This window comes from Peromyscus eremicus, chromosome 10 (assembly GCF_949786415.1).
Source record: "Peromyscus eremicus chromosome 10, PerEre_H2_v1, whole genome shotgun sequence".
Taxonomy (NCBI): domain Eukaryota; kingdom Metazoa; phylum Chordata; class Mammalia; order Rodentia; family Cricetidae; genus Peromyscus; species Peromyscus eremicus.
The window spans coordinates 67,393,339-67,537,517 of record NC_081426.1 but is presented as its reverse complement, the minus strand read 5'-3'; the positions used below and the strand labels follow the sequence as shown (position 1 = coordinate 67,537,517).

Genomic DNA, 144,179 nt, shown 5'->3' with positions numbered 1-144,179 from the left:
GTCTTGAACTTCCAGCCCCAAGAATGTGAGAAAATTAATCTGCTATTTAAGTATCTGCTCCGTGAAATTTTATGATGGCAATCCTAGCAAATTAATAGACTCATCCACAGCATGAAAACTAAAGATAGTACCCACCTCGTTGAGTTGCTGTGAAGTTAAGTGAGGTATCCCATGTAAGAAACTCATTACTTTGCCTGGAACACTGTTAATACTCAATAAAGGCTAGACTTATTGAGTGTCCTCTACAAGTTCTGCTCTGCTGTGAGGAGGGGAGAGAGAACTCCTCCAAAATACACAGGAACCATAACTATCACATACTGAATACTTAGTGTGTCCTGTTTATCATCTGCAAGCAACAGAAAATAACTACAATACTGAATAAAAGAGCATGTGTTTCTCTGACCCTGCCAGGTGATGTAAGGTGGTGGAGGTATACACGTTACTGATGCATTGAGTTCCTTCTAGTTCATTAGAGTTTCATCTTCAGGGTTCAACACCGTTGTCCAAGATAGGGCTCCACTGTCCAAAGACAGGGCTTCTGTCTTTGTATCCTAACCCTGCACACAATGAAAGGAAAAAGACAGTCAAGGCAGACCCTCATTTTAATTATACTTCTAGGAAATTGCATCCATCTCCTCTACTCGTGACTCTCTGGTTGGAGTTTGGTCCCATGGCCATACCTACCTGCAGGGAAGACTGGGAAACAAAATGTTTACTTAAGGCATCCAGAACTGAGTAAAAATCCAAGCTCCTTTTATAGAGGACAAAAGGGGAAGGAGATAGCTGGTGATCTGCTGATGAAAACTGGCCTCTGACACAATGCACCATGTGTTTATGGAACGTGAATCCTCGAAATGTTATTAGCTTCTGGAGGGGAACCTAGGGTTCCCTTTGTTTTCTATGGAAACACGGCTAAAGGAAATTTAAAAGGTGAAACCTCAATCATCTCTCTCTCTCTCTCTCTCTCTCTCTCTCTCTCTCTCTCTCTCTCTCTCTCTCTCTCCCTCTCTCTCTCTCCTCTCTTTCTCCTCTCTCTCTCTCTCTCTCTCTCTCTCTCTCTCTCTCTCTCTCTCTCTCTCTCTCTCTCATCTTAATATGACTGACCCTCTTCACACAATCGAGGGTCTCCACAATGAATGTGATCAGAATGAATGTGATCAGCTCCATTCTGATGGAGGCTCTGAAAGCGCAGGGCTCGGATTGCCGTGGCTGAAGCTGGGCATGAGGAACGTTCTAATAACCGCAGTGACGTGCTGAAGTGAGTCTTGAAGAAAAACACAGCCTCATCTCACCCTCCCTGAGACATGTTCAGAGACAGAGACAGGAAGTCCCCTGGGGTGTTTTGATTGCCACCTCCTAAAAGTTAGGTGCCTGGTGATTTTGTGATTTAAAGGAAAGCAGCTCGTATACATGTAGGGGGGAAATGACTGCTGTGCCTGGTTATCGGAACAGTTTCCAGAGGAAAAAAGAAGTCTGACAGAAAAGTTGAGGGAGTAAATGTTGAACTGGAGTCAAAATAAAAAAGGCTTTCACCAAAATGTCAGGGGAACGAAGTGCTGGGAAGAGAGGCCATTAATAATAATAATAAGTGTGCGGGGACGGAGCTGGCGGCAGCTCTTGGAGGGGGGGGTCACTGGGCTACTTCTTAAAAAATGTTCATCTCTTTTTTTGTTCAGCTCACTTGCAGTTCTCCATGAGAAACCATTCAGCCCTTTACAGGCAGATGGGCTGTATCTACACATGAGAACAGATTCCCCTGACCCTAGCAGCCATCAACTGTCAACCAGAGATATGGTCCCCAATAGATTGAAAACGTGAAAAGAGTCTCACACCAATGAATGAGCCAAGCATGCAGCTCAGGAAAGCCAGAGACGTTTTGTGGGGTGTCAGGAGCTGGAGCCTCAGCAAGAAAATCTTTCTGACAACAAATACTATTGATTTTCAAACCAGCATGGGAGCCCTAGGAAGGAGGAGCACCAGGGAAGGTAAGTGTCAGGTAGATGGGTAAGAAAGAACGGCCCAGGCTGGCCTAGATGTTAAGGGCTGTACTGGCTGGTTTTGTGTGTCAACTTGACACAAGCTAGAGTCGTCAGAGAGGAAGGAGCCTCAGTTGAGGAAAGGTCTCCATGAGACCCAGCTGTAAGGCATTTTCTCAATTAGTGAGTGATAAATGGAGGAGGGCCCAGCCCATGACAGGCAGCATCCTTGGGCTGTTGGTCCTGGGTTCTATAAGAAAGCAGGCTGAGCAAGCCAGGGGAAGCAAGCCAGTAAGCAGCTCCCCTCTGTGGCCTCTGCATCAGCTCCCGCCTCTGGGATCCTGCCCCGTTTGAGTTCCTGTCCTGACTTCCTTCAGAGATGAACAGCAATGCTCATGTGTAAACCTAATAAGGCCTTCCCTCCCCAACTCGCATTTTGATCACAGTGTTCCATCGCAGCAGTAGAAACTAAGACACGGGCTTCGCCACAGTTTGGCCTGAGGTAGTCCTCTCAACTGACGGTGACTGAAGTGTCTTACTGCTCGGTGGGGCTCTACAGCTGCTGATCCATGGAAGGTGGGGTGAGCAATGGCAGATCCCGGGGAGCTGAGGATGCAGAGCAGAAGTTGCTTCACACAGATGCTGGCCTGGCCCTGGCCTGAATGAAAGACTTACCTGGGCCGGCCTGTCACAGGAAGAAGGTGTTAGGTCTCCAAGACACCTGTTGACTGTGTCACTGTGACCAACACCCCTGACAGAAACTGCTCAAGGGAGGGGAGGTTCATCTTACCTCATGGCTTCAGGGGACACAGGGCATGGCGGTGTGGCTCTGTCTGTGGTGGCAGGAGTGAGAAATGGAATCTTATTTTTTCCTTTCTCTTTTTCCTCTCCCCTTCTCCCCTTCAGTCCTTTTCAACTTAATAAATTTCCCTATGGCATTCTCACACAAAGTTTGAGTTGCTCTTCCTTCCCCATGCCCCTCCCTCTTCCCCCCCTCCCCCTCCCCCATCTGCCCTCTCACCTGTTCCATCTGGTCCTCTTCCTCTCTCTGGTAGCCTGTTTTGCTTCAGGTCACGTGTGTTCTGTTACCCTCATTTTCCTCTTCTCCCGCTTCCTTTAAGAACAGTTTTCTGCTTTAATAGTCCCTTTCCCGTTTCATGACCTATTCCCACACCCCGTGTGTGTGTGTATGTGTGTGTGTGTGTGTGTGTAAAGATTGTAAGAGCCAGAGGTCGGGGAGGACTGAGGCAAAACAGTGTCTTTAGACATGACAGGGCCATTGCACCTATAAACTCCCGGCAGGCATGGTTGTCTGCACAACATCAAGCCAGTCAAGCTATCACGGAAGGGGGGCAGGGTACACACACACACACACACACACACACACACACACACGAACTCCCACCCCTAGCTGAAGAACTACTGACAGTGGATGGCTCTGCTGGGCTCGGGAGAACCCATTTTCTTTAGAGATGTGGTCCCTGGTAGGCTGACCATGCTCTAGTGCCGACCCCACCCCCACACGCACATGGCAGCACTGGTTAAACTCCGGGTTACTTTTTTTAAAAAAGCACATGAAGGTGGGAGAGAAAGGTGAGAAGAGATCTGGGAAGAGCTGACAATGGAAATTGGAGGGCAGTGAATAAAATCAAAATACATTGTATACATACATGAAATGCTCAAAGAATAAGTAAAAATACTGAATTTTCAAGAAGTTAAAATCTAGGGGCCACATACAAGAAAGAACATGTGATTTGTTTTTCTGAGTAAAAGTTGTTTCACTTAATATAAAATTATTAAATATAATACTTATAATAATATAATATAGTAATTATTAAAATGTAGTAATTATTATATTATAATATAGTTTCCAAGTCCATCAGTGTTCTAGCAAGTGCTGTGATCTCATTTTTCTTCATAGCTGCATATAACCCCATTGTGCATATGTGCATTTTCTGTACCCATTCAGCTGTTGATTGTTGTGGATTATTATTATTTTAACTAGGCAAAGATGTGTTACATTTGTTTATGCTCTGGAATATTACTTTAACTATTAACAATTTAAAGATGTGTTGTATTTGTTTACAGTGCATTTGTTTAATTATATAAAGATGTGTTGCTGTTTCACCTTGCCTGCCTAAGGCACCTGGTTGGTCTAATAGAAAGCTAGACACCCAATAGCTAGGCAGGAGAGGGATAGGCAGGGCTGACAGGCAGAGAGGATATGTAGGAGGAGAAATCTAGGTTCGAGAGAGAAGAAGGAAAAAGAGTGAGACACACCCAGGGCCAGAAGCCAGGCAGCCTCCAGCCAGCCATGGACAGCAGGAAAGTAAGAGAGAGAGAGAAGAGAGAGAGAGAGAGAGAGAGAGAGAGAGAGAGAGAGAGAGAGAGAGGGGTAAAAAGCCCTAAGGCAAAACATAGATAAAAAGAAACAGATTAAAATAAGAGCTAAGATAAGGCCGAGCATTCATAACTAATAAAAAAAAGTCTCCGTGTCATGATCTGGGAGCTGGTTGGTAGCCCAAAAGAAAAAGCCTGTTACAGTTGATAGACATCCAGACTGGTCTACTTCCTGGCTCTTGTGAATGGTGCAGCTGGACACCTGGTTGTACAGACCCCTCCGTAGTGGAACTTACATGTGTTTGAGTATAAACCAAGCAGTGCAGTAGCTGAGTCATGAGGTAGTTCTTTGTGGTTTCTTGAGAAAACTTCAGACTGATTTCCAGTGTCTGGTGGAGGTGTTTTCACATCGTGGCTGCATGGAGACCAGGTATAACCTTTGATGGCCGACCCCCAGTGTCAACTTCCAACAGCCAGGAGCCATCTCCTCATGACTCCACAGCCTTCAAAGTTGCACCAGGAGCCAGAGAACCAGTCATCAAAATGCAAGTATTGGGGGGGGGGGGTGCAGTTTCCATTGAAGCCGTAACCATGGACACAAGTCCCTTGGTGGGCCAACCCATACACATGGCATGGTGGGCAGAGCAGCACAGATATGCTCCCTGGATTACAGGGCTCCAGAGTCCTGGCAGTTGAGCAGAGCTGGTCTGATGTGGAATACTGAGGAAGAGGAGGGAGGAAGGGACAGTGGGGAGGGGAGAAATAGGAGGGATGGTTAGAGGAGGGGGTTCCAGATTAGCGTCAGGCCCTTGAGCTGGGAGGGGCTGGGCAAAGACAGGTCACAGGTACCAATAGGCCGGAGTGGGACCGCCTATGCTTGACTATTTCTGCTTCACAAGGCTTCCCAGGATCAGACCTGTTCTGCCCGAGTGATCCGATTCTTCCCTGGGCCCACTGTGAGTTCCTCCTTTGGTATGCACCTGGAAAGAGGATACCTCATTTTCTGTTAATTACTGAAACAACAAAACAGTAGTGGGATCATTAAGTGCTCATGTCCTCAGAGAGTCTGGTTTAAAAAAAAAAAAGAAGAAGAAGAAAGAGGAAAAGAGAGAGAGAGAGAGAGAGAGAGAGAGAGAGAGAGAGAGAGAGAGAGAGAGATGCAGAGCCACCAAGTATTCCCTATTTTCCCGTCTCTTATGGATCCCATAGGAGCCCATCCATGATGGGTTTTACCCTGAGTAAAAACCCGCGGTCTGTGGCTACAAGTCTCTGACTGATGCTTTAATAACCTCGACACGAAGCCTTCATTTTTGTGCGTTTCCTCTAAGTCTCCTTCCATATGCACAAGCAATTGTTCCAGTGCAATTACAATCTACATACAATTGATGTGCTCTACTTTAGAAAACCCAACATTTTCTTGTAAACAGTTTTCTATGTTGCCATATAGTCTTGACAATTATAAATTTCAATGAATGTACAAAATTATGTTGAATTGTTGCAGTATAATTTTCTTAACTGTTCCTCAATGATTAGGTGTTTAAATGGCTTCTAATTTTGGATTAGGGTAGATAATGCTTGATGGCATATCTTTATGCATTTGTTTCGTTTCTGGTGACTATTCCCTTGAGAGAAATTCCCAGGAGTGGTTTTACTGAATCAAAGGGGAAGAATATATATATATATATATATATATATATATATATATATATATACACACCCACACACAAAATCAGTTCAAAGTGGATTAAGATTCATCAACCTGAGCTGGGCAGTGGTGGCGAACTCCTTTTTTTTTTTTTTTTTTTTTTTTTTTTTTTGAGACAGGGTTTCTCTGTGTAGCTTTGCGCCTTTCCTGGAACTCACTTGGTAGTCCAGGCTGGCCTCGAACTCACAGAGATCCGCCTGGCTCTGCCTCCCGAGTGCTGGGATTAAAGGCGTGCGCCACCACCGCCCGGCTATGGCGAACTCCTTAAACCCAGCACTCGGGAGGCAGAGGCAGGCGGATCTCTGTGAGTTCGAGGCCAGCCTGGTCTACAAAAGCGAGTTCCAGGAAAGGCACAAAGCTACACAGAGAAACCTTGTCTTGAAAAACCAAAAAAAAAAAAAAAAAAAAAAAAAAAAGATTCACTAACCTGACACCTAAAACTCCTTGAAGAAAATGTAGGTGGGAAGCTTTTTAAACACTAGGCTTTAATGATGATTTCCTCAACACAACACCAAAGCAAATTTTTACACATGGTACCTCATCATACTGAAAAGCGTTATTCAGCAAAGGAGATAATTGACAAACTAAAAACACACCCTACAGAACAGGTGAAAATGTTTCCAAACCACATATCAAATATGGTATGGATCACCACATATCAAATATGGTATGGCACACCACCTATGACTCAATAATGAAAACATAACCCAATTCAAGAATGGGCAAAATTGAATAGACATTTCTCCAAAGAAGACATAAAAATAGCCAGCAGGCATATGAAAAGATGCTCCACATCACTATCCAGCAAGGAAATGCAAATCAAAGCCACAATGACACATCCCTTCCTAAGAGTTAGCATGGCTGTTATCAAAACCAAGACAGTAAAAGATATCAAGTGCAGTGAGGATATGGAGAGGTCATATGCTGCTGGATTGTATGTGAGGATATGGAGAGGTCATATGCTGCTGGATTACATGTGAGGATATGGAGAGGTCATATGCTGCTGGATTGTATGTGAGGATATGGAGAGGTCATATGCTGCTGGATGGCATGTGAGGATATGGAGAGGTCATATGCTGCTGGATTACATGTGAGGATATGGAGAGGTCATATGCTGCTGGATGGCATGTGAGGATATGGAGAGGTCATATGCTGCTGGATGGCATATGAGGATATGGAGAGGTCATATGCTGCTGGATTACATGTGAGGATATGGAGAGGTCATATGCTGCTGGATGGCATGTGAGGATATGGAGAGGTCATATGCTGCTGGATGGCATGTGAGAATATGGAGAGGTCATATGCTGCTGGATGGCATGTGAGGATATGGAGAGGTCATATGCTGCTGGATTGTATGTGAGGATATGGAGAGGTCATATGCTGCTGGATTGTATGTGAGGATATGGAGAGGTCATATGCTGCTGGATTGCATGTGAGGATATGGAGAGGTCATATGCTGCTGGATTACATGTGAGGATATGGAGAGGTCATATGCTGCTGGATTGCATGTAAAATGGCACAACTGATATGGAAAACAGTATGGAGATGTCTCAAAAAATATTAAAATGTAATCTAGGGATAGTTCAATTAATAGAGTGCTTGTCTAGCATGCATGAAGCCCTGGGTTGGATCCCCAGTACCACATAAAACAAGTGTGGTTGTACATGCCTATAATCTAACCACTCTGGAGGTGAGGGCATGAGGATTTCAGGTTCAAAGTCATATTCAGCTACATAGGGAGCTTGAGGCCAACCTTGGATACATGGGATCTTGTCAAAACAAAACAAAACAAAACAAAACAAAACAGCATAAGACAGAATAAAAATTGCCATATGAGCCAATAGCCCATCTTTGGGATATATATATTTTTTTCAAAAGAATTGAATTAATTCTTGGAAAGATTTCTGCACCTTCATTTCTGCACCTTTATTGCAGCATTATTTATAATAACTAAGATATAGAAACCTGTGGTTGATATATTGTATACCCCAATAAACTTATCTGGGGGTCAGAAAACAAAACAGCCACTAGATTAGACATAGAGGCCAGACAGTAGTGGCACACGCCTTTAATCCTATCACTGGGAAGCAGAGATCTGTCTGGATCTCAGTGAGTTCAAGGCCACACTGTGAACAGAGCCAGGCATGGTGGCACTCACCTTTAATCCCAGCACTTGAGATTTCATGTTTTTGCTTGGGAAGGATACACACCTTTAATCCCAGAAAGTAATGGCAAGAGGCAGAAAGGTATATAAAGGCATGAGGACCAGGAACTAGAGGCTTTTAAGCAATTCAGCTGAAATCCATTCCAGTGAGGACTCAGAGGCTTTCAGTCTGAGAAAGCAAGATCAGCTGAGGAGTTGGCAAGGTGAGGTTGGCTGTGGCTTGTTCTGTCTCTCTGACCTTTCAGAATTTACCCCAATATCTGGCTCAGGATTTTTTTTATTAAGACCACTTAAGAGTCGTGTTACAGAAACCACCCAATCAACAGATGAACTGATGAGAAAAATGTGACATCTCCATACAACAGCATAACAGTCAACACTCAGAAAAGAAGGAAATCTTGCTGTCTGTAGGTAGGCCATGACTGAACCTGGGGGACATTATGCTACAGGAAACAATGGAAGTCACAGAATGACAAAGACTACATGAGTTCAAGTTCACAGAAGCAGAGAATAAAATGGAAGCTACCAAGGGGTTGGGGGTGAGGGGGGGCCGAGAGCTGTTCCGATAGAATTTCAGTTATTTGAGAAGACATCATGAGCCAGGCCAGATGGCTCAGGCATGTAGCCTCCAGAGGCTGAGGCAGGAAGATCAAAAGTTCAAGGCCTGTCTGGGCTATAGAGGGAGTTCAAGGCCAGTCTGGACAGTTTAGTGACACCCTGTCTCAAAGGAAAAAGTAAAAGGAGGGTGGACATACCACTAGGACATTCAAGAACATGGCTCAGTTCCTAGTATCCAGAGGGGTGGGGCTCCAGAGCTCTGCTGTGCAGCTTGACATCTGTAGACAATACTATATATAGTACAATTAACATTTTTTAATAAGTAGATTCCTAAAAAAACTTTTAAGTGAGTTCAGAACACATATATTTAGCAGGTTGTTTTTAAGTTTTGGTAAATCTCTTTTTTTTTAAGCACAAAAAGTTATTGGGGTGCACTGGGAAAAGCTTAAAGGTCATGGGCATGTCCATTATTATGATTGTGGAGATGATTTCATATGCTCAAATTCATCAAATAGCATGCATCAAATATGTAGGGATTTTTAATATAATATTCCCATAAAACTGCTTTTTAAAATTGAGCTAACATGCTGGATGGTCACATGCCTTTAATCCCAGCACTCAGGAGGCAGAGACAGTTGGATCTCTATGAGTTCGAGGCCAGCCTGGTCTACAGAGTGAGTTCCAGCACAGGCTCCAAAGCTACAGAGAAACTCTGTCTCAGAAAAAAAATGGAGCTAACATTAGGGAACCAGAAAGATGTCTCAGTAGATCTGGCACTTGACATGCAAATGTGAAGAGTTGAATTTGGATTTCCAGAATGCAGGTAGATACCAGGCAGTTGTAGATAGGGCACCTGAAACCCCGCATTTAGCAATGTTTAGGGCCAGATACAACAGGTGCCCTGAGCAATCTGGCCACCTAGACCAGCCAAATCAGTTAACTATGGGCCTTGGAGAGACCTAGCCTCAATATATAAAGTGGAGAACAATCAAGGACACTGATGTCAACCTCTGACCTCCATATGCACACACATTCATGCGCACCTGCATATACAAATGCTCCCACACATACGCAAGCATACATACACCCATGCATGAGCAGCACATACACACACAAATGAAAAAGTGACTTAAGGGCCTGGAAGATGGCTCAGCAGTTAAGAGCACTGCCTGCTCTTCCAGAGGAGCCTTGCTTAATTCCCAGCACCAACACAGAGGCTCACAGCCATCTGTCACTCCAGCTCCAAGGGATCCGACACCCTCTTCTGACCTTTGTGGGAAATAGTCAAATACAAGGTACACAGGCATACATGCAGAAAAAAACCTCCCTATACATAAAAATAGTAACTTAATTAATCAAAAGTTACTTAAAATGAGCTAACTTTAGTATGTTATTTGTTATTATATAAAATATACCACTTAATTATGTAAAGATCATAAAAATATATAGATTTTACATACTCTTTTGCAATGACACCTTTGAAGTCTGACACACATTTTGCAGTTACAGTGCATCCCAGTTCCAAAGAGCTGTGTTTCTTTTTTGGAATAGGGGAAAGGAATTGAGATAAAGTCTTGGTATGTAACTCAGGCTGGCCTTGAACTCATTCAGTGCTGCCTAGAACTCAACATCCTTCTCCCTCCATCTCCAAAGTGCTAAGATTATAGACATGTGACACCATGCACATGTAAAAGCTCTATCAGATGCTCAATAGCATGTAGTCATGGCCACTGTGTGAGAGACTGTAGTGCTACAGCCCACCCAGAGGCATTAATGATGTTCCATACTATGAAAATGTATTTCAGTTGATGCATGGAGCTTCTGGGAAATACAAAGCATGCTCTTTGTCAAAATAGAGCATTTAAGAAAAGCTCTGTCGTGTCCTGGGTAGGATAGAAGCTTCATACTAAAGACAATGATGGGGACATTACAGTAGGTGCCTGTAGGTGGAAGTTTCTGTTCCACCAACAACTCCCAAATACCCAGCAGCCACTTCCCAAATAATTGAGTTGGAGGCTTAATATTACTTATAAATGCTTGGCCGGTAGCTTAGGCTTATTACTAACTAGCTCTTACACTTAAACTAACCCATAATTCTTATCTATGTTTAGCCACATGGCTTGGTACCTTTTCTCAGTACAACATTCTCATCTTGCTTCCTCTGCATCTGGCTGGCGACTCCTGACTCCACCCTTCCTCTTCCCAGCATTCTTAGTTTGGCTTTCCCACCTGTACTTCCTACCTGGCTACTGGCCAATCAGTGTTTTATTAAACCAATTCGAGTGACAAATCTTTACAGTGTGCAAGAGGATTATTCCACAGCAGATGCCCCTTGCTTATAGAATACATTTGAGCATCTCTCAGTCTAGCTCACTCTCTGCTCTGCCAGTGTATCCATCATTCTACATTTAAAACAGTTATAGAGTATATATTATCAGAGTGCACCAGGATGCACAGACTCTGGCCTTGCTGCAACCACACAGAAGCAAGATCTCCGGGGTGAGCCTGGAAACCAGTGTTTCTAAAGCAGACTTTTAGCTAGAGGTTTAATGTGATACCAAGCAGAGCCTATTATCATTGAGGAGTTTGAAGCTTACAGAACAGGCAGCTCACTCAGGCTTTCTTGGTTAGGGGTCACCTGACTCATCAGGCTTCCCCCCATACCACACACCCACCACGGACCACCTTTCCAGCACAGTCTATGCCACAAAAATCTCTGCTGGGGTGTGGCAGCCTTCATCGTGCTGACAGAACAGTAAAGGGAAAATACTACACGACGCTTGCCCGAATTGGAGAAGGAAGGATGGGTTTCTGCCTCTAATCCAGCCTTGCAGCAGGCTGAGTGTGATTTCTCGTGCCGAGTGTTAGGGCCGCATCATGTGATACGATGACATGCATGGCTCCATCACTAAAGGGTGTGTAGCCCTGGGACCTCTTCTTGTCACTCCAGTAGCAATGTGTGCACCCACATGTGGACAGGAAGGGCTGAGGCAAATGCCTCAGAGAAGTGTCGTGGCTGATGAATGCCATCCAAATGGCCCACTTCGGCCACGTGTCAACACGGTCTTCAGACCCACGTGTGATGATGAGACAAGCACTGTAGAACTGCAGCAGAGCTGTAAACATCCTGACAACAGGAGCCAGCAGCTGGGCCGAGACCCAGTCAGTCTAGGCGAAATGCTTTGGATCCAAGTGCAAGCTGAGCGGATGCACGGGAGCGGCAGCTGCCACACAGCTGGACTCGGGAGGCCTGTGAGAGCCGACTTGCAAATCATGCTTGAAAAATTCATCTGACTAAGCTTGGATGTGAATGCTGTCACATGGGCTCCGATCAACTCACATGCCTAAGCCAAGAGGGAGATAGAAGTGCAACCGGGCTAATGGGAGGCAGAGGGCTGACTTCTGGCTGGACGTAGCTGACTTTTGAGGAATGGCAGAGTGCACTATATTTGGAAATGACCCTAAATTTAGAATGATGGACTTACTAAAGGAGAGAATGGAGTGAGCTTGGCTAAGAGATGCTCGCACGTATTCTATAAGCGAGGAGCACTTGTGAGTCCCTTATCCTGTGTTTAACGCTGACGTTCACTCTGAACCTATTCTATTAGTCTAGCACATTGGACTCGCAGTAAAACTTAAACTTATTTTACTTGGCAAATGAGTGAGGCTCAGAGAAATTAAGTGAACATCTGAGATGCATGCGGATGTATACACATTCTGCTTGATATATGCAAACATTTATTTGTGAGTTTATTACGTATTACATACACATATATTAACTATAATACTATATGTATATATGTGCATATATAACACAATCATTCATTCAATAATTACTCATTGGGCAGTAATTAGATCCTACATAGTATATAGTTATTGTAACAATGAGGATAAAGGGATAATAAAAATATTGATCCAGCCTTCCTGGAACTCAGAGTCTAGCTAGGAAGAAATGACAAGCTATCTCAACAGAGACAGATGACAGAGTCTGGAGTGAATACTGTAGAAGAGGTGAAAGGGACTGTGAAGAGATATAACAGCAGAGGTCTGGCCCTGCCTAGGCTCCTAGGATGTCTTCCCTGGGAGGAAGCCTGGGAGCTGAACTATCTAGAAAAGCAGCTATGTACCAGGACATGTGTCTGCTGTTTGAATCTAGAAATTAAAACTACCATTGCTGGTGGTGCTGGTGTTGATGATAGTTTCATTAGGCACAGAGGAGTAAAAGGATGTCCTTTAAAACTTTCCAGTTTATGGCTGGGTGTGCTGGTGCGTACCTATAACCCCAGTACTCATGAGGGGGAGGCATAAGGTTTGACATAAGTTTGAGGCCAGCCTGGTCTATGTAGCAAGGTCCAGGTGAGCCAGAGCTACCTAGAGAGACTCTGTCTCAAACAATCAAGAAAAAAAGGGGTGGAGGGACTGGAGAAATGGCTTAGAGGTTAAGAGCACTGACTGTTCTTCCACAGGTCCTGAGTTCAATTCCCAGCAACCACATGGTGGCTCACAACCATCTGTAATGAGGTCTGGCGCCCTCTTCTGGCCTGTAGTCATACATGTTGTATACATAATAAATAAATAAATCTTTAAAAAAAAAAAGAAATAAAGGGGGGGCAGCTTTACGAAACAGTAATTCTCAACCTGAATTAAAAGATAAGAAATGAAAACATGCAATTGTAATAATTAATTGGAATAATTAATGTTGTGGGAATTCTGCCATTCGGGCCAATGACCAATTAAGTGGAGCCATTTGGCCCAGTGGGTGTGGTCTTTTCTGAAGACATGTGACCCCTAAAGCACCCACGGGGGAAGTTCAGTCGCACTCTCTCTTGGGCTGGTCAGAGCAGGGTGGAGAAGCGTGCCTTGCAGTTTGGTTCCCACCTCCCTTGGGCCGAACAGCAGGACGGCGATGGCTGGATCAGCAGCAGCGCCAACCTTGTTCCGTGCCCTGCGTGGACCCTATTGATTTCATCTGCTCATAAACCTGACCTGATCCCAGACTTCCTATCTCGCTATAAATTAACACTCCCGAAAAGACTGGGGGTAGCTGGGTGGTAGACCACGTATGTAACATGTGCAAGGCCTTAAGTTCAACCCCCAGCACTAAAAACTAACAAACCAACCAACAAGAGAAGGAAGCATTCAGTGGAAGCAACAGCGGCGTGCAGGCGAGAGCGGCGTGCACGTTGGCTCTGTCCGTTGAAAGTAGCAGAAAGATGTCGAGATGCAGGTGTAATCATGACTCCCAGAGCGAGGTAACTTTTGGTGTTTCCTTCCTCCCGTCTCTCCCTTCTACCTTCCCGACATCTATCTCTTTTCTGTTTCCTCTGCCCTCTTGATCTTTCACTGATGGATTAGCAGCACGTTCTCTAGTCTTGACCTTGTTAAATGATGCCCAATTAACCTCCTTGTTCCAAAATTTCAAAGGTGTACATGACACTGCGAAACTTCGGAGATTACAGAAGCAAGCCTCTAATTATGTTCTTCCTGGTCCCCTCCCCAGCCCCCACAGTCTCTAAATTAGAATGACTATTGCTATCAGCCACAACAGCAATTTAGATGTGTCATAGAAATGCCAGCAGACTCATAGCCGCACTGCGTGTTTATATAAATTAGCCTTTGACGGTCTTTTTCCTCCTCCTCCTCCTCCTCCTCCTCCTCCTCCTCCTCCTCCTCCTCCTTCTTTTTCTCCTCCTCCTCCTTCTCCTTCTTTTCTTCTTCAGAAAACAGTAGGATCAACATGGCCTCACAAGCTATTTTCTCAGAAACAAAGCATGGGATTCCTTGCTGTGGTAGTTCTTAAGTAAAGCGGCTACTTGCGTCTGGTTGCCCAAGCACTGCGTTTTCCAGGCATCCAGGACATCAAGAATTTGGCAGAAGTAGAGGGGGGAAAGGAAGAACGAAAAGAAAAGACCAGTGGAGTCAAGGGAAGTTCCGACGCAGCAGTTGCCTTGGATCCCATCTGGAGTTTAAGCGGCTCTTGCCTCTCCAGCAACTGTCTTGCTTAAGGAAATTCGTACTCCCTTTGCAGCGAAGCCCTGACTCCATCAAGGCTGTGATAAGATACCCCACAGGGCCAGCGAGGACTGGGGTGCGAGCGGTCAGATGGTATCATGGGAACCAGCCCCGATTCTGCAGGGTTCTGTTGACTGCTCTCTGCTTGCCAATAGGGGGACGCCTGTCCTCGTTGTTAAATAAAATAATAGGCAGTTTGTATTTATTTAACATACAGACTGTAGCCAATTCCTGCTAACAGCTACCAAAACAGTGGCATTCCCTAGCTTGAGATGGTTCAGAGGCTCTGAGCAGGCAAATGGGTAGGACCCCACCCCACCACCACCCTGAATACCTTTTTCATCATTTCAAACAATAAATTAGTTCACAGTATATGATCCAAAAACAACAGCCTGGTTTTAGTGGATAGGATGCCATTCTCTGGGACACTTTCCACTGTCAGTGCTGAACTCCCCTGAAACTTGTACTGGGCTTATTGGGGGGGGGCTATTTTCCTCATCTGTGCTTATTAATTTTTTAAAAAAGTGAATTTTGATCTCATAATTGAAAAAAATATGTTTTTTAATGAAAACTTAGAATAGGAGTTTAGGTGGTGATGGTGGTACACGCTTGTAATCCTAGCATTTGGGAGGCTGAGGCAGGAGAATTGGGAGGTCAAGGCCTGCCTGAGCTACAGAGTGAGGCTGTACCCTAAAACACATACAAGAGAGTGGGAAGATTAGGAGAGGTAAGCTATGGGGGAGAATCATGAGAGTTGTGGGAGAAAAATCTTTAATCGTCTAAGTGGAGAATCATCTGTGGAGCTTTAGACAACCCAGAATAAAGTAGAACGCTCCATTTGGTGTGGCCCAGACAACTTCTTTCTTTTTTTTTTTTTTTTTTGGTTTTTCGAGACAGGGTTTCTCTGTGTAGCTTTGCGCCTTTCCTGGAACTCACTTGGTAGCCCAGGATGGCCTTGAACTCACAGAGATCCACCTGGCTCTGTCTCCCGAGTGCTGGGATTAAAGGCGTGCGCCACCACCGCCCGGCAACCCCAGACAACTTCTAATACAGCCCAACAAAAATCCATAAATTAACTTACAACATTATGCATTTGTGGGGAGTGTAGAGAAAGACTGTCACTCAATAGTGTAGTTTTGGAGAATGAATTTTGTAGATGGCAGTATCATGCTTCAAGATCAAGGACTTGCACATATCTGCATGGTCTAGCAGTCAAAGACAGTACCCTATCAAACAGTGGAGGATGATGGGAGACACACTGGGCCATCCACATCTTATTAATGCTTTTACCTTGTCACATGTACATAAAATGTTATAAGCTGAGATGAAGACCAGAGCCCTCCTGTCTTCTGGAGGTCAGACTTTGTGAAATATCTAGGGCAGTGTGTGCTGAAGAGGCATCCCTAAGACTCCAGCTCTGCTCTATTTAACTCATGGCCAGCCTCCTGAGGTGGGTGGGTACTGCCCTATACAGCTTAGTACTCCACCATTGTGTATTCCAAAGGCCTACCCTGGGGAAAAAGTGACCACAGGTAGAAGGTAAGAGTAAAGAAAGATACCATAACTTTTATTCTTCTCTTCATTTCTCTTTGGCCTTCTGACCCATCTCTCTTCTATACATTTTGCCTTTTGCATAGTTCTACAAATAGTGGATGCCATAGGGACCTCTCTGGTTTCAATATCAAAACTCAACAGCGGTTGAGGTAACAGGACTCCATTTGCCCCATCTTGGGCAGCACCACAGGTACTGACACGGTCATCCTCCAAACTGCTGGATGTATAGATGTGTCCCCCCACACTCAGCTAAGCCATTCCCACAAGGAGAGTCAGCCTTTCAGGGTGGCACAGCATTTACCACTGCAGAGTGATGTGCCCTCCCTATTATCTACAGATTCCTAAAAGGTCAGAACTCTGTGTCTTCATCTGCAAAACAGAACAGCCCCCCTATTCTTATCATTGCCTGTTCTAAGGATTGAAAAAGACAATGGGCATAGAAATGCTGTCTTCATTGTCTACCGTGTCCTGGGGTCCTGTTTGTCAACCTGGAGACACTGCAGAATTCACTTCCACCTCTCTTGAAGACCAGGAGCTGAGGACCCAACCTCAGAAGCAGGATTTGTGGGGTGTTGTTCAGTGGCCACTCTGGTCTTCATTTCTCCAAATCTAAAAGAAGGAAGTTTCTCTATATGATCTCTGTGCTGATGAGTAATCTGGAAAGACAGAAATTTGGTTGAGAAACACCTCCATCAGGTTGGCCTGTAGGCAAGACTGTAGGGTATTATTTTCCTGATGGATGATTGATGTGGGAAGACCCAGCCCATCATAAGTGGTTTCACCTCTGGACATGTAATCCTGGATGGTATAAGAAAGCAAACTGAGCCATCCAGGAGGAGCTAGCCAGGAAGCAGCATTCCCCCATGGTCTCTGCTCCAGTTCCCGCCTTGCTTGAGTTCCAGCCTGTGATGGACTGAGATCAGACTATGGAAGCCAAATGAACTCTTTCTGCTCCAAATTGCTTTTGGTCATGGTCTTTATCACAGTAATAGAAAGCAAACATGGACAGTGTCTAAGGGTTCTCCTACATTAACTGCTGTTTCAGGTCGGTCAGTCCAGTCAATGGCAGTGGAGATTCTCTGCATGGATGTCTGGGAAGCTGAACTGGAAACTGTGGAGGTTTCTAAAGCACCATGAGGTGGCTATGCGTAGCGCAGAAGTGTGGCATATCTGCTCAGGATCTGGGATGTCTCCCTTGCAGGCTACCCCAGCTATTCACAGCCAAGAGACATTTCTGATTATTATCTCAGTGTCTCTTGGCCACAGCCTTAAGTCACTGTTCAGAAATCTGCTCCTGGCAGATCCCCTCTGCCATTATATCCAGTTCTCTAGACCGGAAATGGTCCAGTGACCATTGCCTAAGGATTCCATCACCTCTGTCTGTATCCTGTGTCTTCTCTACTTCCTGCTCCACCTGCTGGAGCCTGCTCCAGTCCCTTCCAACACCTCTGTTCTCTTCAGTGAATCCCTCCTCCCTCTATTTTTCCCTTCTCTGGTACTTAGCTGATAGGAGACCCTGCTTCCCACACTTCCAAGCTCCCTCAGGACAAACACAGCTGGCCTCAGTCCCATTTCGCAATCCCCTCCTCTTTCCTGTTCCACTTCATTTTTCCACAAGGAAATGACTGAATACAATCAATAAGGTGCCAATGACCTGAGCCATAGCACCCATAGCAAACTGACCATACTCCAGCATCACACTCAGGAGATCACACTCAGGAGATCACAGACCCCCAAACATCCAGTCCTTTGGGAGATGTGACATGTTCGGTCCCTGTGGAGACACACTCTTTGTCCACTGGATCCCCTGACACCCATAATCTAGAGTGAGAAAAAAATCAGGTCATGAAGAGATTAGGAACATGTAACTGGAATCTTTGATAATGGTTGGATATGTCAAGAGCTACATTATCCCTTAACACCTTTATTTAAAACAAAACAAAACAACAACCTCAAGAGTGACTTTGTGAAAGACAGCAAATGATGACAAACCTCAACTACTGGCCATTTATCTAGAGTTATAGTCACGGACACGCACTGCAGTCCAAAATTCCCAGACCTGAAGACGTGAGGCTGTCATCTTTGCCCTGAATTTTTGCAGTGTGCTCCTAGTTGGTCTCCTTGTTTCCGTAGCCTGACGGACCGAAGATTTAGAATGGTTGTCAAAGCATAAAGCCAAGGCAATGTCTCTGTTGAAAATCGCCATTGCTTCTGTCACTTAGACTGCAACAGCGCATGACGGCGCGCTCTGCAAGACGCAGGTCACAGATCTGAGGTCAGCCAACACCACACTCTCGCTGACCTGCTTCGATCCAGCCACACCCGCTCAGACCCGAAGGCACAAGTTCTTCTCGCCTTCCTGCTCTCACCTCTGACCCCTTCTCAGCTCCCAATCCCAATCTCTTCCTCTGCTTCTCAGGGATCCCGACTTACCACCGGTGTTCAATCGTTCACGTAAACCTACAAACACACACCACATCCAAACGGGGTTCATTGGCTGCATTTCCCCCCTAGCAACCTACTTTTCTTTTATAATTCTAATCTGTATTTATAGTTTACCGTTTGCTACGTTTTAATGCATGTTCATGTGGTAGGGGGTGCTCTGTGTGTGTAGGGGGGGTACTCTGTGTGTGGCGGGTGGGGGGTGCTTGCACATGCGTGTCGAGGCTAGAGGACAACTTGAGGCAGGTCTCACCCTGAGGAACTTGTTTGACTCCTTTGAGACAGGTTTTTTTCCTCATTGGTCTGGAAGTCCCCTATTATGGTAAACAATCTGGCCAGTGATCCTCCTGTTTCTGCCTCTCCCAGGCTGCTATTACCAGTGTACACCACCATAATCGGTATTTTTAGGTGGGTCCTGGAGGTCTAACTCAGTTCCTCTTGTTTGCAAGGCAAGCACTTCACTGCCTGAGCGACCTCGCCAGCCCATTTTTCATCTTTGGGAGGTAATGAACGTATTTCCACCTACCAGTGGTTCTCCACCTTCCTCATGCTGTGACCCTTTACTACAGTTCTTCATGTTGTGGTGACCCCCAACCACAAAATATTTCATTGCTGCTTCATAACTGTAATTTTGCTATTGTTATGAATCATAATGTAAGTATTCTTGGAGATAAAGGTCTGCCAGAGGGGCCGTGACCCACAGGTTGAGAACCACTGAACTAGACGGTGAGACTTTTCCATAAGTGACAATTCTCTCTTAGTCCCACTATTGTGTCCCCAGCACCTGAGATCCTGACTATGAGATGCCAGTGAAAAGCACGTGGTAGGTTGAGAGACTCCCAGTTTAAATCTTTATCTGCTTCCTAGCTGCTCTACAACCTTCAGAAACGTATTCAACTTCGATGCCTCTGAGTCCTTTGATCTGTTCAGTGGGGCTTATGGGACCTAAATAAGAGCAGCAACAAAAATCTACACGGAAAAAAAAAAAAAGAAAAAAAAAAGGAAAAAAAATCTACACACAGGAGATATGTGATCAAATCAATAAAATGCTTCATGGGCCATGAAGCCTCAGATTACCAACCTTCAAGGGCTCGATGTGTCTTAACCCTTATGAAGTGAAGGGCACCTCTAGTCTACAGGACTCCACTTGCGGAGGAGTAAACTTTCCACAGCCTGCTGGCGACTTGCACAAGGTCTCCACTGGGCTTCAGGCCCAGGACACTTAGGCTCACTAGGAGTGAGACAGACCCAGCCCATCCCCTAAGGCTCCTAGCAGTTCCTCTGCTGAGCCTGGGTCCTTGTCTTGCTTACTTCCATTCAAAAGTTCCTTGTCCTCTTCCCTAATTAACTGACTTCTCCTCCAAAGCACCAGGCCAAAGGGAAAGCCCCAGGGATGCTGGGCATCCACAGAGTACAGGTCCTTGGAGGACCGCAAGAACTCCTGATTGTGTTAAAGGAGGAAAAGAAAACATCTGCAGGTCCCTATCCTGAATGGCTCTCATCTGTCCCACTGAGAGCCAGGGCTTCCTTAACTGCTGTAGATATTTAGAAGAAAGAGATGTTTCTGATTCTGCCTAGAACTTTCCCCCACCAGAAGTTTGGGTAATGCTTTTCTTTTTTCTTTATCAGGATCTGCAAAAGTAATATCTGTCACTTCCGGGGAAAAGGACAGAATGGACACAGGTCACTCAAAAGGGAAAAGGTCAGTAAGGAGAAAGGTCACCTGTGGATCCAAAGTCTAGGATAGATGTTTCCTTTTGACTTCCTTTGAGGTGCCTGTAAACAAGTGGTCTCCTGGGTATTAGCTTTCTTAGAACCTTCTAGAAATTCTCTAACCCCCTCCAGAACGTTGAGGTAGACAGGGTGCCTCAAAGCAGACAAATTCACAGCCCTTTGCTCTTCTATGGGTTGGGCTCTGAAGTAAATGAGAAAATAACTCACATCCCAACCTCAACTTTGGGGTTCTGGTACTGAAGGCGTGGGAGGAACTTCTTCAGGTTGGTAAAGAGTTCCAGGATCTGTCTGGCACCGGGTAGCCCCTCTCTCTTCTCTACCAGTGTGACACCACAGTTGGCAGCCACTCTCTGTGTGGACCACTGCCACAGACTCCTAAGTGGCCTCTCTGCTTCTGCGTTTCCCTCATCATCCCTAGCCTGTTCTCTACATTTAGCCCAGAGTGGCTTAAAGCTCCTCGTCAGGCCCAAAGGGACTACACTGTCCTGGGGTTCCTGCAGATTTTCATGTGCCCGTGAACACTCAGCTTTCTTGGTAACACAGATTCAAAGTGTTTTCCTTGAGTCTTAGGTGTTACAGACAGATACAGGGTCCAGTCAGCACCTTCTGAGATTTCCAGGTTCTTATGTCCCCAAACAAACACGATCAGATAAGGTTCTGTGGTAGAAGTGGAGATAACTCAATAAGAAAATAAAAAAATCCACTTCCAAGAGTGAAAGTGAGCCAGAACTCAGAGAAAAATGTCAGAAGTTCAATGGCACTATCCCTCCAGCACACACACACACACACACACACACACACACACACACACACACACGTGACTTCTGTAGATCTTCTTTTGCACAGCCTCTCTTGCCTGTCCGGTCTTTCTGCCATTGATTTCTTTTATACGCTAATTTTGGCCTCCGGTTCTCCGGTTCTCCATCCCCCTCTCCTGCCTCCCTCCCCAGCCTAACACTGAACCTGGTGATGAATAAGTTACTTCCCGCCTTGAGAAGGGAGGTAAGAAGATGAGCAGGCAAATGCAGTTTGGAGGTGGACAGAAGAAAATGTACACACGTGAGAGAATGGCCATGGTTGCATCAAGAGACGCCTCACAGGATGGGGGAGCTTAGTGGCAGATCGTTCATGTTGAACGTCTCCTTGGTTCTGTGCTAGGTGCTTGTTGTTGTGGTTGCTGCTGCTGTTGTTGTTTCCCAAGACAGGGGTTCTTTGTATAGCCCTGGGTATCCTGGAACTCATTTTGTAGACCAGGTTGGCCTCGAACTCAGAGATCTACCTGCCTCTGCCTCCCGAACGCTACGATTAAAGATGTGTGCCATTTTTTAAGGAAGGATAATACTAGGTAGTCTTTACTTACCTGAAACTCAAAATATAGATCAGGCTATCCTTAGACTTGCAGAATCCTGTCTCTACCTCCCAAAGTGCTGGGATTACAGAAATGTGCCACCCATACCCATCCTTCAAATACTTAACCCTATGACATAGGGCAGCGGTTTTCAACCTGTGGGTTGCGATCCCTTTTGGGGGGGCGTCACAAATCAGATATTTGCATTATGATTCATAACAGTAGCAAAATTACAGTTATGAAGTAGCAACAAATTAAATTTATGGTTGGGGGTCACCACACCACGAGGAGCTGTATTAGAGGATCACAGCATTAGGAAGGTTGAGAACCACCACCATAGGGGAAGGGGAGGGTAGGTAGGTGGAACCCACGCACTGGGGCCTCAGCTCTAGCCCTTCACTTCTGCTTACAGCTTTTCCAGTCTTAGGCAAGTTGTTTAACTCCAGAGGCAGAGCCAACTTCTTCAAAGTTGAGATTAAAAATTAGTTGTAAATCAATATTTCTTTCTCTCATGTTGTTTGGTGTCAAAACCGAGTCTCATATATCCCAAGCAAGCCTTGAACTTTCAAAGAAGCTGAGGATGTCCCTCAGCTTCCGCCTCCCGAGTGCTGGGACTGCAGGCATGTGTCTCCATATCCAGCTTTAAAACTCAGTATTTCTAATGCTTTCTTAAAAAGGAAAATAGATATAAATACCTAGAATGGTGCCTGGTGTTTAGCAAGCATCCTTTAAAAAGTGGCCAATTTTGTGAGTTCCTTACAATAATGTAATTTTTTTTTAATTGGCTACTACTGATACTCTTACTGGCTTACAGAAAGGTGGGTAATTTCACCATGATCACACAGATAGCAAATGCAACAGCCTACATTCAAACTCAAGCCTGTCTGTCACACCTGAGAACCCAACCTCCAATCCAGGGTGTTCCTCTGAATAGTGGGTCTGAACAATGAAGGAAAGAAACTTCGTGATGAGCCTTTGAAACTATTTCTCAAGGTAAGAGTCAGAAAGCAAAGAAAGGGTCCTGTGGTCACAGCATCAGTCAAGAAATCTGAAAAACGCTGCATCCTGCCCAGAGGAGAAAGTGCTGGGGCTGAGCAAGAGCAGGCTGGTGGTCCACACCTGGTACACTGTGCTCCAGGCTGGCTGGAGGCAGCCAGGCCAGCACATCTCTAGGGCTAGGAAGGCTGCGGTCTTCCCTTCCCTGGTCTGCCCAGGCTGCTGCTGTGGGACCCGGCGGCCGCCGTGAATGCAAACCGGCTTGCTCTCGTTACACTGTCATCGTCTGAGCCTCCACGCTGTCCTTCCTGGTGCTAACAGAAGACAGAGTGCAGCATCCAAACAAGACTGGAACTGGAGATCCATCCTGCAGACTTGAATTGCTCCTAAGGAACAGTTATGGTGTGTCTGCATAAAGGGCCTTAATTATCTGTTAGCCCAATAAAACAAGTTTCAAAGGACCCACAAAGACTGACTTACCAGGCACGTAATCTGTAATTACATATTATCTGTTGAGCAATCCATAGTTGCTTAAAACCATTATATGAAAGTTTATGTGCGTCTAGGACAGATTATTTTTCTGAATCCTTTCATGTTTTTAAGCTGAAACATATGTGTGTGTGTGCTTGTGTGCATATATATGTATGTGTTTATATATGCATATAATTTGTGTGTGTGTGAGAGAGAGAGAGAGAAAGAGAGAGAGAGAGAGAGAGAGAGAGAGAGAGAGAGAGAGAGAGAGTGTGTGTGTAAAATGAGCATCCAGTTGTTGAAGAACTTACAACATTTGGGTGAAAAACATAAACTATGTGAGTTTGTTGACATGGACCACGATGTTGAAAATAGTTATATCAAAGGTTGTATCAAAGACAATGGATTTGGATCTTACAACCTGAACTTGAGCCCATGCTTATAAACTGGTCCTAATTCACTGATGGCCAGCTTTCAGTATATCTCATGTATGATGCCAGAATGTGCCATTTAGGAGAACATCTTCCGGCTCTTGAACAGAGTGGGTCCCCTGTGAGGTGGTTTCATCTACATATCCATTACTTATGAAGATGATATTTAAATTGTCATCCAACACCAGGGAGCACTCTGATAAGCAAGAAGGACTGGAATGGGCAGGCCTGCTTCTGTGGAGGTGGGCAACATATCAGTGGACTTACTCTTCCAGAGATTGGGAGTTGCTATTGAAATCTAAAAGCAGTAATAACTACTACTAAATAGTGCTTTTAGTCCAGATAGTCCTTCTAGAGATGGACTCATTTAGACAAATGGTCACAGAAGACTTCTCTAAGAATGTGAATTTTTTTTTTTTCTTTTTAAGCTGAAGATGCACTTTATCAGAAGGGTCCAATACCATGAAGATTGTCGATGACCTTGCCAGGTTTGGCAAACAGATGGAAGGCCAGCCTGACTGGAGCATGAAGAGGTACAAGATGACCACAGAGAAGTGCGTGGAGACTGCCTCATCTAGGGACTTTTAGTATGTGAAGAGCCCACATTTCATTACAAGTGCAGCAGGAGATTTCTTAGGAGAATTTCAAATAGAGGAGCAACATGACAATGGATAACGCATTCTAGCTACTGAGTGCGTTGTGGGTGCAGGAGAACAAGTGTAGACCTTGGGATGCTAGAGGACTATTGTCGCAACTGAGATGGAGAAGATGTAGTCACGATGGTGGGGAAGGTCAGAAGTGGTTGGGTTTGGGGTCTGATCTGGCATCGGAGGCAACAAGCCTTCCTTCCTGGAGAAACGAGGAAGAGTGATTCATGGAGGATGGCTCCTGACTGTTGAGCTGGGCAGGTGAGGGAGGCCCAGGGTGAAGTGAAGGGAGACGAGGGATTGGAAGAGCAAGATCCAAAATTCAGCTTTCCAAGTTAGTTAAGTGTGCCTGCTGAATATGAATGAGCCAACGTATCACCAAAGGACCTAGAGCTTGGAAGAGAAGTCAAGGTTAGAATTTCAGCATGTGGAAAATTCTCCCCTCTTGAGGAAAGTTGATGTTTCAACATGTGAAGGGGTTTGCTGAGGTTCACACAGTTTACATGTAAGCCCTTAAGGCTCGCATCACATAATCTCTTTCTCTTCCCATCCTCACCCACCACTCCTGGACCTGTACTGTTCACCTTCCAATGACATCCACTTTCTACTTCTCAGAGTCTGCCTCAGGGCCTCACACACAATTCAGCCTCCACCTAGACAATATCATGGTTTTCTATATCGACATTTACAACTTCTCATGAAAGCTTGTTCTCAACCCCTGAAGTAGAACACGCATGTTAGTTGACTTCCCATTACTGTAACAAAGTACCTGAGATACTTACCTTAAAAAGAAACATTTCTTTTGATTCACGGTTGTGGAGATTTCAGTCCAGAGTTGGCCCATTGCCTGGGGACCAGTGGTAAGGCACATTTCATGGTGAGGCAGGTGGCAGAGGACACCTTCCACCTCATGTTGGCCAGGAAGTAGAGAGGGGGGAAGGAATTGGGATCTCAATATTCCCTTCTAGGACATGCCCTCCATAATATAACTACCTCCAACCAGGCCCGCTTATTTCCTCAAAATTCCACCACCTCCCCACAGCTCCACAATCTGGTGACACTGACTCTAACACATGAATCTTTGGAGGACACTAATGGGACCATAGCTTCGTGTGTCTCTGAAGTCAGTGATCATAGTTCCTTCCTGTGTTATGTGTCGTGATCAAATTTGAAGAAATAGGCTGTATTAGTTTCTACTTATCCACAAACCATAATAAAAGCCTCATAAGTGGTAATCAGGTAATAAATGGGTAATCAGGACATAAATGTTGATAAAGGTAATTGATAGTGGTAATCAGTGAATGTATATTTGTATTAGTCAGGGTTCTCTAGAGAAACAACTGATAGAATGAATATATATAGATATAGATATATAGATATAGATAGGATTTATTAGAGTGGCTTACAGACTGTGGTCCAGTTTGTCCAACAATAGTTGTCTGTCTACCAATGGAAGGCCCAAGAATCCAGCTGTTGTTCAGTCCATGAGGTTGAATGTCTCAGCTGGTCTTCAGTATGTGTAGCCCAACGAAGTAGGCTCTAATGCCAGGGGAAGAATGAACTTGCCAGCGAGAACGAGGGCAAGCAGGCAAAGAGAGCAAGCTTCCTTCTTCCATGACTTTCATATAATCTTCCATTAGAAGGTAGGACCCAGATTAAAGGTGGATCTTCCCACCTCAAAAGATCTGAAGTAAAGGTGGTCTTCCCACTTCAAAGTATTTAATTAAAACAACAAAACAAACAGCCTTCACTGATGTGCCCAGATGCTTAGATGTTAGTTAATTCCAGATGTAGTCAAGTTGACAACCAAGAACAGCTATCACAGTACTGAATGAATTAATGTATTAAAAAGAAAGAAAGAAAAGACAAGTAGGCTGGAGAGATAGATCAGTGGTTAAGAGCATGTGCTGCTCTTTTAAAGGAATCAGGTTTGGTCCCCAGAACCCATGTGAACCACCTGTAACTCCAGCTCCAGGAGACCCAATGCCCCTTCTGGCTTCCATGGGCATCTGCACTCATGTGCCTGTACCCATACAGAGACACACATATATATGCGTAATAAAAGACTTTTTTAAAAGAAGAGAGAGATGAACAGCTGTATAATCTGGATCATTTGGAGGAATGTTATTTATTAAATTAAAATATCTTCTCAACATTTAGGGCATGTTAAAGATAAAGTGATTTATCAATTTAAAAGTAAAACATTTAAGTACTTGGCGTTTTTAAATCCAGAGGGGTGAAAAACAAAAACTACCATCTAGTCAGTAGTCATAATCATGCCCTCACAGCTTTTCTTGGCATTCTGAATGAGTTCACCTCCGCAGATTCCCATCTCCCTCCCCTCACCCTTTGCTCACTCACTTGAGGAAGTGGGAAGAGTACCGAATATGTCTCCAACATCAGTCACCAAGAAAGACTCAAGCCATTCTCAAAAAACACTGTGGAGCTCATCTAAAGCAAAGCCTGCAAAGGCCGAGGCCGCTATTCTCTGCCTGTTGCTGCTTTTATTGGTGGCCAAGAGAGATTGGACCCAATAAAAAGCCTCCCAGGGAATCCGCGGGCCATGGGAATGCAAGCGCCTTCACACTTGAACCAGATAAAAGGCGTCCTGCCACCCTGATGGGAAGACCTTGTGGGAAGGAGGTGGCCCAGGAACTGCATGCAGCAGGGAGCATGGTCAAGCGTGCCAACAACCCAGTGAGACCAGTTCCTCTGCCACCCCCACCCAGGCACAGGGCATGTGAGCCAATCAGTATTGGAGACTTGGTTCCTTCCACCCCCTCTGGGACGCTAGACCCAGCTGACGCTGAATGCAAGGCAGGAAACAGGCCAAGTCAACCCACAGAGTCATGAGAAATAATAAATTGTTGTTTTTAAACCTCAAATTGGTGGAGTAATTTGTTATGCAGCAACGAACAATCAAAGTAGCAATTGCTACAAGGAATGGAATGTTTCAATAAAAAAAAAGCTAAAAATCTGTGGCTTTGGAACCAAATGGCTGGTAGGGGGTCTATACAAGACTGCTTGAACAGCTGCAACAAGGCTAAGAATAAGAACTCATGTGTTGTTGTCTAAGGAAAAGGCCACCTGTGCCATGTAGTTGTAGAAAGTTTGGTAGGTTGTCACCTCCAGATATAGGGAACACATAGAGTAGTTAGTTAGTTAGTGGTGTGGCTGGGAAAATCCCCAGAGGATGCAGAGAGTGTCTAGTTAGTTCTGTGCAGCTTCCTGTGATACTTGAGAGGAGATCTACTAAAGAAATAGTGGTTCCGTTTTCAAGCAGGAATGGAAAGGAAATATAGAGATCCCCAAACAGGGGGTTTGAGCAAGGGCTCAGTCAGTAAAGTGCTTGCCTTGTAAGCATGAAGATGTGGGTTCAACGCCCCAGAACTCACTTTAAAAAGCTGGGCGTGATGACCTGAACGTGCCGACTCGGGCTTGTGATTTCAGGGCTGGGGAGACAAGGACGGGAGGCTCCCCGGAGCTCACTGACCTGTCAGTCAAGCTGAATCAGTGAGCTCCCTGCTCGGTAAGAGACTGGGGAGAGCACCTGATACCGGCTTCAGGTCTCTCCATATACCTTTGTACACACATGAACATGTCACACACACACACACACACACACACACACACACACACACGGGTTGGGGGAAAGACCCAAACAAAATTTTAAGCTTCAAAAAGTTTCTTAAATTGAGCAGTGTTCTTCAAGAACAGCAGCAGAACCCTTCCTACTAGTTAAAAATGGCTGTGGGGTTGAAAGACTAGTTAAAACCTTCAGGAAAAATCCCAGGTAGTGACCCACACACATTCTCCATTGAACCAAACAACCTGAAACAGACAAACCCTTGAGGAACTAGGAAACAAAGACAAGAATTTGAGACATACGGAGACAGAGAAATGCTTCACAGAAATCCATCTGACAACGGAATGTGAAATGAGTCAGAGAGGACAACCCCGGAACACTAGGAGGCCAGATAAATGTCCACCTTGGCTCTGCTCAGGCCATCTTGAAGACACTGCACTGCGTAGCAGCACTTTGAAGACTACCCAAGGCTCACGACCGATTCTAGTGACCAGCACACATCAGGCAGGCAAGACATGCCATCAAATGAACTAATATGTGAGCAACTCAAAATATTTCAGAAGAGTAACCCAGAGGAGCCTGTATCAGGGCCCCAGACCTTAGCACAACTGACTCCATGATGGAAGAACTATTCAGGCTGTAAAACTCAGCACGCAGACAGCACCACTTGCCAAAATGAAAACAAAGACCTAATCCATCAAAGTCTATAGTTCTAGGAAAGTCTCTAAATGTACTAACCTTGTTTTGTGGCTTCTGTAGTTCTGCTACTGGTAAACTGTTCTTATTAACTGAAGTATGCCAACCCAGGACATGGTTTTTGTGCTTTAAAAGCTCACCCTGAGAAAGGCTTGGGGGCTACACTGGGCTTCTGAACACCGGCTGGCTAATAAAGACTTTCTATTGGCTTAAATCCATGTCCAAGCAGTCTCTTCTGATGGCTACCCCACAACAGATACACAGGGATAGAGCAGTTCTCCTGAAGAGTCAGCTCTGAAACAGCTCACTAGATTGAGATGATTTAATGCCCCTCAAATGGCCTGAGGAAGAAAAGGCAAACCCTCAATAAATTCAGAATAAAATATGTATCCACCCACCTAAAAGAGGAAACAAAAGAAAACATACTCGTAAGATTTAGCGTATTTCTCTTATTTTTGATATAACAACCAGACAAAACTATACATGCAGAAATAAAAGATTTGAATATTACTAATAAGGTTGATAATTTATAAATATAAATAGCTATAAATAGTAATATAAATGGATACAAACTGACCTGCTATTTATTTATTTGTTTGATTGGTTGTGGTTACCATTATATAACACCATTATTCTTATGCTAACTCAAGAAATTAAAAGAAAAAAAATCTTGGGGGTAGTGAAAATGTTCCTCTCACTGTGAATCTTACAGACATTGAAAATATAACGAAACGATGTTAGGAATATTGTTTTTGCCAATTAAAGTTTACAGTTGAGATGAACGGAAGCCAAGCATAGTGGCACATCCTTGCAGCCCATTAGTCCGGAGGCTGTAAAAAGAGGATTGAAAGTTCAAGTTCAGCCTCAGTGACATAGTGAGACCCTGCCTGGGAATAAAAAAGTAATTTGTTGTTTTGTTTTGTTTTGAGTCAGGGCCTCACTTTGTAGCCTTGGTTGGCCTGGAACTCGCTGTTTAGAGTAGGTTGACCTCACTCATGGAGATCCACCTGCCTCTGTATTCTGAGTGCTGAGCTGGGTGCTGGGATTAAAAGTGCACCACCATACTTGATATCTCTCTCTGTCTCTGTCTCTCTGTCTCTCTCTGTGTGTCTGTCTCTGTGTGTCTGTCTCTCTGTCTCTCTCTGTCTCTCTCTGTCTCTCTCTGTCTCTCTCTGTCTCTCTCTCTCTCTCTCTCTCTGTCTCATCACTTGGGTAAACAGGTAGAAAAGAAATCTACTAACAATACCCACGGAGTAAACAGAGCATCTGAACAGGCCTGTATCTGCCACGTGTGTGAATATGTTCTACCCTCCTGGCAGAGAAAACTCAGACACAAACAGCACCATCAGGGTCTTTGCTTCCTCCCTGCATATCTAAGCTATTTAAGGAACAGGAAAAAGAAGAAACTATCAAATTCTTCCTGAAGAAAGAAAAAGAGAAAAACACTTCTCAACAGTTTTTTTATGGTGGCGTTATTGTTGTTTGTTTGACCAACAGAAATGAAACTAAATTCTTTTTGTTGTTTTGTTTTGTTTTTCAAAACAGGTTTCTTTGTGTAACAGCTCAGCTCTGGCTATCCTGGAACACTATTTGTAGACCAGGCTGGCCTCAAACTCACAGAGATCTATCCTATTCAAAGATTCAAAGTTGATTTAACATTTGAGAATCAATAGATGTGATTTAGCAGAGTAACAGAACAGAGGGGGAAAAAATCACAGAATCATCTTAACAAAGGCAGAGAAAAAAAAGCACCTCAAGAAATTTAGCACCACACAGGGTAAAATCTCTTAGGGACCTAGAAAGAGGACACTTTCTTCACCTGGAAAAGAGTCCTAACGGCAAGCCTGCAGAGCAATGGTCTTGGGATCTGGCATGAGGCAATGAAAATTCTTTCCCTCTTGCAGCCCAGGATGTACAGGGGGTCCCGGCTATCAGATAGGATTGATGTAATAAAGGACTCAAAAGGCATAAAGGGTACAAGAACTGGGAAGCATGGAATGAAGTTGTCATTATTGACAGCTGGCATGATTGTGCACATACCCAAGAAATCTCCATATTTTATAAATAATGAGTTAATTTAATAAAATGTCCAAGGGAAAGATGGACAAAGGTCATGTGTATCTTTATCTGACAGGCTACAGATACGTTTTAAATAAAATAGATCATATACAGTAGTCTCAATCAAATACCTAAGACTACATTTAATAAAAGTTCTTCAATAGCTACAGCCTGGAGAGCATACAATGCCAGGCAGAAAGAGTAAAGAAATTTTAAGCAAAGTCACAGATAGGTTAGTTTTCATGAACCAAAAGATCAGTATGATGAAGATGTCAGTCCTCAAATTGATCTAATGGTTTAATGTAACAATAATTACAATCCCAGCAGGTAATTTAAAACCCAACAAGACAATTTTAGATTTTTATGTAAAACATAAAGAATCAACAACAGCTTCCTCTCCCCAGTAACTTACACAGTCCATCTTAGAAAGCCGTATAGCCAGATAGCCACCCCTGGAAACAAAAACACTATGTTTGCACGGGCATGAATACAAGCTAAAGAAACATCATCGAAAAACCCAAAGTAGATCTACACATGTGTTTAGTGATAGTAAAACACTTCATGATGTCACACTTATCGACAGTAGAAGCAGCAGAGGAGAGCAGAGGGGGGGACTGTGCTTTGAAATAATTAGAGCCCTGCCAGTTGAAGATGCTCACAGGGAAGAACCGTTCAGTCCTTTCTGACACCACAAACGGAAGTTAATTTCAGGTGGATCACCATCACGGTTAAGTTTCGTTCTTAATCCTCGGATCCTAGGAAGAGTACTTTTCTGTGGTACGTCTTCACATGAGGGAGGGAGAGGGCCAGCCTCTTCCTCCTCTCTTCTTATTTACTTATGTCCTTCCAGGAAGAAGGATTTACTCTGTTTACAGTCTGAGGGGAGAGATTCCACCAGGGCAGGAAAGGCATAGGAACAGAAAGCCGGTTGGTTACATTATGCCAGCAATCAGGAAACAGAATGTGAACAGGAAATGAGGCCAGACCGTAAATCCCACAACCTACCCCCAAGTAAGCAGAAAGGCTTCACCTCCCAATGCATCAGTTATAGCCAAGAATCTTCTCTAATCTCAAAGGAGCTCACCCTCACAACCTTGTCCAAACCTACGTTCCAAAGGCCTCAGCACCCAATACCAGCTCATGAGGGGTTGAAGTTTCAACATATGAACATGGGGAGAATTATTATGTGGTCCAGAACAAGTGTTCTTATCAGCCCCAAACCATCAGCCATCAAACATCAACTGATTATAAGATGAACAAGTTGTGACGATCTAAAAAAAAAAAAAAAGGAAGAATAAAAAACTGAATGGGTTGTGATCTCTAGACTTGGAGGTGGAGACTGGAAGGGAGTGGGTTCCAGGATAGCTTGGGCTACATAATGAGACTTGGTTTCAATGTCTCACCCTGCTAATTAACAACAACAACAACAGAGGCTTTCTCTGTGTAGCCCTGGCTGTCCTGGAACTAGTTCTGTAACCAGGCTGGCCTTGAACTCACAGAGATCCGTCCGCTTCTGCCTCGCAAGTGCTGGGATGAAAGGCGTGCACCACCACACCTAGCTAATAGTAATAGTAATTTAAAATGGAATATTATGTAGTAGTGAGGGTGAATGTTATGGAAGCATTCATATCAGGGAGTCTCCCAGAGAACCCAGCCACCACGACATAAAGTTTTAAGACAGCATTATCCCGTGATGTTAGAAGCCAGGCTATGATACTTTGGGGAGACAGGAGTCCAGAGCAGCACCAAGGGGAGACTGAGGGCACAGCTGTGTCCTGTACAGAGCTGAGTGGTGAGAACATGTGGACGAGCATTTTGTGGTAATAACACAGCTGCCCGAATGTCATTTGCGCAATTTTTTGGACATATACCATACTGCAGTGAAAACGTGTAGTAAAAACCACTGGGCCAGGGTGGGGCAGATGGCTGGCCTGCTACAGGGGTGCTACTTGAGGGGAGCACCTGTTGTTTCTGGACAGCACCTCCCTCCAGAGCCCAGTGAAAACTTTGAGTTTGATCATGGGTAAGTGTCATTCAACCTCAATAGAGGAACTATCTACTAGAAATGGGAAAGGAAAATCATAGTCCTCAAGAATGGCAGCGTCCGATACAGGCATGGCGGCTCACACTTGTGAACCCGGCATGAGAGAGATGGCGGTTACAGAGTGAGACTCTGAAGAGAGAAGACAAAAGCAAAACAAATAACAACAAAGAGAAGTGAACAAAGAAAAACCAAAGAGGAGCCATGGAAACATTGCCCAGTTCTTTTGTTGGCCAGAGGAACTAAAAGACTGGCCTCTGTTCTAGACAGATTTTATATCTATACAAGCACAGAGAGGTGCGGAAAGAATTCATGGATGGCAGAGTCTAGCACTTCCGGCTGCTGAAAGTCAGTCATCAGCAGCAGCTGCCAGAGTCTGGGGAAAGGCAGGATAAGTTCCTGCTTTTGACCCTCCGGTGAGATCCTGATACTGGGGAAGCCTTGGTTTGGGCCTCCAAGACTTGGGAACCACAGAGCGTGGTGATGCACGCCTTTAATTCCCACACTCAGGAGGCAGGGGCAGGCAGATCTCTGGGAATTTGAAGCCAGCCTGTTCTACATAGTTCTAGCCCAGCCTGTCTCAAAACAAAACAAAACAAAACAAACAAACAAAAAACAGAATTTCTGAGACCCTGAGGTCAAAGCAAAGCTACCTGGTTCACAGCCCATTTTGCCAGTTTCTGACCTTGGCCTTTCTCCTGAGTCACACCTATAACTAAACGTCTCCTTTATGTTGTCCCTTGGATCACTAATAGGCATTTCACATGTGTTGAAATTCACATGTCAAAACCAACAGTCCAGTGTTCCTTCTTTCCTCTGGAGTCCCTGTTACATCCCCGTAGCATGTATTGCCACCCACCAAAATAATTTTAATTGAAAATATTAGAAGTCATCCTTGATTAACCCCCATTCCCTAAACTACTTTAATCCATCAGCAAATCCCATTAGTTTCACCTCCAAATAAATCCTGACTGTCACTGTACTGGCCCTCTGAACCAAGGGATTTTCCGGGTTGTTGGAGACTTGTTCAAAGAATGAAGGCACCAGCCAATAGCAAAGGAGCAAAAGGTGTTGTCCAAAGGCAAAGTGGAAGCACAAAATGGATATGCTGCAGGATGGCAGCAGACTCTGAGGGAGATTTGCTCCCAGGAGCCCTGGTAACTGCCTGGGGCTTCCTTATGCAAGTGGTAGCGAGGTTGGTTGCTAAGGGCAGGTTATAGGTGATTTTCTGCCTTGACAGCAGGCTTGAATTATATACACGTTTGTTAGCTGTGCCTCTCCTTTCCCATGATGCACCTGATTTTAATCATATGCACATCTAAGCATGTATAGCCGTACTATGAAGTCTTTCCCTAAAAAGTTCACTCATAGGACACAGTTTGCTTTGTGTCACAGGCACCTAAAACCAGTTCAGATTGGATGGACACACTACCTCTGTACCCAGGATGTGTCTGATCACAAAAGGGAATCAGTAGGAGTCGGTAGGGATTGCTGGGGAGAAGCGATCAGTTGCTTTGTTCAGAGAGGTGCATGTTTAGATTGGTACAGGCATGTGTAGATTGATGCAGGCATATGTAGATTGATGCAGGCATGTGTAGATTGATGCAGGCATGTGTAGATTGATGCAGGTATATGTAGATTGATGCAAGAATGTGTAGATGGGTGCAGGCATGTGTAGATTGATGCAGGCATATGTAGATTGATGCAGGCATGTGTAGATTGATGCAGGCATGTGTAGATTGATGCAGGCATGTGTAGATTGATGCAGGCATGTGTAGATTGATGCAGGCATGTGTAGATTGATGCAGGCATGTGTAGATTGATGCAGGCATGTGTAGATTGATGCAAGCATGTATAGACTGATGCATGTAGGTGCCCAAGCTTGGTAAGCGATCTTTGAAAAATACTTGCCTCATCACCATGTCTCATAGCTCTCACTGTAGACATGGTGGTCACACCTATATTCTTTCTCAGCCTTGGCCCTGGCCGTCATCTTCTGAGATCATAGGCTTTTGTTTCCTGAAATCTATTATCATTGTGTGCATATGATGTGCCTGGGAGGACATACAAATGCCATAGCACATGTATGAAGATCAGAGGAACCATTATGCAGGTTCCAGGAGTCAGAATCAGGTCCTCACATTTGTGTATCATGCGCTTTACCAGCTGAGCCTTCCCTCCCAGGGTGACCTAAAACTATGAATTGGAGCTGGGGATATAGCTCAGTAGTGGTGTTTGTCCAGCATGCCCGAGGCCCTAGGTTCAAACCGCAGCACCATCACAAACAAGCAAAACAATGAAGTAGTTCATACCACTCTCTGTTCAAATCCGTCTCTGACTTGCCATTGCACTTCAAAGAAGAGGTGACGTTTGCCGTGATACAGAAGACATTTGTCATTTTCTTGGTTACCCAGAATCCTAATCAGCTTCTACAAGCTCCAGCTTGCCTTTGGAGTTTTGATGGGTGGTTGTCCACTCCCCTCTCTAGAACATTCCACATTCCCTCTTTTCTGAGCTCCCTCATCCCCAGAAAGTAAATACGGGACTCTTAGCTAATCAGCTGTACTCCCCCACTGTGGGGGCCCCTGCTATGTGTCATCTCCACATTATAGTTAAACTTTATCCTAGGTGTGTCTGGGAAGGTGTTTTTGAGTGAGTTTAACCCTTGAATAGACAGAATGAGTCAAGTAGATTACCCACCTCTCAATATGGGTGGGTCTCATCCAAACAGTTGAAAGCCTAGGATAAAAACGAAAGTCTTGGAATGAAAGACTCCACCCTCTGCTTGCCTAACCTCAAGCTAGGATGTCAGTTGTCTCCTGCCCTTAGACCTGGAGTTGTAAGGTTTGGGCCAGAACTATGCTATGTGTTCCTGGGACTTCAGCTGCCCAGATGAAGATTTGGGGGGATTCTCAGTCTCTATAAACATAGAGCCAATTCCTCCTGGCAAATCTCTGGACACCCCTGTCTAATGGACCTGCCGTTGCCTCAAGGTTTGACCTGCGGTCAGAGAAGACGACAGTCACTCACATGGAGCATAAGCAGGGCTGGGGCTGCTGTCTGATGCTCAGGGGTCAGTGCTTACAGGGATGGCAGCAGGAGGGCCAGCTACAGCTAAGGCCAGCTGTGGCTATGTGTTCTTCTCTTTTCTGCATCTGTCCCTCACAGTCCCATGGGACCGAGCACCTCCGAATGAATTCCTTTGCCAATAGAATCCTGCATTCCATCTCTGTCATTCCCAACACAGATCTAGGGACATAGCTTTCAAGACTCTACATATTAAAGTCACCATCTCTTTCCCAACTCCGTTGTCTACCACCTTCCACCTGAGATTGCTGCAATCCTTTCCTGGGGTCTTTGCTCCCTAAACCCACCTTGGATCTTTGGCACTGGTATGGGGTGCCCTGCCCAGGTCCCTCTGTGGCTACTGCTTCTCTTATTGAGGACCCTGCTCAAAGGGCAGCTCCATAGGTAGACTTTGCTGACCATGAGACTTATAGCCAACTGCCTTTCTACCCAGTCTTCATTAACAACTCTATTTTCTTTTCCTTACAGCACCGATAACTATCTTAAAGCATCCTGTTTGCAGTCTTGCTTGTATATGGTCCACCTTCCCCTCGGAAGCTATCTCAGGTCAGGACCAGGCTTAAATAATAAGGACCACAGCTCTCTACTTCCGTTCTGAGAAGAGGGAAGGAGCATCATTTGCAGGATGAAGAACCACGGCCCCTCTTGAGAGACACCAAGCCAGATTTCTCGGAGGCCTTCTGCTATGGCTTCTTCTTCATGCCCACTTCTGAATGTCAGGAGCTTGGGGTGCGAGAGGATGGAAGTGGATGATACACCAGCTCTGCCCTTTTGTTTCAACCATTACCCGCTGCTGTTTATGCAGTTTATAAAGTCTCATCAGAGCAAATTCCTTCAGTACTTCTGGAACTTTCCTCCTGTTTCTTAGCTGTATTTAAAGTGCCATCCTTTCTCTTCTCCACCCTGCAGCTCCTGTTCATTGGCCACAGTCACCTGTAGGCCATGTGGCACCTTTTCTATACGGCAAACTCTGTGGTAAGCATCACACCTCTATCAATACTTAGTCCTTACCACAGGGGTGAGGTCAGGACAGGCAGCCCCATGTTCAGAGAGAAAAACCGAGACAGAAGATTTTGCTCACAGTCACCTATTTGATAAAATGGGGGCTAGATTCACACACAGCCTACACAGCCTACACCTGAAGTTTGTCATCTCAACCATCACTTTATTGAATAGTGTCTGTATCCCATTTACCTTGAAATCTCTTCATATCAAAGCCAATTGGACTCCTCTCTGTGCTCCCAAGGCATTGCATGCACACCAGATTCCATCAAAACAAGTTGTATATTCATGATCCGTCTGTCCCATGAGCCCATATGCTCCTTAAGGACACTCTCTATGTATGCCTTACTTTGTCACTGTGCCTGGCACCTATTGTGTGCCTCACACAGAGCAGGTGCTCGGAGAAGCGTTGGATGGAAGACTGTAGGGATTCAACGATTATTTCCCACCATCTGCTCTGACTTCAGAGACAATGTCTCGGCTTCTAGGACCGTGGGCGTCACTTGACTAATGTAGACAGTACCGGCACCCAAGCAGCAGTTAAGGCAGATGGTAGAGAGGTTGTAAGATTGCCTATTAGGATCCTGATTCATCCACCTCAAACTTATGTAGCTCAAAGCAAGATCAGGACGGGGGTGGGGGTGTTGTAAACATTTTTAAAAGCAAGGGAGGGGGCTGAATGGACAGGAGGCCTGGCACTCTCGGCTCTAGTTTCCAAGTCCAGGGGGATTCTTTCCGCTGCTTCATCTCTGGGTTACATTCTAATAGCCATGACCCCTCATGACCATCTTTTGCTTGTTTCTAAGAGGGGAGCTCTCATGAGACAACATGCTAGAAAGAGGCCACCACCCCTTCTTAGCAGATCCAGCTGCACACATGCATCTCAGACCCTATGAATACACCAAGCCAGAAGTTTGCAAACCCTTTTTTCTTGACTTAAGTAGCAGAACTCTTTTCTTTTAACTAGATACATAAACTATGTAAATACCAGGGAGTAATGGTTAAAACTAAATTGGAGAACCAGGGTCTCCTCCACCACCATCCTCATGCCCATCGAGTGCATTGAAAACCATCAGTGTGCCACAACCACATCATTTCAAAGGTGAATCCAACTCCACAGAGCTTCCGCACCCTGCAGAGTCACGGGCTGCTTAGCTCAGCCTATGGATGGCGTGTGACAGATCTAAAGGAGGTTTGCCTCCAGATGCCCCTCTGCTTCCTTTCCCATACACACGCCTGCTAATCCCGGTGATTAGCACAGTGCCGTCGATTCTTCTCCAGCGTGCATAACTTCAGGGCGGTCTCGGAGGCCTCCAGCCCCAATGCCATGCTTGTTAGGACCAAATGGAAACCTTCAACTTTACTGCCTGAGCTATCACCCCAGAGCGTTTTTATACTAAAGGGTCTCAGGGAGGGGGTAGCTCTAATCAGATTCTTCATGCCTCGGACAAGAAAGGATTTATGGCAACTCATGAGCACACAGGTGGTTTAAGTGACCCTTAGTGTCCGTTGCAGTCTTCTGGTTTAAGTACAGCACTGAATAGTGCTTGACGGAGAAGCGTTCCCTGGGCTCTCGGGAGGCAACCAGCTCCTTGTTGTATATTTGAGTCCATGATGCCCACAAGGGAGGCCATCTTTTTCCTCCTGCTTCAGCGGCTGTCAGCACCTGTGGACGTGGGGATGTGTGCTTCTGCACTGCTCCGCCAGCCCCAGTTTCAAGGGAACAAAACAACGGTGACAGGCAAACCTCAGGAGGGCAGCTTCCTCCTTTCAGGCTGCAGCTCTGAGGTGAGCTTGAGAAGTCAACAGCTCCAGTGGGCGCCTCTAGCTTTCACTTCCTGGTTGTCCCTTCGGGGTCTGTTTGGCCGTGTTTCTCAGGTTAAATTCTTGGATGCCAGTCTAGAACCCACCTGTAACGGATGATTAGTCTAGATTGTCAGCTTGACTGCATTTAGAAATAACCTGGGAAACCACCTCAATCGGTGTCTGGAAGGTGTTTCTGGAGAGCTTTAGCTGAGCAAGGAAGATTCATCGTGAATGTGAGCAGCCACTTCATCCACCCTCCGCCATGATGCCTGAGCTAAACTAACCCCATTCGTTCCTGAAGCTGCTTTTGTCTCAGTGATGAGGAGGTAGCCCAGGCTGGACCACCCGGCTCCTTCAGCTATGCACACAATTCTCTGCATTAAGCCCTTCTCTGCCTGAAGGAGTCAGTAAGGTCCTTGGACTTTGCGTGTATACACTGAATGATACACAGACTTACACAAACCAGTACAAACCTTAAACAACCACAAAAGAAAATGACATGACCAGAAAAATAAGCACAATACTAGACAAAACGCATGCCATCCATTTTCTCCTTCTGCAAGGAGAAGAAGCTAGGTTGTCTGTAAGCTTTCCAGGAGTGACTTTACAAAGGGAAGAAGCAAGTGTTTGATTGGCAAAATCCGAAGCAAAAACATTTCATTCATGGAAAAGTACCATTTGTTCTAGGATGAGAAAAAGAGAAAAAAAAAAAAAAAAAAAACAACCCTGTAGGAATCTAGAAAGTACGGCTTGTGCTAAGTCAGTAGAAGTGATCTGGGTTGTTAACGTTTGTTTTTAATGAAAAGCAAAAACAGAATGCTGGATAAAGTGGGGCGTTTACCAAGAGCACCATGATACAGGCGTACCTGAGAATTTGTATTTGAATTAATGCCATGAATATGCATTAATCCCCCAATCTCTCAGAGCAGGGTGAAGCTTTCTTTCTCTGATTAAGAGTCCTCTGATTTGAATTATAGTGCCATCTTTCCTATATAAATTATATCCACAATACATCATCTGTGATTTGGAGCTTTCCATTTGTTTAAACTGGGACACAAAATCTGACAACTCATGAAGAATTCTGAGAGCATTTTTTCTAAATTTTTAAAAATAATCTTTTCCCAGTTGTAATTGCTATAGCCACATCTACACAACACATCTACAGTACAGTTGTTCTCGTCATATCTACATTTACATGTAGATATGCTCATGCTCACCTTCATGAAGTCTTTCCAAATATTTCCCTTGAATTTATTGAACTAGGAAAGTCAATCTTATTTTTGGAATATTTTAATGTAAATAATATGTTATGACAATGGCAAGTTCAACTGGAATAAATGTGTTTGAGACCACAATAGACTTTGGTAAGCATACAGTTTTGCTGCTGTGATCGAGTGGGCGGGCAAACTACAGACTAAATTAATCGACCCAGAACATCCCATGAGTTTGAAAGGTAGGAGAACTAGAAGACAATGGTTGAATCAATGGTGGCTCCAGGAAGGTGGCGTGAACTAAGGACCAAACTGCCCATCCTTAACACGGTATCTCTGAGTTCTACAGCCAGCCCCAGAGCAGGAAACAACCTGGGCTCAGAGACTGTGTAAAATTCCTCTCAGGTCCCCACAGCAGAGCAGAGTAAAAACGGAACCTTGATCATAGTAATTCCTTTCTTATCGTTTCCTTAATCTAACGTGGAAGTTGATGGATTCCCCCAAATATAATCTGGTGAAGCACTTCCGCTATGACAGTATCACACACCCTAATCGCACACACAGCTTATTGTGTTCATGGACAGAACTGGGATTTCAAAGGAGAAGTCAGATGGATGGTGGTTCTTCAGACAACTGTACATAAGCACTGTTTTTTTTTATCAAGGAGGCATCTGAAGGGCTCTAATACCAGGGAGTTAGAGCTTACTCGGCCTGACAAGTACCCGGAGGGCGGCTATTTTCGTTGTCCATCAAGAGTAGGCTAAAGCTTTCCCAATCAGTCCAAACAGGAGCACGGAAGGATTGATTGGCATGGGGGGGCGTGCATTGGAGAGCAATTCAAAGGAGAAAAAAGTGATAGCCTATTGTTATCAGAAGGGTGAATACCTAATGCTACCCTGTGTGGTTTGCCTGTATTTTAATCACAGGCAGCTGAACTGTAGAAGTATGAGTGTGATTGGAAAATGACTCCTTTTCTTCCAGTGTCCTTTACACACCCCAAAAAGAGCCAGTCATTTTCTTTTCAAATACATTCAATATAAAAATCAACCCAGAAACACCAGTATCCCTACTACTTTCTCGAGACATTTTTACTTCCTAAAGCAGATTATACTTTCAGATTTAATTAACTTTTAATGAGCACAAACACTTCTCCCAGCACAGCGCTAGGCTCTCTCATGTGGATTATCTTTATTTAATAAACGACTAAAGTCAAGTTTTACTTACATCTCCTGATGTAGCTTTTAACCCAGATATGTGCCAGCCTCTGTGTTGGGGAGAAGTGGACTAAAAAACAGATCTTACATTTCCCATAGCCAATTAGTAAGCTCTTACCTGAAAATATTGGATTTTTCTGTGTGAGCATGGTATGGGCAATTACAGTGACTTATGGTGATATGGAATAATTACTATGAGCCATTGTGAGTTAAAAATGTAAGTTGAGGGGCTGGAGAGATGGCTCAGATGTTGAGAGCACTGGCTGCTCTTCCAGAGGACCCTAGTTCAATTCCCAGCACCCACATGGGCACTCACGACTATCTATAACTCCAATTCCAGGGGAGCTGGCACTCTTATACATATAGGCAAAATATTAATGCACATAAAATAAAAATAAATTTAAAAAAATATAAGTTGATGATTCCATTTCTTTAAGTAAATACACACATAAAAATAGGATGGGAGAAACCATTTCAAAGTTATCATTGATACCTACAGGCGTGAGTGATTTGAGCAAATATTGTAGACCTGTAAGATTGCAGGTTCTATATCTAAATAAATCCAGCCAACAAGGATCGAGAGAATTTTAAGTTGTACCTGTCAGTCTGGGAAGATGGCTCAGGGTGTAGAGTACTTGCTGAATGAGCATGAAGAACTGAGTTTAGATTCCTAGGTCCCACATAAAAGTAGTCAGGCATGGTAGTATACAGGGAGAGATTACAGGGAGAGGGAGACAGGAGAATTCCCAGAGATTGCTGGAGAGCTAGTCCAGCCAATCAGTAAGCCTCAGGTATGGTGAGTGATTCTGTCTTTAAAAAAATAAGGTGGAAAGTATAATGTCCATCTCTGGTCTCCACATGCACACACAGAGACACGCTGCACACATACCTGCATACATATATGCAAGTTGGTGAGAGTGCAAAAAGCACACACACACACACACACACACACACACACACACACACACTGTTCCTGTACAGAGCTTGTACAGACTGTTCTCCTTGTTAATCCCTAAACAATACAGCATATCAACCATTTGCATAGCATTTGCATTGTATTAGGTATCATAAGTAATCTAGATAAACGATTTAAAGCATATGGGAGGGTGTGCGTGTGTTATATGCAAATAACCCATTTTAAATAAGGGGCTTGAGCATCCTTAGATTTTCCTTCCTGCAGGGGGTCATGGAATTAACTCTCTGCCGTCCTGAAGAAACAAGTGTATATTTAATAAAAAATTAAAAAGAGATTTGGACATAAGAGCCTTTGTGCTAGAGATGTCTGAAAACCTGGCAGACACAAGTGACATCCTTCTGCATCTTCCTTTCTGAGTCAGCGCAGCAGTCTGTGTTTAAGTAGCTAGGGACTATCCCTCAAACACCCCAAAGACAGGAAGTCTTTCTTACAATAACAGGAGAGGTTAGTCACTTCCAGCGAAGCACGCAGTGGGAGGATGGGTTGTTCAACTGCTAGAGTAGCAGTTTCCCAAAGGTTACCTACAAAAGACCAGAGTCTGAGGGTCGCGGTGGGAAGGGACAGGAGCCTGGGATAGCAGTTTCCCAAAGGTTACCTACAAAAGACCAGAGTCTGAGGGTCGCTGTGGGAAGGGACGGGAGCCTGGGATAGCAGTTTCCCAAAGGTTACCTACAAAAGACCAGAGTCTGAGGGTCGCGGTGGGAAGGGACGGGAGCCTGGGATTCATCAGCCACAGGAACAACCTGAAGCTCACATTTTCAGATTCTACTGAGATAGACTTGGAAGTCTGGTAAAATTCCCTTGACCTCACTTTCCTCATCTTCGCAACCCACATAATTCCTGTCTCCTGGGGTTGTTGTGAGGACTAAGACCAAAACGTGCTTTAAATGCTTATAAATAGTCCCTGGAAGAAAGGGGGCTGAAGAGATGCCTTCAAGATAAGTAGTGACAAGAAGAGGCAAGATGGCGGACTCAGAAGTCCCTGGCTATCCCATTGTCTTTAAACTTCTCTCTCGTGCATTTCAGAGACCAGAGGGCGTTTTATATTAATTTTTCTTTGTCCTTGAGAATGTCATACATGTATACAATGAAACATGACTATAATCACTCCTCTACCCCACCCCACCCCCTGCCAAATACTCCCAATATGATCCCTTCCAACTTCATTTTCTCTCTTTTTGATTGTTTGATAACCTACTAATTCCATTTAGTGCTGTTCCTATGTGTATGAGTGTATGGCAATCCACAACAGGTGAGTTCTAGAGAGAAGTATTTTATTATAGGGAATGTCTTAATTACTGTTCTATTGCTGTGAAGAGACACCATGACCAAGGTAAGTCTTACGAAAGAAGGCATTTAATTGGGGACTTGCTCACAGTTTCAGAGGTTTAATCCATTATCATTACCCCTCTCCCTGTAATCTCTCCCTGTATACTACCATGCCTGACTACTTTTATGTGGGACCTAGGAATCTAAACTCAGTTCTTCATGCTCGTTCAGCAAGCACTCTATGCCCTGAGCCATCTTCCCAGACTGACAGGTACAACTTAAAATCATTATGGTTGATTACAAACAGGTATGGCACTGTAGCCATACCTGTTTCTCTGTGTAGTTTTGGTGCCTGTCCTGGATCTCGCTCTGTAGACCAGGCTGGCCTCGAACTCACAGAGATCCACCTGGCTCTGGCTCTGCCTCCCGGGTGCTGGGATTAAAGGCGTGCACCACCGCCGCCCGGCGAAATCTGTACTCTTAACAAAGCTACTTCATGTAGTTGCTAATTGATTGGCTCACCAAATGGAAACTATTTTTATATTACATTGGGTCCACTAGAAAATCTGGCTGAAGTAACAGAGAAAGTCACTTCCTTCATACCTGTTTTCTATACCAAACACTCTGTAGGAGTAACACATAGCTTGATAAGAAGCAGCAATGCCTCAATGGGAAGTTTAGCACTCAGTCCAGGTGTCCTGTTGCATAGACACAGGGTTTTCAGCTGCCCCAGAATGCCTATGCATACAAAAACAAGCAGCCATGAGGGAAGGCATTTGCCTGTCCTCATTCTTCATCTGCTACGGAACAAGAGCAACTGCTAAGCCACAGACCACAAAGAAAAAGGTCATTCTCATAAAAACACACCACAGTCCCACTGAAGCGCTCAGAAAAGCACGCACACTTCAAAGCCAGCCATGGAGGGAGACGCGCGGATGAGCCGCCACTCGAGAACACTCATTTCACCCAGGAGGATCTCTGCCGAGGACCCAGCCCTCGTGAGGTCAAACCCTTCAGAGAAAACCCACATCATAAAAGCTGCATTCAACCAATAAGAGTATAATCAACCGTGGAGGAGACAGATGGGGGCAGCTTGTTGATCGGTGATGACAGAGCTGACGGCTGCTTTCAGGGAAAGCAGTGCTTTCGCAGCAAGCGTGGAAGCTGCGATTCCTGCTTCGTCCTCCCCGTCAGTCCCACACCCCTCGGTGAATCCAGCACATTTATTTTCTCCTGAGGCTCAAATGAACAAGAGAGTTCTTTGAAACGCAGAAAAAGAAGGGTTCCTGTAGGGCACGGGACGTTCATGAGACCCATGAGTGAAAAGCCGGTAATCCTGGGAACGCTCATGTGAACGTTCAAGTCCAACCGCATTCTCACCATTAGCTTAGATGAGTAAGCAGTAGACAGCAGAGCAGCCGTTCTGATTGCTTTACCTTTTTTTAGATGTTTGAAGGTGAAAGGAAATGGCAAAACGGTCACCTGTGGCTGAGAAAAAGGCAATAGAGGGCTTGCTCATATGCCAAACTGAACTGATGTTGCCAAAGATCTTAGGATGGGGTAGGGGCGTCGCTCAATGCTACAGTGCTTGTCTGGCGTATGTGGGGGCCTGGGTCTAGCATGGTCATAGCGTTATGCCTAGCATAATGATAATAACCATAAAATAAATAAATTTTTAGGATTTAAGGGTGAAACACCAGAGCATTCTTTCCAACTACATTACCATACCTCAGGTTTAGGATAAGACAGCAAAGCTCTTAGAAACAAAATCTTAGAGATGAGCAATACTTCTCCTACATGATTGTTTAAGTGTGGGAGTGCAAAACAGAACACAGATTGCAGTGCATGGAGGCACTACATAAATTGTCATCGTCGCTGATAACTATATAAACAAGTCAATCTATCAGTTGTCATTGCTGTTTAAATGGCCAACAATCTAGAAAGAGCCCAAAGACCATCGATGAGTGAATCCATGCAAGGAGAACCGAAGCTGTGGCTTCATTTAGAAGGCAAGAATAACTGAAAATTAACTGGTTAAAATGACCTCAATCCCTACTAATTGTATCATGAAAAATTTTGGAATGATAGTAATTTAAAACTGGATGATCACAGGGATAGATGTACAATAAAACCACTAAATATACACTTGCCATTGGTTAGAATTTATGGTTTATTAGTTATTTCTCAATGAAAGAATTAAAAATATTTTCCAAATATTTCAATTCTCTTTGAAAGAGAGTTAAGAAAACAAGAAGAATAGAAAGCACGTTGCATTCAGCATAGAATGACAAGGAGAAAGTAAATGTGAAAAACATATTAGGAGTTCAGGGGCATGGCACACAGAGTGAGACTATCTAAGATGCAGGTGAGTCCCAGAAGGAAAGAGACAGGACGGGGCACAGACAATTTAAAAAGAACTGATCGTTTTCCAGGACTGATTAAAAGCAAGCCAATAAAGTACACAAGATTCAAGAAGTCCGTTATATAAAAAGAAACTCGAGTTTAGATAAACCATAATAAAGTATTAAAATCCAAAGACAAAGAGAAATATCAAAATAAAAATGTAAGTATCCTCAGAATAGACTGGGCTGACTTCTAAGCATGTGGGGTGTGTGTGTGTGTGTGTGTGTGTGTGTGTGTGTGTGTGTGTATGTACACTTAATGCACATGCATGTGTGCACATGTAAGTGTGAAGGCCCAAGGTTGATATTGGTGTCTGTCAATCTCTACCTTCTTTTTTTAATATAGTGTCTGTCAATGAACCTGGTGCTCACCAATTCAGCCAAATTGGCTAGCCACTAAACCCCAGAAACCCTTCTGTCTCCGCCTCCCCAGTGTTGAGATTACAGGCATACACTGTCTCACCTGGCTTTTATGCAGGTGCTGGGGATTGAACTCAGGTCCTCATGCTTCTCCTGCAAACACTTCTTACTTCAGGGTGATCTTCCCAGCCCCATGAGCTAACTTCTCAACAGTCACGATGAAAATTGGAAGAGGGCGAAAGCGAATGTGCTATAAAGTACAGTCACTGCTCTTGAATTCCATGTTGGTGAGAATGCCAAGATGGAAGATGAAGTCACTTAGACTAAGGAGCTTCGCCACCTTCAGGCCTTTACTAAATAAAAGAAAATAATCGCTCCTCTGTATTTAATACAAACAACTGAAACTGTTTCTCCTGTGTGCTGAATCTTGAATATCCAATGGTTAATCAAATGCAGTACCCAAATCAAAATGTAGAGATTCAACACCCAGACAAGGGCTATCAGATTTAGCATGCAAACTAAAGGGCACCAAGTTCAATGTGAATTTCAGATAAGCAATACACAAACAACTGAGGAAGACGATCTGAGATGGCACTGACATAGTGAAAGTGTGTCCTTATATAAGGGGGACTTGGGGACACACACATGGGGGCTGTAGGGAGAGGGACAAAGATACAGAAGCTAAGAATCATCAGTCATCTTCCAGAAGACAGCAGAGTAGAGCAGACCCTCCGCTCTTGCCACACCCTGGTCCTGAACTTTCCAGCTTCCAGAATGGTAGGCTACCGACCTCCTCTCCCGACTTTTGTAGAAGAGAATTTACATCCCTTTCCTTTCTCTCTGCTTTTCCCTCCATGCCACATTCCTTTCCTTTCTGCCCTTGCCATCCCTTTAGCGCCACTCCCCCACACCCCCACACCCCCACACCCCCCACACCCCCCGGTGGAGCAGTTGACCAGGTCTTGGTAAGGCGCCCAAAGGAGTTCTCAACATTCCTTCCTCCCTGCCCACTGCCCAGAAGCCACTTCCCCGGGTCCCACTCTAACCAGTTTTGTCTTGGTTTTCCTGGGGCCATTTTTTCCCAGATGGCTCCCCTTCATTCCCAACGGTTGGGATGTTCATTTATTTGAGAACTATTAATTAGCCATTTGTGGAGCATTGTACTTACAGCTTTGGGGTCTGTAAGGGGGGAAGAACATAGGGACTTGTTGACCATTTTGGGGTGGGGTGAGGGTCAAGGAGAGGCAGCCCAGTCTCCCTCGGGACAAAGTACAGTCCACCTGGATAAGCCTGGAATTCCCAAGGCACCTTGGCTGGACCAGAGAAGGGCTAGGATGGATGAGTGATGTCTTCCAAATACGGGAAAGCAAGAGATGTCAGCACAGGAAGACTGGACATTTGCCATGACTGAAGTGAAGATTCGGATCTGGATGCAGATTATAGTTCCATAGACTGGCAAGGGAGAAGTCTTCAGGAACTCATAACCTTTTGGGCAATGTAATCTCTGTGCTGGCTAGATTTTTTTTTTTTCTGGTCAACTTGACACAAGTGAGAGGCATCAGAGAAGAGGGAATGTCAACTGAGAAAATGTCCCCATCAGATGAGTCTGTAGGCAAGTGTGTGGGACATTTTCTTGGTCGATGATTGACACAAAAGGACCCAACCTATTGTGGACAGGTGACCCTGGGGGGTATAAGAAAGCAAACTGAGCAAGCCATGGGGAGCAAGCCACCAAGCAGTATTCCTTCATGGTCTCTGATTCAGTTCCTTCCTCCAGGTTCCTGCCTAGTCTTCCCTTCACAATGGACAACTGTAAGCTGAAATAAACTCTTTCTTCCCCAAGTCATTTTTCGTCATAGTATGTTACCACAGCAATAGAAAACCATACTAGAACAATCTCCAAATGACTGCATGATTCAACACTAGGCAAGTACACCCCAGTGGGCATACAGGTATTCTGTTAAGACTAGATGAAGGGAGACGGGAGAGATGAGAGCCAGAATAACTCTAGTTCAAGACAGAGCTGATGGTAAGAGCCCCCAGAAGCATGGAATGTTGTAGGAATTGAGAGGCAACTTCCAACTGAGATGATTTTTGCTGGCCTTGAAAGACGGGGGCTTGTTAGGAAACAGGAGACATGAAGTGTGAGATTGGAAGCAGAAAGAAGAGTGGGGCATATGTATGGGCTAGTGAAGTCCAGAAGGGGAAGGAGTCTTGAATTACTGGCTAAGATGATGGAATTTTGATGAGAACATAGAAATTCCACCTGCAAAGTCGCCTTACACTAGGACAAGGTTGTTTGCATTTAGTAGGGAGGTAATAAAATTGGAAGCGGTTATGATGTATACCATCACAGGAGTACAGCACTGCTTTCTACTTACTAAGCCCAATTTACCATGATGAATGCCTATGTATATTTAGGCATACAAAGGAGGTGCTAGTAAAGGTTTCCTGTTAGTGCATCATGGTACTTGTAGTACTATGAAACCTACATTTCAAGGGCCAATCGGCTCAAATTCACACAGCAATAAATGGTGAAGACAGGGCTAAACCAAGACTTGAATTCAATTTGAGCTTGGACAACAAGGGCCTGGGCCAGTGGGGGAAAAGAAGTACAGACTGGTAACATGAGCTCCTTAACTGCTTCCAACTCACGATTTCAAATACAAAAAGGATAAAGAGAGTGAAAGCATTTGGAAAGAAAAGGCCTCTTTGCTCTACGGTCAGTTAACGTTCATTCCTGTTTGCAATAAGACAGTGGCCATTGCCTGACTGAAATGTGGATCTGTCTTCTCAGTATATTGATACTGATGCCTTCCTAGCCACAAATTCGCTCCTGATTTTGAAGGTTTGTCTTCATTCCAGATCATCTTCCCCCCTTTTCCTTCTGCTTTGGGGACACACTTTAGCAGATGTGCATGACATGTCTATACAGCAAGGCAAGACAGATGGTGTTTGGGCATATAACCCATTCTAGTGTGCATGTAGGTTCATGTGTGTTGAGTGTGCAGGCACATGGATATGAAGGTCAGAGGCCAACCTCAGGTTAGGACTTGACTACAAAGGGCTAGACTGGCTGGTTAGTAACCCCATTTTCCTTTCTCCACCTCTCCAGCACTGGGATTATAGGTGTGTATCAGATTTATAAGTGTGTGCCACCACACCAAGGCTTTTCTTTTCCCTTTTTAAAAAAAGAGTCCTGGTCATAGAACTCAGGTACAACCCCTGCCTTTACCGACTGAGTCTCCATAATCCATTCCTAATAGGCTATATGGTACATGGAAGTTCTTCTTCCCAGTTGGTTCCCATAGTCTGGTTGGTGCCTTCTGGTACCAAAGAATGATCCAGCCACAGAAGAGTAGCCTCCTCACATGCCACAGTGTTCCAAGTGAGGGCACTGAACTCTGTCCCAGAGGCCAGCAAGACCAGAACGCTGTCCTTAGAAGCCTGATAGTAGAGCAAGAGAATCTACCTTGACTCATGACGAGGTCACCTCACCTCAAACCCTGCACCAACAAGAACATAAACTGCTTTCTTCAGATCCCTGATACAACCTTGTACATTACCACTGAAGCTAATTTTTAGTCAATCTGTTTTAGGAGAAAACATGCTGGGTGGATTAGCTTGGACCACATGAAACTGCTATTATTTACAGTTATTTTGCCAACAAATAGTCACTTCCCATGAATCAACCTAATGTTAATCATAGCTATGTGGAAAACTCTCCAAATGTTTTCTACATTTCTCAATTTAAATAGAGACCCCGGGTTGTAAGGATAAAAATAAATAGAACACACTAAAATTACTAATAAATGTCTATTGAATTTTCAAGTACATAAATCCTAGTGTGAGAGTCCTACATGTATTTCATGCAAATTGTATACAGAACTTTCTAACCCGGTGAATGTACTTAAAAAACAAACAGAAAAACTTATTTGATTTATATATTTACATTTTTATTAGAATTCTTCAGAACTGTCAACAATTGGACAACATATCAGAAAAAAAAAACACATGAACCATAACATGTTTAAACTTGCACAGCTTATATATTTACACATAAAGTTACTGTATATATAAAAAATATTTTCAGGGACTCATGGGGCTTAGGAATATTCAAAAGACATTATTGCTACATTTCAATATTTACAAAAAAAAAGCCACAAAATAATTCCAAACATTAAGCAACCGAAAGAAACATCTGACATCTGATGTAAAAAAAAAATTATAAAAATATAAACTTTCAAGAATATCCGAGACAAATTCTCAAAATGGTGTGCCCCTGAAGTACCTAGACATCCATAATGAACAGCTACTTTCCTTACTATAATCGAAGTCAATAGGAATGCAAAGGAATGTTGCAGACATTGTAGGGCAAACAGTGACAACCTCGTACGTGACGGACGACCCAACCTCCAGACCAGTTCACTTTGGAAAGGTGCTAGAGTGTAGAACTCCAGTGCCAATGGTCACTTCCAGGGTAACGGACGCACGTCTCTCAATGTACTCTAAGGAGGAAAGAACTGGGGGAAACCGTGAAGGCGACATACCTGAATCCTGCAAGACAACACGGACATCTTGCCATGTACACACTTGTCACTTATATTGGACAGTGATGAAGGGTAGGGGGATGAGAACCTCAAGGTAAGATCCAGGCTTCCAGTCTACGTTTTCCTGGAATGGCTGCACTATGTAAGGTGTAAGGAATGGGTACAGTATGCTGAATATAGATAAGAGTGTCCTAAGTGCAGGTGGATTACAAATAAATAGGTCCTTAAGCACTCCACTCTGCTAAGCTTCTGTGGTGGCTTTGGGTAAACTCTTCTGGACAGGGAACGATGTGCAGGGAAACAGTGGTGGAGAAAGCTGTTATTCCTTGGGTACTGGAGGATCTCAAAGATTCAGGGCAACAAGGTCCCCAAAATATCTGACCCACACGCATACACACACACACACACACACACACACACACACACACACACACACACTTAGATACTGGCCCGATGTCCAGGATGTGCCTATAAAAAAGGCTGAATCTAACTTTCACTTCCTGCTACGTGAGAATCCAAACCAGGACCGCACTGTTTTCTCACTCCTGTGGGAATCACAGGGTACAATGGCACCCTTTTCCAAACCGCATGAGTTCCCTGGGCTGCAATGCAACTCTCAAGCTGGGAGGCTTGTTCTCGGCAATCTACAGAGCAAGTACATTGGCTAAGGGGCTTTATAAAGATTGTGCTTAGCAGTTAACATTTTTCCCTTAAAAAAAATGCATTAACTGTTTCCTTCAAATTTGTATGGCTCTTAATCTATTCTTACACACAGCAGACCTAATGCCAAGGTTGTACACAGAAACTAAAGCTTGTGGGGTCCCCCCCTCCAATGTATGAACACATACAACGTATCGATGAGTATATACAAATGCCGGCTAGGGAGGCCTTGTCTCCAATTCTACTCCCTAACAGCGAACTCCATTTAAAAACCAGGTCAGTTGTACAAAAGCCTGTTCGGCAGCCCACAGCAAAGCATCTTTGTTCGCGCTTCCGGGGCACTTTCTTTCACAGCCTAGGTCTCCTTCTCAGCATGAACTACTAGATTTCTTAAGCCCAGATGTTTCCACGTGTCCTCTGTTCTAATAATGGTCTACTTTCCACACAAAGGGCCTGGGTTTCGCTTTCTAGTCTTGCTACAATTTCCCCATCATCTTGGAGGGGCTTCTCTAGGCCAAACGGGACTACTTCTATTCTGCGGATGAACTACTGGCCATACTTTTCAGACAGACTCAGAGGAGCATTGCAAAGAACTCTGGGCACCTACCTTCACCCCACCCTCCCTCCTCCAAAGCAGGAGTCCTGTTTACAGTAGGAGCTACTTTGCTATTGGGAAAAATATATACATACAGTTCGGACCTTCGCAGCGGGGCGGTGGCGGCTGACGGCAGAAAAGCAAGGTCGATCAGCCACTAAAGTGTGCTCATAAAAGACAGGATCACAGTGGGGTTGGGGTCGGGGGACCGGCTACCCTGAAGTGGGACACAAGTCAAAGGAAAAACAAAGCAACCATCACGGAAGCCAACAGAATGGCTCTGACTGCCGCTCAGGCGTCTTCGTGCACGAGCAGAGGCTGGGTGGAGGAAGCGCTGCTGCCGACAGAGTTGACCCTCACGGAATGGTCCGCCACCACGGGGTTCTCCGGGTTGGGGTTGCAGTTGGCTAAGTTGGAGTAAATCTGTCGAGGAAGAGCCCACCGTCAAATACGTCCAGCACGCCGAGGGAGGCACTCGCGGCTGCCGAGCGCTGAAGCCAAGGGCTCGGCGAGGGACGGCGTGACCAAGACCCAGAGTGGGTTTACACGTCCTCCGTCCTCCCCACACACAAGGAAATCATTTCACACGGGAAGTGCACAGTGTCTGCGATGCTGCGCTCTCTCCTCACGGGACACATCTGAGAGCCAGCACCGGCTAGCCTATGAAGAAGGCGGCTTCCCGATCCCTAGAGCCAACTGCAGCCCAGCTTGTGACACCCATGACTCTTCCAGAGGCCACTTGTCAGGAATCAAAGCACTTGGGTGGAAAATGATGTCTCATCTGAAATGTGCTTTGATGCCCCACCGAGCAAGCATTAACCCCAAAGGGTCAGTGGTGCTCTATTAGAAAAGATAGCTCCCAGCAGATAGCTCCGAGGTGTGTGTGTGTGTGGGGGGGGGGGGGGGGGGACAGGGACGGCTACAACAGAAATCTACTCCCAGGAAAGATGGCTAATTCTTCCTTAAAAGCCAAACAGGAAATAATGGATTTGTTTCATTCCACACTCCTCAAAATCACCGGGAGGGATGTCCTAACTTCAAACAACCCTTCTACATGGCTGTGGGCATCTCAGCCATTGCCATGGGCTGGTTCTGGCTGTTGAAAGCTCACTTGACTGTGGTAACAAGGCTGTCTTCTCCCAGGCTTCCATTCTAGCTCACCCCAACCCACCCAGGATGAATGGCCCTGCCATGTGAGGAGGAGACCAGACAGTCCCATGATCGACATTCCAGGACAGGGAGGAAGCATGGCCTGGCCTTATGATAACGTCTAATTCCATAGATCTGAACACAAGCCCCCCTCCCCCATCTCACATCTCCCTGGATCTGAATGGAAGTGGAAGTCGGGGAGGGTGTGAGCAGAAAGAAGGGGCTTCCGTTGTTTTATTTCCACCCTCTGAAGGCCAGGGAGACGGGGGAGATCGGTCCTTATCCTGGAAGCCTGGGGACCACGACCCTAGGGCAAGGAGGAAGAGGATTCCCAGCCTGGCCTGTCACTCACATGCTTGGTGCTCTCTGAGATCTGCTTCTCAATGAGCTGCACGACCTGCTTGAACGTTGGCCTTTTCAGGGGATCAGCATCCCAGCACGTCTTCATTACGTCATACCTGCAAAATAGGGGTCCGATGTCCATCACAATGTCTTAACCTGCTGTCTGCTGTCACACACACACACACACAACTTCAATAACAAATCTGGGCTATGCACCAGGATGTGCGCAGTGCCATATACACAGAATAAAACCCTGTGCGTGTGAGATACTGTCAAAAGTTTCTGTACTACTGGTGACAAGAAAATATGAAAAGAACCACAGCCATGACATTTGAGCTGGGGTAGCCACCAAAGGAACCAAGTGACATTTCCATCTGTGAAATTATCTGAAGAAAAGGCCGTGGGTCCTTACATTTCTGCAGGTGCATGCTCTGGACTCAGCATCCGAAAGCCTTCCTTGATCATCTTGTAAAACTTGGAATCGACCGGCATCCCTGGGTAGGGGCTGCTTCCTGGGGCACAGAGAGGTGGCAAATCAGTGTTAATCCTGAGTTGGTAGGAAAAAGAGGAAACCTCCAGAAACTGTTGGTCAATGAGGTAGTCTTTAGCAAGGAACATTTTACCTAAAGAAAACAGCTCCCACAGGAAAATCCCATAGGACCAGACATCACTTTCAAATGTGTACACGCAGTTGAAAATGCTTTCCGGTGCCATCCACTTGACGGGCAATCGGGCCTAGGAGGAAACACAGAGATCCAACCCGTTAATGAAGAGGCTCAAATGTCCAGACAGACAGCTGTGCTGGTGCAGACCTGGCTGGAAGGCAGGGGGAAGTACCACCTAACAAGACCTTGAAGCTCCATGTATAATTTAGGGTTCTAATAACGCCCTTTGAAAATGGGGGCATTGAGTCAGTATAGTAAATAAACTAAGAACATAGAAGTTCACGGGGTTCTAACCTTCCTCCAATAATGGCCTCAAACAACGAAGAGACGAAGAGTTTCACTCTTCCTCTGCCAACAAAATATATGGCCTCTCCCAATTAGAACTACATTTCTCAGCCTCCTCTGCAGCTAGCTAGAGCCAGACCACTTAGTTTTAGCTGCTAAGATCCAAGTTCTATGCAGAGGCATGAGAAAAAAAAAAACAACCCTTAAAATACCTAGGTTCATGCAGCTGGGGCGGCACCCCTTCATGCCTCTGCTTTATAGACATGACTGCTAGCTATCTGTCTGTCATCTTTGACCAGGATGAGGAGGGCTAGGCACAGGAATGATAAAACAGAGAAAGAGAAAAGGATCCAGCGCTGAACTTTTTGTTGCAGAACTTCTCTGCCAACCCTCGGCCTCGATCCCTTCCTTTCTTTACTCTTGGACGTCTGCCGCCTGCAATCCAAACTACCCCTCACTCGCCTGCTGGAGAAGTTATCTAAATACTGATAAGCCAGCCTCAGAATCGCCTTGCAAAACAAAAAATAACACTTCAAACACCGGGAGTTGTTGCACGGGATGATAAATGAGGCAATGCAGGTAAAAATGCCTGATGGTGTCCGACTCGCTAACAGGCACCCAGGCTAACACAGGAGAGCTGTAGCTGTTCTGAGGTGGGAACTGGCGGAATTGGTGCTTACATCAGGAGACACTCAGGACCCTTCCACTCGGTCAAACCGAACTTACCATGACTGTGCCTCTTAGCGTCTGACGGGATTTCTGGATGTTAATCTGCCACATGAAACTAAATCAATCCTTTAAATCCATTTAGGACTGAACACTAGGCAGAGAGCCTCTTCGAGGGTTAAGGTTATTTTAGTGTGGGGTTGGGGTAGGGAATGATACACATACAAACTATAAAACTCATCTACTATCTATCCTCAGATTTTATGCTGCAATTCCGAATAGGACTGTTAATTTAGGATTGATGAGTGTCTCAAGGGTGCTGGGTATCTAAAAAAATTAACCTCTAAGTGAAGTCTAGCATTTTCTAAAACTATAAAAAGCAGTTAAAAAAAAAAAAAAAAGACTCATGTCTCATCCTCTGTAGGCACCAGCCACCATCATATTCAATCTCAATATTTACTGGAATCTCAAAACAAAACTTTCACTCACTATCATTTTGAAATTACAATAGCTTTTCTGATATGTTGCTCCATACAATAAAGAAGCATGTATGTTGTCTACCATAAATTCTCTTTTAAAAATCTGGTAACTGCCATCCACCATACCTGCTTTTCTTGCTTGAATCTAAGTATTCTGTTCATTGGAAATGGTATTCTGACAAGGGGCCCATAAACTACCCTGGACTCAGAGCCCAGGGTGGAAAAATAATTAAGAATTCTCAAGAACTGAAAGAATTTTCAGAGAACAAAGAGACTTCGCAATGACTACAACTTCAGCTCCCATGCAGCACCATGTCATGTACATTTCCTTGCTTTCAACTCCCTCAAACAATTGGTTAGTTCAACTAACCTGTCACCTGCAGAGTTAGCCAGGGAGGCGCTGGGACCCAAGCTCTGTCCTGATGGTTTGGTTTGCAAACCACCAAGAGGCATGAGAAGGGGCCTGGGCCTGTTTTGAGACCTCTGTCAAGTGCCAACTCCTTTAACTACTGAGGAATTACCTCTTGTCAGTTACACACCCTGCAAATGGGACCAGACCAGAACTCAGCCAGCCTGGGCCGAGACTCTCCATTTCCCTATCATTTGCCCCTATATCAACATTCAGAGGCTGAAATACTAAAGCATTTTCCATCTTCCTTCAAGTATTAAGCCAGGATGGGTAGAATTTGGTTTTATCAATTCTTCTGAAAACAAAACAAAACAAAAAAATCTGACCTTGCTAGAGTCTTTTCAGAAGCATATGATTGAGCTGGGATATAAAGCCAGCAATACCTTTACAAAACCAAGTTGTGCACAGCCTACCAACAGAGTACCATGGTGATGAAAGAGAAGGCACTGCATCATCATGACAGACACAAAACTTGACCTCCAGGAATAAATATGGACTGTTCAAATGGCCCTGGGAAAAATAGGCACCGAAGAATATATATCTAGAAGGTTATGGCCTTCCATACCCATTGGCTCCCATTGACTATGCTATCTCAGATATAAATCACTGAAATATACAGCACCTTAGTTTCTCCTGCTATAAAAATTGGAAGACAATGTGTTCTAAGGCACGGGTGTGCTTGAGGTTACAGAAAAGGCCAGTGGTGAAATATAGCACTTTGAAAAATTCACTATGTTCCACAAACCAACCATTATTTATGAGTCTACCTAAGAGCCCTACACTGACTACGAGACCCGGCATTCCATACAGCTAACTCTGATACCATCTTAAACTGTAGTCATTTCCACATAGTATTTCAACCTCAAAAGAAAGAAAGAAAAAAATTGCCTACTGTGACCTTCAGGTCTACATTTGTTACAGTTGAGCAAAATCAAATTCATTGCTATTCTCAGACTATAATGAAAATTAAGGCTATTTCTGTTTCCTTCACATGCCCCCTAATTACATAATTATAACTAAGAATTCTATTATCAAATGTTAGTGGTAGTAATGTTCAGTATTCCGTTTAAATTTTGCTAAAAAGCTGGCATTACAAGGTAGGGGTTGGATTATGGCGATCATAGAAAACAATTTTGCCTCAAAACTGGATACAGGATACCAAAAAGCTCTGTGTAGACCCATCGAACAGAGAAAGGTACTCACATTTCCTTTAACCACATAATTCGAATCATTCCTGATGTCTCTGGCTAGACCAAAATCACAAATCTTTGTGATCCGACCGTGAGTGAGGAGAATATTCCTGGCCGCCAAGTCTCTGTGAATACACTATTGGGGTAGAAAGAAAATGACAGCCATTCACATCAGCTCTCCAAGAGAAAACTATTTTTAATACTACAATGCTGTTTACATAAGAAAAAAAACTTTTGTTTTAAAGTATTTAGTACACCAAAAATAAAAAGTATGCCGCAAATGATATGCACATTTTGTGTTTCACACGATCGGGACTCTAATTACTATAATTGCTTCCCAACCCAATTCTAATAAATGTCTTTCTCCCCTCCGACTGCTTTCATTCATACGAAAATGTATTATAAATAGTCAAACTGCATTTCTAAGCTGAAAGTTCATTTGGTATGCATCTCTTTGAATGTCTTCTCCTAAAAAAAAAACCATTTCACAGCTTCAACTTGATATCTCCCAAGGACATAAGGAAGGAGGTCTTCATTTCAGCCCGTCTCTTAGTTTGGTAGTTGCCTAGAAATGTCACTCTTGGGTGATTCCTTCTCCTGGGGGATACTTCTGTCCCTACCAGGATCACGGTCCAGCCTTCTCTTCCCTCCACCATCCTTTTCTTAACTGCTCTCTGCTCCCTCTGACCTCTTACTTCCTGGTACCCCATACATACAATCTGTGGGGCTCACCCTGAGGGAGCCCAGCTGTGTACCGTAGTAACAGCGAGGCCCACTCCGGACTCCCGCATTGGCTGATAAAACCATTATCTTTCCATTTTCTAGAAGTGTATCCCACATCTTGAAGCCAAAGTTTTAAATGAATTCACTGCATATAAAAGAATATTCATGGAAGCTCATTTAGACAGGTTTGCACTTTCAAGCTTATAAATTAGAGCAGGGACTCCAAAGAGACAGCAGTTGGAACGTGAAGAAACGAAATTTCCTCTGCTTTTGGTTACCACACTTCAAAATGACACTCTGCATTCTAACTAGGACTACGAAATGTTCAAGTTAAAAAAAAAGGGGGGGGGGGACTCTGTGCCTCTTTCGAGACTCACTGCCACTCACATTCTTGGAGGCTAGGAATGCCATGCCCTTGGCCACCTGGTAGGAGAAGCTCAGCAAATCATCCAGGTCCAGAGCCAGCTCATCATCTTCCATGATGGCGGGAGTCACGTCTCTTTCTATATACGAGTCTATGAGGAAGGCAGGGGTTTCTTAGCAATAAAAACCTTAGCGGTAAAGGAGAGGCCAAGAGCAGTCACGGTACCAAAGACTAGCAATGAATGAACAGAGTGGACTCCTGGGCCAATCACCTCCTCAGGGAGAAGGAAAGGTGGACATTGAGTCACGAAGCCAATAGCTAGCCAATAATCCCCGAGAGGGTTTCAGAATCCTTAGGACAATGGTGGGTCCATTTTCAAAACCTCACATATAACAGTAAGATCTTAGATATAAAAACATGCATTTGTCTGAAACATCTACTTGTGAGCCCTAAGGGCCACTGACCACCTGCTTGGCCACAGCAGGTTATCCCTGGGAATGATGTAGCCATTCCACTCAGTGGGAAAGAGGCAGAAATCCTCGTACCAGACTTCTTGAAACTCAGCGCCTGACCCCCAGGCCCTATCCCCGGAGACAAGATGAAAACATGGTCTGACTACAGTCCCTGCATGCCGGGTTGTTTTTGCTGCTTGATTGGGACCCACCTACTCTTGCGGATCTCCTTTTGTCTGTCTTGGTTGGTACAACGTAGGAAACTCCGGGCTTCATGTCCATGTACTCATTGGTACTGTCACTGCTGGAGAGATGAAACACCGAAGTCGGAACTCAACAGAACTGGAAAGGGGACACAGCCCTGACACTGTTGGGTTAGGCGAGACAGCTCTTTCCTGCTACGTCTGACAGCAGACTGATTTTATGTCAAGAAAGGTAACACAACCATTGAAGGAAAAGTTTCAAATGGGTTCTGTGAGATACGAGTATTTACCCTTCGATATGAAGGTCTAATTTACCATTCACTATTAAGGTCCAATCCTCAGGAATGTCTTTTTTTGGGGGTGGGGAGGATCAGGTTAGAAGAGACCCATCTCCAGCTATAGTGGATTTAATGGGGGAAAAGGAGCCAGAAACTGTTACCTCACATTACTTCAGACTCTAAATTAGCCCCTAGTCAGACAAGTGGGAAGTTAACAAGGCACTTCCAAGACATGTGAGGGGGGAGATGGTTAGCACACAGCGACTGAGGGAAGAGGTTTTAGAAAACCAAGTTTGGTTCAGATAAACACCAATAATTTGGATGATTTTCTAGACCATCTGGACCTCTTGAATCTGCAACATTTGGCTGGAGACTCTTCAAGATTTCTAGTACTTCCTGCCTCTGATTAGCATGGAAACACCATGACAACAACCTCCTTCAGAGCGTGCTGGTGGCTCCCACCCCATATGGGATCCCAAAGCGCAAAGAACACCACACAGGACAGAACAGTTCAGGCCATTACTTCAGCAAGTTAAAGAACACACGCAGGGCCCGCCCAGGCTCCTGCCTCTTTATGAAGAGTCCGTGTTCAAGACAAACTAACGAAAGACGGGTTTTTGCGACATTCGCTACCACGATAAACGACTGAAGCTTACAGGACTGAAATGAAAAGACAAAGCTTCACTTGATACTTTCAACTTCAGTGGTGGGAAAAGGCTTCACAAGATAACTGTCCATCCGCATTTACTGAGGTCTCCTTAAAAGTCTGGAATTAAGACTTCAGAAGACAAAAGACTGCCGTCTAAAAACAGAGTGCACTTCCTACGGAATTTCATTATTTTAGTTTCTGGTGCAAGGATTTGAACCCAGGGCTGAGAGGAAACACGAAAAGAGGTAAGATCTACCACACAACTGCAGGAAATACAAGGGATAAAGGTGCGAATATGATTTCCATCGGCCTGGAAATCTTGGCTTGGAAGGCTTCTTCTATGGTGGATCTCAAGCACTCTTGAGAAGAAAGGAGACACAAGCCACGATAGAGATCTCTACTCTGTTTGTACATCCAACTCGTTTTTCTCCAAGGAATTTGAAGCTGCATATACATCACTCTTTACGTCATCATCCTTCAGACCAATGTCAAAGGGGTCCAGAATTCAAACAATGGTCTTTAATAGCGATGTCTTCATAACACAATAGAGTGAGGGGGCAGGCCAGGGACACAATAACAATGCCGACGACCAGAAGTCTACACATGGAAACATGCTCACTGCTCTTGGCCATTCAGCTCAGCCCCAAAGACTTACTACGACCGCATGGCAGCATTTACCTTCTTCCCTGTAAATAACTCCACTATGAGGGTACCTACAGACCCAAGCTCAGGAACATAAATGGAAACACAAGAGTGGAACCATGGTAAAAAGAAACAGGTAGAAAAGGCATTTGGTTAGGGAAGAACAGAAACACGCAACAAAAGAAATCAGTAACAATCTCAATTTGAATCTTCAAGGGTACTAGCTGAACTTCTGAAAGAGTGAGTTGCGTGTAAATAATTTAATAATTCTGATTTCACACCTCAGAGTACCTCAGTTCATTTTTTAAAGAATCAGCCTTGATTGCAAACCCTCATGACCCCACGAACTACCTGTCTACAGCTGACTATTTATGCAAATCAGCCTTACCAGGAAGTCTCCTTTGAATGCAGAAGGTTCTTATAAAGTGCCGCCTCTGCCTGATCTTCTTGCTTTGAGAAAATAAATGAATCACGTTTTCTTCTCAAAAAATTCAGAAGATCACCATAGCAACAATATTCTGTAATGACCAGGGTGGGCCCTATGAAGATATAATAAAATGTTAGCAAGATGCAAGAAACACGATAGATAATCCTGCCTCCCGTAGAAATCCCAAGGGTGACCGTGGCTATTAACATTCAGCTTCAGTGGCTAAGCCTTCTTAGTCCCAACATAATTCTATCTATTAACATCACTTATCAAAAGAGCAGCATTGTGTCCAGTGAAATAAAACAAGCAAGCCCCTTTCTATCTAGATGTCTAAGTGGCATGAACATTAGGGGCCAGACGTGACTGCCAACTTATGCGGCCACAAGTGATGACTTTCAAAGGTTCAACTGTGATCAAGCTTCCTGCCGGGACCCTTTGATGCACTTCTGAGTACGACAGGTTTTTGTGTCCTTGCTGTAATGTTATTATGAAAATGAAGAACCCGAGCTGTAGCCCGGTAGGGAAGTAACCACATGGAATGGTCAGCTAAGCCCAGACTCCATGGAAAAGTAGGCGAAGAACCTGAAACGACCCGTTTTGCTGAGCATTACAGGTTGTAAAGAGGGTTGGTGCTCTGAATGTTTAAAAGCACAGTTACGAAGTTAACAGGCAACTAATTACCGTGGGTAGAAACCATCTCATGAACAATCTGTGGCGTGATGAATGTTATGGGGGCTGTTTTGAGACACTATCTAAACCTGTCTACTGTCCCGTGGCTCTCTGTAGACAGACCGCCACTGCTCACTCTACACACCTTTGTTCCTCTAGAACAAAATGCCTTCTGCAAACGTCAAGACATCCTTGAGGGGAACATTGACTAAGGGGTTAGAATTGGAAGCTTCTTTTTAACAGAAGTGAAAAGCTTGCTCTATTTGGTATGCATTTGAGAAGTGGGAGGCTCGGGGCTACTTTCAGTTATGGAAGGCAAATAAATGAACATTAACTCCTGAGTGACTAATTATGACCCAGCAATATAGAAAGCTTTAAGATCAGAAAAGCCTTCTGGGTGAGCCGAGCCAGTGAAGGGCCTATGTTGATGTAGCATCCATGAGAGTACGTTGCATATATCCTGGCTATTTCCCTGCCATGGGATGATACAACCAAAAGCTACATCCCTGTACCTGTTTAAGGAGGAGGGTATTATAATTCAATACATGCGTGCAACGTTTAATGAGCAAAGGAGAGTGTGAGTGGCTCCGCACAAATAAAAATCCTGTGTGTTCCCACACATTCGTGAAGTTAAAATGTTGATCTGCAGAGAGATGGATAGAGGTCCCTAAGACTAACGAAGGCGAGGGGGCACGAGAGGCTGAGCAATGGGCACCGAAGTACAGTTGTGGGGAGTGGTTCCAGTGCTCTACAACACAGTGTATAGACTTACATCTATACATCTATCTAGCTTACATCTCAAAATAACAAGACGACAGGAAGTCTGAAGGCTCCCAACACACAGAAATGATAAAACAAAAAAACAAAAACAAACACAAAAAACAACTACATTCTTAGGAAAAACAAAACCAAACAAAACACTAGGTTAAAAAAAAAAAAAAGTCTCCCAAAAAGCTTATAATTAAGCACTGTCCAAATCCTATTTTGATAGCCTGACAGACGGCAACAGGTGCTGTGCTGTAGACAAGACTCACCTCCCACGGTGCACGCTCCAAGGAGATTCACAATATTCATGTGATTGCCCAGGTAGCTTAGGACCTTCAGCTCTGACATGAGGGCCTCTCTTTCTGTTAAGTGGGCACTTGCTAAAATGGAAAACACTGTATCTCAGCAAAAGGAATAAAAGAAAAACAACCCCGTGAGGCAAACTGGTGGTGGGCACAGGTAGCGCACGGCCCGCGGACACTTACGCTTGAGCATCTTCACGGCGACCGTCATGGCAGCATCTGACTTAATCAAGCCATATGCAGTGGCCTCAACCACCTTCCCGAAGGCACCAGCACCCAACGTCTTCCCTTTAGAAAGGAAGACAAGGTCAGCGGGAGGGACCCGGTGGACAAATTGCCAGGTTCCAAAGTCAACGAGGCAATTGAAGGCGAACGTGTCTGGAGACACTTCACTATAGTGCTCTTTTTGCTAACCCAGCCAGCTCCTGTACGGTTTGACAAAGCACTTCTTGTTTCAGGTGAAACAAGACAAAGGAAGCCAGGGCGGGTTCCTTAAAACCATTGTTATGTACACACAAGAAAGCTGCGTGGAAAGCCCCCGCTTCATACTGACCAAAACTCAGCCTGTTTCTGGGAAACTCCCATTTGTGATCATAAGGAAGTTGTGTCGGGTCTATGTAAACATAATTGTTTCCATTTATCTCCTCGACAACCTTCCATTGTACTTCATACATGGGTTTCTGGAGGAGAAAGAGAAAGACACACGTCACTGTTTAACCATCCATGCCTCGGCCATGGCGGCAGGCATCCGGGAGAGAGAGCAAATCAATGGTCACCTGTAAATATTTGTAGGCGAGAACCATCACAATAATGCCCATCAGGCCAGCTGTGATCACAAAACCAATGAGCAGTGGTGTGAACAGGGTGTGGGCCTGGATTTGCTCTGCAAGGGAAGAGAATTGTGACTGTCAGCCGTTGGCAGGACAACAGCCTGGCCGCCACCACCTGTCGCAAACTGAACCACTTCTCTCATGGCGCATGCAGGGAACACATCCTACTCTTGGGGTTCAAATACATCATCCCTTCCTCTCTTTCTTTCCTTCTTTTTTATTTTATTCTATTATTGTTGTTGTTGTTGCTGTTGTTACTTTGTGCTAGGGATGGACCTGGGTAAGTGATCTGACATTACACTATATCCACACCCCCCATGGTGTAATGCATGGGCATCTTTCAAGATCTAAGTGGAAACCAGATTACGGAGAAAAGGAACTTTCCGTAGCACACACAGAAGGTTACGCTGTTTGTAATGAGAAGCACCATCTGAATGGACTTCCTTTCTGGTTTTCTTCTTTCTGCTATCTTACGCTTTCTAAATGTTCTACACTGAGCATAAACGTCTTTGACAGAGAAGAAAGGTATTTTTGAAGCATCCTTTTCCTTGCTCTGTCTGAGAAAAGTAACAACATGGAGAGCAGTGTTCTGATTCTGCCCCTCCTTCTCCAAAAGCTGAGGACATGCAGCTTTTCGGCATGAGCCCTACGGCCACTACTAAATATCACAGAAACTGGGCACTAAAAGAAACTCAGGTGCCCAGGACCCTCGTCTTATATGTGCGCATTCGGTCATGTGGCCTGTTAGTCACTCGGGAAGCACAATGTAAAGAAAGAACTGGCTGGACAAGGCGTGTAACTCACAGAAGGCCATCTACACAGCATGCACAAAGCTCTGTATGATTCTGACAGTGCAGATTGGCAAGCATGTATAAACATAAACACACACACAAATAAAATTGGGGAAAAATCATTTGCTGACAAAATTATATAAAGGATACTGTTAATATTTTGAGACAGATATTTAACAAAGTGTGACTCATCTTAAATAACTAAAATTTTTAATTGAATTTAGTCATTTATTTAGTTAGTTAGTTAATTGGTTACTTGAGACAGGGTTCCCTCTATGTAACCCTGGCTGTCCTGGAACTTGCTTTGTAGACCAGGCTGGACTCAAACTCATGGAGATCCACCTGCCTCTACCTCCCGAGTGCTGGGCTTAAAGGAATGTGCCACCACATCCAGTGAATTTAAATTTTTAAAGTCTCCTAATTATACTTTTTATGCATAAGGCAGGAAAGCTCCCAATACTCAACTTAACTGCACATATATAACTTGTCAAGAAGCTCGTACAAACACAAAAAGAACAGGTAAAGCAAAGCGGTTAAGATTATGTTGGTAAAAGCATAAGCTTCGTCAGCAGACTAGTATGGAATGAGCGGCTGGGAGTTTGATGACAGCATGGTATGACGTAGGCATTACCAGAAATGATATGACCAATATTGGAATGGAGTTAAGATCATGGTATGGTACACAGAGCCTAAGCATCCCCTTAGATTGGATTAAAAGGAAGTATACCTTTGTTGTTACCTTTAAATGCAAAGTTAAAGAAGGCGGAACTCTTGCCCACGTCGTTGTAGGCCTTACATTCCACTGTGCCATTGTGCCGGAAGACACTGGAGTCTATGGAACTCTGAACCACCAGTTTTCCAAATGGTGACACAGATCCGTTCTGGATCTGCACATCCACTGGTGGGACGGGAACGGCACACCTACAACAAAAGAGAGCAACAGTGTGTCGGGGGGTGGGAGCTTCCACCAGGAAACCAAATAAAAGCATGTGATGCCTCGGTCTGGCACACTTGTCTGACTAGAAACTCAGACCCAATGAAAACGCCTTTCCCCAGCCGTCAAGGCTGGGATGGCCTGGGGAGAATGAATCCCTTGGGGCCCTGAGTGTGGAAAATACTATGGAAGAGCCGAAAGAGGGAGTGAGGGTTCAGAGGTTGGACAGGGACCTGTGCCCTGACTCCTCCAAGTGCCTGACCCACTGAGTTTTACCAGGTTTCATCAATTCTCCACTGTTAGGTTTCTATGGCCGGACCATCTCAAGGGCAGCCGAAAGAAAGAGATGGACTCAAAGGGCCCCCAGCACCAGATCCCGCCACACCACAGACTCTTAGAAAGAAACAACTTTGGAAAGGGGGAGTGGTGTTTGAAGGTAAAGAGTGGAGAAGAGGAGATTAGAAGAAATCAACAAGAACGAAAACAAGAAAGACTCAGAAAGAACAGTAGGGAGGAGCCTGAGGTCCAGAGTCGGAAGCACATTCCATGTGTGGGATGATCACTGCGTCTGCAAGGATCTTCTCTTCAGAAGACATCCCTGACACCTCTTTTCCATTGCATTCTAAAGGCCGACACATGTCAGGTGCTCATCTGGTCCGCTCTCTCTCCCCACCCTCTAGAATTCAGATACACCAAGGCAGAGGCGTGGGTGCAGCTGAGCACGGCGTACGCTAGATCAGCATTTACACAGGGTTAGCTTCCATGTAAACGTGTTGCTGAGCACAAGATTATCTACGCAGGCTGCGTCACGGAGGGCACAACGTTCAGAGGTTTTATGCAACCCCAAACAAAACATTCTGCTAAAACCCACACCAAAACAGCAATCCAACATAACCAATCCTGACGTGTCGTCATACAACGTCTCCCATGAAAAAGAAAATGTCCACCACTATTCTGACCATTCATGAGGCCAAACTAAGCTTTGGAAGCTGGAGTACAACGTGGTGTTTGATGTGTAAAAGTGGCACACTGACCCCATTTTCATCTTCAGGTAATGTGAGAGGACAATTTAAGGCTTAAGTGCAGGCAGTGAGGGAAAGCCACACAATGGCAGATGTTCCTTGTTTCAGGGGCTGGGCACCTAATCAAGGAGAAATACTTTTTCAAACCCATTGCTCACAAACGCCATATGTATGGTGTAATTGTGCGATCATTACTTTTTGGTTACTTGGCAATTAACTTCTGAGGTAATTTTTTTCATGATAACTGCAGCCACATTTCCCACACACATTACCTCCTGTGTATAGAATGGAAATCTAATTACTCTGTCCTGGGAAATTGCTTTATCTACCTGCAGGCTAGAAATTGCATGATAAACCCAAAAAGATAACCACCAAAATAGAGAAGTCATTCAGTAATCATTTTTCAGCAAACAAAATTAATGTCGACCAGGAAAAATATAGCCATTATCCCTTCTTAAAAAGCCACAAAGATATAGGAGAAAGAGAAATAATCGAAACGCAGCTTTTTATTCTAGAAAATAAATAGTAAGGCTGAAAACACATTTGAAATGCAACTGAATTATAGCCCTTCCCTTCTGAATTTTAAGCAGTGCCAAAAATAATCCTCTTACCTTTGCTCTGCTCCCGTACAAAAATACCAATCTATTGTGGGCTCCGGGAATCCCGCTGCCACACACTGGAGCATGCCATTCTTGAGCCTGTCAGACGTCAGGATCTCTGGTTTTGCTGCAGGAAGAGAAATAGCCATATGTCAGTCTGCTAAACAACCCCGAATGATTCTCCCCATTCTTTCTTATCCCATCCCTAGGTCCTTCAGGAGGCAGCCAAGGAACCTGACTCGCTGCTCTCCCAAACACCAGGGATGGGAGATACCCAGATTGGCACGAGGGTTCAGTGGGGATGCTGTCCAGCCCAGCATGGACCCTCCCCATCCACCGAAGGCATAGGGATCCTGAGGAACTCTATATGGCACAGGCTGCTAAGATCAACCTGGCTGGTTTCTGCTTCAGGTCAAAAATCAGCATTCTCAACTTAGACTCCTTGCCAATAGGAGTTCAAGCCACTCTACCTGCCTGGACACTTCATGTTAAATGACGGGCAATGGGATAGATAAAATTAGGTAGGAGTTGTTGCAGAAAAACAGAAGCTATCCTCTCCTTTAAGGATGTGCAAGAGGTGGTGCTGATGAAAGAATTGGATTGCTATCCTTACAGGAAAGTTAAAAAGCGATAGTGAATGACAGTGTGAGCATCTAAACCTTTATTTCACAAAAAACACAGACAGAAAATGGGAAGAGGAAACTAGTCCCATGGTTTTGTTCATATATATTATCTACAGCCTGAGCATAATCAGCAAAAACATAAATTGTGCCAGCGGGAAGACTCTAATTTGGCAGTCCTGTGTAACTACAATAATCAATTGATATTCAACAATTTCAAATTCTTGAAATTATTTCTCAAATGAAAGGAAGATGAACTCCTACTGTATGATTCTGATGGCAATATCCTCGAGGGCTTCTAACCCTTTGAGGATGAATGTGGTTAACAGTCAACATCCTGCAGGTAGAGATGGTCCCCTGTGTCACTGGAGACAAGCCCAGGCTATAAGAAGCAGCAAGGCAGGGGTGTAGCGAACAATCCAAACTGATCAAGCTTCCATCCGAATCCTTCTCTTAACTCTCTTTCTTCATCTATAGAAAGGGCATAATGGCGACCATCCTGCAGGGTGGTGAGTAAATGTGACGGAGCACGTAAAGAATTAAGGATGAGGGCTGTTGCGATGTCCCAGCAGGTAAAGAAGATTGCCACCAATCCCGAATATCTGAGTTTGATTCCCGGGACCCACACGGTGGAAGAACAGACTCCCACTAGCTGCCCTTTGACCTCCACGTGCATGCTGTGGTATTCACACACTCTTATTTTCATAAGCATGCTGGGGCATATGGCACACAAATAAGTAAATGTGATAAACATCTTTTAAAAGAACCAAGAATGACTCACAGATGTATAATGATGCACTTGTTATTTTTACTATTATTACGGATTTAGTTGTTTTCTATTGGAATGCTATGCTCCCCCCCCCAATTAAGCAAGTTGGCTACAGATTAAATGGACAATATTTACTACCCTTCATTCTCCCTTTAATGCTCTGAAAATCGCTTCTTTAAGACAGCGTGACAGTGTGTTTTAACCTGAAGGCTGGGATTTCAACATCAATTACACACGAACTAATAAGAGCAACAGATGAGAGACAGAAAGACTGGCGGGTCAGAAGCTTAAGGAGTTTGTTTTCCCCAAGGAAGTAACAATGATAAATGACATCTCTGCAGGACCACTGCTCCTCTGCAGAGCACCCCACCTCCTCGGAAGCAATATGGGTTGGCAGGGATCGGTGTCCACATGCATGACACACCCACCTGTCACTCAACCTGGTCCTGCTGATGGCAGGCCATTTGGCAAACACCACAAAAGAATCACTACTCTCCAAAGCCATCCTCAAGGTAGGAGCATCCTTGAGAATTTGGATCTAATGCCAGCTTTCACAAATAGAGCAAGAAGACAAGCCATCATCTTGCGAAAGCATCCATCTGGCAAGTTTCATTTAATTATCACGAGCAACTGTGGGATCATGCTGAAAAGTAGGACACAAAACAATAGTGGACTCTGAGGAGAATGCCATTTTGCTGGAGACCGCAACAGCCATACGGTGGGTCCCTCTGGACTCAGCTCAAGAGTCACCCTCCTTTTCTAAGCCACCCCACACTTCTTCCAAGCCAAGCTCTATCCCCGTTTCTGGGGCCCCCGAGGAACACCGGACTTCATTATTCAAGCTCACGCTTTGCCTCCTTCATCAGACTTTCAATGGCAAGAGCCACAGGTTAGACTAATGGCGTAGGTCTGGTGGCAGCAGACACCCAGTAAGAGCTGGGGAATGGATATGAGACCACCCAAGGGAACAAGTGATCAATGTCGTAAGGAGATAACTGGAGTCTAACTGCAGCTTTCCTGGCCAGGAGACCTAGTCCTCTTACTCTCAAAACAGAGAAGCAAGAGACAGGAAATCTACATGTACACCTTAGACAGGTGGAGTTTAAAAAAAATACTGACATTAACGATGAGTAGGGAAGTCCACAAAGAGGTGGCGGAGATGGCAGGACGCAAACATCTCAAGCTCATCAGCTGGGTCCACTAATTTTGTCCCTCACCCTTGCTTAGGGCCATCATGTCCTAAGATGGACCACAGAGAAAGAATTCCTAAACGCTGAAAGGGCACCTTATAGTATTAACAGTGCTGACACTGGCTAAGAGGTGTAGGGATTGTTTCTACTTTCTTCTTCCAACTTTTTTTTTTTAATCATACAGTGAGCATGTAGCCAAAAATGAACGTATAAAACGTTTTTAATTAAAAAATTGGAACAGCTCAAACATGCATTATCAATTATTCTTTGCTTTAGTGACAAGCCTTCTAGCGTGACACCTGGTAGCAGTTACATAATGGCTGGCCGCCGGTGATGTGGTCTGACTGGCCTACTTGCTCCTGGGTTGGTTAACTGAGGAGGTTTTGGTGGTTGTTTTTAAAGCTGCTATCCCAGGTGGGTCATTACCTGAGGCTAGCTGAATTGCTTTTGTCCTGTTGGGCCTCAGAGGGCCCTAAACCTTAGATAGGCATTAGGCTTTCTGAGACACCAAATGAAGATTCCTGCTCCAACCCCCAACTTCTGTAAGCTAAAGGGCTGACCCAGCACTTTGTGTGGTTTTTGTTGTTGTTGTTGATTTTAAACAAAGTATCTTAAAGGAACCCAACGGAGGCCAGGACTACAAGGGGCCAGAGAAGCCGCCCACAGTTCAGAAACACTAACCCTGAAGGTACATGTGGGGACCACTTATGAGTGAGGGCCTCCTCCGATTCTGTCCTCTTATTTACTTAGTCCCAGCTCTGCCCTCAGTGTTGGTGGTGTGATACCTCATTCTGAAAAGGCTAAGTCACACTGGTCCAGTGTGGGCTGTCCATGGCAGGTTGTATTACGAAAATGTTTAATGCATAAAGAATGAGCTAGGTAGAACTGATTCCTAAAATGAAAATCTGAGCTTATCTGCATTTTATAAGTGGCTCAATGCACCATGTACGGCATTAAATATGCATTCCACTGCTAAAGATACATAACTCTGCAATTCTCCAGGTTAAGTCAGAGCTGTAGTTTCTTAGACATTCTGAAATAAGTAGGATATCAAATGACACATTCCCTAATTCCTCCCAAGTTGGGGTTTTTGATAAGCCTAAGAAGTGTCTAAGTTACATGTTTCCTGTGCAGATTTTTTTTTTTTTTTTAAATAGCCTTTTCCATTTGAAAAGCATTGTAGACTTAAGCCATCCGGTATCCTCAACAATGATCAGCTTGTAGGCAGTAATTTGTTAATGTAATGTGAGAATTTGTTGCTCATGCAATTAAAATCCGAAACACTGATTTACCCCACAGATTGGTGATTTTGAAAAATATTCTCAGCACCATCAGGTCCACGCGGAAAACAAGAACAAAATTCATTTTAAGAATGCGGTACATATAACAAGAGTTGGCGGCTAGCACCGGGAGGCTCCAGGCACACAGAAGGAAGCTGGGGAGACTCGCCTTCCATTCATCTCCTGCAGGGGAATGGTTCTGAGTAGACCCTCTCTGGCCCTGCCCACCTTAACCAGCTCCCATGCCCAATACAATTTGCCCGTACTCTATAATCAGCAGGAGAAGGGGCAGACTCCAAATAATAAAAGGCCAAATGGGGAGTGGTCAGAAGGATGGATTTTTGTTTTTATAACTCTGGGTTTGCTGGGGCAGAACGGTGATGCAGTGGCCTTTTTTTTTTTTTTTTTTTTTTTTTGGTTTTTCGAGACAGGGTTTCTCTGTGTAGCTTTGTGCCTTTTCCTGGAACTCACTTGGTAGCCCAGGCTGGCCTCGAACTCACAGAGATCCGCCTGGCTCTGCCTCCCGAGTGCTGGGATTAAAGGCGTGCGCCACCAACGCCCAGCTTTGCAGTGGCCATTTTTAACAATATGTCACCATTCTAGTTGGGTCTGGATAGAAGCTATATTCCTGTCACAGTGTTGTTACAATGAAAGGGAGTGTAAACCAGCCTCAAACAGCAGTATAAAATAACTGTAGCTGATTTAAAAAAAAATTAAAAGAACTATTATAGGCAAGTGTTACAGAAATCCTTAGAATAGATATTTTGGAAATATATTACATTTTGTCCCTTCTTAAGGATATCTAAAAACTGGCAAATGGGTACTTTGGCCTGGTCTCATCTAGCCTAGGCTGACTTCAAGCTCCCTATGTAGCCAAGGATGACCTTGAACTTTTAATCCTCCTGCCTCCACCTTCAGAGCGCTGAAATTACAGGAGTACACCACCATGCTCATTTATGTTGGGGAGATCAAACCCACGGCACCTCCATGCATGCTAAGCAAGCTCTACAAACTGACCTACACACGCCACCAACCCCCAAATAGTCATTTTAAATCAGAACTTTGCCCAACAAACAAAAGTAAAAGCTTCAACTAGAGTTTCCTATACCCAGATATTTTCAATGCAGAACCCATTTGAACAACAAAATGCCACCTTAATGAAGTGGTATCCCCAACTAGATGATGAGTTTTATTTTTTACTTTTTTTACTCAAAAATCTTCTGACCTTTTTAACTACTTAAAATTTTTTTTCTTGATCCGTTGGCTGCTCAAACCCAGTGACCACATGTGTAGTTTTCTGAATCCCTGTTCTAAAAGCCATCAGAAAGAGCCCCTAGGAACTGGGGAGATGGCTCAGGGGTCAAGTGCTTGCTGTGCAAGAGAAAGGAAAATGTGACTAGAGTTGGGAGCCCCAGCACCTACTGGCGGCCACACTGATAACCTCAGTACGGAAGCCAAGACAGGGCTTGCTGGTTACCTAGGCTAGCTGAATCAGCAAGCTCATGGTTCAAGGGAGAGGCCTTGCTTTAGTAAGTCAATGTTCAACCTCTGGCCTCTACACACACTTGTCCACCTGCATGTGCATACAGATGGGAACATGCAAACACACATGCCCAATGCCACACAGACAACTAAAGAAACAAACATCAAAACCCTCTTAGTTTCAAGATGGAGTCCCCAAATAACGACTCTACTCGAAGGAAGCCTTCTTCAGTCAGACTCCTTAAGCTCAATTCCTGGACCTTCAGTGCCGTGTAGTCCAGATGCGGGCCGGGGCCCTGAACACCCATCACAAAGCTATGCGGGCTGCCAAGACGCACAGGCACAGGTTGAAATGTCATTTTTCTACTCTGCAAAGTAGGTAATTCATTTTGCCACATAATTCAGAGGATATTGACATAATGCCCACAGAAAAATTATGTCCCTATTCTTGGATTAATTTAAATTCCCACTGAAACAGAGGCGACCCTGCATCCATTTATAAACGAACAAGGCTAATTTGATGTGAAAACACACCTGGCTCAAATGAAAAGGAAATTTCCACACGGCAGAAGGTCCACGATCTAAAAGGACTACTCATGCTCCTGTCGAGAAGAGTCAGGGGGCAACGTCATCAAAGTTTACAGTCACACACTCAACCTACTTCTTGGCTTTCCCACATTTAACTAAAAAAAAAAAAAAAAAATTAGACCACATGAGGCGCCTAGGCAACACAGGGCCCAGGGCCCAGGGATCCAGGAAGGTGGCTGCATTCTCCAGAGGTCTGGCGTTCACATAGACACTGGCAGGAGTGTCACACACACCCCAAGACCGATTATCTTATAAGAGAGGAAGGAAAGGAATGATGGCGACATTGGAGCCGAGAAAGATGTTTAGAGGTACATCTGCTGCTGTCTTTTTTCAGAGTCAAAGAGTCAAGTTCTATGTTAATGGCTCATTTCCATACATGTTTCCCTCCAACTTCAACATCTCTAGCCATTCTAGTATCTAGAGATTCTCCTCTGGAGAGATTTTATAACGTCACATCAAGGGGCCAGTAAGACGGCTCTGTGGGTAAAGGCACTTGCCTCCAAGCCTGACAGCCTGAGTCCAATCCCTAGAAGCCACATGGTGGAAGGAGAGAATGTACTCCCTTAAAATGTCCTCTGACTTTTACATACACAGTGTGGCATGGATGGATGTGTGTGAGCGCCTGGGCACAATGGAAAAACAACCGTTTAAAAAAAAAAAGTCACATCAAAACAATACTCAGTCTGAGTTTAAGAGGCAATAAAAACAGATTCAAGTCCTGCCAGATCTCAAATAAATGTATGAAGTCTCCTAATAGATTAATGTGAAGACCAGCAACTATTTTTTACATAGATTAACTACCACACTGAAGACAACCTGAGAATTAGCCTTTAATTTAGAATGGTCCTGAGAACTGACAGTGTGTGGAAGACGTAAGAGCATGAAACACAATGACAGATGGCAACTTCCTAACTTCCAGGCACTCGGGCAAGGTCACTCCTTCAAGATTAAACAAGATGATTATAAACTCCTGACAGGTTCCTTTTAAAAACTCAGCCACATCATTTTAGAACTGTCTTACTCTATAATGTCTCAAAATCGTATCAGACATGGGCTTAAAGGAGTTTTGAAAGATCTGTACAAAGAGATACCAAGGGGAGGCTGTGGAAGAATATTTTATGACTTGAAAAGATATTCTCAATACATCTGTACTCGACACTAAAAAGTCAGGATATGAAATAACACAACCTCATCTTTGCTAAGATTTATTTATTTATTTCATATTTAATATGACTGTTTTGCCTATATGTATGTATGTGTACCAAGTGTGTGCCTGTGCAGGGCAGAAAAGGGAAACTGATCCCCTGCAACTAGAGTAATGGATGGTTGTGAGCCATTATGTGACTGCTGGGAACCAAACCTGTGTTCTCTTCAAGAGCATCCAGCTGACAGCCTCATATAAATAAATAAATACACACACACACACACACACACACACACACACGGTCTAGAAGATGATTAAAAAATAAGGGATATTAACAATGGGAAGTAATGAAATACAAAAACAAAAACTTTTAAATGTAAACATAAAATTTGTTTTTTCATTTTTGCTTCTTGATACATTTTCTGGGTTTACCGAACCTAACTTCTGAGGTAAGAAAAGCTTGAATTTAAAAATATGTAAGTAGATACATTCAACTACACTGCAGGACGGCCTGCATGTAAATCATACAGCACACCCATTTGCCAACAGTGAAGGTGGAAGGACCTGGCAAGCCAGCCATCTAGACAGCTTCAGACCACCTGCCAGCCATCTGGGTCGCCCACCTGGCTGGAATCTCAGGGTCCTTTGCCAGTGTGAAAGCAAGAAGTCTTGCCTTCAGGGACAGCTCAGTGTGGGGCTTGGAGTCTGCGCCTGAAGAAGTTCCTCATGGAACAAGATAGCAAGGTTACCAGCATCAGGTGCGTTCCAGTCACCTTGGAAGCCCCACAGCTTCCAAGAAGCAAGTCAACGGTAAGCAAATCCACGAAGGACCACTCTATTTACGGTTTCAGAATCCCAGCTACTAAGACCAGGAGCAAGCCTCCTAGCAGCACTAAAAGGCAAAAGCCTTTTAAAACCCCACAGAGAAATGCATGATGGTTTGTTTGGACACCCACTTGTTTGGAAAATCTTCCACCCCCACCCTTTTTAATAGAAAACAGGGGTGCTGGGCATCCAACTCAAGAGGCAAGCCTTAGGCTTCAATCCCAGTATCCAAAAATCAACCAATAAGGAGCCAGAGGAAGACAGACATAGACTCTAAGTGCTAGGACGTGGGAGGATCTCTCCAGTTATGGAAAGTGTTCTCTTAGCTTTGCTGTTCCTTGAGGATTTTCTTCAAGGGCAGGCTTGCTCCAAGCCCCCAAATGGAGCAGTCCTTGAAGGCAGGCGGCCATTCTTGTTTCCACACTGGTAAAAAAAGACCCTGAGATTCCAGGCAGGTGGACAACCCAGATGGCTGGCAGGCGGTCTGAAGCCATCTCCATGGCTGGCTTGACAGGTCCACCTTCGTTGTTGGCAAATGGGCTTGCAGGCTGTCCACATATAGCTGCTTCCACCTAGCGAGGCTCTAGCCATCTGTAACTGGATTTATCGACTGATAACCCAAAATACAGCCAAAGCAGTCTGGACTTTGCGAAAGTGGTCAAAGGGGAACTTTCTCATCAAGAAGAAGCGTCATTACGGGTGATTTATTACTTTGGCTGATTTTGGTATATAAATGATCATGTGAGCACCAAGCAGGATGTTAATTATTTGATGCAGTGATTTAGAATTAATCCATTAAAGAGCATTTTCTTAAATTGTTTCTGGTGTCCGGTTAGCACCCTTCCATAAATGGAGTGAAGCTGTTGGTGGCACTGAGAGTCAATGTGGTGTGGTCCAGACATCACTGTGGACTCCAGTCGCGGGAGCTTAACACAAGTCTGCTCTACGGAAGCATCCTGAGGAAGGCGAGTCCTTGCCCTCCCCGCTCCCTGTGGACCTCAGCAGCCCTCCCTCATGGCTGAGGTCTGTCACTGAAGGGAATACCCTTAAGACTGGAGAAAGCTACCCAGGACCCTTTTATACAGCCAGGAGCTCCTGATAAGCAATGCAGGCTGCCCACACAGCTGGCCGACAGAATTTTTTCCCAATATCAAAAGGATTCTGGGAAAGAGTAGTGTCTTTGGAATAAAGTTTGGAGTTTTTATAATTATACACTTCTCCTCAATTTTCATTTGCAAGAGAAATACATCACCATTTCTCCCCAAGGGCATCTAACTTTTCAGAACTAAGAATTTGACTTCTACATACACCTTGGGCAAGCAGCCCTCCCAAGAGGAATCAAAGTAATGCAAATTCAATGGGGGGGGAAAAAGTGTGGCTTTGTTTTGTTTTAATGAAAACTCCAAGTCTCCTATATAAGGGATTGGCTCCCTACCCCCCACCACTAACTATACTGAAATCTACATAAGAAAATTTCAGAACAAATGGACTTTTCAAGAATTTAGACCACTGCAAATCAAGGACTTACATTAGCATTTCTTAGCACTGCATCTTGTAAGCAATTACACATCAGTGTCACTAAGTAGCCTGAATTTCTGTGCTAACCCGGTGCATTTATTATCTTGACTTTCATTAATTCTAATTTTTGCAGTACATAATTCCTTTCCCCCTGGAGGCTAAGCTTATTTACAGAATAAACCATGCATAGAATTACCCATAACTGTCATCGTTACCCTAGGATGTCAAAATGGACACAATGATTCCCAGGGTTTCGATTTTTAAAACAGTTTTGTTTGGTTGTTTGTTGGAGACAGGTTAATAAAACACAGCTCAGGCTGGCCTCAACTCACCACATAGCTCTGAATGACCTTGAACTTCTGACCTTCCTGCCTGGGAGTATAAGCACGTACCACCACGCTTAGGCTTGGCTTTATGCAATACTAGGGACTGAAGCATGATAGGGACACATTTTACCAATTGAACGACATCCCCAGCCCTTGATTTTAGCTTTTAAGTCCACTGCCAAAAATCAAAAAAATAAAAGAAAGAAACCTAACCCATAATACTGTCAACTGTAACAGTCCAGAGCAATTGCGACATGCCTCACAAGAGGTGGACAGTTTGAACAAATATGCTCACTGTCAAAGCCATTTGTAAATTCAATGCGCCTTGTGAGTGGAATGAATTGCTTTTGTCAGCTTAGCATTTGCAAGAAACTGACATGAATGAAAAGGCTTCCTGAAGAGTTTAACCTCAGAGGGCAGAGCCCACTGCGTGTCCTCCACACACCCAGAGTCATCGATGAAGCGGGCACTCCATCCACAGCAAGGTGCTTGCTGGAGAGCCCAGCCCTAGACAAGGCCTCCCCTGACAGGGGGAGATCATGTTGGAAGTTGGTGGTGTTCCCCAGCAGATGTGGTTGTAACTGACCCTGCCTGGTGGGGCAGGGCAGCCTCATAAATCAATCGGCGGCCATTCTGCCCCCAGAGAGAAAAGTCAGAAATGTACCGCGGTGGTCAGTACCGCGGTGGTCAGTACTGCGGTAGTCAGTGTCTCATGCCCCAGTGGCAGATGGCACGCTGGGAAAGAGGTCTCTAAATGCCCCCTCTGGCTGAGAGGCCCAGGCAAAAAAAAATGACATGATGAGCTTCTCGATGTGTTCCACAGAGCATGCTTCCCTATGATCTGCTGCCACTGGTCCACAGGGGAAAGGCACAGGAACACATGAGTGACATTCAGAAGGAGCAATCTGGTAAAATGTTTCTTATACCTGTGAAACCTGACAAAGCCTTATGCACTGTCCACTGGTTTCTTTATTTTGCTTTTCTGTTAACTGGCTCTTACTGTAATTTTGGGAATACTGATCTACAATGGATTGGGTGTCTTGGAGCAGGTAGGTGGGAGAGGACTACTACACTCGGAATCAAGTTTTGCATGAACAATTTGCACATTATGCTTGCAAAAATACTGATTTGCCTACTGTCGTCTCTTAAATTAGTTGAATATTAAGGTTTTCAGAAGTAGGTAATTTTGCCCATGTGTAATATATTAAGCTCCCTTGATTAACATCTGAATTAATCTAGAAATATTTGAATTGAGGGCCAATGAGATAGCAAATAATCAAAAACTGTTCTGAGGAACAGAAATATTAATTAACATTTCCTTTGGAAAGGAGAAGCTCTGTGGTCCAGAGTTTGGGATCATTAGCTCCATCCCACAAACCATCCCTCCACGCCCAAGGAGGTACAGCGTTCATCAACATCTAGATTCGGAATGCTGGGAGGGTCAGCCACATAAAAGTACACATCGTAGGCATGTGACCCTTTACCCCCTTGAGACACGGTCTCACTGTCTAAACCAGGCTGGCCCTGAATTCAGAGATCTACCAGCCTCCACCTCCCAGAATGCTGGATCAAAGGCAGGCAACCATGACACCCAGCTCAAATACATCCTGATGCCTGTGGTGGCTCATCTTGGTTGTCCACCTGACTGCCTCAGGAATCAACTAAAACCCAAAGCTGCTGTGCACTCCTGAGAGGGATTTTTCTTGACCAGATTATTTGAAGCAGGAAGATCCACCTTAAATCTGGGTCTTCTTCAGGATTCCAGGAATCCTCCTGGCCCTCAGCGACAGACTGGGACTACTGAGACATTCAGCCTGGTGGACTGAATGAGACCGCCATGGCTGGACTACACTGACAACATTCTGTAAGCCAATCTAATAATTCCGTGTGTGTGTGTGTGTGTGTGTGTGTGTGTGTGTGTGTGTGTGTGTGTGTTGTAGTAGGTCTGTTCCTAGCACCCTGATTGATACAGCATCTTCACCAGGAAGCACAATTCTAGAAATGCTGATATAGCCGAGCAACTCTAGACAGCAACAAAAAAGCAGTCCAGAGAAGACCTTTACTAGTCATTTCTTCTTCATAACAAATGGCTCTGACCCCACCCAACCCGCTGTCATAGCAAGGCAGGGACAAATATATGTGAGATATATAGACGTGAAACCATGGCAGGTAAGCTGCTCCGGGGGCGGGAAGAAGCTCCCCTGGCCGCCCCGCCCCTCTCCCACCCACCTACAACCCCCTTACAGTGCAGCACGCTGCCCAGTTCCTGAGTTGTTTTTGTGGGGAATTATTCTGGTTTGATCTGAAACATCCCCAACAGGCTCATATATCTGAATGGTTGATTCCCCCCTGATGATGCTGTTTTGGGGGAGACTGTGGAACCTTTGGGACAGGAGGTATGGCTGGCAGAGGAGGTCACTGAGGCAGCCTACTGAGGGTTGTAGACTGCTTTTGGCTTCAGTTCTCTTCTTCCTGATTAGTCATAAGGTGAACATGTTAAGTTGCAAGCTCCTACGGCCACAGACCTAACCCCACAGACATGCCCTCCCCGCCAAGATGGGCTACTTTTCCTGCAAGCACAAACCCCAACCCCCTCCCCTGAAGCTACTTGTTCTGCACTCTCTTACAACAAGTAGCTAACATAGGAATGCTCCCCTGTTGCTTCCCCAGACCCCACACACCGAGGATGGATAACTCTAACGTCACTTGTTCACTGGGCCAACTTCTGGAACACTCTAGTAGGTACCATGTTGTTACTCTTCCTTATCAATGCAGGCTGGACCCAGAACAGAGCCAAGGAGAAGCCCTTCACTTGGCAGAAGCAGCAGCAGCAAGGATTGGCTCCTGTCTGCTTGGCCTCCACCTCTGCTTAGGGATTTCTCTAAGAACCACAGTCGTGCAGGACTTTGGTGTTGAGGTTCCCATGACTACAGACAATCACCCCCCCCCCCACCAAACCACTTGCTGTCCGCTCCCTCGGTACTCCTAAAGTACTCAGGAGTAGTAACCCATGGAGCTGGGTCAATATCGCATTGATCTTAGTGGGAGAGCAATCTAAACATAAATGGTATATCACAGCCTGAAGAGCAAAAGCTCTGAGAAGAGAAAACTCCCGTTAGGCAGGGCTTGACAGTATCTCTCCCCCAACCAACGGCAAACCCCAGCTCCCGCTCAACATCTGGCTTTCAACAATCAATAATAATACACTTTCTCTTAACTCGTAATCTCAGCCTCCCCGGCTCCCCTGTTTACTTCAGAGGCTGCCCTCAGAAATTCACACTTCTACAAGGTCATGTGGCCAGTGAAATGTCGAACAGCCAGTCGGTTTCTCTTCCAACCACCAAACCACGAGGTCTTTGTTAAGGTCAAAATTATCATGAAACATTATTTACAGAGTACACAAGAAACGCAGCTCTGCAGCTGTTATATACGCGAGCTGCAGCGTGCAATAACACAAAATAAAAAGATAAGGAGTCCTGCAATTTACTTACTGTGCACATAAACATTAAATGTCACGGAAGCGCTGACATCAGAGTTGGACACCAGGAAGGTGTAGGTGCCTCCTTCTGTGCCTTTTAATCTGGTCAGATGAAGTTCGCTCACATATCTACAAGGGAAGGACAATATATCAACCCCCTGTGGAGAGTCTGTCCTAAAATCCAAGTCTCTGTCACTGTTTCTACTTGGGAAGAAATGCCTATTTGGGGGGAAATATCAATAAATCATTTAATTCAGTGTTAACAAAATACACACACGACACACTATTTGGGACAAAAACCTGCATGTGAAGACACAGAACTAGGCTAGCCGAGCTTTTGGGGTCACTGTCCCAGGCTACCCTCATAACCACTTCCTATTCTGCCCACACTGTAGCAGTACCTTGAGCTCTGTTCTGGGGAACCCTGGCTCTGCACACACCCTCTATTTTCATGTCCACTCTTCGGGCCCTCGGGCTCCACATAATAATGACTCCCCTCCACCCATTGTCAGCTGACCTTGCTTCTGTCAATAATGCTATCTCTTAGTATTCTTTTTACTCCCAGACTTCTTTTCCCAGAGTCCCCTGCAATATTTGTTATTCAAGCATCTGCTCTACTTGGGGACCTGCAGGATGGCTGTGAAGACGGAATATCATGTAACCCTCGAGTTGGTGTGAGCTCTAGATGGATAATCAGCTGGGCAGGCCATGACCAACTTAACACGCTCAGTGGCCTTGGTCATTTTCCTCTCACCACTCACCTCACAGCCTGCTGCTAGAGCAAACTTTCTAATCTCAACCTCCCATGCAGGTGCCTCTGTGTCCCTGTGCCTCGTCTACAGGCCTATTTCCATGTGCCCTCGGACCCATGTTGTGGGTGCAGTTCAGCACACCTCACATCTGTAACCTTCACCCAAAGGTCACCTTGAATGGCCAGGTACAGAAGCTCAGTGCTGAGTTCCCCAAGGTCCTTACTCAGCAGCTTGCCTGTTCCCTCACAGTTTTCTGTCTGCATAAATCCCATGCCACTGAACTCCTGTCTCAGTTCAGCTTCTAGGGAACTGGGCCTATGGTAATTCCTTTTTAAACAAACACACACAAGATCCCAGCCTATGAGTGTCTACCTCGGCCACTCCTCCCCTACCTGGGTACTTCCCAACTCCACCCTCTTCGGCCCAACCCTCAACAATCCAGGCTAGCTCATCAATTCACTTGTGTTCATCCAACTGTCAGCTGCTCCTGAATGGAGTCACAGAAACTCTACCCAGTTCCCAGCCCCCCATTGGTCATCTGATCTCGGTCACATCACTCCACCCTTTTGTGCCTTGGTGTCCTCATGCACAAAAATGGGAGAATTGAGAGTGCTCCAGAGCCAGTGGGGTGAGTGGGTGGGTAAAGATGCTTCCAACCCACGTACCCGAGTTGGATCCCTGAGACGCATGTAAAAGGTGGAAGGAGAGAACTGACTCCCAAAGGTGGTCTCTGACCCTCACACGTACTTTGGGGTGCATTACATTACTGCATCATTACATACCCACACCATAACAAACTAAATTTTAAAAATTTAAAAAAGTGCTACATCTAAGGTTTGTGCTGACATATGTAAGGTATATACGACAAAAACAAGTGTGAGCACGTAATTAGGTATTAATTAGTACTGCTCCTATTGGAACTATGATGTTTTGAGGATCTAATAAGAGATCTGATAGTAAAGAAAAATAATTGATCACCTAGCCCAAAGCTTAATAATTCATAGTTGCCCTCAGAGTTTTAATAAAGTTGTAGCAATACTAATTTTCCTAGCTTCCTAAGGAGAATTATTGTGTCCTGAAGATAGGCCAGTCATTGCTTTGGGTTACCCTTAAAACTAAGAGAAAAGTAACACCCACTTTCCAAATGAGAAACTGAGTCAGCATACATCCGCATGTGTGGCGTGAACATTCTAAACCCACAACAAAATGGAATTCTCAGCTGAGGACGCAGAGGTAGCTCTAGGTATGCTTCTTCATGCGGCATCTTTCTGTGCGTTGCTGGGTCATCAGAACAGGACCTGGGAAGGTGGCTGGGAGAGAGAGAAGGGCACAAGTGCCTTTCTTACCTGATGTTACTTTTGTTATCCGACTTGAGATAATCTTCCCCCTTGTTAGCGGAGGTCGTGTTCATGTATATCCACTGCTGGTGTTCAGGTTTGGGGTAGGCCTCATATTCAACAACCAAATCTACATTTTCTCCCTCATTTACAAACACTGTAGTATTCTTCACGGGGAAGATGTTAATGAATCCTTTATCTGTTGGTAACAGAATAAAACAACAATCAATATTCCGACAAGAACACACAACGTCACCTTAGGATCCCAAAAAACGGTGGCTTCCAGTGTTGACGAGCACCGAGTGAGAAGATTTGTGAGTGAGCCATGTGTTGACCTCCCTTTGCTCGTCACCAATCCTTGGATGAGAAGGGCACACACCAAAGTCCCTGCCTTGTATACTGCAGTTATCACTAGCAATTCCCTAGAAGGGCCTCTCTAACCACTCGCCTCCATGCTTGTGGGGTGCAAGTTTTAGGGTATTTTACTAAAATAGCCCCTATCTAGATCCAGAAGAGTTACAAATCCAGTAAGAAAGTACCACGGAACAAGGCTATTATGAGCTCTAATGTGTGATAAAAATGCTACAGAAAGTATCATTGTGTATCTGAAGAAGAGGAGAGTTGGCCCCTTTCAGATCATGCGCTATCACAACCCGGGCCACCAATCAGACAGCATCTTAACATGAAAACCAGACTTTTACCTCTAACGGGGAGATGGGGTGGATAGTTTTTGGAAGCAACTAAAGGAAAACACAGGAAAGGGCAAATCTGAATTAAGGTAATGGGAAAGAGGACATAAACTAAAACCAGGGAGTGGGGAGAATGTTTAGCTAAACCAGTAATTAAAATGTGGATAGCACTTTCCATTTATTAAAAATAGCTAAACCAATTTAAAATAAACCCAAGAATCTCAAGTGCATTCAAAGAAGCCCGGCGAGCCACACACGACAAACTGGCACACTCCTTCTCAGAACCAGTTAGCAATCGAGATTTTTCTTTTTTTAAATGATCTATTTTAAGTCTAAATCCTATCATTTCCATTTGAGAGCTCTTCTTAAAATGGGTTAGAGATGTACAAAGTGCTATTTGCACAGGTTACAATAACTCTTGAAATGACAGAACATGGGCGAAGTAAATAATGCAGTCTTAGAAATGGTTACATAATAATCCAAGAGCACCTGAAAAAGAGCAATAAACTAATTGCCCGATATTATTTTTATAGCCACCATTTAGGGAATGCTTACTACGCGCCAAGAACTGCCCCAGGCACTTTAGCACACATTTTACTTAATAATTACGACATTTATGCTTACAATCATTCGGGAAACATAGAGCTGTAGCCTCTAATTTATAGATGAACAGCAGGTTATGGGTTTTCTGTGTATGTATGTGTGTCATGTTTGGTGTCTGTGGGGATGGGACATACACATCCAGAGTGTGGAGATAGATACCTGCCAGGCTAGAACAGCACTCCAGGTGCTCACTCATCACGGTCCACCCTACTGCCTTGGGACAGGTTCTCCCACTAAGTCAGAGACTCACCATTTCAGCCAAACTAGCTGGCCGGGAAGCTCTCAGGATTCCCTATCTCTGTACCCCAGTATCGGGGGCTACAGTCATGCTTAGTTTTTTTATGTAGGTACTGAGGATTTGAACTCACCTCCTGAGGTTTGCAGAGCAAGTGTTCTTATCCAGTAAGTCATTCCCCAGCCCCAGGTTAAAGATTTGTGATGACTCCAATTTATAGGTAATACTTGTAATCTCTAATTTATAGATGAAATAGATGATTTATATTTGGATCCAAAGCCATATAGCAAAGTCTAGCTTTGAACACAGGTCTAAGAGAAGCCAAGAATGGCCTCTTTTTTTAGTCTCTATCCATTTTAAGTGAGAGAGAATAAGAACATGAATAAAATTGTATGTATAATGAAAACTCATATACAAAAATAAGCAAAATACTCAAATCTTTAAAAACAGCTACATCAAGTTAAAGTTTAAATTTTATTCTATTTCATTTTCAAATGCTTAAAATTAATTGTAAAATTTCACTATCTTTGTAGTTATCTGCATATACACAAGAGGTTGTCACTGCAGTTTTTAATGCTCTCTGGTTGCCGAAAGGTTCAGGATCAAAAACACAATCTAGTGTCCTCTCACTACTGAATCAATTTAAAAGGGATTGTTTTCAGTGTGGAATGAAAAAATATTCCAAAATAAAAAAACTGGACTTGGAGCTGGTCCTTTCCTAAGGTCAGAATCACAAACAACATCACCCCGCCACTCTTTATGACGAGGGGTTGTTGATTGTTAGATCTTGCTATGTTAAAAGAATAAACGATGTATCACAAGGTCATATATCCAGATACCGCACAATGAAAAAAAATGCCACCGATACCACAAAGCAAATATGGTCCTGGTTTTTCTGTAGTCTACCTTGCTCAATATAGGTTTTATGATTTGACTATAAAGAATATACCCCCAAAAGGCCCATGTATTAAAGGCTTGGTTGCTAGCAAATGGGCTTGTGGGAAGTGATTGGATCATGACGATTCTAAGTTCATCAGTGGGTATCCATTGCTAACTCTACTGATGAATGGAATGGGGGAAGGGGGGCTGGGGCGAGGAGGTTAGCGGGCAATAGGTCAGCAGGGGTATGCCCCTGAAGAGTCTGTCTTGTGTCTGGCCTTTGTTGGCTTGCTCTCTGCTTCCTGACTGCCATAAGGTAAGCATCTCTCTTCGGACACCTGCTCCTATCATGCTGTTCCAGACTTGCCTCAAGTCTCCAGACCTGGAACCTGGAACCACAAGGCACGACTCTTTGCTCCTTGGAACTGTTTGTGTCGGGTGTCTTGTCATAGTAACAAAAGGCTGACTTAACACAACAGGATTATGTTGTGTAGTGGAATAAAGCTTTAAGTTTCTATAATATAAGAATTATTAAGACTCTGCCTTAAGCACCATAACATAAAGAAGGAACTCTAAACAAACTGCTATGTTTAATTTTTTTCCCAAGTACTTCTGCATTAAGAAACTGGTGGTAGCCGGGCGGTGGTGACACATGCCTTTAATCCCAGCACTCGGGAGGCAGAGCCAGGCGGATCTCTGTGAGTTTGAGGCCAGCCTGGGCTACCAAGTGAGTCCCAGGAAAGGCTCAAAGCTACACAGAGAAACCCTGTCTCGAAAAACCAAAAAAAAAAAGAAAGAAAGAAAAACTGGTGGTACATTAACTTTTAATCAGGTTCAAACTCTATGTCTGACATTCCCATAAAAATCTGCCTCTTCTCATCTCCAATGATGTGGGGAGCTGGAGGCTGTTTCTTCTGAGAGGAAATGAAGAGAAAAACTGGGGTAGAAAAAGCGAAGTAGCAGGCCCCTAACCCCAAACTAGGTCAGAATCCATCAGCTTGTGCCACAAAAAAAAACCACCAAAAGGTAACTGGAAAATGGAAGGTATGTTCACTCGCTTCAACCACAGTAAACTTTTTATGATCTATATGCAGCCCTGTGACATCATGTTGTGAGCCTTTGCTGTACACAATTCTAAATATTTTAAAAAAAAAATCAAAGTTAGCAGAGTCCCAAAGTCTTACTCTAACACCCATCCCATGTTGGATCCAAACCCCACTCCTAGCGTCGACAGAATTATCCTCCCATTGTCTTTTCCTGTTCCTGTCCCACCACAAGTCACTCCTTACCCACGACAAAACCAGATTCGGATTTCACAGCCACGGGGCTGGCTTTCCAGTCACACATTTCTAATTCTTGGAAACTGATGAATGGATTTTTGAAATCCGATTACATACAACAATATGTTCAAAACATCCTTACTAATAGCTTTCTGGAGCTGAAGAGGATATATCAACATGCTCCCTAATCAACTTAGCAAATTAGTGCTTATGGAGTTTAATATTTTAAAAGCATAGCCCTCTATTCAAATTAATAAATGGCTCACGATCACATTTGGGGACAGAGGAGTACACTTTCTGTGTGAGGACTCTATAATTATAAGCGAAGTGTCTTCTCTGTTGAGAGACTTTCCATTAGAACTTGGGCAGAAACACCACATTTTTTTATGACGTTACTAAAGGAGTTTTAAAAAAAATCACAGAGCTCTGTTCCATAAATTACTGAAATCTGGGGGGCGGGGGAGATGAAAACAAACAATGTGTTGCTTTATTATTCCTTACAAAGAGGAGTTTCACCGCACTACATGTGTGTTATCCAAAGCAAGCAGCAGGAAAATGGTTGCATTAAAAAGGCATGAAGAGATATATAACTTTATATATTAATTACAATAAAGACGCAAAGTTTTTAAATACACACACACAAGAACAAAAAAAAAAAAACCCACAAAACCAAAAACCTATGAATAAAATAATTTTGGGATAATTATTATTAGTCTGAGTAAAATGAAAACAACAAAGAACCCACTATGTGCTGCTTGGGAAATCAACACTTGTGGAATTCCCAGCATTAGGAAGAGCAGAGCAGACGTGGAGGACCTGGGGGCAGAGAACGCACCCACAGGACCCTGCTCTCACAGAGGCTCTCCAGGACCAGCGCTGCCTCCAGAAGGCCTGAGTGATGACGCTACAGAGCAGCGAGGAGCAAAAGGGTTGGAGAAGCCCAATTCAGCACAAACCACAAAGGGACCGAAGGCCATGACCAACACAAGTCACCAGAAAGACAGAGAAATACTCCAGGCATCTCAGATGCCTGACAAAGAGCATCTACGGTCATTTCCAAGCTCCGATCTCTCAGCTGAGGGCTGAAAGGTGAGGAGGGGGAGGGGAAGGTGGGAGGGCAAAGTGACAGGTCTGCACTTGAGTGACAGTTCTCCACTGTCCTCTGGGGTAAACTGGTAGGCTCTGGTTTGGTGTTCTTCTGGCAAGAAGCTCCAGGAAGAATAATCATTCATTCCTTCATTCATTCATTCATTCGCTGATAATACATTCTACGAATCGGTTCTTAGAATCCCATTTGCATGAAAAGGAGACTATCTAGTAATTTCTCCTTTCACTATTGCCGGTAATTTATACATTCCCATAGAGATATTTACCTACTACTTTCAAGGTTGTTGTGACATTTGCTGATCCAAAAGTATTATTGGCATAACACATGAACACTCCAGAATCATTAACTGTTACGGAGCTGATAGTCAGCATCTCCTGGCGTTCGTAATCGAAGTCCCCCTGGTGCCAGCTACCGCGCTTCACCTGGGCTTTGGTCTGCGGTTTTGAGAAAGGAAGGGGAAAAAAAAAAACATCAAAGATTACCATATAATTTATATTCAGGATCTTTCCTAAATTAAAAATAGCAGCAATTAACTTCTCCATATTAGCATTCATTATACACTACTAGGAGGAATAATAAGGCGTCGTGACAAGGCTGTCACTAGACCCCTTCATATCACAGGATTATATTGAAAGATAGTCATTATGAATGATTGGAGGAAAAATGAGGAAATTCATTCCAAGTTCTCCGCAGTATTAGGTTTTAGGAGTCACCATGGAAGAAATATTACAGAATACTGACATTTCATAATGAGTCAGCACACTTATGTCATATGAAAATTTCCTACACTACCCCCCTTTGAGACAGGATCTCCATGTAGCCCAGGAGAGCTTCTAATAGCCAAGGATGACCTTGAACTTCTAAGCCACATGCCTCTCTCTGTCTGAGTGCTGGGATCACAGGCCCAGGCCACCCTCAAGCGCAGTTTGCGCTGTGCTGTGGATTGAACCCAGGGTTTCACGCATGCTAGGCAAGCAGGCTCAGCTGAGTTCTAGCTACCGTCCCTCCTGTTACCTTTTTTATGTGTGCATCTAGTGACTGAAAGAAAACATATAATCTCCTTCTGAACATTTAGTATCTTCAAAAGTGAAATGAGAATTGGAATCAAGACAGCTGACTGAGAGGTTCACCACCACAGTCATCAGCCCAGTCACATTTTCTTAACTACTGAAGGGATAAGGCACGTGACATGTACAAGACCACATCACAAAGCAGCGATGGAGCAGGCCGACCGGAGAGGACCATGGCTCTTGCCCTTGTGACCACACTCTGGTGATCTGTCTGCAGACCACTCATGGGGAGATGCTTGCAGAGGAAGTCTCATGGGAAAACTTTAATATAGGCAACGCTACTCCAAATTTGCTGCAGTGTGCACACATTCCCGTTACAAAGAGGGAAAAAAACATCCACCAAAGAAAACAAGCAAGCAGGAGGTGATACCGGCAACCACCAAGGGCAGGGCGAGGGCGCTGGCCGGCTACACGGCCCCAGCAGGGCGAGCCCAGCACTGGTGCTGGTACCGGGGAATGACGCTGGAAGGGAGCTGGGCAGGACACTCGGGTCCTCAGATCAGCTGTGTCTAAGAGACAACAGGACAAAAGTTCCAGGATGTGACCGCCGTCGTCACCCCTGAAACAACATGAGCATCCATCGGGTCAATATCACAATAAAGATTATGACTAGGGAATGGGAGAAATGCTTCTTTTACTTAGAAAGCCCAGAAGGGGACAAGGTAGCTCACATCTGTAGTGCCAGCACTTGGGAGCTGAGACAGGCCGAGGGCTACAGGTTCAAGGCCAGCTTGGGCTACAATAGTGAGGAGCTATCACCAAGCATCAGTCTTAAAACTGCCACCAAGTGAAAGAGCATGCATGCAGGGAAAAGACAAGCGAAACGACCATGGAAAGCATGTGAGCCACCCGCATCAATAAGGACTAGCCACTCGTGGCCACGGAGCATTTCAAATGTGGCAGTTGTTGAGTCCACATAAAATACATCCTAGATTCTGGTTACTCAGAATTATCTAAGATGCAGAATACATCATTAACAACTTTTATGTTAATTTTAGTAAGAAATGATAGTATTTCATATTACTGGGTCAAATACGACGTTAAAAACCCCTTATTTTTGGAATGTGCCTACCAGAAGTTTTAAATGGCCTGTGATGGTCACATTATATTTCTATCCTATCTACAACATTGCTAACTACAAACACAGACAATGCCTTTCTTCTCTTTCTTTTTTTTTTTTCCTCGTATAATTTAGTTTAAGAATTTGTCTTCAGGGCTGGTGACTGCAGGCCTTACAGAGGCAAAGCAGGTGCTCTGTTACAGAGCTAACACCAGCCCACCATGTTTGGAATCCTGTTCCATTAAAACGAGCATACAGAAAAGTTGATGGCCCAAGGTCTAACAAAAGGAAGAGAATCTCTGTGGCCATTAACTGGCTGTGAGCTCTTGATCAAGTCAAAGACACAGCTGGCCTTGGCCTCTGTTTCTAAAAGGTGTGAGCTAACAAGAGGGCTTTGAAGACCTTCCCCATATGGATGCTACAGATCCCAAACAATCCCTTCTAGATGTTTCTAAGTGGTAAAAATCTGTCATTTCCCTGTACAGGAACACTATCAAAACAAAACTCTTTCTGACTTCTCTCCAAAGCCACGATAACAACAAACAGATGGAACACCACTTCCTACTAGGGCCAGAGAGTCCCCAAAAGGGTGCTCAGCACAAACTCTGAGATGGTCAGGGCAGAACAAAACAGCTTGGTCAAAAATGATGTTCTAACAATGCCCTAAGTCAAAGATCATAATTAGCATCCCACCAAGCTCAGAAGTGAAAGTGAATAGAAATGTTAGCGTTTGGAAACACTGGGAGAGCCAGCCAAGATGAAAACCATTATAGAAAGCCCAAGACTTAGGCGTGAACAAATAATCACAACCATTCTGAAGATCTCATTGGATCTAATTTCTCATGAGTGAAACTTCCTCTAAATGGTCAGGATCAAACATTATAGATTTTTTTTTTTTAAATAATCTGATAGTGCTAACAGCATTCCAAATTATGCCAAAGGATCAATAAAAGATTCATGGTGAACCCTGGCGGAGGGCCAAGAGTCCCATCTGCAAGTCACACATTGCATGCTGTCTGCACATGATTTAGTTTTCTTTAACCCTTGGAGGCACACACTGGGATCTCCCCAAAGAGTTCCTAACACTAAAGACTTAGCTACCATCGCCAGTGGGTTAATTGGGAATGGCATGCAGGGCTCCTGGGAACCCCGGCTCAGAACAAAACCACCTGGGGCAATTGAATTTCTCATCTTAAAAGGGGTAATTTTCAAGTATACACAGGCTCAAATACACACACACAGTCTAAATGGTTCTCTCATCTGAAATCAAGGATTATAGAAAGCCAATTAATATGGGATTGTGCTCTGTAAGGTTAGCCCAAAATCCATACAGAAGCTATTATTTTTATTACATTAGATGGTCTAAAAACTAAAACTTGTATCTCTGAGACATTGGTTTAAAAGAATGAGCCTCCAGTACAATCCATTCTCCAGACCAGTGGCAGGCTTCATAGACAAAGCAAGATATCATCCATCAAGGTCTGCACAAACACCATCATTATGTGGATCACCATGGTTATGCGTTTAGTACAAGGCTCTTTATGCAGGCATGAAATTGCCAATGTTGAACATTGGCCAAGAGGAGGAGGAAGAGGAGGAATAAAATGTTTTTCTTTCACCTCACATTCCCATATGTGAAGTGAAGAAGAGCTGCTGATGGCTAGGTAATCATTTCACTAAAATTACTTAAAAATACAAAAGGAACTCAGTCAATGGGAATTTTAATGCAAAATATTAGGAAAATTAAGCATTTAAAACCCTTGTTATTGAGACAAAAAAAATAAAACAAAATAAAGTAGCCACATAAAACTGTCTAAAATTGGTTAGACAGTGCCCTTGCTTAGCATAACACCTTTGGGTTCAAGCCTTAGCACGGGAAGAAAAGAGATTGGGGGGTGGGGGGTGGAGTACCTGGTTAAAATTTATTTAAGATATGCCCCACACAGCATCTGATATATAGTGGGCATTCAATATATATTTGTCAATGAATGAGAACACAATCATGTCTAAATGTTTCACATTAAAGATAACCAGTACATTAATAGCAAGTAAAACAAACAGAAAACCATTACCAACTTGTTCTCTGGTAACCGGCCTCAAAGGAGGAAATCTGAGCTGCACAAAAAGAGAACCCCATCCCCAGTCATTCTTTTGGGGATCAGAAGAGTTTTGTGGGCCACACATGACACTATTTATTCTTCGCAAGAAGAGGGGAGAAGGTTGCTGACCACCCTTGCTATCATCTGGCCTTACGCAGACAATATTCACCTGAAGGTTATACAGTTATTCCTTTGTTTTGTTGTTTTTTAAATCTCCTTACTAAGGTCATTTAAAAAAAAAAAAGTGCTAAGTAATAACCCGAGGCTAGTGCCCACTCTTTTCTCAAAATACAGTGAGGATGTGGCCGTTATTTGCCACTAATAATAAATGCCTATGTTGTAATATATATATGGGCAAATAGCATGGGACACACTCTAGCCAGCTGCTAACAGCCATGTCTACCAGCAGAGTCATCCACAGGCCAGTTTTGTAGAGCACCTGTACAATCTCCCACACGGGGACAGCCACAAACCATGAGGAGTGAACAGAGCTCCTTACCTGAGTGTTCCCCTTCATCCACATTGAGCCCACGGAACTAGACACATCTTTGATGGTGCATGTCACTGTAAATTTGTCCCCTTCCCTAAGGAGATGACTTGTTTCGGACACAGACACAGCTGGAATAGCTTTGATGGCTAGAATGAAAAGAAATATGTACCTGGAGTCAGTTGATCCGTTACAGCATGAATTTTAACTTCTTTTGGTTTAACAAGTGTGTGTGTGTGTGTGTGACGGTGTGTGTGTGTAAATGTATGCCATGTGTGGGTGTCTGAGAAAGCCAAAAGGAGGGTATAGAATACCCTGGAGCTGGAGTGATAGACAGATGTAAGCCACTCAAGGTCAGTGTTGGGATTTGAACTGATCTTTTGGAAGAGCAGCAAGCCCTTTAATTTCTGCGTCACCTCTCTAGGCCCAAACTTGCTTTTTCTTGACTGTGCATAGCTCGCATTATATCATTAAATAACATACAAAACACAATACATACTAACCTATCTGTATTGCTTACATATCTAAGTATACCATCAATTAAGCCATTCATCTCACAAGTATATTCATCCACGCTGAGTGAAAAAAGATAGGAGTGTTCACTAGGGGATCATAAATACTTGTGGCTTTTCCAATCTGGTGGAAGACGTTAACACAGTGAAGCATATTGAATCCTTTACCTGGAACACACTTGATGATTTCTTGAGGACCTAGCCTACAACTACAAATATTCTCCTAGCCAATGAGTCTCTTTCCCATATATTATACAATCACATCTTTCTTATTTCTGAAAACTCCGGGTTTTAAAATAATGAAAATTCCCTTCATTTTAATGAATACAGTTTTTCAAAAGCAGATTAAAAATGCTCATCAGTTGAATCCCAAAGTGAGGCTGAATTAGATAATCTCAAATACAAGGCCTAGTTTATCTTCCGGCTACTGAGAGGTTCATGTGACGCCACACTAAAGTTCCATGGGTTGTGGGCACTTTCTTTCCCAGAGCTTGAATGGCTTGGGAATGCATTAGAATCAATCAGCTAAAGGAAAAAAAAAATCAGTCACTTGTCCACAGCAAATTAAAAAATAAACCCCTTGCAGACTAATCGCAAATTGAATCTTCCCATTCAGTCCGACACTTATGGCAAGGATGTCGCTTTGGGACGCCCTAAACCAGCAAGTTTAGTGACCATCTTAGCCAGCAACAGCCATGGACCTGTCACTTCGGGGGGAACCCACCAATGTCCGTCATGACTTTGGAAACTGGTAGTCTTACTAGTCGCTTGTGTCCTGATGCGGCGATAGGCTAAGGGGGAGGAGAGAGGTTGGCCCCATGAACAGGGTTCTCCATCTCCCACAAGATGTAAGCAAGGCGCCATACCTGCCCTCACTTTCAGGATGAATCTGTCTGACATCACCCATCGGCCTTCTCTCTGGGCAGCACAGCGGAGGCAGAGGCGGTGGTAGGCCCGCTTCACGTTTTTGATGGTGATGCCAGCCTTGGGGTTGGGGGCGAATGTCAGGTCCTTGGGGAGAGGTTTCCCGTCACACTCCCTGAGGGAATAGTTGGACACCTGCGGGTCTGTCAGAGGGCAGCGGACCAGCGCGTCATTGTCTTCTTTACCGTACAAGGGCGGGTCGACCAGGAAAAGAACGGCAGGATCTATGAAGCAGCAGAACAGAAAGTCAGCGCATGGCATGGCTGCACGTGGACACGTCTGTTCGTTAAGACAGGGTCTTACTATGCTGGCCTGGAACTTGTATGTAGACCAGGGTGGCTTCGAAATCACAGAGATCTACCTGACTCAGCTGGGATTGAAGGCATGAGCCACCACGGGAAAACATTTTTTAAAAGATTTTTAAAGCACTGCAAGCTTATGTTAACACAATGGCTTTCAATTTTTTTTTAAACTTTAATTTACGTGTAGGAGTATGTGGTAGCTTGTCTGTATGTGGACCATGTGCACACAGACTGAAGACTGGAAGGGGGTATCAGATCTCCCAGAGCTGTCAGTGGTGAGAGTTCCCCAGTGTGGGTGCTGGGACCCAAACTGCGTGCCCCGTAAAAACCAGCGTGTGCTCCTAAAGACGGAGCTTCCTCTCCGGCCTCCAACACACTGGCCTTTGCTGTGGGTACTATGGATCAAAAGCAGGTCCTCAAGCTTAGGTGGCAAGCACTCATTTGACAAGCAAGCTATCATCATCCCAGCCAGCCCCCTCAACTACTGTTGAAAAATTATCCTGTCCACCTGGAAATCAAATGTTGCAAACACACAGACAGAATCTGTTGCCACTGAAATATATTTGTTTAATCATTTAATTAAGGGGGGTAAAAAAAAAAAAAAAAAAAAATCAAACCATCGTGACCGAACTATGATCAGAAGCCACAGGTGGTTTTCTGCCTACACTTTCTCTGTCACCAGGGTGTATGTAGGGCCTCCAACAAGGTGCCATTTTTCTTTCCTCACGCTGGCATAGACTAGTTAAGGGTCTAAACGTGAAGGGAGGGTGTGAGTGTCTGTGCAGCCCATCATTAAGCCTAATGGTGCTCTCATTACCACCTGGAAATGACAGGACACCTTCTCCAGTGTCACCAGCAGCTCGGGGGTGGGCTTAACAACTCCGGAGCCGAACCCAGAAGCTCAACTGTGGCTTCTCGGTGGAGCATGTCTCCTCAGCTGCCCACTTAGGGAAGGACCAGTGATAAAGCAGGCCGAGGCACAGTCAATTTCATGGCAATCTTCCGAGGCAGCTTTATTAACCCCTGTTGGAGCGTGCAAAGATCTGTATAATTGTGTCTCCCTAACAATTCCCTAAGGGAGGCGGCTCATCTTATCTAAAGACCACAGTGAGAAATGGGGGCGGCGCTCACTAGGCAGCACATCTCCCAGGCACAGGAAACACATCTGCTCTCTGCTCCCAGAACCGAGAGCATGTTATAAATGGCGGGCCCAGTCCCAATCCAACCGGTGCTGGAACCAGGACTCCCATTTCCTGCCTTCTCATGTCTCCCTTAAACTGTCATTAGCTTTGTTTTTACATCACCCGAAGGAGATGGCCCTGCCAGGGGTTCTTGACATCCCGGCAAAAGCACACACACAAACTGCTGAACCGGTCTAGAAAATGAGGTAGAGCACCATAACTGTCACGTCTCTTTGTCTTCTGTTTCTGAGAGGTTGTAATGTTGGGAAGAACCGACCCCAGAAGAACTTAACGGCTGATAAGGGACGCTTAGCTGTCTGAGTTGGTTTTCTGGGGTTTACTCCCTGAAGAGTGGGCCAAGTCTTTTGAAGTGCTAGTCTGTCTAGGCCTTTGGAGGCCTTTGGTTCCCTGAAGTGTTTTTACTAAAGCGGGAATATTTAGTATCTCAAGGCATTAAAATGCAGTTTTCCCAAAGGGCCTAATTTATTCTTAGGGTTGACTCCAAGCACCAGGACAAATGGGCTAACCAGATTGTAATCCAGTTATGGCCTTGCAGACCCCCAGCTGGGGTCACACTCAAAGCCACTGTGAATCTAAAGATGGGGGAAGCCAGCAAAGGAAAACATTTATGTTGAGCCTTCTAGAACCTGTCACCTTAGAGTAGGAACAGAGTACCGGACACTCTACGACACAGCGGCCCAGGAAGCCCAGCACTTACCTCTAACAAACACGTAAACAGAGCTTCGGAGTCCAGCGCTGTTGATACACGTGTATTTGCCCGTGTGAGTGGCCTCGGCTTTTTCCTGAACCCATTCATGGTGCTGACTCTCACTCATTTGTTTGATGGTCTCGAAAGTCCATTTGACGAAGGCGGGATCAACACACATCAGCCTGATTGTGTCGCCAGCTTCGACGATTAACTCTGGTTGTGCTGGCTGGATGGATGGTGGAGACGGCTCCCCTGGACTCACAGATGGCTGGGAAGTCCCTGCCAAGAAAAACAAGGACTGTGTTGAGTGTGAGCTGTCTTGGCGAGATAAAGCAGTTCTTCTAATATTGAGTTCCATCTTCTGTGTACGCTACAATAAAAATAGCCCTGCTATTTGTGGCTGAAAAGGGAATTCTGTCTAAAGTTTAAATTCATCTATAAAGCTATTTTCTGCAGCCTTCAATTAGTCCTGCGGGTCATATCTGGTGTACAAGCTGCCGAGCTGGACGTGCTTTCTTTGGGTCAATCACGCACGGGGCTCACACGGCTGACGGTCTGTCCTCATGGCGCTGCTACGCTAACGCTCACCTTAGAAAACACAGCAACCTCTCACACAGTGGGAACCAGAAACAAAAATGATCCGCCGCCCACCTCCTGGGTGGCATGGGCATGACTTCGTCCTCAGTGGTGTAACCGCTGGTGCGTGGCCCTCACTCAAGGAGATGAGCCACGAGCGAGTGCTGTTCACGCAGGCAGTCCTCATTAAAGTCAGTGGGTCACCAAAGACAACACTAGGAAGACTTTGTGTAAGTAAGAGGGGGGGCTAGGGAAGAGGAGGTGAAAAGGATGGGAGAGGGGAGACGGGGAAGCAGCAGGCGGGTATGATAAATACACACACACACACATGTATGTGTGTGCATATGTATCAGTGAAAAAGTACATTAGAAATAAGAGCGTACATGACAGGAAGACATCCTTCTGCTTTTCAAGCTTTGGAATTCACCTATTTTCATACAACACTCCTTACGTGACAATGCTCACAGAAGTAAATATCCACATGTCTCCAAATGTCAAGGTAAAAAATGACGGCCGCACCTTGAGGATTAGACCCTGAGACAGTTTACCTCACATGTTGGCTTCCAATCTGATCAACCGAATGCCCAGGAAGGCCACCTCGGTGCGGCACACGATTTTGACACACATTTCAGAGTTAAGGAAAAAACTCTCCGCTCCAGAAGCCAGGGTGAGAAGTACCGTCAGGCGACCCTGGCCATCGGAACTGAAAGTGGCGGGGTAGAACCAAACCCTAAAAGTTGCCCTCTGACCTCTGAAGGTACATGCATGTACACATACATACATACATACACACACACACACACACACACACACACACACACACAGCACACACGTGCACACGCAGTAACAATGAATAAAAATGTTTTAAAAGGACTCTGCTCAAGCCCAGACTAAGTGAAATACAGCTGTAAGTTCAGACTGAAGAAAAGGAGGTGGACTGGACCTTGACCCCATCAGGTGAGGTGGAGGACGAGACTGCAGGGGACTAGGCTGCAGGGGAAAAGCCACCAGGAAGCCAATGTATGGGGCACCTGGCTGGAAAACAGTCCTTGATAGGGAAGGCTGAAGAGCTTGGAAGACCCACACCTGGGCATAAGCCTGGTCCAGCCTGCAGGACGATCGCTCACTGGACAGGAATGACTTCAGGATGGAACCCCGAACAGCAAGGGTTCTACCAGGCAAAAACAGGGGGGAGGTCATGAAAAGGTTGGTTTTGTTGTCACTGTTTTTAAATCACCAAGGATCGGGAGAGATAGAAGGAGGAAGGAAGGAGGGGGGAGGAGGGAGGGAAGGAAGGAGGTGGGGAAGAGAAGCAAAGAAGAGAAGAGAGGCCAAGGCAAGATTGTGCTTTAGAAAGTGCCAGGAAAAAAAAAAGGTGGGGTTGAGGCAGATACCACATGGTGAGACCACAGACAAGAGACTCATCCTCTAAGACAGTTACAAAGGGACTCCTGGGAGCTGGCCAGGCACACACCTTTCATCCCAGCACTTGGGAGGCAGGGGCAGGCGGATGTCTGTAAATTTGCAGCGGCCTGCCTGGTCTACATAGAACAACAGAACAACAAAGATAAATACCACACACACACACACACACACACACACACACACACACACACACACACACACACACCCTGAGACTCCTGGAATTCAAGGGCACAATTTCAGTGGAGTGGGAATTTCTGCCTGTTCTGGGGCAGGCAGCTTCAAGTGTGGAGCTCTCCTTATGGCAGGAGATGGGAGGAAAAAAAATAAATGAACAGGCAAAGAAGTCTGTAAAGTAAGGAATGCAGGGGGGGCTACGCACATGTGCACACAGAAGGCGGAGGGCCGGGAGAATGGGACAGAAGGAAGGAAGGCACTGTAGAGAAAAGGCTCAAATTGTACTCTACGGGCTTATGAATGCATGACCAGCTTCAATCCCTGTCTAAATCCGGGCCAGCGGTTCACCTGGAAGAGCAACTGTGGGTCCTGTTGTGTCAAGCCCGGGTCACCCCAGAGCAAAAGACTCTGCCCAGAACAACAATGACAGGGATTACAGCCATCAAATGTCACTAAGCAACCAGAGAGCTGTTCTAGGGTGACAAAGCCTACCTGGGCCACCAGGCTTCACACCTCAATGGGGCGCAGCCTGCTTAAGGACACAGGGCAGTGGGGACGGTTTTCAGAGGCCTGGGGAGCGTTCAAAAAGAAAAGTGGAGGTAGCCACAAACTATTGGTTTACGTTACTTATATCCCAATTTATGTAGCCTCTGGAGGGAGGGAGGGAGGGAAGGAGGGAGGGAGGGAGGGAGGGAGGGAGGGAGGGAGGGAAGGAGGGAGGGAGGGAAGGAGGGAGGGAAGGAGGGAGGGAGGGAAGGAGGGAGGGAGGGAAGGAGGGAGGGAGGGAGGGAAGGAGGGAGGGAGGGAGGGAGGGAGGGAGGGAGGGAGGAACTAGTTCTAGTGAATGGAATATGCATGCTTCAGACGCTGACACCAAATTTAATCCAGAAATTTAGCTGATGCCTTACATCCTTTTGTGAAATTTAAAAATCATTGCCACTAGAAGTATTCGGGTTTTATTTCCCAAAATGACTTGTGTAAGTTCAACCTGCATAAACAATATAAAATAAAAATAGTTTTATTAGGGGACAAGCGAAGGTAATATTTATGGCCTTGTTTCCAAACTATCTTCCATGTTGTTATCATGGCCTCTCCAAAAATAATAATAGTAGTAACAGAGATTCAGGTTTAGAGAAATAGAGATTCACATTAAAGCAGCGTCCCTCGGAAAGGTACCCCAGGGTTATAGGGATGCTCAGAGTTAAGAGGGCTTGGAGAACAAGCCAGAGAGCCCGAGTTTGGGTCCTCAGCACAACATAAAAAGCCTCCAGCCAGGCTGGCAGAGAGATCCCACCCAGGAGCTCACTCTTCGGCTGGCCTAGCCCAGGCAGCCAGCCGGCTCCAGGTCAGTGAGAGACCCGGTCTCAGGGGAGTGGATGGCAAACAGCAAAGGCAACACCTAAGGTCCTCCTCTGACCTCTGTGCACAGGGGTGTGTGCCCATTTACACACACACACACACACACACACACACACACACACACACACAATTTCAACTGAACTGTGAATCCACTCTGAAATACACATTTTCAAATGTATACCTGATATTCAGCAAGCCTCCAGCAACTTGTCGACTCGGCCATCTTTTGTCTACACTGGGATTTTTTTGTATCACCAAACGTGATACTTCCTTAATTTTATGTGGCTGTGAATAGGAGTAAGAGTTATGTTCTTGTCCCGGAACATGTTAATGAACCAAAAGAAAATGACCTACGATGATAAAACTCACCACCCCAGGGGCCGACGGGGTGGGGGGTGGGGGGTGGGGGTTGTACATAAACAGACAGCTGTGAAAGACACCAGTGCGAAAGGAAGGTCAGCACCTCCTCTGCTCACAGCCTCTTCAAGTGCTTCCGGTGTCTTCCCTGTTACCTGTGTCAAATCTGTCCAAAATCAAGGCAGCAGCTGAAGGCAGGGGCTCAAACATACCCCACAGCAACATCCCTATCACTATTATTCAGCAGAGCCAAAAGGCAAAAAAGACCACAACTGTCTACCAACAGGTAAAATGTCGGGTGTTGGCGCAACGAAATATTAGTAAGCTGTAAAAAAGAATACAGTTCTGCCACACGCTACAACACGGGAGAGGACACAAATGGATGCCCGACCTCCCTTACGTGACCTACACGGAGCAAGGCAGTTCAGAGACAGACCATAGCATGGGGTTGGGGGGGGACGGGAAGGGGGGATGAAGAGACCATTTAACAGACGGCAGCTCTGTCCGGAGGTTGAAGAGGCTCTGGAAATGAGACGGAATGGTGACTCTCCCACACCGTGTACTCGCTCTCATCATCGCTGAACTAGATAAAGTAGCACACTCTACGTCATAAATAGTGTATCCTTGCTCTTTTAAAACCCTAACATCAAGCCGGGCGGTGGTGGCACACACCTTTAATCCCAGCACTTGGGAGGCAGAGGCAGGCAGGTCTCTGAATTCGAGGCCAGCCTGGTCTACAGTCAGTTTCAGGACAGCCAGGGCTACACAGGGAAATCTTGTCTTGAAAAACAAACAAAAACATAAAATTAAAATAAAAAACAAAACAAGCAAAAACCCTCGACAAGCACCACCTAAGCCTTCTCCGGAGGCCCTGCCTCTTTCCTCCATGGCATTGCCACCTCTGGTGGAGCCTGATGAGGCCCCCAGTGTGGCTTCCATTGTGTCATTAAAAACAAAAGCAAAAAACATTGCCCATCGCCTGCTGTTCTGCCCAGATATGTCCACACTGCACCTTCCAGGAAGCAGCCAGTGTTGATCACAGTTCTTTTAACTCTGAGCTGAGGACCCTGTAACAGGCGTTTGTGCCCTAAGGTAGCCAACTGCTACTCACACCGCCCGAGTCACTTGCTCTTTATCCCCAAACTCCTTAGGATGTGTATTGATAGTGTATCAATGACGTGTACGAAGTACGTGCTGTGAAAACACACACACACACACACACACACACACACACACAAATGTGGGCATGCATGTAAGGGGGAAACAGCTGAAGGCTTGTGATTAGTAGAAACTGTAAGAGGCGCCTCTATTAGCTGATCTACTGTTGGATTTAATGTGGGTGAAACGTTTAGATTAGATTACGATTAGAGAGGCCTCCAACTTGCAGCCTGCATTCAGTGCGTCTGCAGAGGACTTGGGGGAATGAAGTTAAAATCCAGAGCCTGGTGTATGTACCGTGAGGAGGATGGCTACTCAGAACGCTCCTGAGGACTCCTCTGGAACTCGAAAGCAACCCAAATCTCAAAGAAAAGAATTTGTTCCTCTATTGCGTCCTCTATTGAAGATACAGTATGTCGGACACCAACTGCTGGTCCCTGGCCCGGCCCCTACAGTAGTGATTGGCTCCTATTAGCCTTGACTTCCAGGGCCTTATTCGTGGACAAAGGACCATCCCTGCAAAGCCTGGATTTCTAGCTGGGGTTAAAAGTGGGGAAGTCATTTCAAAGCCTTTCCACCTTTGGAGGTGAATATAGGGAACCAGGTAAAACGATGGTTTGGAAGGAAACCCACGCAGAGGGGCCTAGTCTGGTTTTGGGGAAGTAGGCCAAGAGAAGACAGAGCCTCTAGCTTGTAGTTCAACTGCCCCTCAGTTTCTGTACTGTTTGGTTACAAATTTATAATAAAAAGAAACACTAATGATGTGTGTGTGTGTCATATTGTTTCTGACATACTTTTACGGCCCCATAGGAATATCATGATAAGAACCAAGATGGAAGGATCCTAGTAATTGCCCATAACACCCTGGAGACCTTACAAAGTCCATACTGGGAATAGAACAAAGCTGGGGGCAGTGAGGAAGGGCTCAGTGAATGTCACCCAGGCCCTCAAACCACTCCCAGGGGTAGGGGGACTCTGGTTCACCCACACACTCAGGGAACCCAGGCCACACAGGGCCTAGACTCTGCATGCTGCTATGCAGAGGCCAACTCCTTCGGCACAGATCTGCCGCATAACTAAAACTCGGTGCCGATAGGGACCCCAGAGGCTTGTGCGGAGCCAGACAGTATGAATGAAATCAAGACAGTAGGGGAGGTTGAGTGAGCTACATGTCACACACTAAACGAAGACTATTACGGTGCCCCAGATAGACCAAGAAAGGCTCCAGGGGGAGGGGCCATGACACCTGAGTCCGGGGAATCGGCACATGTGTGTGAGGAAAAGAGTAAATTCTCAAAGTAGATGACATCAGGGACTCAGGGTCAGCTACTCCTACGAGGGCCTGAACGGGCAGCATCCCTCAGCAGGGAGCCCTCAGCCTCTCAGATCTGCCTCTGCAGCCTCAAGTTTCTTAGAGATCGGGACAAGAACGTGCTCAATAAAAGCGAGGGGGGTAGGGAATGAGAAGGCGCCCCATCCAGGAGAAGGGCTGTTAACTGAGAACACCATCTCTAACCACATCACAGTGCGTGTGTTTGCTCACGTTTTATTGAAGGTCAGCTCCAATTTGTGGCGAATAACTTTATTCTTTTATATTGTTGTACATATTACACAATAAAAGATTTTAAAAAAAATCAAATGTACTTGGGGGTAGCATGCACTTTGAAATAGAACAAACTACTTTATGCCCAAACTCCTAGGACTAGCCACCTTTCAAAGTATCTTCCCAGTCAAGTCTGAACACACTCACACAGGCATTACACACGGACACACCATTCCAAGATCCCCAAAGGACTTTCTGGGTAATATTCAACCCAGTCATAGAAAGATAATAGCGGTACTGGCAGAATCATTGTTAAGGTCACACAGGTTTAGACAATACTGTAAATAAACTTTGACATCATCTCCTAGGCCCAGGCCCTGAAAACAACCCCTTTTGTTTAAAGCAAATTTCTGTTTAGCTTTTAGAGGTGGGATATTTAGAGTCTGTACCAAGTCTGTCAGATTTATGAGCCAAATTGATGTTTCAAGCAATAGAAATGCAACCACTTGCAAGTCGGCTTAAACCTCACAAAAACGACAAGGCATCTTGGCAGGATACTTTTAAAAGCAGCTCCTATGTCAAGGTTGGCCTAAAGATGGGCCAGTTTGCAGAGGAGAGCTGAAGGGGGAGAAATTCAACATAATAAAATGGGCACGTCGGTCATTAACGCACCAGGTGTGAGCTGTGTCTCCACAGACCCACAGTGACTCTGTTTAACTAGGGGAATGCTGAGGGCCAAGAACACCCCGCCCACACCCCACCTGGCAGGAGGCAGACTCACAGCCAGAGATCATTACCGTACCACGAAGCTAGTGCTGGCCAAAGGACTGTGCATGGTCGGTGGTTCACCTTAGGAGGGGTCAGAAGCAATCCTCGGTGGAAACCGAGCCTTGGATTTTAGTAGGGTACTGTCCTACAGGGACTCAGCCACCTGACATAGACAACCATTGTTTGTTGAAAATCAAACAGGCTTTGTATTAGATCATTTTGCCCAACTGTGGGCTAACAGTGTTCTTAGTCTCAAACAGGATAGGCTAAGCTAGATGTAGGAGAGGTTGAGCATATTAATCAGGTACATTTGAAACTTCTCACAGTTTTACAAGTGCTGATACTGCTGTAACTTGAGGAATATCTACACTCAGGAGAATTGATCTGAGAAATGGAGTGTCAGCAACAATCAGAAAAGGGGTTCCCAGCGTTCAGAGTTCAAGGTGAAGAAAGCAAATGGCCAGGCTGCGGGTGGGATGAGAGAGGGCAAGAGTGGGCTGGAGTGTGAGCCTCTGGAAGAGGAGAGTTTCAGCTGGAGGTTAGGGCTGGCAAGACCATCCCAGGGCCTGCCTCTCCACAGGAGGGGCAGGGAGGCAAGCCTGGCTGCCACTCCAGGATCAGGACTAGAACAAAGCCAGCTTAGAAACAAGGAAGGGCCTAGCCACCAGCCGGTGAGACATGAGCAGGCCATAGGAGGACAGCCAGGTGAGTGGGTATTTCTGGGTGCTTGAGGGGACTCCAGGCGGGCTGGCCCCGGATGGTGAACAAGACGAGACTCATGTTTTAGGCCTCTGTGATGGGATGATGGTTGTGCCAAGTGATTGGGAAAAAAAAAAAAAAAACAGACTTAAGGACATTTGAACCAGTGTGACGGCCAGGCCCTAGAGATTCGAGCACAGGAGAGGTGAGGGCCGGGGACACACTTATTCTTAGTGTGTCCTACATTCTTAGGCCGGGTCCTACAGAGGAGTCCAAGTGGAGAAATAACAGTGGAGACTGAGGCCTGGCTGATGTACCCAGATTTCATAAAGTAGCCCAGATAGTAACTAGGGGTATCTGTGAAATCACTGGGGTGAGGGGTGGACTACAAAGGCCCTAGCTATCAAGGACAGGACCCAAGGTCACTGAAGGCGGGAAGAGACTGACGATGGGACATTTCGGGTGGATGGTGCACATGGAGGACACACTCCAGGGGCAGCTGGGAGAGAGTGGCTCCCGGGCTGCCGCATGAGGCCCAGTGGTACAGGAGCCCATAACGGCTCAAGGGCGCCAAAGTCAGGGTGCGACACTGTGTCAAGCCTCTCATCGTTTAGACCCAGTCTTTTCAGGAAAATATCTGTGGTACAAAGGAGGTGAGGCTCTCTGCCGGGTCCCACAGAGGAGTCCAGGTGGAGAAATAACAGTGGAGAATGAGGCCTGGCTGCTGTACCCAGATTTTATAAAATAGCGGGGAGCTGGGCCCAGTGGGGACAGCCAACTGTCCCACTTCTTAAGAGGCTGAGATGGGGGAACCCAAGGATCTTGGAAGAAGCATAGTTCCCCAGGGCTAGAAAAGGGGGCCCCCCACAAACAGGAGTGCCCTTGCTCTGAGGAGGTAGGGCTAGGGGGCTGCCTTCTCCACCCTCCCTCCTACCTGCTGGGCTGCAAGGGATTCAGCCAGGTGGGTCCACCTGCAGCTTGGGCCCTTCCTGCCTCGGCTGCTGAGGGAAGGAACTCAGCTTCAGCAGGCCCCCCCCCGCCCCCCCCCCCCCCCCAGTTTCTGCCTTAACCACATGAACAAGCCCAGGGCTGATAAATCGCCTTTCCTGTAAGGTTCATGCAGTCTTGCATCTCTGGTTCTGGGGGATCTGGGGCTTTGTTTTTGTTGTTGTTTCAATCTTTTGAGAGGAAATCTCGCTACGTTGCTCAGGCTGGTCTTGAGCAACAGGGACTGACTACAGGCGGGCACCACTGGGCCGAGCTCCTGGCTATGACATTCCTGATCCCCAGGCAGAGCGACCAACCGCCTACTCTGCTGCTAAGTATTTCTCCACTCAGATTCCTCCGCAGAGCCCTGTGGAGTGCTTCATCCGAGCGGGATGTGCCCCACCCCAAAATCCTAAGCCAGCTATCTGGTGGCAAAGAAGACGCCCTCGGGCTGCCTGTGCCTTCTGAAAAGCAGACCCGAGATCAAAGCGATGTCACATGTTCTGCTGCTACCGAGGGACCGACAAGGACGCCGGGGAGGAGGTTTTTACAATGGTGGCATTCAGCACAGCTTCGCGCTGACTGAAGGACATGGGCAAAAATGTGAACTGTTTGGTCTCGCTGTGATTTAACATTTGTACATTTTAAATAAAACACATAACTGCCTCTGTCTGTTTTCAAGCAACTAGCGAAGGATAAAGGGGAGCGTACCAGGTAGAGAGACATACAGACGTTCTGAACTTTCCTGACCGGAAGTCTCCTCACCTAAGAATTAAAGTTCAAAAGTCTCAGGAGCACTAAGAAAAGTCCAGAGCCTGCTGGGGACACAGCTCGGTGGGTAAAGTCAGTCTAGTTCGCCAAAGGTCCTGGGTTCGACTCCTGAGTACCTCTTATACTGGAGCGGGGCAGACAAGTCTGTAATCCCAGCCCCTCCAAAAGGCTGAGCAGGAGAGTCAGGAGTTCAAGGTCATCCCTGACCTCAACCAGCCCTTGGCCCACCTTGGGCTTGTTGAGAGCGTGTCTCAACACTCCCACCACTACAGAAAACTTAGATCGTTGCTCTTAAGGTGTCTGCCTAAAATTCCAGGGGCTAGCAAGACAGTTGAGCAGGTAAGCAGCTTTGCAGGAAGCCTGGTGAGCTGAATTCAGTCCTGGGATCCACACGATGGAAGGGATCGACTCTGGAAGTTCTCTTCTGACCTCCACACGTGTGTGCTGTGGCGCACACATGCCCTTACACCACACAAACAAAGTAAATAAATAAAAGTTTAAAATAAATATAATTTATATTTTTTTTTGAAAGTCCAGGACCTATAATCAAATACTTAGAACCTAAGGGGTAAAGGTAAAGAACTCTCCTTAAAGACTTAGGGGCTGGACACAGAAGGTCCTCAAATGCCTTGTGGCACAGCTAAAGGCCACAGGTCAGTAATTCCTGGTCCACACCCACACTTCAGCGAAGATTCTTAATTGTTTGTTTTTTTTTTTTTTTTTTTTAGAACTTCTTCCAAATATACAGTTACCAGAAGTACAGGCTTTCCTAGGAAAATATTTCCCTTTAAAATAGTCCCTACTCACTTATCCTAAGAAAAATCCAACTGAGCGTCTGAGGAAGCAGGCCCCCACCCCCACCCCACCCCCATCTCAAAGACTCAAAGAGAGGAAGCTTCCTTAGTCATTATGAACGTGGTCTTTGGGGAGTCAGATAAGCCCCGCGTTTGACAAGGTCGACATGTGTGGCTGTATCACAGAGCGAGGAGGAGGAACTTTCTCACTTCCACTGGGTTTCCCCCCCCCATCCAGCCCAGCTCCTGCTGTAAATATGGAGGTTTCCGTGTTTTGATTTCTGGAAAGCACTCACTGAAATGTGAACCAGATAAGAAGCACTGGGAGCGGTCTCTAATAAACACCCGAAAAAAAGAGACCCAGCCATCTGCTCAGCCAGAGCTGGGGGCGGCGTCCGGGGCTGTCCACTTCTTTCAATATTAACTTCCTTAACTTAAAGAGCAAAGCAGGAGACAGGTCAAGAAGAGAGGCAAGGGTCGGCCACACTCAAGAGCAGGACAGTGGCGGGACAGTGGCGGGACAGTGGGACTCCAAGCCACAGGCAGCCCAGCACAGCCCTGCTGCCGGCGGCCTCCCAAGCTGCACAAACACGCCCGCAGGGATCTATGTAGGCGCTGCCACTGATCCAGGTCAGGAGTGCTTTCTCTGTCTTCACTGTGACAGGAGTGGCCTGTGCACACGGATACAGCACTGCTCGTATCCTCCCGGCATGCTGTGCTCTCTCGGGAGTCTTAGAACCCTGCACAATACCAATTCTGCAGACCCAGGAGGGAAAGTAAAGACGGTGGTCGTGACAAACAAAAACTTTCGCAAATAAAGCTTTAGAGACCCCAGGCTCTAGTTCCAATCCTACAGCATCAAGTACTAATGGTGTCCAAGGAGCCATTAGGTAAGAAATAATTAACATTTTCACACATCCGTGTGTATGTGTGTGCACACATACATATGCACATGCATATGGCAACTGGGGCATTTCAGAAATTTATTAGATAAAATATGCGTACTAATTAATGATGTTTAACCATTTGTAAGCATGAGGTTGAGGGGCATTAAGTGCATTCACATTGCTGGGCAGTTATCTTCGTTCATTTTTATAAATTTTCATCTTCTCAAACAGAAACACTGCCCGCTAACCACTAACTCTCCACTCCTTTCTCCCCCAGCTTCATGAGGCCACTTTCCATCTCCATGAATTTGGCATTCTAGGGACCCTGAGGAAGAGTACTCCTACACTACTTGTCCTTGTGGGACTTGCACGTTTCCCTTGTGGTTGCACTGTGGCGTGTCAGAACTCTATCCCTGTTCAAGGCCGAATAATGTTCCACTGCACGTATGTATGCAAGTGCCACACTTCTTCCTTCCTACTCATCCTGACGTTTGGACGGTTTCCCTGAGGCATTTTCAACTATGATCAACACTTTGGAAACGCCTCTCTGATTTTTCTAGCTTTCGAAAAGATGCTAGGAATTAATTATACTTGACTTAACTAGATGAATATGCTAATTTTCTTCATAATGGGTAAGTCAATACATTTGACTCATAAACGTACTCCGAAATCTACTTTTAAGGGACCTGTCAAATAAGGAAAAGTGCGTCTTCCCTGTTCCTGCACACTGCAGCAAACAGGAAATTTCCCTTCTACTGCTACCATCAAGATGTCATCTCTCCAGAAGCGGGGGACAAAGCGGTAATGTTTTCGACAAGAAATTTTATCTGAGGCAGCCGCTGAAGAAGAGGGCAGAGGCAGTGGTGGTTGCTCTGCCACCAGACTTCAGTTCCTGGAAGGGCAACAGTGTCCTGCGGAGCCGGCTAACAGGCTGGGGCGACTCCCGGGGGAACCCATCGGGTAACCCCTCTCTACTCTTCCTTCCTGTTATCTTGCCAAGGAGGAGAATCTGTTTTGTCGGTGCTAGAGAGATTTCTAGGAAGACAGTGAGCCTGATCAGAACCTACAGAAGTTAAGGGGCTCCCTAAGGAACGGGAAGCCCCCTTCTTGGTCCTTCGCAGAGAGAAGAAAAGCAGCCCTCTAGTCGAGGGCGGAGGGTCAGCCTGGGTGGCCTGCGTGTGCCCGTGAAACCGGCAGATGACACGTTCTTCCCCGGGAAAAAGAAAAGCAAGGATCAGACATTAGCAGTTGTAGCCTGGAGTTCTCTGCACTCATCCTGCGGCTTCTCTGAACGTTTGCAATTATCCCCCTCACCCCACCTAAATAAAGACCGTCCAGGGGCGGGGCGGGGTCCAACTGTGTAACTTTATACAGCACGTTTTAAAGTCTAGACCAGAGGGTCTAAGTGACAGGTGCCGCCCTAAGCTTGGGATGGCAGGTGATACCACAGAAATACAGTGTGACTCAGGGTAGGAGGGTTTTCGAGCCAGACACAGGGATCCCAAGCCAAGGCAACGAAGCTTTGGGGAAGCCCACAGGCCTCTCCCAGCCTCAATGGCGACGTCTGGAAGTCATGCATGGGGCTGTTCAGGATCCTTCCATCATCCCTAAGTCCTTTAAGAACCTATTCTTGATAAAGCTCCCCGCTTTTGCTGCTGGGATCACTAATGTGGCAGCCAGAGGCTAAGGACCTAAGGGACCTGAAGTCTCACAAAAAGCACCAAGAAAACCTGAAAACCCTGAGCCCAGGACAAGCAGGAAGATGGGGAGGGAACGGTGGTTCAGAGTGCACTGAGGTCAGGTGGGTACCTGACGACTACGAAGCCACTAAAACAAAGGACATAGGAACCAAAATCACATGCCTCTGGGGTAACAATGTCCCTAGTCAGCTGTGTATGCTACAGTTATTCTCACACAATTCTTAAAAACTTGAGCTTTCGTTCCTAAATTTACTCAATCAAGCGGAAGTTTACAACAGGTATAAGAAAGTGTGGTGAGGTGACTATGATGTGTAAGTCAGTGGCAGAGGGCTTGGCTAGCACACTACAGGCCCTTGGTTCGATCCTTAGCATTGCAAAAACAGAGTATATAGAAGCCGCAATGTAAAATGTACGCGCATATACACACACTCCAGTCATTTTCAAATAGTCAACAGATTCCTAGTTTCTCTACCCAAAGCAAGGTTCCCACAAGCACATGAGCATTTTTACTCTATAGGTCTTGAAATACCATCTTCAAAAAACAGGCTTAAGGCTACACTGTTTTTGTAAATGACGCGCGTGAATGTTACCGCGACTCTTCACATAAAGACCAATGAAGCTGAGTCTCTTATTTTAGACAAATGCCCCATCTCGAGGTGCTGCTGTTGCTGGGATGTAGCTCACAAGTTTTCACCTTCTAGGAAGGGAACACAAAGCTTTGGCCAGGGCAAAACAAACTAAGGCCAGGAAGTGCATCTTTCTTCTTCTCATTTTTATGTGTTTATGTGTGTGTGTGCCTGTCTGTCTGTGTATAGTTTGTGTGTGTGTGTGTGTATCTGTCTGTCTCTGGTGTATGTGTGTATCTGTGTGTGCCTGTCTGTCTGTGTATAGTTTGTGTGTGTGTGTATCTGTCTGTCTCTGGTGTATCTGTGTGTGTGTGTGTGTGTGTGTGTCTGTGTGTGTCTGTGTGTCTGTGTGTCTGTGTCTGTGTGCAGGCACCCTCAGAAGCCAGAAGAGGGCATTGGATCCCCTGAAGCTAAGGTGGTTGTACCAGAGCTGGTTGCTGGGATCCAGCTGATTCCTCTGGGAAAGCATTAAGTACTTTTAACCATTAAGCCATCTCTCCAGCCCCTGCATGTCTCTTCTATCACTGTGTGGGAAGAACAGGACACCCCAACACCCCACTTCTGTGCACAAAGGAGGAAGCGGTGCTCAGAAGCCCTGGGAGAGACAAGACAGCACTCATTTCTATGAAAACTTGCCCCACACCTTTTCCGGTGCAGACTGCTGGCCTCTGACCCTGTTATCATGACTGCTTCTTAAAGCTCTGGTGTTGGTGGAACTGCAGGTGTGTCCAGGTACGGCTGTCCCTTAGGCTGTAACTAACTCCCTGCCTCTGTGCTTTTAGCTGCACAAGAGGAACATGTAGTAGTGGCCAGCACACACTGGGCAAACACCAGCACACCTCTAACTTATTCCAGTGGCTTGTTCAGTGGGATTTCGGGGGGGGGGGGGTAGGGGATGACAGTATTGTTGGAGACAGGGTTCCTCTGTGTAACAGCCCTGGCTGACCTGGCTGACCTGGAACTCGCTCTGTCATCCTCAAGAGTAGCCTCTCCCTGGAAGACTAACACTCCAGAATCTGCTCTCTTGGGTATTCCATGGCCAGCCAGAACCAAGGTTAAAACCAAAGGAAAAAAATGCTACTGCAATGGGACCAGCTGCCAGTTAAGCTAGACCAGCTTTCCTAAGAAACTCAGCAAAATCAGATGGTTATCGCACAGCCTTAAATTCAGGTGTCCTTGAAATAACTATGAAGACTGTACTCCATTCCTATCATTCCATCCTGCAAAAATACCACACTGAAGTCTTGCTACGGGCTAGGCCCGTGGAACAACAGTGCCCAAGCCCTCTCCGCCCCCGCCAGTGCAGGTTACACTGAGCTCCTGGTTGGGCAATAGACGGATAATTACACATTTGTATAATTACTCTGCGATAAAGTGTGAAGAATCGTGCAGCACAAGTGAGCTAGCTGGCCTGACCCACCCTAGCGGTAGAAGAGCAAGGGGAGATGCACAGGATGGAAACTGGGGTACACCAGGAGGCCAGGGAGAAGCCCTGTGCCCTCTGTGCCCCAGGCCGTGAGCAGAGGGCAGGAAGCCGCATACCTTAGAGGAAGCCAAGGGACCTCTGAGTGTAAAGCAGGAGGCAGGTATGGCGGTATAGAACCAGGCTACCCAAGAGGATGTCTGTAGTCCCCCATGTATGTATGTGAGCAGTTCTGGGGGTGGGGGAGGGGGGGAGATCTCCGAAAGCTTGTAATCAAGGCAGGTGTCAATCTTATTTATCCTCTGAAAATATCACCGATAAAAAGGTCTTGGCTTCTCCGGCACCGCACATGCATGCTTCTGGAACCTGTGCACACACAGTGCTCAGTGCTGCAGTTTTCTGTCTTCCTGTCTGGACTAACTGAAACTCCTATCTTTCTTAGGCTGACAGAAGAAGAACTGAGAATCGCACCCCGTCTGAACTTCAAGGGACTCAAGAGGCCCGGAGCTTCGTGCTGCGTGCTGCGTGCTGCGATGAAGCCCAGCCATCCTGACACCCGTCGTCAGCGGTTCCCAGCCTTCAGCCTGCAACAGCTTCCCCCATGGCCTTGTTGAAGGGCCTGGGGAGCCATGCTCTCACATTTCCAATGCAGCAGCTCTGGGGGCGGGGGATGCTGGCATCTTTACCTGGTGCCAAGGGGCTACTGATGTGGCCGGTCCTGGCGGCAGCTGGAGAACTGGTAGCCCCCCTGCCCTACACAGTAGTCAAGACAGCTAGCAGAAGAAGCAACCCAGACTCGGGACATTAGCGTAGCAAGAAACTGTACCAGGATCTCTATCGTGGAGCTCAAGTCAAACCTGCAGAAACAGATTTTCTTGAGTGAGCGAATCTGCCTGGCTTTTACACCTAGAAATCGGCCTCGCACTGGGTCCCCCTGACAAGCCTTGGCAGCCAGTCGTGCACAGATTTCTCAAATCCCCAAGCTTTCAAGTGGGAAATGTTGCAGAATGCACCAGTCACAGCTACAGGACTCCAGAACAGTGCCACTGGTGACGAAGACAACTTCTGCAGCGCATCAGACCTCAATCTGGCTCAGTGAGTCAGAGGGCCTGGCACTCAATCCTTCCACGCCCCACCCCCCCACCCCCACCTCCCCGCCCCGGGGACCTCCGAGCCCATTCTCTTGCATCAAGGAGGAGAGGGGGTCCCTTACACAGACCATGCTCTTGAACAGGACCATTACCTCTTGCAAATAGGAACGATTGCTACCTGCTGGAGAAGCAGAACCTGAGTTGCCTGCCGCTTTTCTCAGAGAGACCCTGGCCGCCATGTGGAACTCATCTCTTTTCAGAGCCCCATCGTGCTGGTCTATAACACCGGGGCCTGAACTCTCCTCAGAGGCCTTGCCAAGCGGTTGTCTGTCTGTCCGTAGCATTGCTAACCTTTCTAATAAACTTCTTGCCCACAACAATCTGTCTCTGTCCATTCAGAACTCTACTCTACCCGACACCTCTCATCACCTAGCAAGCGTTTCTTGGTTAGGCAGATACCCGTTACTGCTTTCCTCCATTGCTAATCAGATAACTGTCCTGCAACAGTTAATTCTACAGCCAGTCTACATTCAAATACACAAAATAGAAAATAATTAGACCCAAACAATTGCATTGGTTTAAAAGCACACTAATGGACAAAATTGGTGTATTCAAATTTGATTCAACATTCATCAGGGAAGCTTGCCGGTCAATTTGCTTAATGAGTGTTCACTTTTCTCTTAAATTTTCTGGGGTGACATTCTCTCGGAGCAACGCATTAAAGCCTGCTTCCCTTCTGGAAGGGATCCTTAATGGGTGGGTCCCTTGTGTAAAATGATCTCAGCGCCTGCAGGAAACAAGAGTAAATGACTGAAACTGGTCCTACTGTTTTCCAGAATCAAGGAAAACAACAATAAACAACAACAAAACCTTCCAGTATGTCCACTGAGAAAGTTTCATTTCCTACACTGCTTCGGACTATGGCCGTCTACAGACTGCGGGTTGGGAAGAGAGGCCCAGTTCTGAAACAGCAAGCTTTTGTTTGTTTGAGACATAGTCTCTCTATTCAGTCCTGCCACTCCCTGTGTAGACCAGGCTGGCCTCCAACTCACAGAGATCCTCCTGACTCTGCCTCTCAAGTGCTGGGGTTAAAGGCATGCAGGGGTGCATGCACCAATCCCCCGATGCCTGGCTAGTTACCTGTTCATATGATGATTGAAATCAATTGACAATTAGGAGAAACTCACGTTGGAGGGAGAAAATTTGGTGATTTTTTTTAAAATATAAATTAATATTTCAAGCCCTGGCAACAATTTTTTTTCAAATGACTATAATTAGAAATACACAAATATTTTCCGGGGGGGGGGGGGGGGGGGGAGGAAAATGCACCCAATTAGGTAGCAGTGATAGCTGTATTCGATGGCATTAAAAGTATAGATGTGGCATTAATGCTTTCAAGACTATAAAATGACTCTGTCTCCTTCAGAGCTCCCAGACAGACCAACAAACAGCACAGCGTGTCAGTTCTTACAAATGTTCCTCAAAGACAACAGCTCCGTAATGAGCTTCCTGGTCCTTGATGGGTTCCCCTGCCATGTTTTGTCGTAAACAATGAGCTTAGACAGCTGATGTCAGGAGGCCAGGAAGTATTTGTTCCACACTAATCTGTGTTCAGATAGTTTAACAAACGCAACTCTTGTCTCCACGACAAATGTTTTTAAATTGTACTTTAAAAAGGAGATTGTGTTTTCAAAGGCATCAGCCAGTCTTTTAATGTTTCACTTCGGTCCAGGCCTGGCAAATCCATAAATTAACAAGCCGTAGGGTAAAAGGGGGCCCCAGAGTCGGCTTCAGGGGTGGTAACCACAAAACTGGGTAGAGAGCAGAAGCCAAGACTTCAGATGACATCATAGCCCTGCGTGACCCGGGGGGCAGGGCACCCAGAGTGTGACATCACAGCCCTTTGTGATCTGGTGTGTGGTGCCCAGAGTATGACATCATAGCCCTGCGTGACCCAGTGGGCAGGGCACCCAGAGTGTGACATCACAGCCCTGTGTGATTTGGTGTGTGGTACTCAGAGTATGATATCACAGCCCTGAATGACCTGGTGGGCAGGGCATCCAGAGTGTGACATCACAGCCCTGTGTGATCTGGTGTATGGTGCCCAGAGTGTGCAGAGTGGGGACGAACTACCAGCAGCAAACGTAGCTCACCACACAGCTCATTCTGAGAAGACACAGTGAGCGCAGGGAGAAGACTGGGAAGCCATGTCCAATGCGCCGGGGTATTCCGGAGGGAGGGAGGTTCCATCCCTACGAACTAACCACCCCAGATGAAGCCCAACAAGAGAGGCCGTGGTGGGGATGGGATCTAACAGAAGAGGGGCAAGAAATAGAAAGAGAGGCCTGGACAGAGCGGCTGGGGACAGGCACGGAGGGCAGTAAGGTTACCGTTGAGTGACAAGAGTGGATAGCTGGGCCCGCAATACTTAGGACACAGTACTGGCCTGCTCGTTTCAAAGAGCGGGGAGAGAAAAACTGAAAAGCAGAATAACATCTCTAGTATAGAAAATAAAGTCTTTCAGCTGGCGGCACACCCCTGTAATCCCAGTATACAGGAGGTGAGGGGAGAAGAATCGAGAGTTCAAAGCCAGCCACAACTAAATAGTGGGTTTGAGGCCAGCCAGGGATACGTAAGGCCCTATCTTTAAAACACACACACACACACACACACACACACACACACACACACACACACACACACACGGAAGACTGGCATAGTGGAGCAGGGTTTTAATCCTAGCACTCAGGAGGTAAGGAAAGCCAGATCTTGTCCTGTGACTGATACAGCTTGAACTTTACCCATGTGACCGAGGCTCGGAAGCAAGCTGACTATTGCATGTGACTCTGGTCTGCCTCATTTCATATCAGCTCCACACTCCCAGGTCCCACCACCTCTAGAGAAGTAACAGTTGCCATCCAGCACACACCTGTAATCCCAGCCTAAGGGGGGATGGAAGGAGACAGGATCACTGAGGCTTACTGCAGTCCAGCTGAGAAAACCCAAGCTATGCATTCAGGGAGAGACCCTGCCTCAAAGGAATAAACTGGTGGAGAACAATAGAGAACACCCGGTGCCCTCTTCTGATCTCACTCACAAGCATACATGTGCATGTGCACACATGTAGGTGTGCACATACTCACAGACACACACATGCAAATAATTTTAAAACTTGGAAGGTTATTGAGAAAAATGAAAATTTAAAAAGTGGACATGAAAGAACGAAAAAAATCAGAAATAAAATACAAAACACAAGAACAAATAAAAGTGAATGTGTCACAGAGTACAGTGTGGCCCTTCCTGTAATCCCAGAATTTGAAGTCATCCTGGACTATACAGAAAGACCCTGGGGTGTTTTGTTTTGTTTTGTTGGTGGTGGTGGCAGCAATATAGTAGTGGCAGGGGCTGTGTGTGTGTGTGTGTGTGTGTGTGTGTGTGGTATGTGTGTGTGTGTTGTGTGTATGGTATATGTATGTGGCAGTGTGTGTGTGTGTGTGTGTGTGTGTGTGTGTGTGTGTGACAGGGTATGTGTGTATATGTACGGTGTGTGTGTGGCAAGATGTGTGTGTCTGTGTGTGTGTGTGGTATGTGTGTGTGGTAGGGTATGTGTGTATATGTGTGGTGTGTGTGTAGCAAGGTATGTGTGTGTGTCTGTGTGTGTGGCAGGGTATGTGTGTATATGTGTGGTGTGTGTGTGTGGCAGGTTGTGTTTGTGTGTGTGTGGCAGGTTGTGTGTGTGGGTGGGGGGTGTATGTGTGTATATGTGCGATGTGTGTGACAAGGTGTGTTTGTCTGTATGTGTGTGTGTGTTTTAAATACTGAGGAAGCAGCAGGAGCAGGGTGGCAGGGTACCTCAAACAAACTGGATGATTTGAATCTAAACAAATTATAAAGGAACTAAAAGAATTTCCAAGAAAATAGTAGGTCTGGAAGACAGACAAAGAAGATCCAACATATACATGCTGGAGGCTCTGAAGCCAATGGAGAATAGAACAAATAGAAACCTCTGATCTTCAACAACTCTCCAGTGAGGGAAAAGGAAAGCCTCGCTTGGGATTCTTCGTCAAGGCAGCAATCACATCTCGGGATAGGCCACCACTCAGAACTACTGGGCTGCAAAGGGTAAAAGAAATCATTCCCGTGGGTGTCTAGGTAAAGGTGTGGCCAAGTCACAGGCAAGATTCGTGCACCTGACTTTGACAGCACTTTGTGGCCAAAAAAGACAATACAGCAAAAACACTGAGCAAAGACGGGATGGTCAAGGCTTCCTATCAGACATCTGACCTTCAGAATAAAGACTGCAGGCAAGCTGCCATGAACACATCACTGGGATGGCTGCCGGGGCAGCCCTTCAGAAAGAGGAGCCCAACAGAACATCTCCACCAGCACCAGGTGCACACTGGCCCCTGCAGAACCAAAAGTAAGAGATGGTGGAGAAGAGGTGAGTCCTTGTCACTGACAGAGTTGATTGGAAAACGGAAGAGGGCAAGTTCTGCAAACGGGTATTAGCTGAGGGCAAAACGGGTACTTACTCCTTCAAATCCCCGGCTCCTGGCACAAAAGGAAAGGCGAGCAGACTAGTTGCTAATTTAAATGTCACTCATGGTAGGAAACGAATAGAAAACAGCTCCCAGAAAAAGCAGACAAGAGGGCTACCTAAGGTATCTGTCTAAAGGTACCTATTAGAAGAACATTATTGTCATCGAAAACACTAACACACTATCTATCCAGCATTCTCTTTAAAAACAAAATCTGATCATGCTCGAACCACTCAATCAACAATTTGCGGAAATGCAGGGACTGAAACACGCTAATTGTTGCAGGAATGCAATCAGCATAATTCCCACTGACAGACGGTGACAGGGCAAACATACAACCCCTTCGGCAGGCGCCCGCAAGGCTAAACCCTACCAAGAAGCAATGGCGCGAACCTCCCAACCGAGGCTGGCGCTTCAATTCAGTCAAACATTCACAAACTTGTTTATATTTTTAATCTTACTTATTTCCAACCGGACAAAGGTGGGTACTGAATACTCCACAGCAGGGTAGAGATATGGCTTGTGTTCCAGTCTGAATAAAGTGTCCCTCCCCCGTGTCTTGAAGGCTTGGGGCGGGGGCGGGCAGTGCAATGATCAGAAATGGCACTGTTACTGTTCAGAAGAGAGAATCGGGGTTTTAGAGCTACATACTGAGAATGTTTATAGATGAAATCGTGCTTCATAGGAATGAGCAGGTGAGCTGGGAGGGGGCAAAGGCCCAAGACTGGTCTTGTGGATCCGAGAGCTCACTGCTCCATGTCGTCCTTGAGATGTCCCTTTGATAAAAAACATGTTAGCCAGGTATGGTGACACACGCCTGTCATCCCAACATTTGAGAGGTGAGGGCAGGAAGATGAGGAGTTTGAGGTATCCTTGGCTACCTACTGAGTTTGAAGCCAGCCTGAGTTACATAAAACAACGTCTTAAAACGCCAGCAACAATGCAACCATGAAGATAATGTCTGCTCCTCCGTGTTGAAAGAAAAATGGCTACCAAAAGGTTTTCAAACAGGCCAGGGAACAGTACAAATCGGAGGTTGACTCCCTGCTGCTTTTTTAAAATGTCTTTGCTCTCTCCCAGTCAAGAGACAATAAATTTAAACATGGTTATACTGGCTAGTTTTTATTATCCGCTTGCCACAACCTCGGGTGGTCACCTGGGGAGAGGAAACCTAGACAGAGGAATTGTCTTGTGGATGTGTCTATAAGGCTTTTCTTGATTGGCAATTGATGTGGAAGGCCCAGGAACTGTGAGTGGTGCCATTCCTAGGCAGGTGGGTCTGAGCTGTAAGGAAAGCCGGCTGAGCAAGCCAGGAAGCAGCATCCCTCCATGGTCTCTGCTTCGGTTCCTGTCTCCAGGTTCCTGCCTTGACTTCCCTGGGATGATGGACTGTTAACCTGTCCCTTTCCTCCCCAAGTTTACCACAAGAGAAAGCGAGAACAAAGGTCAGGTTAAACACAAGGCCTGGAAATCTCACCCCAAACAGTAGTCTAACCCACGATGATTACGCTGGATCCAAAGGAACAAGCGTTTCGAACAACTGATGTTGTGAACCAGTGAAAACCCACACATGCATGTCCGAAGCCAGTGACTTTTATCAACACTGCTGGATGCCACAGGCCAAGCACCCCAGGCTTCCTCCCTAAAACCTCCAACTAGGTCGGTCAACTCAGGGGTGTCCTTCCCAGTTCCAGCAGAGGGGTGGAGGGGGTGGGGGGTGGGGGGGCATTATCTGTCCCTAGATCCCTCCGCGAGGACCACATATCCACCATCCAAGGGCAGACAGAGAAGAGCTGCTAGTCCTCATTTCCCAGTCTCGATTCTCCGTTCACTGAGTCCCATTTCTAAAACTGAAGAGCTAGCTCGGAGACGATCACTTTCTGGATGTCGGAAAGGCCACTCACTCTAAAGGCTAGGACGCAAAAAATCAACAAGCAATCACACTCTGTTCCCTCCTGCGTCATCTCCCTGCAGGTAACTGCACCCAGACCAGACACAGCCACAAGAGTGGAACTTCAGGGCTATCATGGCTAAGCCGCACATCGTCCAAGTACAGTCTTATAGGTTTTAATATGGTTACGCCAAAGTTCTTCAATAAAAAGATGAAAGAAAGGATTTTTAACTGTGGTACAGAACCAGTCCCTCCAGCCTCTGAGAGCTCCAAAGAGCAGTGTGTTTAGACCCGAAACACCTCCCTCGGCTGTGAAAGAACACTCTGGTATGTTCTCAACAAAGGGTTCCAAACCTTCAGACTGGCAAGGTACCCTGGCACAGTGAAGATGCCCCCAAATCCTGAAGCTGAGGGCTGACCCAGTGTTTCAGTTCGGATTTGGTCCCCGTCAAATGAGCGCCAGCTGAATTAAGAACCGTGATCCACCGGGACCACAGCCCACGGTCAGTCCTTCCTGGGAAGGCAATGGCCCCCAATCACCCAAAACATCCCACTGACCTGGTCCCTATCCTGTCCTCTCCCCATCATCCTCTTTTTCCTGCCCTCCCGGTTACCTTCTCTGACCTTTCTCTGTTTATCCCTTCATTGGCCAGAAGCCGCTGGTCATTAAGTCTAAAAATCAATGGATTTTTGTAAAACAGGCCTTCAAATTTCTTTCTCTACTCTCTTTCCTTCTCTGCTTTTCTGGGCTCTGGAGAAGAAAAGAATTCACTAGAACATAAGCCCCAGGTCAAGGATGTTCACTGCTACACCACCACCCGACACTTAATAGCTCCTCATACAGGCTCAGTTAAGCACAGTCCAACAGAGAGACCCCGCTCCCACCAGGCATCCCATGTCAGGAGGGGCCCCTCGCCCACGGGCACCTCACTCGACCAGCCCCTTCAGGAGACAGTGGTTCTAAACTGGATGATCATTTGAAATAATGTCCCTTAAAAATGCTGAAATGTAAATTAGGCAACACATTCGGATCTGAAGAAAAAAACTCACAACCCTTTCTACATATGCTAGCTTATTTTAAAACTGGGACGGGGATTGGGGGGGGGGGGTCCTCTCCTATCAAAATGGTGCTTTCTGGGTCTGGTTCAGCTGAAAACGCACCTACTATTTCCCTGCAAAAAACATACATATGAAAAGAAAATAAATACAAGAATGTTCAAGGACAAATTTGTTACTAGCTACTCTAAGGCCTTCACATTAAGAAAAACAAAGCTGGCTGGTTGGTGCATGCCTGCAATCCCAGCCCTTGGGAGGGTGAGGCAGGAAGATCAGGAGTTTGAGGTCCACCTGGGCAGCACAGTAAGTACCAGGCTAGCCTGAGCTCCACAGTGAGATCTTGTGGATCCAAACAATGAAGGCAGTCTACACCGGGACAATTAGGATGCAAGTGGAAATGCATTTAAAATATTCTACGACCTAAGGATCACCTTAAAAATCCCTGTCTAGTTTCTCTGCTTTGAAAATACAGCTCTGCTCCCTTTTTAAGCATACACTGGCCTTGTAAAATGACAGCCAATGCCACCACCCTGAACACTTCTAATATCTCCAGGACATTTTCCCCCCTGAATCTGATACAGGCATTGGATTCCATTTTGTGAGTACTTCCTCCCCAAAGAGACATCGTCCCTGCCAAATCCACTGTGACCACCGTTCCTTTGTTCTCAACACAGAGAAATCGCTTAAGAGTAGACTATTATTTTCAAATTCCTGGTAGTTTCAGAACATCAGGGAGTCCCCCCTTCCTAAGCCTTTGAAACACCCCAAGTCACTTGAGACAGGCTGAATATTTTGCCTCACACCGGCAAAGGAGGTGAGTTTCTCCCCTTCTCATTTTTCTACTTATCTTTTCCCCACTAGGTCAAGGACCTACGCCTTCCCTTAGGTGACAGTACTCCGCCCACCACAAACAGCCACCTGCTCTTTGTCAGGTCCCAAGGAAACTCTGATTTCCCGAGCTCCATAAGCACAGTCCATAATATCCAGAAATGAGTTCGTTCTTGACTATATGGGCTACCTGATGCTCTTTCAATATTGTTTCTATACTGGGGCCCACCAGTAGATCTAAGAGCCTTTAAGGCAGCAGTGGCCACAGAATCTGGAAAGAACCTGTGGGTCCCAGCCCAAGCAGAGACCTCACCGAGGTCTTGCTCATCCCTGGTTTTGCTAGATCAAGAGAATTTACATAAAAGGGGGGAGGGGGGCTTTGGAAGCCTGTTGAATATCCTACTTCTCATTTCACTAAAGATTTAAATTGTCAACGAGTGAAGAATGGGAAGTCATCTCTTGCCACTTGAAAGATGTTCAGATATTTGGAATCATGGCTGGGAGTGGCTTGCGGAGGGTGTCAGGGAGGGAAAAGGAGTAGTGTAATTAGCCTTGGACTTCAAAACAACTCGGTTCATACCTGAACTGGATTTGCATGATGCACACACAGACATAATCACACGCCAAAGTGAGATGCATGCTTTTCCATTTTTTAAAGCTATTTCTCTGAATAGGCAATTACTTGACCAGATTTCATTTACAAAAATCTCATCACATATGGCACTGTGGGAAACGCTTCAATTTCTGAAGAATTCTGAAGAATCCAGGTGCCCTAAAGATTAGCCCATATCACCTTGTACTCCGCTCTCCAGAGCCTCTTTCTATGGGAGCCTTTGGGCTCACTCAATGCTTCACTTTTGCTCTTCAGACCCTGACTGAATCACAGCCCACTCTTCAAGATTTATTTCTGGTCCCCAAAATGCCTTTGAACCCACCATTCTACTCAAGGAGTGATGCCTCGTCCTCCAACCCCATTGTAAGGCACATGACCAGACTGTCAACTAAATCTCACCACACATGACATTCCTGTGGGTCTGCTAGCGCTGACCTTCCTATAGATTCCAGCTCCTGGAGCCAGGAATCCCACCTTACACATCATCCTCTCTCTTTTTTATTCTTTTTTCCTTTTTGTTTTTGTTTTTGTTTTTCAAGACAAGGTTTCTGTGTGTAGCTTTGCTCCTTTCGTGGATCTCGCTCTGTAGACCAACCAGGCTGGCCTCGAACTCACAGAGATCCGCCTGCCTCTGCCTCCTGAGTGCTGGGATTAAAGGCGTGCAGCACCAATGCCCGGCTCACACCATCCTCTCTTACATGACATTACTGACCGACAGAAGCTGGTGAGCCACCCTGCGGTTTCTACCACCTTCCTCCAGATCCCTGGTTGGTCTGATGTGTGCCTTTGAACCACGACTGTGAAATGCCCAAAGGGAATGGGCAGATGGGAAGGAAGAGTGGTGGGTGAGCCACAGAAGGAGCAATCCACCCTGAGTACTCAAGGAGAAAGGAGGGGCGGTGTTGCATCCTTCATCTCCGCTGAGCATTTTGCATCCCAGTTAAGCTTTCTACCTAGCCACAGGGCAGGGTGGTCCCAGGGCACATGGGACCCCACAGCACACCAACCACCTTTAGGTGAGGATGGATCTCTCTAGGCCTCAGACTTCCTCAGTTCTCTTATCTCGGCACTCCATTCACTGCACAGCACAATTTGCTCTGTGGTTAGATGACCTACCCCAACAGATCAATAACCTATTTTTAGGCTGTGGCTTCCTCACCGGCTGTTTTCCATAGAGCGCCCAAACCTATGAGGCCACACGGCACATATGAGAAATACTCCACTCGGCCAGTTATTTTCTCATTTCCAAATAACATCACAAGGGCTGCTGACCATAAAAGGGACATCAAGCCAACTGACTTAGGCGGGATGGGACCATATCAAAATGGCACTTGGCTTTTCTCATATCTCCTGCAGAGATCCATTAACCAGCTGTGGCAGTCTTTTTCAGCCCACAATTAAAGAATTTAAAAAAAAACAAAAATCCCAGGTTCCTTCCAGGGCACTACATGCCCACTGGCAACCTGCCCATTCCTGTCACAGACTACAAATACTTGAAGAGACTGACAGTCACTCAGCCTCCCTCACCTTATCGTCTCCAGGTCTAATAAATCCAATTTCTTTAAGTTGCTTTCAAAGTCCTTGTTTCCCCAAAGTGCTCATCAGCTCTGTGTCTGCGCCTCCACCCCAAAACATCCATTTTATTCCCCTTTCCACCGGACAGTTCCTTTCACGGCATCTTTCTCTTCATCGTATGGCTGGTGCACACTTAACACAGAATCCTTTATAATCCCCCAAATCCTTTCATAATGGTGTTGAGCCAGAGTTTGAGACTTTGGGGTTTCATTTTATTTCTTACATGGACCTGACCCGAAAAAAGAACTTCATTGATACAGAGCTTCGTGTCTGTAAAATTGAGTTTCCGGTAAATGCAACCCAGAGGTGATGAATGAACAGGCCGGACACCATGCTCATTCCCACCAAGAGCCCACTCCCAGCCTGTCCTGTGAATCCCACACCCACCAATACTCCCAGGCCCTACACCAGCAGAACTCCAACTCTCCTTTCCAAGGCTTTATGCCTGGCAGGTGGTGCCAACTGCATGCCATCTTTATCCACCTTGGTCTCTTGGGCACTCTCCCTTGTCTCCAGAATATACCTAGCCTGTAGGGCTTCCCACCCCTTTGACCAATACTACTGAAGAGCCTAAATGAATTGTCCTTCTCTATACCTCTCCACTAACGCAGGGCTCTCATTCTAAGGTGAGACACCCTTGCCCATCAGTGGTGACTGGAGAAACAACATGCAAAGTATACATACAATAGGACAAATACTAGCCAGCCCTAAAAGGGGGAAATCCTGCCAGGTATGGTGGCACCAGACAGGCAAGGTGATCAAGAGTTAAGAAGTCAGTTTGGTCTACATGGCAAGATCTGTCTCAAACATGATGTCAAGCAAACATGAAATTCTGGCCTTACACAACACGGAAGACCCCTGGGGACATTCTGGTAAGTAAAATAAGCCAACCAGAAGGCGGCAGACATTGTGGGGTCTACTCACAGCAGACACAGAGAACAGTCCAGAGGCAGTAACAGCCAGGGGATGGGGTGGGGAGGAGTTCTCTAATGGGTACAGGGTTTCAGTTTTGCAAGATGAAGTGATAAGGCTGGTTTCGTAACAATGTGAATGTACTTAATACCCTTGAACTGTGCATTCCAAAGTGGTAAAGCGGTCAGTTTTAGGATATACAATTTTACTTTAAAAATAAATGAAGACTCTCCCTTCTTCTTGACTGCCTAGAGTAAGGCTATGCCACGTCTGGGGGCAGGAGGGGACACTGGTTTCCGTGCTGTGCTTAACGGAACAGAAGGTAAAGCAGGTGGCCCTGGACTGGTGACCTTGTTCCCTGTCATGTCCACCTTGGCCTGGCCTTCAAGGCCTTCTTCACAATCTGGACCAAGCTCAACAATAAATACACTCCCTCCTCCCTTCCCTCCCTCCCTCCCTCCCTCCCTCCCTCCCTCCCTCCGTCCGTCCTTCCCCCTCCCTCCCCTCTTCCTTGAGACTTATCTAATATTTCTACCTTCGTATCCTCCACTTCCTTACCCTCAGCCATCTGACCAAAGATTGCATGGGCCTCAAGTAAGATCTGAACGTCCTGCTTCACGTTCCTCTTGATTCTCCTAACTAACACAACTACAGATATTCTGCACCCCTTCTGTGGGGTTCAATCTTATCTCAAAGTAAGATCTCAGTGGACACCCACAGTCCCCCATCTCTGCTAACACCCTCCCGATGAGACTTGAGGTGCCTCTCTTTGAAAACCCCCAGTTTGACTCTGAGCACGTCCCCCCCCCCCCCCAGCTCCTATCTGCTGTCCCTGTGAGGACACAGGGAGGGATTGATAAACTTCGTTCAACTGATCCAGCGTTCGCCAGCCTTGCCTGTGCTCAAAGCGTGGTCCGGCCATTAAAGCAGTGCTTTCCAGGCTGCTGTGGGTCGGAACCCAGCCAAGGGCAGGTTTACAAGACCCCGTTACCCCGCCACCCATCCAGAGGGTACTCCGGGGAAGTTAGTCCAGGAAAGCCCCTCCAGAAAGCTCCTATGGTCCTGTGTCTGCAAAGCCCCTTTGAGTAGAGAAAGGGGCTCCTGAGACCAGAGGAGGGGCTTATTCACCTGGATCCTCGCTCCCTAAACTTTTATCCCCAACTCTGTATGCCCTTTGGCGGGGAAGTCAGGTGAAATCAACTACAGAGCCAGGAAAAGCAGTACATATCACCACTGGCAGCAAAGCCTAGTCATTCAATAAATGAACTTCATCTTAATCAAAAAAGGTAATCTGTGCAATCTGGTTTTATACCAGTCGCATTTTTTCCCCCTAAGAGACTAAGTTGAAAGGGGGGCTGTAAAATCCCAGCACAGAGGAGACCACCCACTTCCTGAGAGCGGCCCCATGCTTAGCGCACCATGTACAGAACCTCCTGCACTCAATCCCCCAGCCTCTGCATCTTGACCCCGTTACCCCTCCCACACACAGAGGGTAAGCATCTGGTACCTGATCTCACGGTGGCGGGTGAGTGAGTGGCAGAATGAGTTGTCAGTTCCAGACACCAAGCTCTGAACTCTGATGCCATCCGCCCTAAATAATAACTGAACTTAAACGTTACATTCTGTCAAGGTGTCTCTCGCGGCAAAAATGGAAGCCGAACCATAAGATGGATGGGAAATAATCAGGCTGGAGCATTTTAGTTGGAACCATCTTCCATGTTTCCTAGAAGCATCCAGTCAGCCAAACAAGCATGCCCACGAGCTGGCTACTGGCTTAAAACTACTCATTTATTGGAGACTGAAGTCCAAAGACGAACCACACACACCCACCCATGCCCCCATAACGGCAGCAATCCGAGCCAGGAGGCCAGGCTTGCACCCAGGTCTCTCCTACTTTCAGCAAGATCCATGCTGGATTTGTCCTTGATTCAAACACTTCCCTACCACTGACTCCCTTCCAAGCTCCGCTCACCCCAGAGCTGAAACCGCGAAAATAGCGACGGGAGCTGCTGAGGCTGCATATGAAATTTTGCATATTTGGATCCCTACAAATGTCTTTTAATCCCACTTTTGGAAAAGTTACCACACATGACTACAGCACTTCCCACACCCCCGCCCGCCCACTTTTGAACCTAATTCATTCTGGAGAAATGAGACCGTGGCCCCCTGCTTCCGTGGGGTAACCCCACACCTAGATCCAGCTAAGAATGCTGCTCTGGACACCGGGGCTGGTTTGCCTCATTTCCTTGTGTCCTTTAATCGGCTGGAGGAAATGAGTCAAAACCCTAGGAGTAGCTTCTAAGGGCCGTCAACAACAGTGGCAAAATCCATCACCAAAACAACATCTGCAACCTCGGTGCAGGACAAGGGAAGCCCACAGAACACTTGGCACATTTCTGATGAGAATTTCTTCTGGGAGTGCGGTAAATGGTCACTGTATTTCACCGTGCTCGGCCAGAGTAAACAACCTCTGAGATCCGCCAGTTACCAGGGACAAATACCTAACGCTCATAATCATCTTCATTTGAAGGGGGGCCGGGAATGGTTTTCAACTTCATTTTAGAGATAACTTATCTTCCTTTCTGAGGAAGCCTGACTGGACGGATCCAGCTAACCGCCCCTCAAACCCTCATATGATAGGCTCAAATGCCCCTGCCCAAGCTATACAGCAGTGAATCCTCCTGGTGGATTAACTCACTTAAAATTGAAAAAAAAAAAACTAACCCAAATGTTCTAAGGCAGGTAGACTGAAGCCCATTTACCCAAATCAGCAGTCCTGTAGCCTCAGAACCTCAGAACAGGGCTGGGCTTATAGTAAGCACTCATTAAATATTTTTGTATGTGTCTTACTTTACAACAGATTCTGGCAAGTTGTATAAATGGATACACAGTGGGCATATGGAGCTGAGCTCAGGCTCCTTCACCGATTATTTTGGGCAAGTGACTTGTTCTCCAATAGGAAAATACTAGAGGCTGGCTGTAGTGGTCCAACCTCCTGGGCCCCCTGAGTAGTGAAAGGCAGGGGAAAGCCCTCAGTTCGGGGCTTGGCAGACATTTGCTCATTATAAAGCCCCACGGATGCACAAAGCACATCCATGATATGGTATTTAAGGCACACTAGAAAGCGTGTTGCAAAAGCAAGGCATGCATGATTTAAAACGTCACAAGAAAAAAGAATGTGTGGATGGGTGGGGGAAGTGAAATTATCTGGGATCTCTTTAGTACAGAACTATCAGATTATTTCCAGTAGGATCATAAGCCAGAATGCCAGGTGCATGAATGACTAGGGTCTTGCACCTGCAGGAACAGGGGGAAAATCTGATTCACTGTTTGGGGACCATCCTGTTGAGCTGTGGATGCTGTGAATGCCCCGGGAAGGAGGAGGGGTTACTACAGAGCAGGCACTTGCTAGCCCTCCAAAAGGAGATCACAACATAAACAAAAACACACAACCACTTCCTGCTAAGCCAGGAGCAGAACAGACACACACACACACACACACACACACACACACACACACACACACACACCCCAAGAGACCCTTAAACAAGAAAGCAGCTTTCTGGAATTCTGAAACACGCCCCCCCCCCATCCTTCATGATGCAATGTCTTCTAGTACCTTCAGAAAAACTGAAGCCCCCCACACACACACACACACTCCAAATTTAAACGACCTGCCCAAGGGCACATAACCAAGGAGGCTGTAGGTCTGAAAGGGGGGCCTGAAACTGGAGGGGCAGAGCAAAGGTTTGTCATTACAACACTCTGCCTGCCAGGCAGGAAACAGACCTTCCAATTCCCTTTGCCAAAAAGTTATTGGTCAGAGCACACTCATCAGGAGGAAGATGCAAACCATTGATTCGTTTCAGTTTTTTAATGAGGAACTATGATCTTTCTGGTGTTCCACCTTGGTCTAAAGCAGAACAAGGTGGAAAATATAAAAAATCGTTGGAGTCAGTTTCAGCTAAGCGGTCAAATACGCCTAGGAATCTGGACACTCATTTGTGATCCCTGGTGACCCCTCCTCCGGCACAAGGGTCCAGATGCAAGGCCTTCCCCACAGGAAAGCCCTCCCTGTCCTTTCAAAAAAGCATCAGGGGCGAGTGGGATCTGGAAAATGCAACCAGCGGTGGGCTCCAAACAGGTCACAGCGTTGCTGGCCGTTGGACGCTTCATTCCAGAGAGCAGATTCTCTCTAGCCTACAGCATCAGGGTAACCTTAAAGGGTTTCTGGGTTTTGTTTTGGAAACGACCCGGGAGAGACCAAGGATTCAGGGACTAGCCAGGCGACCCGCACAGGCGGCGCACCAGCGACACCTGGCAGAAAGGGGCAGGGCTAAGGAGCACCAGGAGCCTGCAGATCCTCTTCCACCTTGAGACCCAAGTTCCCGTGCAGAGGCACCACGGTTTCCCTAACAGCTTGAAGAAACAAATGGGATTTGCAGGAAGTTCACCCCTTCTTCCCCTACCCCACCCCAGGCGGCCAGAGGGTGGCTATCACGTGGGAGGGGGTGTCTAGATCTCGGGATTCCCAAAGAAAGCGGCCACCTGCGATTACAAGTCTCATACACTGAGACCCGGGGTTTCCAAAGCTAGGACGGGCTGGCTCGTCTCTCATACTGCGCGCACGAGGTGGCAAGGAACAGCTGCGTCCCCGCACGAGGTCCCTGCTTCCCAGGAGCTGGCGGCCAACGTAGGCTGCAGCAGCTCCCCGGCGCGTGGCAGCAATGAACACCGAGCGACTGCAGAGAGGGGCGAGCCTTTAGCACGAGATTTACAAAAGGAAAAAGTCTGCAACCTAGCGGCTGCTCGCCACACGCCTGGCTCAAGTTGTCCCCGTAGCCGCCACCTACAGGCTCGCGGGGTCCTGCCCCAGAGCCGCACGCCGCGTGCTCCCCGTGCAAAAAAAAAAAAAAGGGGGGGGGGGGAGGGGGGAGCATAAGCAAGCCCGAGATTCGTCTCCGCGGGTGGCGCCGCGCACGACCAGAGCAACTGCGGCTGGATCCCCAGCCCTGTGCACAAAGAGCGCCCGCGGAGGGGAAGCAGCGTCCGCAGAGCAGAGAAAAGGCTCTCCAACTTTGCCCGGCGCGCGTCCGGGGACCCGTGGGCTGGTCCTCGCGGGTGCCGGTCACCCACACGCAACTTTTAACAAAAGGAAGCCGCGGCCGCGCCTCGCACGGAAAGGGGACGCTCTCGGTGCGAAGCCCGAGGCCGCCGCCACTGCCACCCGGGCTCAGCCGGCACAAAAGCATCGCCAAACTCGCCCGCAGCCTGCAGCCCCGCGGCCCCGGCTCCCGGAAGACTCCCGGCTCCGGGTCTCCACCGCCCGCCGCTGCCGCCGGCTCCTGGCGCAGGTGAGCGAGGCGGGCCAACAGAGTCCCGCCGCCGCCCGCCACCTTCGCACTGACGGTAACGCACAAGCTGAGGAAAAGCCAACAGCCACCACTCTGGACGCAGCCCGGCTGGTGGCACCCCTCCCGGACCCAGGACTGCGCCCACCGGGTGGAGGGTGCCCTCCTCTTGTCTGCCGCGCTCTCCCACCTGTCTGGCCCCGGAGCAGGACAAACAGGACGCAGAGCAGATCCCAGGCGCCGCGAGCGCCTCTCATCGCGGTGGCTGCGCTAGACTCTAAGCTCCTCTCTCGGCTACAGCTCTCGCCCAAGTGCACCGAGCGCGGCAAAGCCGAGCCCCCAGAGCCACTAGCGGCGCGCGACAGCCCCTCCTCCAGCCCTCCCCCAGCGCGCGGCCACGCCCCTCCCTCCTCCCTCCCGGGTCGCACTCCCTCCCGCTGCTTGGTGCCCGGGACTCTCGGGATATGCTGATCCCGGGGGCGCCGTGCCCTCCGAGACCTGGAGCACCCCTAGGCCCTCCATCCTGGGTCCTCTTCCTCCCGGCCCTCTTCCCAACAGAGGTGGTCCTCCAGCCCCAGGCGACTCGCTGGCCACGCAGGTGCTGCCCGCGTTTTGTGAAGCCTGCCTGGCGCCACGAGCGCATTAAGCACCGGCCAGCCACCTGGCAGGTGCTCCCTAGACAATAAAGGACAACCCCAGGGGTCCCCCCCACCGCCATCCCCCAGCACGCTCTGGCTCGGGAAGGCTCGACTCGGCTGGCCGTGGAACTGATAGGAGTCGGGATTGATGGGCGAAAGGATTAGGAAATTGAGTCCCCAACATGGTTCTCCGTTCCTGCTAGTAGAGGGGGACCAATTGTGGCGCCCCGCACCGCGGTGAAAAGGCTGAGTCCACGTTTAAGTAATTTTTCTTGCTCAGTTTCTCCACCTGCTGCGAAACCTGTAAGAACACAGCTGATTTCTATTGGCCAGCGTGGACCTCCGCCCAACCAAGCTCCTGCTGAGACTTGTGGAAACTGGGCCAGTGGAGTGTGGAGAGGCTCCTTGTGAAGTAGTTAGCTTTGGAAACATGGTTTTAAAAGCCCACTAGAATTTGGGTGCCTTTTCTCTTGTGGGTTGTTTTTTTTTTTTTTTAATCTAACCCACCCCCACCCCACTCCGCACCCCACCCCCACACTCCCCGCAACCTCTCTCCTGTTCTGGCCAGCCTTAGGGGCAGGATAAAAGTAAAATCATTCTCTTTTCTTTTAAAGATTCTTTTTTAATGTGTATGAGTGCTTGGCCTACTTGTATATCTGTGCACCACGTGTGTGACTAGTGCCCAGGGAGGGCAGAAGGAGGCGTCAGATCCCCTGAAACTGGAGTTTACAGATGGTTGTGGATCACCTTGTGGGTGCTAGGAGCCCGACTGCTCTGAACTCACCTTGTTCTTAACCACTGACCCATCTCTCCAGCTCCTAAAGTGATGCTGTTAAGACAACATCTACTTGAGAGCATTTTACGGTCACTGTGGCTATCCGTGGGTGGATGGTAACAATCCCCCTGTACAGGGTTTTTATAGTTCTATACCCCATTATCCAGGCTTACAATTAACTTTGTGAAATATGTAGAGTAAACATTTATTATTTTAGTTCTTAAAGTGACCCAAGGTTACATACCTAATAGTGGGCTTAGAGTCTGAGGCCTCCTTCTAAGACTTCCTCTGGGTATTGTGCTTTCCCCACATACCCTTTATTATTTTTATAATGTTTATTTGTTTGCTAATTTACTTATTGAAGGTGCCTCATGTGTATGTCAGAGAACAACTTTGGAGAGTGTGTTCTCTCTTTCCGCTGTGTAGATCCTGGGTCAAACTCAAGTCATCTAGCTTGGTGGCAAGTGCCCAGAGTGGTCTCACTGGCGTTCTGATAAGTGGATAAAACACCCCTACAGAGAGTTTAAGAGAGTAAAATAGGGTGGACGCATGCCCACAAGCAGGAAAATAAAAGGGAGGTGATCATCAGGAAAGATAACAATTTAAATACATGTGGCCTCTTTGAGTAATCACTTACTCTGAGTAATCAAGAATAATATATCACTTCCCAGCTCTCTGACTTCATTTAATATCGAAGCTGTGCTTTTGGATATTGGCTTAAGAAAATACATTTCAAAGCTATTCACTTAAAAACTTATCAGTACTAGAGGACGATCAAGTCATCCAGGTATAACTGCCTCTCCTGAAACCATTTCAGTTGTCCCTTCATTCAAAGTGATTTTTTGTTGGTTGGTTGGTTGGTTGGTTGGTTTCTCAAGACAGGGTTTCTCTGTGTAGTTTTGATGCCTGTCCTGGATCTCTCTGTAGACCAGGCTGGCCTCGAACTTACAGAGATCCACCTGGATCTGCCTCCAGAGTGCTGGGATTAAAGGCGTGTGCCACCACCACCAGCCAAAGCATTGTTTGAAGTGCCTACCGGGCAGCAAGGAGGAGCTAGGCAATATTAGTAGACGTGGCCTTATTCTCACAATTCTTAGGGTCCAGGTAGAACCCCATACCCAATGTCCTAGTGGATAGTTCCGGTCACACATTTGCAGAGAGGCATCAAGCTACACTTTATTCTTAGCATGGCAGAGGTAAGTAATACCACTCAAACAACCCTAAATTTCTGGGATCTTGATTTATTTCTAAATCCATCCTGTGTTGAGGGGAAAAAAAGCCACTATGAGTTAAAATATCAACATTATGCCTGAGAGAGAAAAATTACAATTTTCTTCTTCAATCACCTGACATTAGAGAGGATAACATCTCAGAAGTATGGTGAAAAGAAGACATATTGCAATTTAATCCCAGCAAGAAATTTCTATCAGGAAAAAAAATAAAAGCAGAATGGAGAATTATACAACTCTGAACTGTCATTCCTATTTATCACTCAGCAAACATTATCGAATGGCCAGGACTTGCCTGTAGGCACCAAGACCTATGCACAAATTAATAAGACAAAATCCCTACCTATAGGAATTCACAGTGCAACCGCGAAAACAGTCTCTCAAATAAGAAACAATAATATCTGAGAACAGAGCTCCCATTGGGTCAGTACACCCCAACAAGGCCATATTGGCTGGCTGGTAGAATATTGAAATCTTACTGTTGTGATTTTTTTTTTTAAAAAAAAGTCATTCCCGAAACATATCCTAAGCGCCGCCCTATTCCAACCTACTCCCGAGACATCTCACATCTCCTTAGATCCAGCAATTATAGGTTGAATGCTGAGCACAGCAGAGAGCCGCCAGTACCTGAGCTTTTAGGGTGGTTAGCTATTTTCAATAGTACCCCCTGCCTGTTCTGTACTGCAAGAAGATGTGTGTAAGGTGCCATTAGCCCAGGGCTATGGGAATGAAGCATATTATAGATGAGCACTGTCCAACTGAACATTTTCAAAGATGGAACTGTTGTATTGCTCAGAGAGAAGAGATGGGTCAGTTTTATAGTGTATTTTGTGATAGCCATAGCTGCTATTATGATTGTGTTTTTGTATATTTTACTGTCTTTGTCATTATTTTAGTGAGGGGCTATTGACTGCAGCCTGTGGGAATACATTTCAAACCGACTTAAGCAAACAAAGAACCGGAATTTGTTGGTGCTTGCACCTGAAAGGCTCTGGGATGCTTGCACTCCAGACTTTCTCGAATCCAAGGACTCAAAGTTGTCAGGATTTGAAAAGTGGTAGTGACAGTGGTGTGTGTACACGTGTTGGATGGAAATGGTTGTCCCCCCCTCCACCTCCATCCTTCACGGATACTTTTCTGTGTTGCTCAAGCTGGTGTTGTGTGTACAAGGCAGCTAGGCTTACAGCTTCCTACTGCCAATGGAGACACAGCTTTTCTGCCCCATCAGCCTCTTCTATAAAAGTGGTGACTGGGTGGTGGTGGCACATGCCTTTAATCCCAGCACCCCGGAGGCAGAGGCAGGCAGATCTCTGTGAGTTCAAGGCCAGCCTGGTCTACAGAGAGTTACAGGATAGCTAAAAAAAAAAAAAGAAAAGAAAAAGAAAGAAAGAAAGAAAGAAAGAAAGAAAGAAAGAAAGAAAGAAAGAAAAACAAGCAAACAACAAAACCAAACCCCAATGTTTTTCTGGCAGACTTACAAAGCTAAATGTTTGTGACCCTGTAGGGACTGAGCTGGGGGGGGGTGAGAATTCTAGGAAGGAAAAGTACATTATCTCACTAAAGGGATAATTATTCTATCTATCCCTTTAGCATGGCTTAAGGAGAACCCGCCTTCCTAGGGCTGGTCCTGCCTTCTTGGAGATGTATCTACCTTCCTGGCGATGGTCCTGCTTTCCTAGGAGCAGTTCCACATTTCTGTGTGGTGGCCCCTTAGCCAGGTCATTGACTACGCCCAATTGGAATGTTAGGTCTCTACCCAGGCCAGCGATTTTATCTTCAAGACAAGAACTTTTCCCTAAGGGACCTTGAACGCTGCTGTACCCCCTCCACCAACAGGATAAGCCTTTCCAACTTTGTTACTTAATAGTCCTTGTTTTGTCAACGGTCATCTGAAAGTCTTCTGGCCATTAGCTAAGGACATGTATATATGACCCTCACTGTGAGACACCCTGTTAACCAAACACCTCATGGTTTGTGAGGATGCTCTCGGACAGATGCAGCTTTCACTCAGTGTGTATTGAACAACTTTGGTGTGCCAAATGTACTGTGTTGGTTACACGGAAAGCAAAGTTAGGTGAACCTCAGAGGCTGACCCCAGGAAACTTCCAGCGGAAGAATACCGCGTGGGAGTGGCAAGAACACCATCGACATGTCTTCTCATCGTTACTCACTGGATGACATTTGAAGCCAAAGGAGCATCTAAACCATACATGCAGTGATCTCAAGAGACTTCCTCAAGAATCGGCCATTCGATTCTGCGGGACCAGGAAGCAGGCAAGAGGAAAAGAGAGGAGAGAGGCGGACTGGGCAAACAGTGGGAAGCACCCCTGTAAAGGGCTTGAGACAAGAAACAGCTTGTGGAAGGTGAAGAACAGGAGAGACAGCACAGGTAGGGAAATGGAGCCTTGTGGGTGACACTCTTTACAAACCAAGAAATACGACCCGCATCCTCTGGAGGACAGTTACTAAAGACTCTAAAGTGGCCAGATGGGATAAGATTTTGAAAAGGGAGTGAGGAAGCTCAGGGAAGGATGAGTTCAAAGATGACAAGCTCAGTAGGAAGACGGCAGTGAGGAGTGTGATGCATCCAGCCAGACACGCAGGCCTGGGGCTCAGCATGAGAGCAGCCACAGAGAGACAGTTGCAGCCTGCATCTGGCTGAGCTCACTCCGTTGAGAGTGTGTGACAAGGAGAGCAGAGGGCAGATGTTGTCTCCTTAGGGAGTTACCCACATGGAAAGGACAGGCATATTAAATGAAAAATCAGAGGAAGCCATTGCTTTGAATCAGTCTCTGCCGACAGACCAGACTAAAGAAATCAAAATGGAGCCACTCATGCTAAAATCCAACATTACCGGACTTCAGCTAGGCTGTTTGGGTGACCCGTAGGAAAAGCGTAGAGAGGTGACCATCTAAGTTTCATACTGGTTGTTTCAGCCATGTTAACAAAGTACCCTCTGCTCCCGTCATACAAAGACAACCTGAAGCAACCTACCGCTCGCCATGTTTTCTATCATTCTGGCTTCCTGTCCTTACCTTGCAAGAACAGTCACACTGGATTGACAAACCTGATTTTTATTTTTCACTTTCTTCAGTCTTTTCCTGTCTAGAAAACAAAGCCTCCTTGGCTTAGCTCTTTGGAACACTTCTTTGATTTTTATGGACCTCTGTGTTGCCCCCAGTCTAGCATTGAAGGTAAAGCCAATGAAAACCTCTATACTCTCTCAAAACCTGCATCTGCTCCCCAGCCAAGAATAAAAATAAAAACAGGGGCCAGCAAGATGCCTGAGCGGGCACAGCATTTCCACGGGAGCCTGACAGAACCCACAGAAGGAAGCTGGAAAAAGTGGCGTGCATCTGTAATCCCAGGACTCCTAAAGTGAGACAAAAGGTGGAGACAGGGGAGTCTCCCAAAGCTCACGCACCAGCTGGCCTAGAAAACAAACCACAGTGGACACAAAGAGACCTTGCCTCAAAAATGCAGAGAGAACTGACTCCCTGAAGTTGTCCTCTGACCTCCATACGTACACTCCGGCTTACGCATGCCTGCATGTAACCAACCTCTCCTCTCCCCTGCCTCTCTGTCACACATACACACATATCATACACTCTCACACGTGCAAACATTCTAAAATAAAAATAACTTTTAGAGGCTGGAGAGATGGCTCAGAGGTTAAGAACACTGCCTGTTCTCCCAGAGGTCCTGAGTTCAATTCTCAGCAACCACATGGTAGCTCACAACCATCTGTAATGAGATCTGGTGCTTCTTCTGGCATGCAGGCATGCATGCAGATAGAACGCTGTATACATAATAAATAAATAAATATTTAAAAAAAAATAACTTTTAAGCCAAGCAGGCAGGCAGATCTCTGAGTTCAAGGCCAGCCTGGTCTACAGAGTTCCAGGACAGCCAGGGCTACACAGAGAAACCCTGTCTCAAAGAATCTGAAAGAAATAATAATAATAATAATAATAATAATAATAATAATAACTTTTAAATAAATTATTGTAATTCTGTCCTTTGGCAGGTAGAAAAGAAGAGCCCTGAAAAGTAACCCAGTAATTGGGAGAGGATCAGAAACACTAAGGAGCTGTAACACGAGGAGACCTCCAGTGTCATACCCCTGAGGAAGGTCACACAAGACAACAACAGAAAACTTGACAAGCTTTGACAATCCCTGCCGCTCCTCATGAACTCCTTAAACTCATCACCACTACCATTGACTCATTTAAACCCTTGGGGCAGACGCTCTTGTTCTCCTTATGGTGCAGATGAGGGAACTGAGGCCCAAGGTAACCCAATAACTTGCAGAAAATTTGAAGCAGAATTGGACCCCTGGAGAGACTGACTTCATCACCCTGTGCTCAATTGGAGGGGGCAAACTGGAGGGGGCTGTTTGTTTTGACAACTTCTAGCCCCCTGCCTCAGCTTCCAGGTATATGCTGTCATGCCTGGTTTTATGACCCGCTGGTATCAAACCCAGGGCCTCACGTATGCTAGCTAGACAAGCCCTCCATCAACCTACTAACACCCCCAGCCCAACGTGGAAGTTTGAGGTGAATCTATATACCTGCTCCACACTGAGTTTGTGGAGACGGAATTTTTACCACAGGGGATTGAGCAATAGGGCAAAAAAGAAAAGGGAGGCCCAAGGATGCAGCATGAGCAAGGCCCTAAATTCCATCCCTAGCACTGCCACCCACCAGATGTCTAATATCAGAAAGCCTAGAGGCATACCCAGGCTAAGCGGCACAAGCCTCTCCCACCCACACTCAAAAGGTCTGAAGCAGGCAGGAGGATTGTGAATTCTAGAGAAACCTGCGCTACTTAGTAAGACGCTGTCTCTGGAAAACACAAACAACCCTGGAGTCACACCCACACACTGAGGTAGTGCTGTCACCTTAACAAACTTTGGTCATTCCTGGGAGCTTACTGGATTCATCTCTTATTACTTACTTAGTTATTTTTGAGATGAAGTCTTACCTTGTAACCCTGGCTGACCCGGAACTGGAACTCCCTATGTAAACTGCACTGGCCTTAAACTCACAGAGATCTGCCTGCCTCTGCCCCACTAGTGCTGGGATTAAAGGTGCACACCATTGCATCTCACTTCCTGCTCAAAAAGGCTTTTAGTTGTTTTTTTTGTTTTTTTTTTTTTCTTTAAAAAGCTAGACCTTGTAGTGCAGGCCTGTGATCCCAGCTACTTAGGAAACTGAGTGAGGAAGACCACAAAATTAAGGCTGATCTGTGTTACAGCCCGAACCATTTAGTGAAATGCTGTCTTCAGTATTTTTTAAAAGTAAAAATGAGGCTGGGGACTTATTTCAGTGGCAGAGCTCTTGCCTGCCATGTGTATGGCCTGGATTTGATCCCAAGCACTGCAGGAAAGTAAATAAACAAGAGTAGGCCTATTATCTAAATCCTTGTTGTCTCCTGCAGAGAAGAGAGACATTCAGAGTTCATAAATCCCCTCAGAACATGGCTGGGACGCCTCTTAAGTCATACATTTTTCTTTGGCTTGTGTGAGAATTATCTGTAACCTTGTCATAGTCTCTCCACTAAATAACAATTCTTTGAGGAAACTGCACTATAATTCAACTGTGGGTCTCACAAGAAGGCTTACTCAGACAAAGCCTGTGCACCTAGTAGGCACCGTCTGTGTGCAAAACTGAATTCCTCACCATGCATCTTAGTGCTTTTTCTTTGACTTTTAAAAATTTCATCAGGGTTTGCTTTGTGCCCGAAAAATCCAATGTTATCACCATCATTATTATTTTGATAAATGTATGCAGACTAAATCTATGTTAATTGCACCATAAATATCATAACCTCTTCGTCATTTTACATTCTCCTTCTCATCCAATAAAGAAGTCACGCTGCTGCCACAGGAGTTAGAAACATTTTAAGTCTGCAAGTCTCAAATGGTTGAGTAAATATGAGAAGTAAATATGCATTTAACTAAGAAAGAGTCCAGATCAACTGGTTCCCTGAGGGGTCGGAGACAGGGAGGCACAATTGTCTGCACACTTTGAGCAGTTCCTAAACCTTGCAAGTGAACAACTCACGCTAGGGTCTACCTCTCATTCTTAACTGGCACACACTATTTCTACCAAGGAAAAGACTATGCTGTAGGGTAGCTTAGACCATGGCCAGATGCAACCATTCAGCTCATGGCTTGTCCCCAGGCTTCGGAGGTTAAGTGCCTGGGGATGGGGTTATTTATGGCTCCGGGGAAGAGAGGCAAGAGAATGGAGATAAATGGGGGAAAGATGAATAAACTCTGTGCTCTTTAAAAACAAGTCTGATGTTTTGCATTGGCTGTGGGTGGGGGGGGGTTGCATAATTTATCGTCCATCCTGGGACATTTCTGGGGGCGTTCCCCCCCCCCCCCAGTAATAGGATGCCTCTGCTGCTTTTCATTGCTATGAGGACTGTTTATCTGTCCTCTTTTATCTTGAGACAGGATCTCACTACGTAGTCTTGAACCCATTTTCCAGTCCAGGCTGGTCTACAACTCAAGATCCCCCTGCCTCAGCCTCCTGAGTTTATAGGCAGAGACAACCTAGAATTCCTGTGTCAATCATGAGCTCTCTTCTGAGATTTGAGCCTCTGTGGGAACAAACACCTCGGAACTGTGGCTAAACTGGCTGAATGCTTCTGAATTCTGCCTGGAGGAGCTGGGGGTGGGGTGGGGGTGGGGGATCCAAACGCTCCATCCAGCCTCTGCAGAGACACCAATAGCATTGGCTTGTACAAGGAAAGCAATTTCAGAACCTGAAAGATGGTTCAGCAGCCAAAGACATTTGTCCCCAAAACCTGGCAACCCGAGTTTGATCCTTGGAACTTGTGTAAAGGTGAGAGGAGAGAACCAGTTCCAGAAAGTTGACCTCTGAGCTACACAGCCTCCTCCACCTCTCCCATATATCATTCACAAACCCGCATGCACACAGTTTAAAAAACTCGTCAGAGGCAGTTCTAGCTCAGTCAGTAGAGTACTTAACTGTCTCCGTTAAACACTGGGCTCGACACCCACCCTGGCATAAACCTGGCGTGGCACACGCCTGTAATCCTAAGCACTGACAGATGGTAGGAAGAAGTGGAGAGTTGGAAGTTCAAGGTCATTCTTTGCTGTCGAGTTCAAGGCCATCTTGGGATACATGAAATCACATCCAGAGGGAAAAAAAGGAAAGAAAAAGAGAAAAAAAAGGAAGGAAGAGAGGGAGGGAGGGAGACAGAAACAGAGAGAGAAAGAGAGAAAGAAAGGAAGGAAGGAAGGAAGGAAGGAAGGAAGGAAGGAAGAAAGAAAGAAAGAAAGAAAGAAAGAAAGAAAGAAAGAAAGAAAGAAAGAAAGAAAGACAGGGACATCCTATCAAAGCTCAGAGTGGAGGGGCTGTAATCCCAGCACTAGGGAGGCTGAAACAGTGTCACTGGGAAAATCAGGATTCCCTCTTCGGTTCTTAGTTTTATTAATAAAAGAATTTAAGGACAAATTCAAATGGAAAGTCCAGGACAATCTTCTTTGAGCTTAGAAACAAAAAACACCCCAGAGTAAGCAAGCGGTAAGCTTCCCAGAAGAGGAGAATGGAGAGGAGAAAGAGAAAAGAGCATGGGATGAGTTAGCCAGGCAAGGAAGTTAGTCACAGGGCAGAAAAGCATCCACATAGTAAGAGGAGGAGCTTTGGAGAAAGTGAATCCCAAGTGTTAGGGAAAGTGTGCTTAGAAATTGGGGCGGGGCAGTGCTGGAGAGATGGCTCAGCAGTTAAGAACACTGTCTGTTCTTCCAGAAGACCTGGGTTCAATTCCCAGCACCCACATTGCAGCTCACAGCTGTCTGTAACTTCTGTTGCAGGGGATCTGATGCCCTCATATAGACATATCTGCAGGCAAAACACCAATGCACATAAAATAAAAATTTGTCTACAAGAAATAAGGAAAGAAAAAGTTATACAAACCAGTGTGACTCTGGCTGTAAGGGAATTTTGGAAAGGAAAAGAATATTGTCTTATTTAACAGGCTAATTATGCCTCCCATCTCTTTAGCTTAGCTTAAGATGAATACACCTTCCTGGGATACATAGGAAATACCAGGCCAGCCTGGGCTTCATAGAAAGGCTGTTTCTAAAATATGACAACCAAAAATCAATTCCTGGTCCAGATCATCATTATTATTAAATGACATGTAGTAATGGTGATTCTTCGTGACATAATCACTGGAGAGGGTCACCTATTACCATCACCCACAGGACTTATTAACAGGTCAAAACCTGTTATGGACATAACCCTGCTGATATTTCCCGAGTAATGATGAAGTTCCATGTATGGATCCAACTTCCTGTATTACAAGAGTTCTTCACACAGCTCTTTCAGACAGGTCTGTTAGTAGCCCCATGGTCAACAAGAAAAGGAAGACACTCATTCACAGGTCACGTGACTAGGAAGTGACAGAGCAGTCTTGGGACCCTGACAGCCTAAATAGCCTCTATGTGGGCTGCCCGGCTCTGCACACTGATTATGTTTCCAGCTTCATATGTAACTGCTTAGAACCAAAGGGCAGGACCACTTTAAAGCATCACCCCTCTCACCCCCACAGTATCATATGCTGGAGGAGAAAAGTTCAGTATTCTCTTACTACAAAACAGCTATTTTTTTTTAATCTGTGACAAATGAAACAATTTGAACCTTGAAATCATGTTTGATGATTTTGAGCAAAGTTGTATATTATTTGTTTGTTTTGAGACAGGGTCTCCCTATGTAGCTATGGCGGTCCTGAAACTCACTGTGTAGAACAAGCTGGCCTCAAACTCACAGAGATCCACTGGCCTCTGCCTCCCAGTGCTGAAGTTAAAGGCATGAGCCACCACACTCGCAGCTCTTTTTATTTATTTTTGGTTTTAGATTATTATTTTATGTGTATGAGTGTTTTGCCTGGATGTATGTCTAAATACCACATGTGTGCCCGATGCCCAAGGAGGTCAGAAGAAGGTGTCAGAGCCACTGGAATTGAAATTACAGATGGCTGTGACCCCCATTTGTGTCCTGGGAATTGAACCTGGGTCCTCTCCAAGAGTAACAAATGTTCTTAACAATCCTTGAAACAAAGCTTTGTTGTTGTTGTTGTTTTTAAGGTGTTGGATCATGGACAAAATCACCTTATGAGAGAAAGAGTTGGTGTTGGCTCACAGTTTGAAGATGCAGTCCATTGTAGCGGGGATGTCAAGGCAGAAGCCTTGAGGAGATTGGTCATATTGGATCATCAGTCAAGAAGCAGGGAGAGATGGAGGCTGGTGCTTGGTTTACTTGCTCCTTGTTCAGTCCTGGACCCCAGCCCACATCAGTCAAATCTCCCTGGGAACTCCCTCAAATACCTGCCCGGGGATTTGTCTCCTAGGTTATTTTAAATCCTGTCAAATTTAAAGTCAAGATTGGCTACCTGGTGTGATAACAGCGTGGTACTAACATCAAAATCTAGAGAGCTTACAGTTTAAAGATGTGTACTGTTTTTATGACAAAGTATTTTGATGCCGGAGAATCACTTGAAAATTTTCCGGTGGGAGGGAGACAGAAGAAGGAGGTGCAGAATGGGGGGAATGTGGATGAAGCAGGATTAGCCAAGTGGTTGTTGAAGCTGTGTGGGAGGCCCTGGGGGACATTATATTACTGTGGATGTTTACCTTTATCCGAAATAAACGGTTTTGGGATTTTTAAAATTGTGGTTTTTGACCAAATGGAGAAAACCATGGGAACAACCAGATGTGGGCAGCTAAATCTATGCTTGGCACTCAAGCCCCCTGGATATCCTGGGTCTAGAATCATCCTGTCTGAAGATGAGAGGTTTGTCCTTGACACTCCCTGAGGTTCCATCCAGCTCTAGAATTTTAGTAGTCCTCATCTAAGGGAAAATAGTTAAGAAGTGTTGACCAACCAACTCTGCACTGGCCAGCTCTGTCTTAAGAGAAGTTGTGGGTTTATCCATAGAGGAAGAAAGAAGGGAAGGAGGGAAGGAAGGAGGGAAGAAAGAAAGGAAAGAAGGAAGGAGACGAAATGAGCCTGCTTGCTCCAGCAGCATACATACTACAGTTGGAACAACACAGAGAAAGTTAGTGAGGTCTCTGAGCAAGCATGGCGTTCAAATTTATTACGTTCCATATTTTTAAAGTATCTCTGTCACGTCTGTACTTAGTGGCCTCAGTGACAGATCACATGGACCAGTCATTAAAAAAAACAGTAAGCCTTATCTGCTAAGAAAAAGAAAAGAAAAAATTATGAGAGAATGGAAACTAGAAAAACAATGAACTTTATATCGTCCTTCATGACTCACGTCTCTGCCTACACTGTGTGCTTCCTCGTCATCTTACCCTTTCTGGGTCTCTTTTCTAAATGCCACAGTAAACCCATGCTTCCATCTTGTTTATATATAAGCATGTGTACATCATAGTGGAGGATACACATATGAAGAGAATATGTTTTTTTTTCTTCTTCTGAGTGTCTGGGTAATCTCACATTTTAAATCTATCCATTTTTTGTAGACTTCATTTTTCTATACAGCTGAATAATACCCCATTCTGTACATGTACCGTGCTTTCATGATCCATTCGTTTGTTGAGAGATATCCAGGCTGGCTCCATTTTCTTGCTGTCATAAATAGAGCAGCAATAAATATGGATGTGCAAATAATCTCTATGGGTAGATATGGAGTTCTCTGCATATACACCCAGGAGTAAGGTAGGTGAGTATGTTAGTAGGTTTTTTTTTTCTTTCCTTCCCTCTTTCCTTCCTTCCTTCCTTCCTTCCTTCCTTCTTTCCTTCCTTCCTCTCTCCCTCCCTCCCTTCCTTTCTTCCTCCCTCCCTCCCTTCTTTCCTTCCTTCCTTCCTTCTTTCCTTCCTCCCTCCCTCCGTCCCTCCCTCCCTCCCTTCCTTCTTTCCTTCCTTCCTTCCTTCCTTCCTTCCTTCCTTCCTTCCTTCCTTCCTTCCTTCTGTGTATGTTGGATAACTCTATAAAAATGTAATTGATAGGGAAAGTGTAAAACCCTAGGAGCGCTCCCCGGCTTCAGAATGGTCATTTGAACTACACAGAGTTCACTGTGTAGACACATAGAGTTTAGGATGTGGCAAGAGTGTGCTTGCGTGGCTACCTTAGTCTAGCTGCGTGGTCTTTTTATTTGTGAGTTCGTCATAAGAAAGTGATTTTTAAGAAGAACTGTGGAAACAACACCTTCCTCTGTCTATCCCTCTTCATAGTTGGACCACTGGCTTTCATTTCTTTGCTCTGATAGCAACATAACTTTGGGTCCTTATTTAACCTCTCTACTACCTGTCAGTTTTCTGCTCTGTAAATTGGGTTGTGAATAGGGCATTAAGCACCCCCAAAGGCTATGACGACAATCTCATGAGTAAAATAATTCATATGGAGTGCAGAGATCTAGCTGTGTCCAGCATATACTCAGCATCCCGTCCATGGCAGATACATCTTTTCCTAACTCCATTTAATGGCTATGAAAACTAATTGTGGCTCAGTGAGGATAAGTGGTTTGGCTAAAGTCTATCTGTTTTAATAAACAGCTACGCAGACATTTAAACGCAAGTTTCTGACCGTAAATCCAGGCTTGTTTCCACTCCAATTGTCCTCTGAGGGCATTGTTATGAAAAGCAGTAAAGGTGACGGATTAAGCTAGGCAGTGATCTTGGAGGATCTGGTAGTGCCCGAAGAGTCCAACAACACCAAAAAATAAGTTAATGTTTGTTATTAACACAAAAACTCAGTCTGCATGGCAGACTGCTGCTCTATGGTCATGGAGCCAGCCGGCCTCTCTCCCAGACAGCTTGGAGCCCTGCTCAGAGCAGCTGGAGAGCACTGGGTGACTGGGAGGTAAATTACACCAGCCAGCAAGAGCCAGCCCAGCTCAGGGAAGGGGACTCCGGTGTTCTTTTGTTTGCACGCTGAGAAGCTTTGTAACTGAGCACACTGGCTCCTTGGGACAATCTCTACCTTTTCAATACACTGACCTCAGGTGACCAGGCACTATCTTTTTTTTTTTAACGTAGCTTGTGGTGAACAATTTTTTTCCCTATCTCCATCAAGGCAGAATCTCCTCTTCTTTATAGCCTTCATCCACCCTCTCAAGATTCATTTTATTAGTATGTTTAGAGATTGTCTGTGCCTGGTAAATAAGAATGATCTGTTTGTCCACATGAACACTAAGTATGTTTAATGGCAGGAGTTGTTATAAGCAAAAAGGAGTGCACATAAGTATGTGTAGGGTGATTTAAATGGGCTCAGATGTTAAGTTGAACGCTGCAGAGCTGTGGATGAGTCAACAAGCTTTGACTAGGAATAGGAAGAATCTCACAGTTCTACGTGGTCATTGAAAGAATGTGCATGAAAGAAACACTCATTGCTCCTCTTCGGATGGTAGGGTGAAACTGGGGAACGGAGAGCAGGTAAGGAAGTTCTTTTCTAGTGTGCACCTTGCCTTGAATATACTACGTAAATTAGCAGGCTATATTTTAGCCCTCCATCCTCCTGCCTCAGCCTCCTGAGTGCTAGGTTTACAGGTGAGTATCACCACAGTCACCTTTCTCTTGATTTTTAAATGCAGGGAACTGTCTTAGTCGGGGTTTCGGTTGCTATGATAAATACCATAATCATAAGCAACTTGGGGGGAAAAGAGCTTATTTTACCTCAAAAATTACAGTCTATCTTTGAGCAGTCAGGACAGGAACTCAAGGCAGAACCTAGAGGCAAACTGAAGCAAATGCCATAAAGGAACACCAAATACTATGGCTTGCTCAGTTTTCTTTGTTACTCCCCCGCCTCCTCTCCCGATACACAGGGTTTCTTTGTGTAGCCTTGGCTATTCTGGAACTCCCTCTGTAGACCAGTTTGGCCTCGAACTCACAGAGATCCGCCTGCCTCTGCCTCCCAAGTGCTGGAATTCAAGGCATGCACCACCACCGCCCTGCTTTCAGCCTGCTTTCTAATACTACCCAGAACCACACGTCTGTCTAAACGGTGGCACCACCCGCAGTGAGCTGGGCCCACCCACATTAGTCATTAACCAAGAAAATGCCCCCACAGACTTGCCTACGGGCCAATCTGATGGAGGCAATCCCTCAATTGAGATTCCTTCTTCCCAGATATGTCTAGGTTTGTGTCAAGTTGACGCAAAACCAGCACAAAAATATTGCTGAGCCCTGAAGACAGGATTAGGGGTTCCTAGGATCTTTTTGAATGTATATGCCTTTGGCTCCTTTGGTCTCCCAATT

The 144,179-nt window shown here is 45.7% G+C and overlaps 1 protein-coding gene across 2 annotated transcripts; it reads right to left on the bottom strand.

Moving 5' to 3' along the window:
• Positions 1–50,084: 50,084 nt before the first annotated feature.
• On the bottom strand, positions 50,085–128,603 carry Kit (KIT proto-oncogene, receptor tyrosine kinase). Of its 2 annotated transcripts, none has more exons than XM_059276029.1 (21): positions 128,466–128,603; positions 95,183–95,452; positions 92,924–93,205; positions 91,558–91,694; positions 87,095–87,263; positions 82,045–82,234; positions 79,960–80,075; positions 66,739–66,853; positions 64,899–65,092; positions 63,327–63,433; positions 63,104–63,230; positions 62,734–62,838; positions 62,518–62,628; positions 60,776–60,926; positions 58,828–58,919; positions 58,187–58,314; positions 57,090–57,212; positions 54,006–54,117; positions 53,795–53,894; positions 53,393–53,498; positions 50,085–52,314 (listed from the first exon to the last, which is right to left on the bottom strand). In XM_059276029.1, exons 1-21 carry the CDS (start codon positions 128,530–128,532, stop codon positions 52,183–52,185), a joined length of 2,934 nt encoding a protein of 977 aa, XP_059132012.1. In that variant the 5' UTR covers positions 128,533–128,603; the 3' UTR covers positions 50,085–52,182. The 2 variants fall into 2 exon arrangements, with proteins under 2 accessions (XP_059132012.1, XP_059132013.1); XM_059276030.1 differs by having other exon boundaries at positions 64,911–65,092.
• Positions 128,604–144,179: the final 15,576 nt, after the last annotated feature.

Coding starts and splice junctions, on each gene's coding strand:
- Kit (XM_059276029.1), bottom strand. CDS start 128,532: ATGAGAGGCGCTCGCGGCGCCTGGGATCTGCTCTGCGTCCTGTTTGTC. Junction 58,920..60,775: donor CATTCAAAGGAGACTTCCTG/GTAAGGCTGATT, acceptor TCATCTCTCCAG/CAGTGACAGTACCAATGAGT. Junction 53,895..54,005: donor GTGGGAGCTGTTTTCTTTAG/GTAAAATGTTCC, acceptor TCTGTGCCCCAG/GAAGCAGCCCCTACCCAGGG.